Consider the following 121,896-nt stretch of genomic DNA (forward strand, 5'->3'; position numbering starts at 1 on the left):
TCGCTCTTCCTTACTGTTCTCCTTTGCCTGGCAGCACTAAGTAACTTTTACCTTTCCTTCATATTCTCCATCCAACTCAACAGATCAGAGTCTTCGCATATAAATCAAGCCTCACAAGCAGTGACTGGGAGAACCTAACATGAAATTTTCTTTATTAAGCTGATTATTCTGTAAATGCAACAGATTCTTGCCTTTTTCTTTAAAGAACAGGTTATCAACTCCAATCATAGGCTGAATAGGGCATTCCCAGAATGTGCAGAGATGCAGTTAGAAAGGCTCAACTTGAATTGGAACTGGCCAGAGATGTCAAAAATAACAAGGAAGGGTTCTTCCAGTATGTAAGTTGCAAGCAGAAACAGAAGGAAAACATAGGCCCACTGTTAAACAGTAGAGGTGAATCAGTCACCAACAATGCTGAAAAGGCAGAGGTTCTCAACACCTTCTTCACCTCTGTCTTTACCAACACTGTTGGATCCCAGGCTTTGGGAACAAAAATCCAGGAGGATCCAAACATAGACCCACCACCGGTGAAGGAGGAGTTAGTATGTGAATTATTACAGGAGCTTGACCCCTACAAATTGATGGGCCCTGACGCCATCCACCCGAGGGTGTTGAGAGAGTTGTCTGATGTCATTGCGGGGCCACTCTCCATAATCTTCAAGAAGCCGTGGAGATCAGGGGATGTCCCAGAGGACTGGAGGAAGGCGAATGCTACCCCTGTCTACAAGAAGGGCTCAACGGAGGACCCAGGTAATTACAGGCCCATCAGTCTTACTTCATTCCTCGGGAAAGTTATGGAACGGATCCTCCTGGGGGCCATCACGAGTCAAATGAAGCACGTGATTGGGAAAAGCCAACACGGTTTTGCAAAGGGCAGAACGTGCCTGACAAATCTGGTGGCCTTCTATGACAAAGTGACCTGCTCAGTTGACATGGGCGAGTGTTGGACGTTGTCTACCTGGACTTCTCCAAGGCCTTTGATACGGTTCCCCATGGCCTCCTCCTGGAGAAACTGATGCGTTATGGCCTGGACAAGTGGTCTGTGCGGTGGGTGAGGAATTGACTCGTGGGCCGCACCCAAAGGGTGGTAGTAAATAGCTCTTTTTCAAACTGGCAACGTGTCACAAGTGGGGTCCCCCAGGGATCGATATTGGGCCCAACGCTATTCATTATCTTCATAAGTGATCTGGATAACGGGATCAAGTGTAGCCTGATGAAGTTTGCAGATGACACCAAATTGAGTGGGGAAGTAGTCACTCTGGAAGGGAGAGCCACCCTGCAGGAAGATCTGGATAGGCTGGAAGAGTGGGCTAACAAGAACCTGATGAAGTTTAACAAGGACAAGTGTAAGGTCTTGCACCTGGGAAAACATAATCCAGGAGTGCAGCTCAGACTGGGATCCACCTGGCTGGAGAGCAGCTCTGTGGAAAGGGACCTGGGGGTCCTGGTGGGCAGGAAGCTCAACATGAGTGAACAGTGTGCTGCTGCGGCCAAGGAGGCCAATAGGATGCTGGGTTGCATCAACAAGGGCATCACCAGCAGAGACAAAGAAGTCATTATCCCACTCTACTCAGTGCTTGTCAGGCCACACCTGGAATGCTGTGTACAGTTCTGGTCCCCGCTACACAAAAAAGATGTGGACAGGCTGGAGGGGGTCCAGAGAAGGGCCACCAAGATGATCAAGGGTCTGGGAAGCCTGACATATGAGGATAGGCTGAGAGAACTGGGCTTGTTCAGCCTTGAGAAAAGGAGGCTTAGGGGTGATCTCATCACCATGTACCAGTACTTAAAGGGAAGCTACAAAGAAAATGGAGACTCCCTTTTTACAGGGAGTCACAGGGTGAGGACAAGGGGTAACAGGTACAAGTTACTCCCAGGGAGATTCCAATTGGACACGAGAGGTAAATGGTTCACAATGAGCCCAGTCAATCATTGGAATAATCTCCCCAGCGAAGTGGTTGACTCCGCTACGCTGAACATGTTTAAGACTCAGCTGGACATGGTGCTGGGCCATCTCGTCTGGATTGTGCTGGAAAGGTTGGACCAGATGATCCTTGAGGTCCCTTCCAACCTGGTATTCTATGATTCTATGAATATCAGAAAAATGAACAACAGCTTTGATCCAGTACAGCAATTTCTGTGTTCTTGTGTATGAAAGGACTTAAATACCTCCCAAGGAAGCACAACAGTTCTGTGTTAGCAACCATGTGCCTCAGTATAAACCCTAAGCAACAAGTACTGAAATAATCATCTTCTTGGATGTGGGCTTGTTAATACCCTTAAAAAACAGAACTGGTACTCAAAATTATCCTTTGTGTGTTTTTCCCAGCCAACCTGAACGTCCATTAACAACATGAACATTATTACTTCCAAAAGAATGTCATATCTCTCAGTGGAAGCATCACCAATATTTACTTGGGTTTTATCAAGACTGCAGACTGGAAACAGAGACACCAAAGAATGTCAGCAAATCAGTTGAACCTGTTTTCTCAATTTTTCTCTTAAAAATTTTGTAGATTTGGTTCTATCACTTCTAAAACTTTAAGCTGAAACACCGGCACCTTAAATAAAAGTAGTAATGGAAAATATGCATGTTGTGCATTGTTTCAAGAAATAATCTGGAAAAGTGCACAACACTTATCAAGATATCAAAAAACCCAACAGGCGTTGAGGCTTCCCTAAAGACCCTCTTTCTTAAGGTGTCTGACAATGAAATAATGAGGTAGTAAGTTGTCCATTGCTGGCAAGTATTACACAGCTTCCAGAAGTTACTAAGCCAAACTACCTTGATTCTGAAATGAAACACCCTCCTTATTTACAGACAGAAGAGAGCTGTGAAAGCCACTCTTCCCTTTCCTCCAGTGCAGTGCTACAGCTTTACAGTTCTGTTCCTCTGCAGCACCCTCCTTGCTCTCTGAGCTATGATGTGAACAGGCACAGGAGAATGCACTCAGCTACTACTCATTACTTGAAAGCCATTTGGTGTCTGCTGGAAGAGGCAGTGAGCCATAGGGGAGCATCCTTAAGCACAGTCCAGCTTGTAGGCTGCTTGTCAGATCACAGTAAGCCTCAGCAAAATCATCTTAAATGTGATTAACTACTGCTGCTGCCAGACAATTTGAATTTAGGAAGGACATGGATTTGAACACAGTGGTAACAGTCTCACAATTGAAGTTTTGGGCTGATTCTCCATCTAAGTTTAAACTGGGTTGTAAATTGAAAATCAGTATGTAAACCATACACGCTCACGCAAAAAACACACGCAAAAAACACACTCACAGTGCATTGATTTTAAAAATATCAGTAGATCTTAAAGCCTACTGCTGGCTATTTTTCTATTTGTTCGATTATTTTTGTACAGAAAAGACACATAATATAAATACTAAAGCAGGAAACAAAACCAAGAAATGTGCAGTCAAGTATGCAGAGGAATAAAAAAATACTGATGTAAACATTTTGCATAATTTTCTATATAACAAATGTCAATTAGTTTTAGGCGAACAGGGCAAGCAATTTGCAAAACCATGAAGTACTTTCTGGCTAGTTGTTAGAGTAGTACCCTCAATTTCTGTCAGGATTATCTATTGCTATCTATTATTGCAGTGATACAGAGATACATACTACAAATGTCTTTAGTTGTCTTGTACACAGATAGCTGCTGTGACTGACAGACTTTAACTGATGGGTGACAGCATATTGCTATACGTTATTTATTTAAAGAAGCTACACGTCTGTTGATTAATATACTCACCAAAAAATCTGGATTTCATAACCTGAAAAAGTGTGCTCGAGTTTGAATGTTTCACTTATTAAAACCTGTTCAGGAAGTGATTTATGGCTACTAAGTTACCCTCATGAGAAACTTATTTTTAAATGTATAAATCAGATCAGAAGTCTAAAAGTAAGTTAGGAAAAAAAAGCATCTGAGGTACACATTTGTATATATGTTTTAGGAACCAAATCTGAAATATTCAAAATATTACAATACAGTGCAAAAATAACACAACACAGTTTATTCCTATGAACAGATAATTTCTTAATAACAATGGAATTAATGCACCATAATCTAAGGGGATATAATTCATATGTAAAAGATCGAGAACATATGAATAAATTAATTTGACTTGCACATATTATACTCCTATTTATTTGAGTTAAAATTACAGTTCTCTGTTCAGCACTTTGGCAATAGTAGCCGAAACACTGGAGGTCTTCCAAAGCCTCATTTTTTCTGGGGTTTTGATGTCAATGTTAAATATATGCCAAATGTGAATATAATGGTTGATAAAACTGTTCTTCCATTTTACAGCACTGTAAATAGCTACATAAGATGAAAGATGAAGAAGAATTAGATATGAGTACTGTAGGTCCAGTTCCAATTTCCTCCATACTGATATTACAGAATTAATCTGATTTCACAGTAATATGTTTCCAGTGACTACTCCTGAATTCATGTCTGAATTTGATCAAATAAATTAAATCTCCTTGGTACAAGGCACTTAGAATAGATGGACCAAAGTTACACTAATAATTTAAAATGGAATGAGAACATCCTATTCACCAGCATTTCACATGGAAAAAAAGATATCTGCTACACAAGCTGGAACACCTGGACACATGGTTTTGGGACATGCACAGACGGCCTGCTGTGAATCTACAGCATCAGAAATATCTTAGACTTGTTATGCCCACATGGATCAGTTGCACAGCACATGCACAGGAGGCATGACATGTCCTGGATGTGTCTAACTCACTCCATAAGCAGGGAAAGGCTGATCTGCCTATTTGTCCATGAATAACCCAACTGGAGAGACTGCTGCTGTTCTGCCTGTTGTTCAGGATTGCAGATTATCCTAGAAAGTGGCAAGGTAGTAGACAACTTGCAATAATTTACTGGCACACTGTTAAAGCAGTTAGTTGGTTTAAAGAAAAAAAGTTGGATTTTACTTGTTGCTCCCTAAATTAGTGATAACTGGTCAAGATAATTCATATTAGTGAGCTCTACATTAAAAATTAAATTTAATTCACATCAAACTCCTTATAGAAGCCAGACTATTTAACAAAAGCATGTATTTTAGTGATTGAAAAGCAAAGAAAAATGCCCATAAAGCTACAGATAGAAGATGGACCAAGAGAAAATAAAGGCAAAATTAGGAAAAATGTAAGGAGGGAAAAAAGGTCGAGACACAGACAATAAATTAGGGAAAGTATCCAGCTCTGTATTTGACCTTCAAAATAACTATTAGACCCATAAGGAATACACAGAAGCACTAGAGGGTGAAATCGCACATGATTCTAAAGGACTAAATACCTGAAAATTGAAACTAAGAAATTAATAAGGAAAGAAGGCAAGGGAATGAGAATCTTTTGGGAATGAGAATTTTTTGGGGAGGCACAGCACATTTCCCAATCCTTTTATTTTGAATATTAATATTCTGTCTCTAAGCATATTTGGATCACAGCAGACTTTTCTCCAAGGACTTAAGTCTCAGTTTTTTAAGCTAACTGCTGCATATATTCTAACAACTTTGATGTTGTTATGCTCTTAAATATTTAAGCATTAAATATGCTCTCATCTCCAACTTTTCTATTGCGCGTTTTACATAGTTAAGAAGACTGACATCATATTCAGCTCACAGAGGTGGCCAAGTCTTCCCTGTCTTCTTTGCTTCATTTCTTCCCCTGATGTTCTGATAGAAAAATCTTATTAGGAGAGTGGAAGCTCTCAGAAATGAAGCAATGAAATCAGGTCAATTTCAAGTCTTCTATAATGGCCTTAAATGTGCTGCAAAATTCTGAACTTCTTTCTTTAATAGAAAGTATCTTATACACAGAATTTTTCTGTAACATAGCTGAAATGGTAAAAACAGCAATTCTGGAAAAAATCAGATATTTTAAATAATCAGATACAAGAAAGAAAGAAATGCAGAAGCACTGAAAAAAAAAAGTGTGGGATGCAAGAAAAGAATAATCAAAATCTGACAAAATCCATTGGCTTTGGCAAGTTTAAATTAACCTCTGTTGGAAAAAAAAAACACCAAGAAAGAAAATAAATCACAAGATAATGTTAGACGCAAAATCACTATGATAATCAGATGATCAGATGTGTCTCATTTCACAGTTTGCTTCAGTTCCTCCCTTCTCTGTACAAGACATTGGATAGTATCACTATTGAAAAAGGTTCATCTGGCATTATCTGCAGATAAACTAATATTGATTTTTTTTTTAAATGGGCATGTAACACCACAAGAGATACTGAAACAAGAAAAAATACAATGGTTAATACAAATAAATCCAGATTAACAATTAAAGCATAAGGTTAATTAAGAAAGACATTTAATCACCTTTGATGTTAAGTGACAATGTAAAAAAGAAAAACACAATGAACTCCAGAGATTCTGACAAAGCATGTAGAATTTAGTTGCTCGTTCACTCATTCTTGTTTATTATGAGGCTTCAACTAAAGTGTAACATTCTATTTTGCTTTAGAAACAAAAAGGAATAATATTTTAAAGTTTAAGCAGAAAACAATTAACTTCTGACAGCAGTTTAAACAACTTTTTCAACTTCCTTCCCCACCCAGCAAAAAACTATTAGGCATTTTTCTCCTGCACTTATTCATCTCAGTTCAATTTGGATTTGGATTCTTTTAGGTACAAAAAACTGGGATGAAATAACAAGTGTATGTTGGAGTATGAGTTCACTTCAGTGACACATGCATTAATTCTTTTTACTGAAGAACACTGTGCTTGAAACTGTTGACAACTGTTCTGCATCTTAGTGTTCTATAAACTTTGTTTCTTGTCATTGGGAAATCAACCCATTTTTATAGTGGCACACTTGTGTGTGAATTTTAGCCTGATTATAAAGCTATGACAAAAATCAAAAAGACTTCCAGAGTTCATCAGACTTCAACTATCTCTTCCTCATTTCATAGCTTAAAGAAAAACATGTCACATTACTTTCTTCTCTATTATTTAATTTTATTTTATATAAACATTTTACTTACACAAATGGAGTCTTTTAATCCATCTAACTGGGAAATGCATTCACTTGTTTGAATAATCCAGGTCTGACATTTAAATCAGGTATATTGCATGTATGTTTTTGCCTGTGCATATCTCCCTCACTCCTGAGGGACACCTGCACAGTGAAGAACAGACAGATCGTGTTGCTCCCTGATAAGGTCACCGAGGCTTAGCTATAATATAGCCTTGCTTAATCCTCATTGGTTTTGCCTACTGAGCACAAGGCTGTTTCCTTGACGACACAGCTGCAGTTGCCACAGCATCCAGAGCCACATGTGATGTCCAGGTTTAGGGTATGGCCCAGCTGAAAAATCTATTATTCAATGCCATTTTCTACAAGTGATTTTAGGCTAAAATCAGTGAAAATCTTCCTTACATTCTATTTCTTCTGTTAATATTAAACCCTTTGCTATTACTTAGTTATACAAATGTTTCCTATATGGGAGGGACACTCAGGAGCCATGACAATTCTTGTTTTGGTGAGCACACAGTCTAAGCGTATTCTTTATTCAAGGCATGTCATTTGCATGTAATATGCAAGTAAGAATTAATCATCAGCTTGTGATATAAGAAAGCAGACAGAATGATGCTTTATGCAATATATAAAAATATAAAAATGCAATAATCTGGAAAGTGGAAACATGACTAATGACATCACAAACAGAGACAATTTTACCTTTTTTTTTTTTTTTTGAAATGTTTTTTCAAAAAGTGACTGGCATACATTATAGCCAGTGAACTAGTTTTGAAGTTGAGAATCATGCAAGACCATGCAAAGCCTATCCTATTTTTTAAGCCTCACTTCACATCTTAACCAAGGTAGTCAACTGTCTATCCTGTTGATGCTAGTAAGAGATTTGTCATCTAACAGTATCACTATAATGACTTGGTACTAAAATAATTTATGGGCTTTCTCTGCTGAAATGGCTAATGCATGAGGTAAAGTGACCCAGAGAAATTCCTTTCTGCTGTTTTATTATCACTGAATTAGAGAGAGGTCATCTGATTTATAAATGCTCACAGTATGTTTATCAGATACATGACACAGTAACCTTGCCTAACCTGTGTTTTTGCTTAATGAATTCCACATATTCCTGGAGCTCTTACACATGACGGTAATTCACCTGGATTTAAGTATTTCCTGGAAATTTCATGGATAAGTTGAAATTGCTAGGTGCATAGGTATGTAACTTCTGAAAACCATCTCGTCTCTCCCATGGGAAATAGGTACTGGGCAATACACAAAGATTTCAGGAGCAGAAGTATAATTAGATCCTCTGGTTAGAAGTTGAAGGCAGACACACTGAGGACAGAAGTAAGGCACAGAATTTCAACATTACTGACAATTAGGCATTCAAATAACTGCTGGAGTGCTGTGTGGAATATTCCATGAATTCTGGATGATTTTCTAGGTTACACATTCTACTAAGAACAATAAATGCATGGAAATTCAACAGCCCTGTACTACACAGAAAAGCTGATTAGATGATGATAGCATGATAATTTATAACTCATTACTGGGGAAAAGAAGTGTTCAAAATAAATCAATATACAGTAATCTGTTGCACTAGCAATTTTAAAGATGCACATATTCTTGAGTTTCATAGAAATAGAGCAGACTTGCCAAGAACTATACATGCAAGCTTCCAGTGAGCAGCTAATTATATGTACTTTGTTTCTGTGAAATGCAAGAACACTGAAAATCTGTCCTCCACTGAGTTTGAGCTTAGCAAGACATAAAACTTGGTACTCAGATGTTACAGCTGTACTTATAACTTAACTGTGCCCAGTACCACTCTCTGATATTCAGACTAACTGCCCTAGAACAGAATGATATTATTAAACTCTATTTCCAAAACAGGTTGTCTGCAAGCAAACTGCCAACAGGCTATGAGCTGTACAAAACTCCCAAACTTTGGAAATTTTTAGCAATGTCCTGGGCAAAACTCTACTTCCTTGTACAAATAATAGAACAGCATCAACAACTGACTTCCAATGAGGGGGCAAATTCTCTGGCACTGTGTAACTTACTAACATTCGCATAAACAAGGAGGTGAGACTTCATGTGGCAAAAGCCTTCTGACCTCAGCGCTTGGGAGGTTGTCGTGATCCTGTATTTGACTGTCAATGAAGCAATATCTATCATTGTGAACGGCAGGACCAACCAACTTCTACTGAATTTACAACAAATATGAAATCTAGCCTCTTTCAAGCATTGGAAATAACAATAATAGTGGACTATGGTGTTTAGTTCCACCCAGAAACCCCAGCACAAAATGAGTCTGATGGAATTTAAAATTTAGAAACAAAATAAAAATTTAAACCCAGAAATGCATGATTTGTGCAAGTAGAAGACAGAAATCCTCTGTTATTTCATAAGCCATATGCCCAAATTAGTGCTCTGAGTCATGATTGAATCACCTCTAATAAAACAAGCTGAGAATTCCAAATTAGCCTGGAATACGAAGATTTCACAAGAATATCTTTTTTCTGAGGAGAAGGAGCATTACTGCTACTGTAAATCAGTGGAACTACTAAGCCTCTGATATTTGTCCTAAAAATATTTCAGAATGAGTATGAAGTGAGGGTCAGCAAAAAATAGCTGGAATGATTGTGTGACAGCTGATCTATAAAGCTATTTGTACTACCTGAAAATATACATCTGGGAATAATTAATGTAATATATCAAATCAAGAAAAACATGGAAAGGTAGAAACATAATGGTCAATGTCTGACAAGTCACAGCCATACAACACTAACTGAGAAGCTCAAGATGTTGCAGGCTGTAATTTACAATGGTCTACCAGTTTCACCTGACTTAATATATTTCAGATCTTCTCTGAGTACATGATCTGTTCCAAATGGTTAGATTTAGATATTTGGATTAAAATTCCAGTTTCACATAAATCAAGAGCAAAACTGCAGTGGAGGAGTAGAAATGGATATAGACAGGTGGGGAAGAAGGAAGCAATGAAGATAGTGATCAGTATTATAGGCTGTAATCTCAGCAAAACCTTGATCTCACCATTACGAACTTTGTGCAACTAGCAGAGCAAAAGTGGTAGTAAGAAGCCATGGGGTATAAGGGGATTACTGAATGTTTACACAACTTCCTATCAAGTGGGAAAGGTAACATAAGAGAAAGCAAAAAAATAACCATTTGAAAATTTAACAAGTGAGCGATAATGGCGGGCATAGAAAGGGAGGAAGGGAGATAGGGAGGCAGGGAGCACTGGGGGTTCAAAGTGGAAGGTTTAGGGACAGGTTTAACAGTGGATATAGAAATGAGATGGTGACGAACTACACACTGCAGCAATATTTTAGATAAATACACATGGAACAAGGCTACATTTTTCAAAGTTCAGAAAAAGGATTTTACAATAATTAAGATAAATGGTGAAACAAGAGAAAACAAATATATCAGTTCTGTAGCTGAATAAGGAAGGTGCTATTTTAGAAATACTCTTCAGTAAGTATAGGCAAAAAAAAAATATACAGTGTATCTAGCTAGATAATTCCTTGTACTACCTCAAAGTTATGCAGTACTACAACACATAGAATAGATCCTATATAAAATGACTTTATTAGTTTATATTTGTTCAAACAATGCTGACAGTAACTTTGTATTGACAGACTTTATATCTGATGACATATCAACTACCATTCCACACCTAATATAAAAATAAAAAGCTGTTAAAAATCTTTTCTTGTGTGCTAATTTGACAGAAATGCACTATGTGTCCACATGCGTTTTAACTCAACCTGCACTGGGCAAATTCAGTACTAATGACGGTGAAACAAGAATGAGCTGAAGATGGCACCCAGGCTCCAGTACCACGTGACAGATGGATTACCAGATCAAGGCAAGAAAACAGGAGAGGGAGATAAGCCACAAAGATGGTGAAGGGTTTAGAGGGGAAGCCATATGAGGAGCGGCTGAAGTCACTTGGTCAGTTCAGCCTGGAGAAGAGGAGACTGAGGGGGGACCTCATCGCGGTCTACAGCTTCCTCACGAGGGAAGGAGGAGGGGCAGGTACTGATCTCTTCTCCCTGGCGACCAGTGACAGGACCCGAGGGAACGGCAGGAAGATATGCCGGGGGGGTTAGGTTGGGCATTAGGAAAAGGTTCTGCACCCAGAGGGTGGTGGAGCGCTGGAACAGGCTCCCCAGGGAGGCAGTCATGGTGCCGAGCCTGACAACATTCAAGAAGCATTTGGACAACGCCCTCAGACATATGGTGTGAATTTTGGGGTTGTCCTGTGCAGGGACGGGAGTTGGACTCGATGATCCTTGTGGGTCCCCTCCAACTCAGGACTTTCTATGATTCTATGATTCTAAATCTGGAGAAATAGGAAGAGTTTTGTTTTGTCCCCTGTTGAACTGGAACTTTATACTAGGTGTTCACGGAAAGGTGTCTGGAGCAAGACTGAAGTAAGAAGCAGATAATAGTTTGACCTCATAGTTAATGGGTTTGAGATGTCCGAGCCTGAATAAGGCATTGCAATGTATCTTGTCATGAAAACACTTAGAAGAGAAGGATTTAATCAACTGAGAACACAGCAGTTTTTGTTTCTTAGCAACACAGGTCACCAAGAATACATCACTCCACTCATATAATTGTTTTCCTATTGAATATGGTAATGTTTAAATTTTCAATTTTTCTTTTCAAATATCTCAAGTATGCAAGCTTACATGACAGAAAAGATCAGGTTAGCACAACTACAAAGACAAGCTCCCATGACAATGACCTTCCACCTTCAAGAACAGTGGAGTGAAAATGTAAAGAAAATTATTGTGGGGTTTAGGGGGGCTTTTTTTTGTTTGGTTTTGTTTTTAAACACCCAACATACAACAGGAAGTGTTCTCCATCTGTCTAGCCCATATTTGTCAATCACTGGGAAGTCAGAAAAACTACGAATTCCATTGCTTTCAGAAAAAAATGTAGAATGTATAATCTGATTTATTTTCCTGCAGACTACATATTAAATAAGTAACTAATAAAGAAAATTGGGCCCTTTGAAAGAATGTGGTAAGAAAGACAATATCCACTTTCTAAGATACTAAGATAGTATGGTGATAAGCAAGATATAGTAGGTCTAGTAAAATAACCACAGTTAATCAAACTAAGAGCATTTGGTGAATACTGCTTGTGCTTTAGTCTTCTCATATTTCATGAGTTAGAAAAATTCTAAAAACCAAAATTTTCTATAAACTCATGAAAACTTATTTTAAATAAAATATTGTCTATGCAAAACTATTAATAATAATTAATTTGCTCATTTCAATTCTGAGAAAGCTAATATTTACACAGCTGATTGAATGACACAAAATTTGCATATTGCAGATGTAAGACAGTGAAGAGAGACTAAGTGGCTTTTGGAAAGTGACAGGCTGTTTAAAGTATTGCTAAAAAGAGTGTTCAGTCTGTAAAGACTATGAGCACCTTGCATTATCAATGCTCTGTGAAATCACTGCTACAAAGTATTTTACAAATTCTAAAAATGTTAATCCACAACCAAACCATTAATTAGTCATTTCAAACCTTAATGATGCCAAAGCAGAAGTCTCATCTAGGAGTGAGACTTTTATAAGAAATATAACTACATTTAGACAGACAGCTAATGTTATTAGACAAAAAAAGTACCTATAGAAAAGTCCCAGAGTTAATGATTAGAAATTCTGAAACAGATAACAACTGCAAACACAGTTGTATTTGCCCATAGTTAGGAAAGGATATTAATTTTCATAACTAAGTTAAAAAAACATCAGCTGAAAAACACAGAAAATAGTAACTACAAATGCTTAAAAAAGAATGATGACTAACGTGACAAATCTAATCTTTAAATTCTTTAAAAAGAATGACTAGTGAATAAACAAAGATTTCAAACTCACTCCTTTTGGAGGCTAGCACATATTGGTGAAGATAAAAGCAAAATCAAATTTAAGTGGATATAAGACTTTCTGCAACAGGAGAAGGAATAAGAAAGAGGAAAAGACACTAATTAACAGAAAAGAATACAAGCATACTCAGGGTTAGTTCACATTTAACAACAAGATTCTTACATGGTAGTTCATGTTTACACCCACTCTAGAAGAACCCCAAATCCCTAAGTTCTTACAATAATATTCACGTAAGAACAAAGATATAAATGATGTTAAAATATATTTATACTGATGTTAATGTATGGAAAACAATGCTAAATACCAAGTCATAAATAAAATAACATGTTGATCACAATTGCTATCTTATTACAGTCAGGACCTTAAGTGAACTGCTTTCCTAGCACATATAGTGGTAATATGCATCTTGCCAGCTAACTGAACGAGTCATTAGAGCTATCAACACCCCTTTTAAATATGAGCTACTCAGGATTCCCAATCCATTCCCCTCATCTTGTGTTTAAGTAAACTACTTATGTCCTCTCAACTGCAGAGTGAGCTCTACCATTCTAGCTCGCCAAGAAATTCCTCTGAAAACTCTATTACCTATTTCCTTAAGTTATTATGAATGTATGTTCATCAGATTGTAACATAGATCAATTGAAAGATGCTGCTATTCTACTTGCAAGGCAAAGTCTCTGCTAATACTGTGTTAACATGGACACTGATCTGAAACTTGACAGTCCTTTCTGATTCACACAGAGAATTAAATGTTTCTTTTCTCCTAAGAACTCTCTATTTGACATTTCCCTGTAATACCTACATCTTATATCTTGGAACTTGTTGATTTCTTTTCTGTGAGATCACTTCTTTTGCTGGATCCACTAGCTAATAGAACGCCTCCCCTATAATTGGGACTTAAACATTGAAATCATAATTCAACAGCTCCAAAAGAATTAAATGATTTAAAACACAGTCAAGCACATAACAAGATTACAAAACTGCAGCTGATAATAAGATTTACTTGTTAAACAGATATATATATTAAATGCACAAAACATTGTAAAACCATTAAGTAACAGTATAAAAAGAGTCGGTAACAATAAGCAGTCGCACATAGGTCAGGGTTAGGTCAGCTATTACTTGTAAAAGTGTTACAAATCTAATTAATAGTTTTAGCTGGAAAAGTAATAAAGTGAGGTTTTATTTCATTTTTTTTCAAAACAAATTTTCTATACTAAATTAACTTCAATTTTAAAATATAATTAAAATTTTCATCATGATTGCTAGGGAATTTAATCAGAACAAAGCATTCCTAAAAATACAGAAAGCAGTAAATTTTCATCATCTACAAAGGAAAAAATAGAAATAAAATGGTTAGATGACTTACATCATGTCACACAGTCAGCAGCTTGGGCAGGAGAAGGACTTCACACTTCTTGTTTCAAAAACTCTATGCATTCTATCAGTCTGCAGTATCTGAGAACAGTGTTAAGCAAAGGTTAAAAAGGGAGCAGTAATACAGGTACTAAAATCAGACAGGAAATTTTCCATTTCCTAAAATCCGATGTAGCTTTCAGCATCACAGAATGTATTTTTTAATGTGATGGTGATAGATTTTTCTTTTTGTCATACTTAATGATGCCTTGTCAAGTGTATTCAGCTAATTACCAGAAGTCTAATAGCAAAATGAAACAACCCAAATTGCCAGCATCTCCGCATAACTGTCATACAAGTTTTCAATCACTGTAGCTCCAATTTCAATTTCTGTATCATAATTATCCTTCATTACAGTAACAACGTTATGACATGAAACTAATTTCCACTAATCTTAATTGTTTTGCAGTAGTAGTTCTTGTTTAACTACCTGCTTGGGTCTATATTCGTTGTTTATACTTTTCCTACATGACAATATTTTTTTGATTACATAGTAATAAAGACATTGTGTAATTTGCCCTTTTTCATTAAAAGAATGAAGTTTTAAGACGTGGCCAGCACATCATAGAAGGAAACACAGACATCTAGTGATATCTTTAGACCTCACTTTTCTCCCAGTAAAGTAAGTCTTCTAAAAACAGTGCTAGCAGAGTCTCAAACTCTTCAGTGATGGAATATACCATGTAAAATCTGTAAAATTTCAGCATGCTTCTCGATGCAAATGTAGAAATAACATGAAGTCTTACACAGTCTGTAAAGCGTGACAGATCAAGTGATTGTTGCTGGTTTTGATGTAACTCATTGTTTTAGAAAGCATTACTAACTTAGAATAATCAACTGATTTAAAACAAAATATTCCTTATACAATGAACACATTTCAACACAGTGCAGCAAATCTATTACAATTTCCTATTAAGAAATGAGAAAGTTTCAACAGTATTAAACATCTTGTATCTTTTTTCTTTTTCAGAATTAATCGTGCAGTTAAACCACAAAGAAATTCTATTCCGGAAGATTTATCCTTTTGTGATTTCAGTGCTGTTACCTTAAAATACAAATAGGTTATCTTGAGATTATTAGTTAAGCGGTACCCAATGTTTGGAAAGCCCAGGAATGCAGTGTCATATGCATCAACCAACTCTCTTTACCAGACAGTATATCATTACCTGAACACACTCAAAGAATCATTAGTCATAACAAATTTGAGGACAAAGTCTGCCAAAATGATCAATAGTGAGAGAAAGAAAGAAAAGAACATGCTTCATTACTCAGAATTTTTTTTCTTTTTTAATTCTAGAAATGTTAAGCAAAAATAGCTAGTAGCTTGATAATTATTTGATAATCACTGAATATGAGTTTGCTGGTCAGAAGCTTTCATATTAGTTGCAATGAGAAATAAGATATATCACGAAGAATGAAAAATACTTTAAGTATTAAACTATAAAGTTAAAGTGTTTAACTATATTTTAGATTATAGCCTGCTCATTTTCCAGATTCTTAGACTCTGGTGAACCAGCATATTAGCTGCACACCACCTTACACAGTCCAGCTTTTCAACATGCAGTGACAGCTGGTGCAATTCAGTGGTCATTCACTTCCACCTACAAACCAACAACCAACAGCTTTTTATCTATTATTTTTTTTATATATATATTTCTATTTTCCTGTTTATTACTGCTTTCTAGGTTCACAATTTTTATGTTATTTTCCTTTCAGTTTTTCAGAAATGTCAGTTTTCATTAACAGATTACAGTCGCAGTTCAATGATCTTAAATGATATAAAAGACCTCCTAATGAAAAATATAAGCCCATACAAATGTTTTTTTTAAAAAAAACCAAATGACAAACAGGGTTTTTTTCTATTTTGCTGAGTGTGTAGCAACTAGATTTTTTGTAATCTTGCTGTTCTTACTGTCTGTAAAATTCCAGAAGCAATAGGATCAGAAAGACTGGAGCTAATGTATCTTCCAACAGTGCCTTTGTTTCCCACTCTAGATTTCTATATGTTATTAGATAAGGCAGATCACCCCTTCCTAAGCAGAGGGACAAAAATATTTACAACTGGTTAGTAATCATCTCATCTATAAAAAGTTGGGTAGGCCTGAAGGCAAGACACACAGGGATAAAGTATATAATGTAATAACAAATTACAGTATTCTCAACATGAGGAAAAAATTAAATTTTAACGATATTTAGGGAAAATAAAATCTCATTACTCCCATAAGTTAATCACAATAGGCATTACAAGGAAATACATTATTTTCATGGTCACTTTGCCTAGTCTGTTCCATTTCAACCTCCACAGCCAACACAAATGCATCTCTTACCCCCTTTCCTGTGTTCTTCTACCTCAGTTATTGTTGTCTACATCCTTTCATCCTGTCTAGCAAACCCTAGCTTCTCTTCTCCATTCTTCCAGCTTCCATCAGTGCTGCAAAGCATGCAAAGAGGTGGCCTCCCTGTCATGGGGATCATTTTACTGGAATTAGCACTGACTATCTTGGAGGAGGGATGGAAAACGTTAACAGAAAAGGATAGACTAATGGAAAAACCCAAAGAAGAAGGAAGAAAGGAACAAGCTGCTCCCCAGATCCCTTCTTTGTGAAGGGTACAAAATAGCGTATTTGCCATTCCTGGTTGCTGCAATAAGTGTTTAATGATTTGTCATATCAACTGGCTAGAACATATCTTGGGGCTTCTATTGCCCTGAGAAAGAAAATTTTGACTCAATCTGCTTCAAGATTGATCACGTTAGTTAAGTCATGTCATTCTGACAGCTATCTGACAAATTTCTATCCCAATCATACACTTGGAAGTGTAATGATGACCTATCTGCTGTGTAATTCACCCACAAACCAGCACTATTTGGTTTATCTATTGTCACATAATTATGAATGCAAATCATACTATCTGCAAAGGCAAAGATGCACAGCTTTTCTCATTCCTGTCTCAAAGACAATACAAGCTTAAGCAACCCAGAATTTAATGGACAACAAATAATGAAAGAGTTTATGATTACGTGTGCAAAACTTTTGGTTACTCTGGTTGGTGCAGAAAACCTTTGCTGCATCTCAATATTCAGTTGCTGGAATAGCTAAAGTAGCTTCCATTCTTTGAACCATACAACAGTATCATCAGTCTTCTGGGGAAATAACACAGTGATCTGAAGCACATCCACCCAACCATACTCTACAGCAATTGTGCTTTTTATATCTATGATATCAGCTTTCACACAACCCTGTTCACTAATTTGGCAGGTAAACAACTTATCTGCATTCGTGGCCAAACAACAACAAAAGTTTAAGCAATTCTGCTGCCTTGCAGTTCAGTCCTCGGTAACTTCTCCACAAAAAAAGAGGATGTAAACGTATATTTCCATGAAAATCTTGTTTTCTTATTCAAGCTTCCTTTTTAGCTCCCTATACTTGGGCCCATATTTATAGTCAATTTCATTAGCTCTCAAAAGCTGATGTTGAATAGTCTCAATAAATATTCTTGCAAAATATTGTCCAGATTGTATCTATCAGCAGCTGATAGAGACGTTTCAGTTGTACTCAACTTCATTTAACTCATTTGTTTCAACATTTTTAAGAATGCTGCTTGCAATTTAGGTGTTGTTGAGGTTGAGATGTTACAATTAATTTCCACCACCTCGAGCCAAGACAGGCAAGCCAAATAGCTTACTGCAAAAAGTAATGAAAAGAGTAATGTTATTAATGTGGTTAGATGAAAAGCTGCACTACATCAACGAAGAGCTCTGGAAAAATTAGGCCAGCTGCAAGGTAAGATATAAAATACAGCCAAGACCAGCTAGTTGAAAAATACTTTGTAGAGATGCAGGGAAGCTTAATCTTTTCAAATGGTAGACTAATAGAGCAGCTAGGTGCAGCTGTTTCATAAGCAAATCTATAATTAAATGCAATTAAGGATATAAACTAATATGAATCAGTTCTAATATTAACTGCCACAAAGCTTTAGCCCAATTAATATCTGAAGAGCAATTGGCATTATCTACAGATCACTACGGATATGATTAGCATATCAATAATTTGTACTAAAATTGCTGGAGAGGATTAGTTATGTAATACAATTGCTCCATGTTCCTTTTTTGGTTCTATTGGTACTACAAGTAGACTTAAAAAAGACAAAAAAGAAGTGGCTTACAGAAGGCAAGAGGAAGGAGTTGACTTTAGGAAAAAAGACACAGTTACACAAAATAAACTGTATGTGTTACACAGAATGTGCATCATATATACCAAAATCATCGTTGGTTTTTACACACATCTATTCAGGCTTTCATTGCTTATAAAATAACTCTTTGTTGGTACATTCAGTTCACCATCTAGATGACACTGCATAATGCCTTGTAGGTTTCCAGAGGCAGCTGCTCAAGACATAGTGTACCCATATTTTGATACATCTCTTTAAAATCCAGATCAAATACTTCAGGGACTGCGATCATCATTATGATGCTTTCCTATTTTCAAGTTTGCTTTTGACTCCACAATTACAAAGATAACTTCTTCAGCTCACTGAATCTCAGCTGTTTCCAAGAACACATTCTGACTCATCACATACAGTGAACAGTTTGAAGTGCAGCAGCTAAACTCCTCTTACCGGTCTACACTTTATTCACACACTCAGACCTGGCTATTGATGCTCTCTCTCTCTATCAATCAGTCATAAAAAAGCCAGTCTTAATCTTGACCAGAATTTCCACTTTAACTCACATCACAGGCCACCAAGTGCTCTATAAACAAAACAGCACTCAAAGCCATTTAGACCTGACATAGAGTATCAACATCCCCATCTATTTTGTTCATATCGGTAAGAAGAGAAAGGAGCCAATATAAAGTCCTTGTATTGACTCATATTTGTGTATCCAATTATTTATCTTTACATTCTGTGACTGCATGGCTTTGTATGTCTAACAGGAATATTACTTGCAATGATTGGGGGAGGGTGGGCAGGGAGAGCTGGAAATACACACTTTGCTTAGTGGGTAAGAAGTGCCAGTACTGCCTTTCAGGCTCATAAGAGGGTAACCCAATAGTCTTACAGGTATACTACTCCTTATGAATTTAAAAAAGGCTCATTTTTTATCACTGTGTCCGCAGCAAAGTTTCCCTTGATTTCAAAATAATGTACCTGTCTTCAGAAAAAAAAAAAAACAAACGAATTATCATCAATTATTACAAAGTTCACATCACCTCTTTGAGCAGGTTTCTGCTCCTCATACACACTTAAATTTCACAGTACCAAGTAATTTATCATACCAGCTTACTAACTTAAGTTAAAATATTTAAAAGACAGTAGAGGACATTATTTCTTTCATAATATTAATACAGTATGATAAAAAAATCAAAGTTGGAAAATAAACAGACTTTTATGCCAGTTCAAAATGAGTTTTCTCTCTCCAATATTATTGCTTTCAATGACAGCTGTTAAAGAGGAGATAAAGTAAAGATTTTCTTCCGGGGCCAAGAAAAGAAATTGCAAGTTGCATCATGTCAATCCCATTTTCATTTTTTTAAATGTATTTTTTAAAGTATGTCTTTCTCATGCACTAAGCAAAAGCCATTAAGTTAGCTAGTAATGAAGAATATTTTCTAACAACTCTAGGGTACAGATTTATAAACAAATAGCTTCATGTAGAAAGGGTAATACTTCATAGGTATAAACATGAGTTATGTATGTTTACATACATATATACATACATATACACAGAGATATATTCACTAAACTTTATTCTGAAGTATAAGAAAAAAATTATATGTGTTCTATCAATGTTTAAAAAACCTCACCACAATGCAAATAAACATTTGCCTTTATAATCATATCACCTGCTTCCAAAATTTAAAGTTAGGTGTGCAAAAAAGCCCGTGAACTTGAAGAAACCAGGTAGTTCATATACTTTTCATGATAGAAAAGTAAAAAAAAAACCATACAAAGAATACATAAAAAACAAGTCCATTCATAATAGCATTTAATTTAGCACTTCATCTAAAAACATTCAAGGAAACTCAGAAACTTAAGGTATATACAACAATTTAACAGCAAAAGTACAGGTAATATGTTAAATAATGAAAGAATTCTCTTTCAGACTGCTCTGGGATCAAAGTGAGAAGTAACAAGAAGGGACAGAACAGGAGAGCACTAGACTGATAATTTCTTTTATAGTTTAATTTCTTATAAGAAAACATCTTCCAGACTAATGTAGAATTATAGAAGATTGCTTTAAAAGACTGTAACACCAGATCCACTTTCAATGCTGAAAGCCAATTTAATATCAAATATTCAGAAGACATGCCTCAATTAAGAAAAACTTGGCATTCACTGTATCTAGCAGAAAGGACAAAGAATTTTGATGAAACCATAAAAAACATATTTAAGTCTAAAGAAAAGGTGGTTGGCCAACATGAAGACCAGCAAAGCAGCAAAGTTTAGGTAGCAACAAATATGGTCTACATCTGCTAGTTTAAACTGTGGTGATTTCCAGAGCTTGTCCCTCAACTAAATGACAGACTACACCATATTTTTGTAGGGACAATAAAGTAAGTGGATCGCTCAGTATCCAGCTGAGGATAGCATCACGGAGGTACACTAAAACTAACCCAAAGGAAGGACCAGCTCAAACAACTTTATTGCACAAAACAACAAAAACCACACACCAGAAGCGAATGAGAAATGGGGGGTAAACCGAAATCGGTCAACACTCTGATAACACTTAACACGTAACAAGTCCGAGGCGTCAGCCGGGGCACGTCACCACACACGAGAATGACGATCCGCAGCGCGCACACACTCACACGCACACTCACAAGGGGGAAACCCTCTCGCTCCCTCCCGCGGGTGCCCAGGAGACGCAGTCGCTGCCCCGGGCCGGGGCCGAGGCCTCACGCGAGGGCCCATCCAGAAGAACGCGCTCACCCGACGGAGGCGAGGGCGCTCAGTCCCGGGGAGCTTCCTCAGGCGGCCTCCCAAGCCCAGGGCAGAGGTTCCCAGCGCAGACCCGCCGCGCTGAGGAGGCCGCTCTGAGGGGGTCTCCGGCGGCCGCCCCATTTATGCCAGGGTCGGATCTGAGCTGTGGGCACCATCGGTCAGGATCCAGAAGCTTCTCCGAGCCATCGGCTGCGGCCCCGCCCGGCGACCGAGGGGCCCCGCACCTCCTGCTCGCCCCGCCGAGGGGTGCGCGTGGCCGGGGGCGCGGGAGAGCCCAAAAAGTGCAAAAATGAGGGGCGAAAAGCCCGTGGTTGCCAGGGCAAAAGCCTGGATTGTCATGGAGGGGGGCGTGCAGAGTGTGCCTGTCACAGATAGCTCACTGGGAATTAGCCCCCAGTTATATTAACTGTGAGCTGCCACAAATAAAACATGTTTGAAGTCAAATGCTAAACTAAGAAGGAAAGAAAAAACAATCCCAACCTAGAAAGTACATTTTTAATCTTCACCTCATATATTTGTCTCAGGCATCATCATCTCTTGTGTTTAAATCCTATCATAAATGAATTTCTGAGTCATGGCAAGGCAATAAACAGTAATTACTGGCAATAACTATAAATTACAATGTGTAATTTTCTACTCCGTTTAAACATAAGTCTGCCTATACAAGCCATCAAAGGACCACACCTGTCACAGATCAGATCCAGTATATCCATCATAATGTCAGGTCAGACTGGTTCCTACTGATTTAGCAGGCTGGCATTTTGTTGCAAGGACTAGTGTTTTGTGTCCCGGAATTTGATTTTATTTTCTTTAAAAAAGAAGCATGAAATGAATCTACCATGAAGTGGATTAAATAACAAAAAAGTCTTCAAATTAGAAAAAAAATAGAATTTCATACTACACCTAATTTGAAATTGTAAATAAAAAATACTGAATTGTGGAAGAACAGAAATAAAACTGTTCACACAGATGAAAAAATATTTTCAAGTTTACAACTTGATTGGAAGTAAATCTTCAAATCAAAAAATCAGTGGTACAGTTCTCTAGCCAAAATATTAAAGGAAAAGATAATCCTAAATCCTTTAAGTAGACTGCATTATATCTCAACAATGGAGCTGGAAGCCATTGTGCAGCAGGAAAACTATGACATAGTTGCCATCACAGAAACACGGTGGGATGACTCACACAACGGGAGTACTGCAATGGATGGCTATGCAGTCTTCATAAGGGACGGGCAAGGAAGGACAGGCGGTGGGCTAGCCCTTTATGTTAGGGAGTGCTTTGACTGTCTAGAGCTTGACGATGGTGACGACAGGGTTGAGTGTTTATGGGTAAGAATCAGGGGGAAGGCCAACAAGGCAGATATCATGGTGGGAGTCTGTTATAGACCATCCAACCAGGATGAAGAGGCAGACAAAATATTCTATAAGCAGCTGGGAGAAGTCTCACAATCGCTAGCCCTTCTTCTTGTGGGGCACTTAACTTACCAGATGTCTGCTGGAAATACAATACAGCGGAGAGGAAACAGCCCAGGAGGTTCCTGGAGTGCGTGGAAGGTAACTGCCTGACACAGCTGGTGAGGGAGCCAACTAGGGAAGGCTGGACCTGCTGTTTGTGAACAGAGAAGGACTGGTGGGTGATGTGATGGCTGGAGGCCATCCTGAGCATAGTGATCATGCAATGACACAGTTTTTCATTCTTGGAGAAGTAAGGAGGGCCCATCTACAAGAAGGGCTGGAAGGAGGATCCGGGGAGCTACAGGCCTGTCAGCCTGACCTCGGTGCTGGGGAAGGTTGTGGAGCAGATCATCCTGAGTGCCATCACATGGCACGTATGGGATGACCAGATGATCAGGCCCAGTCAGCATGGGTTTATCAAAGGCAGGTCCTGCTTGGCCACCCTGATCTCCTTCTATGACAAGGTGACCCACTTGATGGATGAGGGGAAGGCTGTGGATGTTGTCTACCTGGACTTTAGTAAGGCCTTTGACACCATTTCCCACAGCATTCTCCTGGAGAAGCTGGCTGCTCATGGCTTGGTTAAAAACTGGCTGGACCAACAAAGAGTTCTGATGAATGGAGTCAAATCCAGCTGGCAACTGGTCACAAGTGGTGTTCCCCAGGGCTCAGTCTTGGGGACGATTCTGTTCAATATCTTTATCAAGGATCTGGACGAGGGGATTGAGTGCACCCTCAGTAAGTTTGCAGACGACACCAAGTTGGGCAGGAGTGTCGATCTGCAGGAGGGTATGAAGGCCCTACAGAGGGACCTGGACAGGCTGGATCGATGGGTCAGGACCAACTGTATGAGGTTCAACAAGGCTCAGTGCCTGGTCCTGCACTTGGGTCACAACAACCCCAGGCAACGCTACAGGCTGGGGGAGGAGTGGCTGCAGAGCTGCCTGGCGGAAAAGGACCTGGGGGTGTTGGTCGACAGCCACCTGAACATGAGCCAGCAGTGTGTTCAGGTGGCCAAGAAGGCCAATGGCATCCTGGCTTGCATCAGAAATAGCGTGGCCAGCAGGACCAGGGAGGTCATAGTGCCCCTGTGCTCAGCACTGGTGAGGCCACACCTCGAATGCCATGTTCAGGTTTGGGCCCCTCACTCCAAGAAGGACATGGAGGTGCTGGAGCATGTCCAGAGAAGGGCAATGAAGCTGGTGAAGGGTCTGGAGCACAAGTCTGGTGAGGAGCGGCTGAGGGAGCTGGGTTTGCTCAGTCTGGAGAAGAGGAGGCTGAGGGGAGACCTTATTGCTCTCTACAACTGCCTGAAAGGAGGCTGTAGCGAGGTGGGGGTCGGTCTCTTCTCCCAAGTAACAAGCGATAGGACGAGAGGAAATGGCCTCAAGCTGCGCCAGGGGAAGTTGAGGTTGGATATTAGGAAAAACTTCTTCACCGAAAGGGCAGTCAGGCACTGGACCAGGCTGCCCAGGGCAGTGGTTGAGTCTCCATCCCTGGAGGTATTTAAAAGACAGGTAGATGTGGTGCTTAGGGACATGGTTTAGTGGTGGACTTGGCAGTGCTAGGTTGACAGCTAGACTCGATGATCTTAAAGGTCTTTTCCAACCTAAATGATTCTATGATTCTATGATTTATCTCCAAAGTGTTTTTTCTTTTAAGTAACATTCATACCACCAAATAGCTCTTGCTAAGGCAAACTGTAATTACAAACTCTTTATACAGTTTTTACATCTCCATTATTTAATAATTACATTATTTATGCTTCCATTATTTGTCCTGAATTTCTTGTAGTGTATCACCCTGCAACACATGCATTTTTTTCTGCTTGTTAAATTTGCACATTACAGACTTGCCTCATAAACCATGGCTGAACCACACCTGCATACTCTGAACACTGCAAGGGATCCTCCCTGAAAATGAATGATCAACAATTAAGTCTTCTTCACTAGTGAGAATATCTTCATTATAAACAAAACACAAGCTGTAAAATAAATATAGATCATCATATTCAACTCAAAGATGAAGGGAAAAGACTAACCATATTTAAAAGTCGCTGTTGTGTAACACAGACATAGAGTATAATAAATCACAAAGCTGTGCAAAACAAATGTTACAATTACTGAAAAACTACGTGTCTGTAGCAGCTGCTGTTCTATACGCTGACATGTTATGCACAGGATGGAAATACCTGCTTTTAATCTTAAAAAAGGTTGTAAATAGTAGTTCACAAATACAGAAGTGATAGGGAGAACAGAAAGAAATTATCTAAATATCAAAAACTATCATAAGGAAGGCAATGTTACTCTATTTCACAAAAAGTGAGCCAGAGGTATCTATAAAAACCTTCCATACTCATTCTTTTCTCTTTGCACAAACCAGTTGATGGATAATAAATTCAAAAGACAAAAGTTTGAAGTTGTATTTATACAATTATTCAAATTTCACAAATATGTCATGAAGGAAGAAAACATTATTAATTTCATTTAGAATTCAGAAAAAAAATGTAATTATTTTATTTTCATTCAAATAAGTAAGTTTATGGGAAAGAAACTACATTGCACCAGAAGAAAGCAATTGCTGTTTTTTTTTGTTTATGGGTGATTTGAAACACTGAACTTTGTGTTTGCAAAAGAACTTTCAAAATCATTGGCTATTCTAAAAAATATTTAAAAGCATATACACACGTGCTTGCACACACACAATCTATACATAATTTTTCTAATGAATCTTACAGGCTTCTGTAAAGCTGGGTGTCATGAGACAGATAGGATAGAGTTTGATTTCCCAAAATGGCCTTTAATTTTCTTCCTGAGTTGCTTTGCAGTGGTTGTGATTACCAAGATCCATTCCCACTGGTAAAACGTTACATGATCCATGTTAACATACCAAAGGAAAGCAAACTTAATTCCTTAGCTTTAGACGCAAATGATAAGATGACCAAATCTTGAAAGAATTGAACCAAAATTTGTATGAATTTAACTGCTGCACTGTCTGATTTTGTTTGCATGAATGTCTGGGTCTGTAAGAAAGCAATGACAATGCTGCAATTTCCTTTGCTTTTTGGTTATGTTTGCCTTTCCTGGTCTTTCCATATCTGATTCCTCTCTCACCATGGAACAGAAACTGTTCATTCCTTAAAAGGGATTGTTGAACAGAGTTTCCCAAGGCAGGTAATCACAGGAAGCAGTTGCATAATTCCAGAAACAGAATTATATGAATCCTAGGTTCCACGTATCATATTATGCAGCAAATTATTAAATTTTATTTGCATGGCGTATACATATAAATGAGATTAATTTGACGCTGTATAAGCAGTGAAGTCTGTCATGTATGCTTATTTGTTGTTTCAAAATTAAAACTGTTTTTCTGTGTTCCACCTGGCCCATTCAAGTAATATCATACATTAATCCATAAAAAAAAAAAAAAAATTCAAACCAAAGGATGGAATTGATTTGATTTAAAATAACATAGTAAACAGTATGCTGCACTTGCCTTTTATAGGCTTGGGCCTTTTGTTATTCCAAATATGATGAAGAAACCACCAAATGTATACCTAAATCTCAGAAGGGCACTTTCCTCTAAATGGAGGATAAGGACTACTCTGTGAGATTCTTCTGATGTGTGCAGAATACATGGATTATGTGTCTGCAGCAGGTACAAGCTTTAGTGAAAGAATTTTCTGCTGCCATCCAAGGGTATACTGACCAAAAGATGGAATAAGATGGCTTCATTTACATATTTTATTATCTACCATGCAGGAGAATTCTTGTAACAGAAAACATGATCATTTGCATTTTTAAAATGGAAATGAGAGAAGAATTTATTAAATTGCTATTAGCAGCAAGAATTCTGTTCAAGGTTATACTAAACCTTGAAATCCTCTACTGAATATAATTTCAAAAAAGAAGAAATTCTCCCAGCGACTTACTAGTACTTGTATAAGAAAACATTTCATATCAGTAAGTGCCCACTCTTATAACTGCAGTTGAAATAGCTGTTTTGAATGGTGCAGCCTGAGCATCTGTGTTTGGTATTGTAAAAGAGAAGTAACAGTGCGGTGAGAGGTAAACCAAGAGAACAGGCAGAATGAGCTTTACTGTCAGAAGTCATCAGTGAGAAGAAGGAAGAGAAACAGTGATGTGGCATATCACCTCTTTAGTGACACTGATGACTGAGTATGTATGTGCCTGAGTATATACCTAGACTAACGCTACTTCAAACTCAGTGAGGTTATCAGAAGAGGCAGGAAGAAAACAGTGCATTCTGGATATTGTTAATGATTCAGTCTGACAAATTCTGCTACTGTGCTGCTAAAAAGGAACTTGTCATTGATAATCATTTCTTCGGGAGCACTCCTTCTGCATAAAAAGCTAAACACACCAACAACTAGCTGATCCTAGGGGGAGGAAGCAGCTTTTGAAACCCAAGGGCAGAAAAAGATGTGCCAGACTTGGAACATAAATTGTGTAGGATAAATTAGAACTTATATCATAGGTTCAGAATAAGGCACAATATACATACGAACAAAGCCATAATTATGCAAATTTGGGGATACATGGTCAACAGTTTCCCAAGATATTTGGGAAAAAGATACTCTGCCCAGTTTTTATTTTTTTTTTAAAGCTGACATATTCACCAGCTGGCTTTGTGCATACCTGACAGTGCAACCACAGTTTTGCTTGGTTTAAATTTTAAATCTCATTCATACAACATTTCTCTGGGATGGAGCAGGACATCTACCATCCCTCTGGGGAAGGAATTTGAAAAGACACTAAGCTGTCTAGATAAGCATGTGCCAAACATCCATATGCCAAATAGCTTACAAAGTACTTTTACAAAAGGAGCAGCTGAAGGGTTTTTTTGGCCTACCACTCTACACATGACTCAAATGGCCAAAAGGGACAAACTCTTGCCATTTAACCTAAAAAGCAATTCAAACAGTTTCTACCATCACTATGGAGAATGAGGAGAAAAGAGAATGATCAGAGTTGTCACAGTAAAAATCTGACAAAACACACAATTCAGAATGTGTACAAACTACTTCGAAAACAAAATGCCCATATGAGCCTTGGTAGGAAAGAAAGATTAGGGCAGTAGATGAAAATGAGATGACATCATCAAACATGAAGGCCTGAGGAATATGAAGAAGAAAATAAATGGAAAAATATGGGTAAGAATAATTCTGATTGTGGGAGAGACTAAGAATCAATGGAGCAGAAAGAGGAAATGGGAATAAGTGGTACGACAGCTGGAGAAAATCAGAGGCAGAGTAGCACACTATTTTAGATTCTTACTATTGGTTTGAACATAGAGCATTCTATGTTGTTATATGATTTGAAGTGATCCATCCGTAATAGTGAGGCAGTGATTGCTCCACGACACAAGTCCCTAAGAGTTATAATTTCTGTCATTTCTTTAAGATGCTTATTCGTGCCACAACTTAAAGCGTGAACAGTTGGATGGCTTTTTTGCATTTCGCTAGTGCCTGTGTTCAGTCATTCTCTAGTAAATGAAACTTTTCTACAGAATTACACTTATTTTAAGGCAGACTGTTTATTCCTATTTAAATCTTCTATTCAGATTGCATAGTCAAAAAAGAAACTGTTTATGAATAAGACAAACATATTGTTAAATAAAATTGTATTTCAGTAGCCATTAAGCACAAGCACAACATTATCCCTGTTGTTACCAGCAACTCTGATGTCCAAGGAAAAAAGAACATCTATTGGAATCAGCCCGAGAACAAATTTTTTCTGGCATAAGATGAGAGAATGTGCAACTTGAAAGATAAATCATTACTGTAGAAAAGAAAGTCTACACATATCTTCTCCTTATAAAATTAAATTCTGTGTACTAGCAGTATCATGCCATGATTTATCATTAATTTATTGTTAAAAGGAGCAACTGGACATGTTAGCCCATGGTCTCTCCTTTGTCTAGCTACATCAACATCACTTTAATTTTTTTTAAACTACTTACATCACCAGTTTTACCCTAATTAGCTAACAACTGCTGTGGATTAGAGAACAATTGCGAAAGCCTAATGTTCTACCAAGAACTTTTCCAATGTACCATATGCTTGACCAATGTTCTCATTCAACATAATAAGAAAGAACAAGTATCCAAAGCTTTTAAGTGCTAGCATGAGTTGCCAAGGATGATAGCCAAATTCCAGATCACTTAGTTACATTGTGCTTACTTGCGTTCCCTCTCCACACCAGAACAGACACACTATTCTTCATTTTACACCTTAAAAATGTAATTGAACAGAATTGTTAGTGCACAATAGCTGTCCTACTACTAAAAGAAAAAGCAGTTGCATTTCAGTGATAGCCAAAAGGATTCCAGTTACATTGCATGCATTCTTTAATAACGCTAGACAAAAGCTACAGTGAAAGAACGTAACACGGTGCACAGTTAATGAGCATTTATTGAACAATAAAGATAAAATACTAACTGATGAGGCCTTGTGAGCATTCCAAATACTATTCAGAATATATCAGGCCGTTGTATATAAACTAATGCATCCATAAAATGATAAACTCATATTTTGTAACTGTTTGGAAAAGTCTGGTTTCATTAACCTGATTTGTATCTCACAGAAGCGACACTGACTACAACAGAGACTGATTTCAACTGTGCACGGCAAAAATGCAACCGACTGGAGAGAACTGTCATTCATCCACGCCAAGCACATAACCATTCTGTGCGTGAAAGAATGACTACAAGAAAAATGTTCATGTAATTCAAGTTCTAACTGTATCATGACACAGATGTGGATGTGGGTAATTATTGGGATTGACTGAAAACATCCTTTGCCAGTATGTTTTACATACAATATCCTATGGTAGAGAAATAGTGAGTCAGGATTTCAAGGCTCTGTTCAAGCCACAGAACTAACGCAATTTGTGTCACCTCGATCCCCTTTGTTCCATCCCTAATGGAACCCTCTTCATGCCTAGCTATCTGTACCAGCAGCATTCCTTTATGAATCTTTATCCAATTCCAGTCTCTAATCTTCAACTTTTCTTACCCCTTGCCTACTGCCTTTCCCAACTACTCCTAGCATCCCACTAAGGGATCACATTCTGCGTCCTGGAATCTGCACCTTTCTAATGGAAAAAATTTACCATACAGATATTAAAGGAGAGAAATAAGTAATAAAAAGGAAAATAAACTATTAAGAAGAATGAGATGCTCAAAAATGGGTAATCAATTCAGTGGCATCACAGTGACCTCCGAGTCAGGACAGGGTTCCAGAGTCATGGTGTTCTAAATGTCAGCACGGGCAATGGAACTGAGCGATGTAGCTAGCAAACAGCTGTGGAAACATGCGGTAAGCACAAACCTCAAGATCATGTTTTTTTGTTTAGGGCTTGATCCTCTTCTGTCCTCAGTACAGACACTGACAAGGATCCAGAGGTGACAGGAGAACATCTGTGCAGAATGAGTATAGTTGACACTAAATTTCAAAGAGGACATGATCATTTGATCATGCCAGAGGGAATAAATAATGTTAAGTAAGATCAAACTGGAGAGGGAAAAGTGGAAAAAAAGCCCTATCAGAAGTGGAGGCTATTTAGCTTCTTTGTAACTTCCCAAGAAAGAGACAAGGCAAGCAAACAATAAGGAACATAAAATTACAAAAAATCAGACTTAAGTATGTTTATAAGCAATCTCAGTAATGTAGCAACAAATTCCGGTGCAAAAGATGAAACTCCTGAGCCCACACATTCCTTAATTACTCTGTATCAGTTTAGTGCTACTTCTGACTGCAAAGCTTCAATATAAATGCAATTTAACTTAACAATTCAGGCACTTCTCCATTTGACTTTGCTTAATCTTGGTTATGTTAAGATGAAATCATTCCTCCTAATCGACTCCCCTTCAGTTTAAGAATATTGAACCTTTAGAAGTATTTTCATTGTCCTTTTGTGATAAAAGCTTAAGTTTATTGATAATAACTTTAAAAGCTGAATTTTTGCCCTTTTATTCTTCATGCATACCACCGTTACATCCAGGTGATCCAAAACTAATATTCACAAAAGCTCTAGGCTTGATTATGTCACAAGCTCTTTTATTGTTCTTCATACATGCAGTTTCTTTCAGGAGGGCAAAAGGAAAGAAACGCAACAGGTGATGCCTGGCACTTCAGTTTCTGTGCTCAACAGATTGCTGTTTGATGTCTTCTATTCCTTTGACCATTATGAATACAACCCATAGACAATTCTCTCCTCCTTCAAAGCAAGTCCACAGGAAGATGCATGAAGTTTAAAACGCACAGTTTTAGGTGAAAAATGCAGATGCATTCCATAGCCCAGTATTAGTGGCTAAAAGCTACACTATCCAAAGTACAGTGTCCTGTGGAAAATCAGTTTGGAATTTCCAGGACAGTCCCACTGGCATTCCTAGCAGAGAAGTAAGAAATTAACAGAAGACAGAATAAACAAATATATTATTTTAAAATATGTGTTTTCAGCAAGGGTAGAATTAGGGAAACAGTTACCTTACTTCTTGTCTGCAAGTATTTTCCTTTAAACACTCTCTGGACTCAGCTTTCACCGTGCAGAACATAGACATCTTTCCAAGTTCTTAAATTCAGGGAAAGAATGAAGTACAAATTGATTACTACATTATTCCATCACTACTCAGAATTCTGTAAGAAAGCTACATTAATTTCTTAAGAGCTAAGACAGCCTTAGATGAAACAGCAAACCACTACTGAATTTAAATGAGAGAAATTCCACATCTTTCTCACAATTACAGCTTATTTGACTAAGATTTTATTATGTCCTTCTTAGCAGACAGAACAACCAGTGTTATTTTTAGACAAAATTAGCTGTTTAGATATCCATTGCATTGATAATGAACTTGAAGGAACACATTCCATAAAAAATTCTTAAAGATACAGTAAGTACCAGCTTCTCAAAGACAGAGGAAATATGGAAGGAAGTTCAAAACTTAATATAACCAGTTCTGGTTTGCATTTTTTAAATCAACATAAACTTCTGTTAATGACTACTTACAGCAACATTTAACTATATATAAATATAAATACATATACATTGATTTCTGGAGCTGAGGAAAAAATTCCATGATGAAGCTAGGATAGATTTGTTCTTTGCACTCTGACATATCAGAAATACACGCTGATGGTAGATACTCCCACTGCAAACATTATCATAAAAAAAAAAATCAAGCTTTTTTCCTTCCCCTAAAGTGTGGGTATTTTTATAACTTAACACATACACAAAACTTTAAATCTTTAAAAGGATATAAATATTAATTTAAACATCTGCCATGAAAAGTACTTCCCCTCTCCTGAAGCTTCCTGTTACTTGATTCATTCATGTGCCACTGATTCTACAATGACCTTCTCAAGATATAAATGACTGGCCAGTTATACATTTACTCTTACAAAACTCAGTAATTTGTTCTGATTTAAAGCACACCCTCTGTAAAAGCACTACTTCAAGAAGACTTCTAGAGGAACAGAATCCATAATATTCCAAGTTGTTTATGTCAACTGTTAAATCACCATCACTTTTGAAAACTGTTTCGTTTGTTGTCTGCCTGTCATTAACTAGATCCTCTTGTTCCTGTCTTTTCTAGATTAAACAATCTTTTAGGATTGCACTAAAAGGTACTTGAAAACTTAATTAAATCAACTATAGATCTTTTCCAGAGAAAGAAACTGGCCAATTTAAATTCCCATGGCGTACACTGTGTTTTCCAGGTGTCGTTCTCTTCTCTATGGTTTACATTTTTGTAACACACTCTTCAAAATGGGGGCATCAAAACTATGCATGATATTTCAGTGTGATTCTAAACCAAAGATGACCTAAGACAAGCAAAAGCAGAGCAAAAACCAGTATCAGTGAGGCTTATTTCAAACCAAGCTGGGATCCCCAAACTGGCTTACTGCAGAGCTGCCCAGGCAGCTGTACTGGCACACAAGTGCTTCCCAGACGTCTTACACAAACACGACTGTTCAAAAACATCCTTGTGAATGTGTGGCACACATTGAAACTGGCAGAGCTTTTTTCAGCAGTTTTTGCTCTCCCTCCCCCTTTCATACGGTGCCAACATAATCATTTGTGCCGTATGCGAACTCATTTGGGAAAATTACCCCAGATTAAATTTTTCTTTTTTTTCCTTTTCCTGCCAGCTTGTTTTTCAGCCTAATCCCCCTGCTCTACACCGTCTGCGCTACCACAACAGCAAATTCAGCAATGAACAGCCTGAGGTTGGGGTAGAATGGGGAAGTAGTGATTTAAACACGTATTAAACGAGCAGCTCGACATGCGGCCACGCAGCCAGGAGGCGGCGGCTGGGGCCGGCAGGCGGGGAGCACGGCTGAGAAGGCAGCCGCCGCACGGCCAGCCCCCGCTGACAGACCTCGCAGAAAACGGCAGGGGATGATCGAACAGGCCGCTGACGGACAGCGGCTACCGACCACCTGTGACTAGGCGGATCCTGCTGCCCCCCCAGCCAGGAGCTCCCTGGCGCTCAGCCGCCCCCTCCTCAGCCCGCCCCGCCCGCCCCGCGCCTAACGGCCCCGACAGAGGGACGGTTGGGCCGCACAACGGCCCGGCGCGCGCGCTCCAGCCCGGGCGGCGGCGGCGGAGGCGGGCACGCGCTCCTCCTCGCGGCGCGCTCACCTTCCTCCTCGTCTCCCCGCCCCGGCCACACCCGCACCCCCGCCCCCGCCCCCGCCCCCCCTGCGGCGCATGCGGAGCCCGCCCGCAGCCGCGCGCCCTCGGCGCGGGTTGGGGGGGTGGCCGCTGCGGCGGGCGGGGGACGCGTCCCCCGCCCCCCCCGCGCATGCGCCGGGCCCGGTCGTCGTGGCAACGGGACGCGGTGCCGGGCGGCGGTGAGGGCCCGGGCCGCCGGCGCCTGCCATGTCGGAGATCTTGTGCGAGTGGCTGAACGGGGAGGTGAAGCTCTCCCGGAGCGTGGGTGAGTGGGGGCCCGCTGCGCTGGGAGGGGCGGGGGCTCGGGGGGCAGCTGGCCGGCCGGCCGGCCTGCCTGCGTGCCGGCGCAGGGGGCTGCCGCAGGGTCAGGCCGTCCTACCGCCGAGGGCATTAGGGGGTTCCCCGGAGCCAGCTCCCGCTGACCGACCCATGAACTCTCCCCCTTCCTCGCCCCCAGATACCTCCTCAGGTACGTTTTTAATCTTCGTGTGCCAGGCAGTGATTTTGGAGGTGAAGTTAACTTTCCTCAAGGCGCGAGTGCTCTCAGGAGATACGAGGAGCTCAAGCGTCATCTGCTAATAAGGACTCCAGAGGATAAAAACATTTTAATACGTTTGCAAAGCAGTGCTTTGTTTTGAATGCCAGGTGTTGTGCTGGCTTTGGAGAAGCATTTGTTCTGCAAGGAGGGTGCAACTTTCTATGGAAGAGAAGCACGTTGGATCTAGCTTTGTTTTCATTTGCATTTTCTATGGAATATTTAGTAATTATCATTTATAGATGTTGCCACGGTCTTAATGACAATTATGACAATGTTTACTTTTTAACACTGAAAATGACGATTAAATGACTACCTGAAGCTTATGTTGCAAAATAACTGCACTGAAAGTAGATATATTTGTGACTTGAAAACTAGTTACTGCTAGATCAGTCTCCTAAAATTCCTCTGAATTATTTAATAAAGTTTGGACTTAATTTTGTTATAAAATAATAGCGAGTTGTATGAAGATTAATGTATGAATTCTTTTAATTATCTTATTTTTTTTTTAAAAAAAAACAAACAACAAAAAAACGAACTTAGTTCCAGGATCATTTTCAGAAGAATTTTCTAATGGCTACCTCCTAGGAGAACTTCTACACAAATACGGTCTTCAGGATGACTTTAATCAATTTTCACAGAGCAGGTTAGTACACGTGGATAACATGTGTCTTACAGAAATTACACAAAGTATTTATTTTTCAGTTAGGATTTGCTAATACAGAGTTCAAAAGATGTCTAGAACTTATCAAGATTTGACAGATTTGTCAGTAAGTCAAAAGGTACTTGCATTTGGTGCACGGATTAGCTTCGTATTTCCAGAGAGATTGATCATACTACTTCAAGAAAATTATGCATTTTGATTGTAACTATGATAGTAGCAGGTTAGACCAAAAGTTCAACAAGCCCTTCAAGGATGTCTCCAAGATTGGAGATACTGACACTGTCCCCATGAGCAGTGTAGAGCCAGGAATCCAGAGGAGTAGTGTGGTGGTGACCATTACGTCTTCACTAAAATGAAAATGGTAGAGATGCATTTTGAGTGTCTGAGTGAAGCCCTGGTGGAAGATGATATAAGAATTTATAAGTTTGCAAGTAAACTGGTGTAATATCCACAATGAATAAGAACAGAAAAACAGGAAGTTGAAAAATCCTGTGCAGATCTGTGAGCCTTGGTGTGTTGATGATGCAGTTCACAGGGTTCCTTGACTTATGTTCTATTTTGGCAGACCTTGGTGCACAGGTACATCAAGTGTGCCAGGCTGTACATCCTCTTCCTGTTTCTTCTGAACTTCTTTTTATGTTCTTTGCACTTGTCATTTGTTCATACCCTTTCCTATCCAAGTCCTACCAACCTGTAGGAGAACAGCTTGAGCATAGCTAACAAAGGCAGCCAACAAACACAGCAGTTTTGCACAGCAGTTTTTGGGCTCTGCTTCTAGGACTTCTAGATCTCTCAGGAATTCCTGGGATCATTGGAGAACTGGTAACTCTTCAAGGAACTTTAGAGTGCCTGCTGCTGCTGGGAAAGGATAGTTTCAGGAGGCTTTTACTTCTAGCAAGCTCTAACAGCTTCTAACAAGTTCTGTCAACTCTTCCCTATAAAAGGGTACTTTGAGATCTTGTCTCCAGCTGACTTCTGATTAGGGAGGTGCAATTAGTGAAGATACACTTAGCAGGTGCAAGAAGAGGTTAGAAACTCTGCTGAGACAGTGTATGTGTGCTCAGCAAGGGTGGTAATGCATGACAGGGCGTGATCCCCAGTACCCACCGGAGCAACTGCTCAGAATGTCAGAGGCCTCAGCTCAGATTGCTCTCCAGAGAAAGGGGGCAATTTTCCATGTCTCAGGCTGCAGGGAATGCCCAGAGTCTTTACTTAGCCTTGGGCAGGGGCAGATGATGGCTTTGCCTGCAGAGGTGTGTGCACATGGAGGATCTGTGTCACCAATGAGCTGCTGCTGGAAGGTCAGTAGGCTGTTCAGCATCACAGAAGATGAAAAGGAAACTGACTGGATCTTCTCTAAGATACTGCAGATACAGGAACCTGAACCCACAGCTGTGCTGAGGGAGAGGCAGGCAAAATCTGTGCTTGTTGGGTTGGGAAAAGGAGATGACTGACAGGTTGTGACTTCTGGTAAGAGAAGGAAGGTTCCTGCTCCACCTGCTGATCCACAACGGCAGAACAGGTTCATTGCCTTGGTAGCAGACGAGAGGCCGGTGGCTCTGTGAAACAAAGCATCTGAGGTGGTGAAGTCTGAACCACACAGGAGCACCAGGAGGAAAAGGTGAGTGATAGTAGTGGGAGACTTTCTCCTGCAGAAGATGGAGGCGCCCACCTGCTGACCTCACATTCTAGCCAAGGAGGTTTGCTGCTTGCTGGGGGTCGGGTCCAGGACTGCGGAGGCTCGTCCAGCCCTTGCACTGTTACTCCTGCTGCTCTTCCATGTGGGCACCAAGGATGCTGCCAGAGAGACCTGGAGTGTATCAAGACTGGCTCTGGGGGGAAAAGTCAAAGGCATGGGGGCCCAGGTGTTTTTTTTTCTCAGTTCTCCTGTTGAGGTGGAAGGGCTTGATGAGGAGTAGATAGATTCTACAGGTCAACAAGTGGTTGTGCAACTGCTGTCAACAGCAGGGATTTGTTTTTCGCAGTTGTGGGATCCTCTTTGAAGATGGAGAACTGCTAGGAAGAGATGACCAAGTTGGGCAAAAGCATCTTTGCCAACAGGCTGGCAAACCCAGTGAGGATAGCCTTAAATGAGGAAAGAGGGGGGAAGGAGATGATTACTCTCAAACAAGTGAGGAATTGGTGGCCTAGACTGGCAAGCAAGAGGAGGAGGGTGATGTGAATAAGAGGGGCAAAACAGTGCAGAAGGCTGTCTACCCCAAATTAAGGAAGTGCCAAGAAGACAGCATTATGGGAGAAGCATTCACACTTTTTCTGGTAAATCAACACAACGAGCTACTTCTCTGAAGTGCCTGTATACTAACGCATGCAGCATGGGGAACAAACAGGAGAAATGAGAGGCCTGTGTGCAGTTGCAGGACTACGGTAGCACTGGAATGACAGAGAGCTAGGGGGATAGCTCACACAACTGGAGTGCTGCCGTGGCTGAATATAGGCTTTTTAGGATGGACAGGCTGGGAAAGTGAGGAGGAGGAGTTGCCCTTTATGTGAGAGAGCAGAGAAGTAGTAGAGAAAGTGCACAGAGCTCTGCCTTGGGAGGGATGATGACCAGTTAAGGTCTTGCAGGTTAGGATTAGAGGAAAGACCAAACTGGGTGATGCTGTGGTGACTGTTTGCCACAGATCACTTGAGCAGGAAGAAGCTCATAAGGTTTTCTTGAGACAGCTGGAAGAATTCTCATTTTCACAGACCTCGGTCTGAATAGGAAACTTTAACCAAATTGGTATCCACTGGAGAAGAGAAACAGCGCCAGGCACAAGCAATGCAAGAGGTTACTGGAGTGCATTGATGATAACTTCCTGAGAAACGTGATTGAGGAGCTGAAGGGGGGAGACGTTCTAATCAACCTAGTATGTACAAACAAGGGAGGTCAGGCGCAGCATTGACTGCAATGACCATGAGATGGTGGCGTTCATGATCTTGAGAGGAGTGTACAAGCTAAATAGCAGCATCACAACCCTAGACTTCAGGAGAGCAGACTTTGGCGCGTTCAGGAATCTGGTTGGAAGAATCCTATGTAAAATCGTCCTGGAGAGAAGAGGGGTCCAAGATAGCTGATTGATTTTTTTTTTTTTTTTTTTTTTTTCTTCCAAGGATCATCTCCTCCAAGAATAATCCATCTCAATGTGAATAAAACTGAACAAAGCCAGAGACACTGTCTGAGTATGCAGGGATGGCTTTAGGAAAGCCGACACCCATTAGGAGTCAAAACTGGGGACATGGAGGGCAATCAGAAGGGCTTTTACAGGTATCTCCATAGCAAAAGGAAGGCTAGAGAAAACATGAGCCTACTGCTGACTGGGGCACAGGACCAAGTGGAAAAAAAAATCTGGTAGTGCTTATGTTGAGGAAAACACTACTTGTGCTTCCAAATTTTTTAGCATTCTTCCCAGGGCTCTGACATCTCTTTTGATTGACCTCAGACTTTTTCTTGTGACATCATTTGTACCCATGTGAAAGAGCAGGAATGGGTGGCAGTCTGAAGGTTGTACTAGGTTCTTCGGTCTTGTGGTGACGTCCCTAATTCAGGCTCCAGGGAGGCAGCAAACTTCCCTGAAAAGAGGGTCCAGTCTGCAAACTGGTGCTTCCGTTCCGCACAGGAGGGAATCACCAATGACCATAAGTCACTGTTGTTTCTTATTGGTGATGGTCTTCATGCAGGTTTTTTTGTGAGGGGTTGGTCTCTCTGACCTTGGCAAGACTGCTTGCGCAGGTTCCTCCCCTATCTCATGCACTTCATCCACCGTACCCAGGACCTCATACTTATTCTGTAAGGCTATCTTAGAGGGTGAAGAGGGGTTTCTCTTACTGCTCCATGCTGTAACCTTCTTCCACCCCTCCTTATCCCTTGTGACGCTGCCTTCCTCCTGGCACAAAACAGATCCAAGACGTGCCTCCGTAGTGGCCATGCTGAGCTGGCTTCCATGCATCATAGATGGCACAGTATGGCTCCATTGATCAATTTCCCCCTCAGGCTCTCGAATATTCCTCAGTCTGCCATGCAAATGGCTGAGGTACTTAATGCATTCTCTGTCTTGGTCTACTCTACTGGTAAAAATCACACTCAGAAATCTCAAGCCCCTGAGACTAGCAGGAAAGTCTGCAGCAAGAAAGATGTACCCTTGGTGGAGGAGGATCAGCTTAAGGAACTTTTAAATAAACCACAAATACACAAGTCCATGGGACCTGATGGCATATACCCACACATGCTGAGGGACCTGGCCAAGGTCATTGCTAGGCCACTCTCAATAGCCTTTGAAAGGTCCTGGTGACTGGGGGAGATTCCTAGGACTAGAAGAATGCAACTGCCACCCTTCTTTCCAAGGAAAGCGAGAAAGGGGACTTGGGGATGTACAAGCCAGTCAGCTTCACCTCAGTCTCTAGGAACCGATGGAGCAAATAAGCATGGAAACCATTTCCAAGTATGGTAAGGACAGGAAGATGACTAGGAGTTGTCAGCATGGATTTATGAAGGGGAAATGGTGCACGACTAACCTGACAACCCTCTACAATGAGGGGGCAGGCTCAGTGGTTGAGAGATTTCACCATGTGCTGTTTACGTTGACTTTTGACACTGTCTGCCTTAACGTTCTCGTAGGCAAACTGATGAAGTAGGGACTAGGTAAGTGGACAGTGAGGTGGACTGACAACTGGCTGAACTGCCAGGCTCAAGGGGTTGTCATCAGCAGTGTGAAGTGCAGCTGACAGTCAGTGATTAGTGGTGTAGCCCAAGCGCTGATTCTGAGACCAATACTGCTTAACATCTTCATTAACGACGTGGCTGATGAGACAGAGTGCACCCTCAGCAAGTTTGCAGATGATACAAAACTGGAAGGAGTCGTTGATACACCAGATGGTTGTGCTGCCCTTCAGAGGAACCTTGATGGGCTGGAGAAGAGGGCTGGGAGGAATCCCATGAAGTTCAGCAACGGGAAAGGCTCCTGGTGAGGAAAACCCCATGCCTTCAGTACCAGCTGGGGGCCAACTGTCCTGAAAGCAGCTTTGCGGAGAAGGGCCTGGAGGCCCCGGGGGAGAACAAGTTGACCATGAGCTAGCAATGTGCCCTTGCAGCAAAGAAGGCCAACAGCATCCTGGGCCACGTTAAGAAGGTATGGCACTGGTGAGACCACATCTGGCGTGCTGTGTCCAGTTTGGGACTCCCCAGTGCAAGAAAGACATGGATGTATTGGAGCAGGTTGAGAGAAAGGCCCAGACGATTACTAAGGTCTGGGAGTATCTGGCATATGAGAGGGAGGAGGAATGTATGTGGTCTTCTTTACCAGAGTAATCCACGACTTTGTAAAGATAATTTGATACTTTCACTTTTCTTCTTTATTTTCTTTTCTAATAATTGCTGACATTGATCTTTTGAGAACTATTGAGAATTGAGGCAATGTTTTCTCAATTCCAAGATATTTCTGCTGCACGTTAAACTGCTTATTACTGTGTAATAGTCATCGTATGGTCCTGGAATCCTGCAAGAACCTGTACCTGCCTAATCTTACTTAATATCTGTACAGTAATACTTCTAAAATTTGGAGTGTGCTGTTAAGGAAAAGCATATTATTCATGGATCATTTGGTAAGCTGGCATCGCTTTAATATGTTTTAGCTCAGCCCAAGGCAAGATCATACCTGTTGGGGTGGTGGTGGGAGAAATGTAGATTCCTTCTTTAGGGTTGGCAACTGTAATTTAGAAGGCACTAACAGAAAAGAATGAGGGGTCACTGTGACTAACTAGTCGGGGTCTGCTTAACTATATTAGCTGCTTATGTTGCACAGTTATTGGACATATAAGCAAGGGAATAATAATTGAGAAAGTGATGCTACTTTTTTAAAAGGAATATTACTGGAAAACTTTTTCCAATTTGGCTGTCCATATTTGAAAAATAAAATATTGTAGTTTTCCCTGAACTCTTACAATGATCTCAAAATAAGGTTTACAACATTTTTGTATTGTGAGGCAAGGTTAAGAAATTCCATCTGATCTGATTACAGAACAAAAAGTGAAGAGGTAATATCACCACAGCTTCTCAATGCATGTGAGGTGATTTCTGACAATAGGGCTCACCTTAACCTTGACTCTATGGCAGAAAAGTGTTCAATAGTTGTAAGCTGCAGTTATATATAATTGTGAAAGAAATAAGGCATGGACTACTATAGTGAGAAAAATGAGCTCCTGGATGGTTTCATCTAGGAATAAGGTGAATACTGTGTTACCAGAAGGTCTTAAGTTAAAATTGGACATTTTTGTAGAATTATGCTGTAGCTCGGCTGATCTTACAAGCTTGTTGTATAAAAAGCATGATGTTCTGACTCAGGTTGAAGTTATGGATTTGTGGGATGAAATTTGATGTGTTAATTGTGATACAGTGATAATTTGTTGTTATTGGGTTTTGGCCTGTATGTCTAATGATTTTGAGTGCTTCCACAGAAGAATCTACATATCAAGAGAAACATTAATCTGCAATCCACTCTTTCAGTTTTGAATGTAAATTGCTCATTGAGACCATAAACTTTGTTTTCAACACTGCTCCAACCCATGTGTCCGTTTCTTTTTATTGGAGAAGAAATATGACAGTGTTCCAAGGGTTAATAGGTTATATAAATGTTTTTAATAATTTCCTATACTTTGGCTGGTTAGAGCTTAAGTGGATTGATACAGCTAATACAGAAACTTCATTCTAACTCTTTGTACTTTTTGTGGATGGTATACAATTAGTTGCAATTGGGGGTAAGATTTTGCTGTCAGATGCACTTTGTGTGTGTGTGTGTATCAAGATTTAAGTAGCGCAATGTGTTCTCTATGTTTTCCAAAAGTTATGCCTGGTAGACCAATGCAGTTACATGTACCGCAGTATAAAACCTAAGCCGAGGTGTGAATCACATTACTTTAAGGAAGGCCTCTGTGTTTTTTTTTCCCCCTCCTATCTTAGTCTTGACCGTGCTTACTGCAGCAAGTTGGAATTGAAAATAGGTTTATCTTCTGATTTTTTTGTTGTTGTTTTTAATCATATAGGGTTGCAAATGCAAAACTTAATAATTTTTCTCGCCTGGAGCCTACACTTCACCTCCTTGGTGTGCAGTTTAATGAGAATGTGGCCCAAGACATCATGACAGGACAGCATGGGGCTGCAACAAAGCTTTTATATGAATTGTACATTGCTTTAGAAAAAAAGAGAAAGGCAAAGCTCACTGGAGTAGCCATGGAAGCAATGAGACCTGCAGCAACTGCAAAGCTTAAGTCTATTGAAAGTATTTTGTATCGAGAGGTAACTATGCCTATTTTGTATAAATATATAGGAAACAAAGTAACATACTTAACATGTACCCCTCAAGCATGTTGCATGCTTCCTCTCCCCACTTTTAAAATCTCCTATTCAAAACCCAATACTTACATGGAAAAGAAGCAGTCCTTTGCTATGTCTTATACATAGACAGTGAGATTACATGGTTTATATGTGACTCATGAGGGTATTGATCATCTGTGTTTTGTGTTCCTTTGTTTTGGCTCATTCTGTGTTACCCGCGCTTTTTTTAAGCTTGCTTCAGACTTAAAATACGTATAGCAACAAAGGTTAGCCGTTGTTCAGCAGCTGCCGTTTTACTCATCTGATCAGTACAGATTGCAGACTGCATGGCAGTCTAGGTATCAACTTAGACTAATTTCACCCCCAGAAAACGTAATAACTGTGTTGAGCTTCGTGCCACAGTGGTTTGGTTCCTTCTATTGCAGATCTCTCCATATATTTATACTACACTCCCACCTGCAATAACCATATGCTAAGTAATACGAAGAGGAAAAAATAAAGAGGAAGTCACTATCAATGTAGTAGATTCTATTAAGGACATTCTTCTTGTCTTCAACAGTAATGTTCAGCACGTGCAGACCATAATTTGTTATCAGGATGAGCAATCTTTAAGAAGCTATATATTGTGAATCAAATTCAGCTGGGTGAAATTTCACATTTTTTTCTGGCACACTTCCTGAAAAATAGCGTACAAGCAGAAAGTTTACCAACGAGTGCAAGGATAGTACCAAACAGTCAAAACATCCCTTCACCTATAGAGGGATAGCTTAAAGAAGATAAAGCAACTGAAAGTAGCTCCTGTCAATAGATATGTTCAGGATGGCATTTGAATTGTAGAATAGTTGAGGTTGGAAGGGGTCTCTGGAGGTCACTTAATCCACCCCGCCCTGCTCTAAGCAAAATCAACTAGAGCATGTTGCTCAGGTCCTTGTTCAATTGGGTTTTGAATATCTCCAAAGATGAGACTTCACAGCCTGTCTGGGCAAATTGTTTATTGCCCTGTCAGTAATTTTTTTTTCTTATGTTTAAGTTGAATTTTCTGTGTTTCAGTTTGAACAGAATAGAATAGAATAGAATATTTTCAGTTGGAAGGGACCTACAATGATCATCTACTCCAACTGCCTGACCAGTTCAGGGCTGACCAAAAGTCAAAGCATGTTATTAAAGGCACTGTCCAAATGCCTCTTAAACACTGACAGGCTTGGGGCATCGACCACCTCTCTAGGAAGCCTGTTCCAGGGTTTGACCACCCTCTCCATAAAGAAATGCTTCCGAATGTCCAGTCTACGCCTCCCCTGGCGCAGCTTTGAACCATTCCCACGCGTCCGGTCACTGGATGCCAGGGAGAAGAGCTCAGCACCTCCCTCTGCCCTTCCCCTCCTCAGGAACCTGCAGAGAGCAATGAGGTCGCCCCTCAGCCTCCTTCTCTCCAAACCAAAGTTTGGCATTGTTCAAGTTCAAATCTGCATGTTCTTTTCAATGGAGCTAGTCCTGTTTTTCTGAAAAGTATTCGACCATGTTTAGGTGTTATTCTGTGTACATTAACACAGGGAAACACAGTTTGAAATTACTGTTGCAAAATTATCATATTTAAATGTTTCTTCTGTTTCTGACTCTAATGTTGATTGATGTTTAATTATAGCGTTTGAAAACTTTAACACCACGTGAGACTGATTTGCAACTACAGCAGATTTCAGAGCGTTTTGAAGTAAAATCTAAGGCAATAGAAGATAAATTAGCTCATATACATGTTGCAGAACAACAGAAAGTTCAGAAGCTCCGAGAGGAACAAAAAGCCCAAGACACTGAAAAGGTGACTACTTAGTTTTTATAGTCTTCTGAAAAAGTATTTTCTTCAGATCATGTACATAATGAGTTAGTTAAAGTCAGTGCGAATGCCTGTTAATTCTGTGCTACACAGTCATGTTTATACAAAAACAAAGAAAAGGAGTATGCATGGCAATCATTAATGTGTAGATATAAAACCGATAGACTGTTATAAGACCCTTAAAAACATTAATATTTAAAAATCACTTAATGTTAAATTGAGAGTATTTGCATATTGTCATGCATGGAAAATATTTATAGATTTGAAGGCAAAGTCTAGATTTCATAACTGTATGTGTTTAAGGTGTCCTTGTAAAAGAGGTTTGTGACATTCTTCATTTGTGTAGAAAAGATGAAGCATTGTTCAAAAGCAGGAAAAAGACACGGGGAAGGAAACCTATAGTGGGTATGGCCTCGGAACATCTTGTAGCTCTGTATAGCTGTTCTGATAAAGTAAAAAAAGAGGAACTAATTTCTTAAGATATGGGAACGCTCATCCAAAGTACAGCCTGCAGTTTATATAGAGGAACTGGCCAGCTATCCAAGGGGTGTTAAACCACAATGAAAATTCAGTTGGCTCATTTGAGACTCATTTTATATGGCTAATTAAAGGGAGAGAGTCTTGCTGTGGTTATTTAGCTGTTCTATTGCCACTGCATGAAGAACAATGAAAAAAAAAATGTCCCTTCATGTATCTAGAAAAGAAAATACAAGCAATCTTCAAAATAAAATTTTAAAAGAAAATGTATTAATATCTTATTTGATATATTACATATTTATTTTTTAACTATCTGTGACTCTCTGTACAAAAAATTTTTTTCCACTCGATTCCACCTTTAGCTGCCTGTATCTGTAGTGCACTTTTAACTAATGTAATTTAAATGTTTGTTACTTCTTGATCATTGTTCAGCAGTAATATTACCTAATGGTATTCTCAGTTTCTGTACCAGGAAACTGGTATTCTTAGTTTCTGTGCTGAATTCTGACCTGAAACAGGTACCATACTAGAGCTAGAATTTAATACAAGCCTTTAAATGTCTATTAGGCACCGAGCACACTGTTTTTCTATACAGATGTGCTTCTATTGCACCACGCTATTTCTTAATGCAGACATAGCATGTATAGATGTACCATTTTCTGATAATGGTACTTAAAAAATATATCTTTGTCCTCCAACATTGAGAACTTATACTAGCATACTGCTAAGCTGTCAAATTATTCAAAATGTAGAATGATACTTCAATTTAAAATGCATTTTACAACATCTTCTTGATATAAAAATGGTGATTTATGAGTATAGTGGCTGAGAATATTCGTAAGACAAGATTTAACTGTGGACAAAAGGTAAAGAATTTTTTGCTTTCATGGCATTTTAGTGATGCACTATTAAAAAAAAAAAAAAAAGTGATTTGCTCAGGCCTGGAGCCTGATAAGCTCTTCTACTTTCTTCCTGGAAGATTTTTTTCTTTATGTCTTAATTACGTTTACTTCATGGATATATAGGTAGTGTATTAGGGCCATATGGTGTATTTTGTTTCAACTCAAGTATCTGAACACAAGATGTTGAATATTCAGCATCGCATAGGAAGAAGGAGACAAAATGAAATAATGGCCAGGATTCAAGCAGCCATTATACAGATTCCAAAGCCACCACCAAGCCACACCATAAAAGCTATTGAAGCCAAAAAATTCTTAAAGAAGAAAAGAGAAGCAGAGGTAACTATCAGATATGTTCTTTTAATGTTAATTATATGAATTTGCAAAACATATGATTTCTGTGAGCATTTACACTTACAAATACTGTACTTGCACCATCCAAAAGCTGCTGATATAACTGTTAAAATGATCTAGTAGACTCAACCAATGAAAATTGGGCTAAATATTAATATGATTATGATTCTGCATTTGTTACTTAGTAAAAATTTGTTCTGACGTAAGAGAAAGTTCTTATTAAATAAATACCATAGGTAGGTACTAATTTAATTGCTGACAGTATTTTAGCTTCTAGTCTACTGAGTAGAATATGTGAAATAAAAGTATTAATGTTTTCTTCTCATTTGTGCATGATGAAGTTTTGCACCATAATATATGAACTCTTGTGTAACACACTGTAAAACAGTCTGCTCCATCAAAAATGTTAGTAACAGCTGAAACTGACAATAGCCTTATAACAAATCAAGAAATGATGGCAATGCAGCAATAGAAAAAGATGTATTAGCCCAGAATATCTTGTTTCAAATCCCTGAATGGTGGGAATTATACAAACTGCTAGAGTCCTATGTAAAATCAGAATTATCCTGCAGAATGAACAGCTGCAAAATCTTAGGATTATCTGGCTGGTGGACATAGGTATAGCTAGGAAAAGGGGAGGGAGAAAGGAAATGAAAGGTGAAAGAAGGAAATAGTCTTGCCTTTTTTCTTGATCTAGATGATGCTTAAAATATTTTGAGTGTAAACATTTCTGTTGTACTAACATTACATAAAAATAATTCTCTAATACTTAGTCTGTTGAAGCTTCCTTATGATGCTTTGTGAAGAGAAAAGAAATATTAAATTTTGTGTTATTTCTTCAGGAAACATACAAGGAGATTAAAAAGTTTGAGAAGGCTATGGCAGGAAATGCCTCTGCAGTACAGAGCCAAGTCACTGACAGGTAATATTTGGATATTAGATAGTTAAGATTAGACAGGACCCTACGTCAGGTGCCTACTATCTATGTAGACAGCTAATTGAGGAAAATGTAATGGCTTCTTTAGTTTGAACTGTGATTGTGCTTTGAGCGATTGTCCCCCTAGCACTGCAAATATTCCAGTTCCAGCACTGTTACAGTGTTTTTACCTTACCTTTAGTTGTAGTAGGGATAGCTCAAGCTTCCTTCTCTCCTTTTTGCCACACATGCAGCAATAAAGGACACAAAGTGCATCTCTCCTTCTCTGTTCATTTCAGTCATTGAGTCTGTAAGATCAGTTAGACTGGCAGAGAGATGAGAATGGTTATGGATGTACATACATGGTAACACATGTCAAAGAAAATAGAGGGAGGTAACCTTTCTCGTTAGACTTATCTATGTGTTGATTTATTTGTGAATAATTTTAAGTAATAGTCATTCTGTCACCTTTAGTGATATGTATGCCATACTCAGAAGAGGTGGCACTCATGCACGCTGCTGTGGATACTTCTGTGTGTAAACAAACTGTGATTAATAACTCTGCAAAACTGCATTCAGAGTGTATGGATATGAAGAGCAGCCCATCTTTCTTTGATATTCTGTGAGCCATCCTAATTTCCTGTTTCTGCAGAACTTGGCTTCATATTAGCGAATGAACTAATTGCCAGTTGGCTCAAGTTAGTGCTGGAGCCATCCTCTGGACTTAGTGGTCATTGTGGGGCATAAGAGCATCAAGAAGTAGGCACAGTGCCCACAAAGGGTGCTGTTGTGCATTTGTCAGACTTGCCCATAACTCTACAGGGATCTGTATGAAAACACCTCTAAGAACCATAATTCCCATAAAGTCAGTGATCTTTTTCTTTTTAATCTTTTCAATCAGCGATATACAAGAATCATTGCAAACACAGAAGTTGCAAGAAACAGGTCTAGAAACTACAGCACAGACAGCAACTGAGCTGTTAAATATTTATTCAGATGATGAATATATAAGGAAAATTCAAAAACGTTTGGAGGAAGATACATTTGCTAGAGAACAACGAGAAAAGAGACGACGAAAAATGCTGATGGAACAGTTAATAGCACATGAAGCTGAAGAGGTGAGAAAATGTATGCTGAAGTATATAACCCATACAAAATTAGTAATCTAAAAATTTGCTTACAAATATAGAAGAACAGTATTTTTGGAGGGTTGAATAAAATTTGGAGGGGATAAAGGGAGGTATATACACTTATCTCTGAAAATAACTTTTATGTCACCCATTGACTTTCCTTGAAAACTATGGAAGGTTGTCCATTCTTTCTCACCACCTTTATGTCATACTTCATCCTTATAAATCATAAATGATCAAATGAAGGCAGCAGAGCTAAGATTATTAAAAATCATTTGAAGACTTGCCTTCTATTTCCCCCTCCCCCAAAGCTGAACTTTAAGTTATCAAAATGTATACTGGTTCTGAAGAAGATACTTTTTAAAAACCAACAAACATGGCATTCCTTAGTTGAAAACCTGTATTTACAAATGTGTCATGTAAAGTTTTTGATCTGGACTGAATGAATTCTGAAATAGTTGTGCTGGGTGATATGAACACTTATTTTGCAGATCAGAGCTTTGATTTTTGATGTGTTATGGAATAGAAGATGTGTCTCTGGCTTATGTCTGTGTTGTGTCTAAAAGTGGTTGTTGCAGGTTGCTCCATTTGAATCCTGTCCCGTAAAGCACAAGGCTTTTCAGATTCCTCCTCAGACATTGCTCATCCAAAAAGCAGCTCTTAGATTACTGATTTCACAGATTCTCTTTCATAATGATTGTATCAAAATAGAACCTTGTAACTTCATGGGTTTCTGTGATTTCTAGTTATCTTTTATCTTTGTATTGCACTGTGAGTCCTTAGCTTAGATCATATGTATTGAACCCAGTATAGCCCAGCATGTCTCCAGTGCTGTTGCATAATGCTAACACTTCAGATGTGTGGCATCTCTGAAAAGGAAAAGTACGAAATTATAAAAATAAATATATATATATATATATATATTTCATATATATATATTTAAGCATTGGCATGTCATGTCTGGAGATGTTTTTGGAGTTGTTAAGAAAAAATTCAGTTTGTTGGGGTAGGCATCTAGAAATCAGGCGGTTTCTCAATATCTCTCCCAGACCTATATTCTATGAAAAACACCTTTAGTTGCTTAGACAAAGAGTCCGTCTATCCATGTATCCTGTCTCTGAGCTCTCATTCACAGCGATTCTATATCATGTTCTTGTTGATATGCATAGGCCATGAAGAAGTTTTGCAACCCAGTTGTCTGAAATCACTGTAGTCCCAAAACTTGCTCTTTACCTGCTATGAGCTGTTGCAGCCCCAGCACAACCCCAGCAGCCTGGACTAGTCGTTCCAATAGCCACGGCTATCAGCTGATGGCCACATGGCCAGCAGCAATCACTGGGGCATTTGGTGAAACAGCAGCTCTAAGCCAGCAAAGCCAGCCAGTGCTGTTGAGGTTGTCAAACAGCTGGTACAAGCCTTGTCAGTTTGAGATGGAGGAATTGTTACAATGTGCTGCCAATCAGACTGGCTCCAGCGAGGCTCCAAAGCAAGGCAAGAGTAACAACAGTATTCCTAACTTCCCAGCAAGAAAAATCAGCATTGGTATAGGAACAACAGAAGTCACAGACTGCAGGAATTGGAAGGAAAGACAAGTGAGCAGTTGACTGGAACAGTAGTCTGACCAGATCAGAGAATCTATTTAGTGGTAATTTGGTTCTAAACTAGCAGAGGAAGAGGTGTCTGGTTGGAACTCTATGAGATTTCAGAAATTAGATGTTGCTTGACTTAAGAGAATTGTGAAGCAAACTGAGATATTTTATTTAAGAAATAAATAAATATACAAAGTATATTTACACAAAATATAATATAAATGTACAAAGTATATACAAAGTTGAAAATTACTTTCTCCCTTCATTAGACATCGTACCAGAAAGGATTTGCAGACTGAAATTGTAGCTTTCTTGTAGACATTAGGGTCAGATTTTTACCTATACTTCATAAAACTTGAACACAGGGCACAAGATCATTTAGAGTCAAATGAATTTCATCCCTTCAGAGTGCTTTAGTGTGTTTCATGTCCATACATATAAACCTCTACTAAAAGAATCTTGTTCAAATTTTTGAGTTTTGGCACCCTACAAGTTGGAGCCTGGAAGAAAAAAATGCTTTACAATTACTTAACACACCTCTATGTGGAGCACAGGAGTTGAAAGTGTTTGACAGTAACATGGCTTCATCCCAATGGAATCTTTGGTCTCCACAATTTCAACAAAGTATTTGTTCTAAGTACCATTATTTTTAAATGCTCTGTTCAGATTTTATCTCTCTGAATTTAAAAAGTTATCAGGAAGAAGTTACCATCCGCAATAAACTGAGAAGATGAAAATGGGAGGGGAAATTGATTGTTACTAGATTATTGCTTGTCAACTGAATAGATTTATGTATGCTAAGCTGTAAGTTTTGATCATAACTTTTATGACTACACAACAGAACAGAATTGTTTCATTTGTATGTAAATTAAACAAGGAAATAGAAAAATAGAAAAATGTGATATAGTAATTATGTATGAACAACATGAAACATAAACACATTAAAGTTTGGCCACCGGATGCCACTGTTGTCTCAAGTAGGTAAACGGAAAAAAAGTGTGTATTATGCTTTCTCAGTAGTAATTTTTCAAATTATTACTAAGATGTCCCATTTACCATATTTATGACTTCTTCAGACACTTCACAGTCCTCTGTGAAGAAGTTGATGTAAAATATTAGGTCAAAAATTTGTACTACCATTCTTATTTTGTCTCCTAGTATGCCCAGAAGTTTCAATACTTTTCAACCTTAGGTTTTAGTACTTTGTCCATTCCTGTTTGTATGAAAGATAGCTACCAATGCTTCGCTCCCCTACTCAGTAAGCACCCTTTTTGAAATTAAGAGTTTGGTGTTCTGAATCCTGATTTATCCATTGTGTAGCTTTGACTTAATTGCCTTTCAATATATTCTTGTTCTTCAAAAATTTCCTGCTGGCTCTTTTTAGGCCTACTCAGCATGTCAAAATATTTGGTCACTTGGAGTATGGAAGTTCTCTACCCTTTACTTAAAAAAGAAAAGGTCTCTTTTGGCTTCTCTGAAGTGTTCTAAAGGCACATCTTCCCATTTCCTTTATAAAGAGCGCATTCACTTAGATGAGGTTCTTTGATTTCTCACTGGGCCAACTATTTGCACCGTGCAGTTGATGGTTGGAGTATGACAAATCACCACTCTGTTAGGGTGACTCCTTCAACCCCTTATGATTTAGGATTTAAAGATCCATATTCCTCTGGTGGAGTACTTATTGCTGTACTAATCCATGGCTGAGGATAAGCAGTTGCAACTAAAGAAAACAATGAAGGATATTTACTTGTAATAGGAAGCAAAGTCTGTGCATCCTCTACTCTTCTTTGAAATCTTAAGGAAGTACTAAGTCCAAAGAAGCAGTGGATAGAACTGAAGCAGCAAAGGGCATCATGTCTCCTTTTATTGCCTTGACTTGTAATGTAAGAGGCAAATAGACAGATTAACTCTTCAGTAGGCAGTGCTATTGGAGAATTTTATCACCTGAATGACAGGTGATAAATAGCATGAATATGAATATATAAAGTGAATATAAAGTTGTTACTATTGCATTGTTTTCCATTTCAGTTGCATGCATGCATGATGATAATTCTGTGCATAGAAAAACAGTGTACAAACAGTACGCTACAAATAGAGTACAAAACAAAACACAAAAAATTAGTTCCTCATTTTGTGATAAGCTTTGTAGAGAGACAATATTGTGTGAAGGTGAAGCACTCTGGGATTAAAGCCTGAGATGACCACATCTTTGGCATTAGAACTATCATGCAGTGTAATGAGATTCAGTGCTAGAAAAGGGGAGTGCAAAGCTCACATTTTGTCTAAAATAAGCAAAATGTTGAGGGATTTTATATCAGCTTAGTCTTTTCAAGTCACCATTGGAATGTGGTTTATTCCCAACAATTGTAAAGGGAAACAAACTTAAAAATACAGAAAGAGTTTTGTTTGAAAAATATTGACTTCTTCCTAACATCAACATTAAAGATTTAAATTAATAAGAAACTTGTTACTATTGCAATTAAAATAGCCATGTTTTGCAGCGTTGTGTTAGAAATCTATTACAGATGTTCTGGTTGCATTGTGTAGCACAGATCTAGACCTCTTTGTAGAGTTCTTTCATAAATAGTATGATGATATGTAATAAAGTTTGATTTTTCATTTATAGGTGAATTTATGTAACGTGTTCTGCCCTCTCTGTCACAGGCAGCTGATGGAAAATAAACCAGATTAAAAGAAAATAGAAGTGACACTTTATTTTGGTTTGGTTTTCGTACTTCTACTAACTGGCTTTACCTGTTCCTCTGTTCTTAGGAAAATGAATTTGAAATCTTCAGATCAGTTCTCAGTTTAGGTCCTTAAATCTGAATAAGTTTCATAGCAGTTTTGATGCATCTGAAACAAATGTCCAGGAAATCAGAAATTTCCTCTAAAATTCTGCTGTAGATGTGATATTTGGAAATGGGGCTTGGAAGACAGGCTGATGCTTTTGCTTAGAACTCAGAAGTAATTCTGGACTGTGAAAGTAGTGAGGCAAAACTTTAGGTTAGGTGAAGCATTAGTTTAGATACCAAGAACAGCCTAGAGAAGTGTAGTAGTGAGAAGATACTATTATGTTTTGACAAGTACTTTGAAAAGTAACTACACAGCCTTCAAAGTGTCTGTGCACACCGACCACGCTTCAAGCAATGGTTCAGAATGATTTTCTTCTAGTACTGAGTAGGGGATTCTATTAATGTCCCAGTGAGAACACTGAAACTGTTACCTAGAAGTCTTGTATTTTCCTCTGTTCCAAATGCTTCCTCATATTCCCAGTCTCCTGAATGGAGAAGATAATTACCCAGATCCCAAGAAAGAAGGAAGAAGTTCAAACCTGTAGAAGAATAGACTGATCAAGGATCCAGCAGAGTATGGCTGAGAATGGGGACTGGTAAAGAGCAGGGATAAGTTAATGATTTGAGGAAGAGGTATATCTTTACATACAGAAGCAATTATTTGAAATATGCTGCAGTTTCTTTGCACATAGGAAATACTCAAGTCAAAACTGAGTTAATCTGAACAAATGTATTTTTACTGAATATCTCAATTAAGACATATTTAAACTTCTGTAGTTCTATAATTCTTATATAATTTACAAAAATAGTACTCATAAATAGATATGTATGTTGTTACAGATTTACGTATCGAATGAGCAGGTAAATGCTGTTATATGACTCCATTTACATTTCTTATATGAGACACTGATGAGTTGTCTATGAAATAGTATTAAGTACAGCTTATAAACTATTATCTTTTAGGAGGCTTACCGGGAGGAGCAACTTATTTACAGACTAATGAGACAATCTCAGCAGGAGCGGAGGATTGCTGTTCAACTCATGCATGTTCGACATGAAAAAGAGGTGTTAAGGCAAAACAGAATTTTCAGGGAAAAACAATATGAAGAAAGACAACTGAAAGAGTTCCAGGAAGCTCTTGATAGAGAAGCGGTAAAAGATTATTTGCTCCCTGAATTGCTGCAGGACTGTTACAGTACCTTCCTATTATAAAATGGAGTTTGTATTATCAACTGTTAGGATTTAGGACTTTTCTAGGGACAGGGTGATTTAAGAATGAATATATTCTTTTATCTAGGTTCAAAGTTACAGCTAAGTCAATAAGGGATAAAGCTGAGCAACTTAAAGTCTAATTTCAATCTTTTCTTCCAAACTAATTTTAACTTTGTAGGAAAACATCTCTGTATGCTGAGTTTAAAAGGCACAATCTTGCAAAGGCAAAATGACAAAAGACAATGACATAAGATCTTGCTTCAAAAATCATGTTTTTAATTTCCTTTAGATGTAATCTGTTAACATCCATTTTTGACAAATGCTGGAGGAGTTTCACTCATGAGTGCTGGTTTCTATGTTGGAGCTCGGAGTTGATTAATAAATTAAAAGGACTTATAATCCTGTGGCAAATTGCCAAGTGCTATGCTTATAGTAGGCCATAATGTGATGGTAGAAATCTTATTTTGCTCCTGCCAAAAACGATTAGCAGCTCCAAATCCTCCAACACAGCTGGACTCCTATGTACTCAGCAGCTATAGCTGTTGATTACAACTTCTCTTTAAGTACGCTTTCAGCCAAAAGGAACATACCATCACAGGAACTACTGACAATTTTCTACCATAACCAGAACTCTTTCTCAAAGATAGAACAGCATCAATAATATCAAATTATTTGCAGATCAGAATCTTTTAAGTTAAATTACTTGTCACATGTTCTAAATGAGTATTCCATCGTGGGTTTCAGTGGAACTAAGTCTTTACAAATGCATCTGCATAGTTGTTTGTTAGGAAGAGCAGGTCACATCATTTCATGTTTCCCCACCCCCTAAGCACTGAATAGGTTCCTAATCTGTTTGTCATGAAAAAAGTAATATATTTCTCCTTTATTTCATTAAAATTTAGCGGTTAGAAAGCAAACAAACAGGAATTTATAGAATGAATAAAAATTTTTAGATTCGTCTATGTGTTAATCTGCTTGCTGGCTGTCCAACTCTGGTGAGAATCTAGCTGTTTTCATTTCTTGACTTAAAGGAGCAAGTTCATTTTTGTTTCCAGGACTGTGTACTTCGGCACTTTCATTTTCTTTGCAATCTCAGATTTACTCTTTAAAAAAAAATTCTAGGCTCTTGCAAAACAAGAAAAAATTGAATGTGAAGAAGAAATTATCAAAGAAAGAGCACGTCATGAGAAAATTGCAATTGAAAGAGCTCAGGCACGTTATAAAAAGCATTATTCTGTATGTCGGGAAGTGATCAACCAAATCATTGATTTATCAACAAAAGTAGGAGAATATCGTCTACTGACAAATAAGTGAGTATGGTTAAGCAAAAATAACAGCTGTTAGGTAGCTTTTAGGCTTCATCATTCAGACTGGTTTAAGCACCATAACATCTTATGTAGATTCTCAGATATCTTACAGGACAGCTCCAATTAGTTTGTGTGGGAAAATGATCATATTACTTTCATGTGAGGATTCACTGATGTGTAACACAGGGTGAACTAATGCTAAAGCCTTAGCTTTCTCGAAAACTCAACTAACTTGAATCCTTAGGAGACCAAGATCCACTAGTTCTACAGCTTGTGGAACTACTGATTTCCTTTTTTATGAACAAATTCCTTAGTTTAAAAGTTAAAAACTGAGTGGTGCTCATCTCATTCTAGATTGCTCCACTAGCTGAACACTGCCTTCATGTAATATGAACAGAATGAATTTCCTAAGATATATCAACCTGCCTGGACTGTCCTAAGAGTAGCAACTCAGTCCAAAATCTTCCAAGTCTTACATGCTGTGATTCCCTCTTCTGACATGCCCTAATTGCACAGGGTTTCTGAGAAGGTCCTAAAAAGGCAGTAACCTCCGAGTGCCTGTGCTGTAGGAGTGTTTCAAAACCACAGAGTGGGGCATTGTTGCTGTTGTTCTTTCATTAGTACTCAGTGATCAGACTACGGGTTAAGGTTTACAGAATTAGAAAGTATGCCAAAATCTTCATTGTCTTTTAGTGTAAGTGTGTGTTAAAACAATAAAGCTGTAACCATACGAAACACATATGATTGCATTTTATGGAAATTATGTAAATTTAGGCCCAGTAAGGACACGATAAAATAGTCAGCCTAGACACAGTTTAGTGATGATTTGACGATTTCCTTGTCTGACACAGTCATGGTTCCAGTGTAAGCTGGTGTCACATTTGCTTGTACTGAGTGGTGCACAATATGTACAGGTATTTGAAATATCTTTCCATAGTATGCATATCAAGGTTGTGTCTGCATTTACTGCCACTATAGGTATATTTTGTCTGTCCTTCCATACACTTCTTTGTGCAGGATGCATACAATAGGCATTCAATTATTTTCGAAAAGCACATGCAGAATTTATTTAAAGCTATAATACTGAACTATCTACAATCATTAAAAAAAAAAAAAGTCCAAATTGATGTAATCTTAAGAAATAGTAGAAACTTTCATTTGACCATTTGTTAAATTTAAGCTGTGATTTATATTGTTTATTTAGCAGACATTCTAATGTGACATATGTCAGCATCCTGTTTGCATTTAGCTTGCTACTATATGCAGTTTATCTTGTTGTTTCATATGAATATTTTTCCTTTCTAAAAGAAAAAAAAAGTTTAATTACTCATATAATTCTAGCTTCCAAGAAAAAATTCTATAGATTTTTGGTGAGAGGAGGCTTTACCTCACAAAAAGGAAAAATATTTTGGAGCAGGGAAAAATAGCTATAGCAAAACAGTTACTACACAGCTCTGCCAGCCAAATACTGTATGATGACACATTTGTGAAAATACTGAAGCCTGCAAGTGCCTACAGCTGTCATATAAGTAACCAAGCAGTTATAAAAAGCTGTAATAATTATAGAAAGCATTGTAAACTATATCTAGTTTAGCTATGCTTTTTTCATGGTTGTGATTCTTCTAAATTTGGGTCCACTGTTCCCTAAGTATCTAACCCCTTTAATTTTTGTTTTGGAACTAATTCTTTTTCTTTTTTTCTTTTGCAGCAGAATTCCATTAAAACTGATGCTTGATTGGAAGGAATTCTTTTTTAATGGAAAACCAATGTATGAACAAGCCTCAATTCAACCTTTGCCAAATGAACCAAGCCCAGAACAACTTGTAGAGCTGAATAAAATGAATCTGTTAGATGAAAAAGATTATGGTGAATACAAGGTACATCAAACTGATAAGACATAATGGAAGATAATATACCTGATTTTTTGTAATCATAAACATTTTGTCATGGTGTTTCATTTCGTTCTTTTACTAGTTTCTGATATCAGATTCTGACATGTGCTTTCTTTTCATTGCCTGAGGTTCTATATGAAATGTATGGCTATATTTTATGTTAGTAGCACTGGAGAACTAGTACAATTTTAAAACACTGTTATAATTTCATTCTTGTATATAACATTGATTATATTTCTCTCTTGAATTTGTAGGGCCAACATGTTAATTGCAATGCAATTAATTTTTATTTAATTGGAATTTGAAAGTGTGGTTAATGCTACCATGTTTGAAAATGCAACAGAAAGTAGCTGGCAAAAGCAAGTGAAATGAAATACTGTATCTGTTACAAAACCTGATAGTCTTAATTTCCGCAATATTGAGTGAAAGCTTTCTAAGAAGATTTATTGGTTTGAGTGATCCATTTATTTTAAGATGATAACATTTTGTGAAAATTATTAAAAATGACTCACATTTTTGTTAACCTCCTGTTAGAATACAAGTAACTATTTTTCAGGGTGCCTTAAAACTTTTCTTCAACTTTACAATACATTAATGTAATTTCACAAGTGAAAGATGAAGGATGAATGTTTCTCTGTTGAAATATATTGTATAATTTTTTCTAAATTACATTAATGATGCTTTTCTTTGAAAAAAAAATCCCACTGCATATTTAGTCTTTTCAAATAATCTGTTTAACTAGAATATTGCAAAATCATGGCAAATAACCTGTCTTTGACTTGTTGGGATATTATAACTACAATATATATGTGCTTTTATCCACTCCCTGAACCAATTGGCACATTTTCTTTTGCAAAGAGCATAAATGTTTGTTATGAGTTTCTATGATGAATGCCTGACAGCTCAATTTACTTTCGTTTCAATCTTAACATATGTTTTTCTGATTTATCTATTTATAAGGTCCTTGTTCAGACCATATCAACTCATATAATGAATTTCATGATCACTCTCTTCAGGTGAGAACAGTCATGTATACAAGACCAACAGGGAGGACAGACAGGACAGACAGGCAGGAAACAGTTAGTGGGGAACACTAATGAAAAATTTTTTCAGTCATATTGTTGTTTATATTACAAAGTCTCAATAGTCTTCTCTAGATGTAAGGGCACTGGCACTAAAGGTCGCAAACAGTTAATGACACATTTAAAGACTCTTTTTCACTGCCAGTCTGTTTCAAATGCACATTCACATAATTAATTTTTTTCCAGATGTTGTTAGTCTTAGGCCTTTCTGAATCAGTATTCATCAAAAGCTGGTATCATATGACGTGTAAAATTGTTGGCACCAATTCATGTTATGTCTTCTAAAAACCTAAGTGAACAGCTAATACCTTCAAAGTATTGCTTCTAGAGAAAAGTGTATTGGCAGGGCATTCTGGCAAAGTTTATGATGTTTTTCTTAACCCTTGAGAAAAAAACCCAGCACAGGAAACTTGGCATCTTTCAAGATTACTAAATTTAGATTAGGAATACTGACTAAATGTGTCAAATATATTTGATAAAACACAAGAACAAAATACAGTGCTATCAGTGTGTTGCACATTCCACATTAGATTGAGCTTGAAAATATGTGGAAACTATCACATCATCAGTTGTGGCTAATCATTTAATAAATTAATGGAATCACTCAAAACAAGCATAACAGTAGGCACTGCTCAAAATATCAAATAATTTCCAGTTTTGATTGATAGCGTTGACAAGGAGTTATATAACTATCACCTGGATACCTGAAAACTTGTTTCTGACAGGTAAGCTACTTTAGCTCACACAGGTACAGTCTAGCAATCTTCTGGTTAAAAGGGCAAGAAGTCTGAAAAGTGAGTACTTCGAATGGGGAGCCCATTCAATTTGCAATTTGTCTTTCCTACAGGTGTGATAGAATTTAAAGCAACTGATCCATCTCTACTTACATGTTTAAGGAAGAATGGTTCAGATAAGACAAGGACTTGGTTTTTTTTATGTCTTCAATTACATATTAAAAAGTACATTTTCTGAGATATATTAGGGGATATTCTGCAACTCAAAGATTTTTTTGCTTGTTTTTACTGATTAAAAATAGGTGATATTTTCATTTAGAGTGATAATAAGTTACATTGTGTTATTCTATCTAAGGCACATATGTTCAAAGTCAACACTGATCAAGTTCTGTTAGCAGAATGTATGGAGTAGCACTATATCATTCATGATAGTAAGTTCAGGAAAAGGTTGCATATTCTACCTGGAACATGAATTCAAAACATTATCTTTCAGTAGAACTTTGAAACTGGTTGCTTCTGTTAATGGTGATTAAATATTTAATTTATAGAATGGTACAATAGTTTAGGTTGAAAGGGATATGGAAGTCATTTAGCTCAACCTCTTTGCTCAAAGCAGGGCCAACTTCTGAGTCAGATAAGATTGCTCAGCACCTTCTCTGGTCAGCTTTCAAGTATTTCCAAGGATAGAGATTCCACAGACTCTCTGTGCAACCTGTTCCTGTGCTTAACCACTCTCACTGTGAACATTTTTTTCCCTTCATTTTTTTTCCTAGTTGGAATTTCTGTTGCTGAAATGTTTGACTTTGCCTCTCAATCCTTTATTGTGTATCCCAAATGAGGTGACAAGCTAGAATCGAACCGGGAATATTATTAGTCCACATACCTTCCAAACAGCTGTTTGGTAGCCTGCAACCAAATAATAATTAATACAGGACTAGTATTATCCTGCATACTAAAATGTTCTCGTTTAGCTTCTCACAGCAGAAGCTGCACATCAGGAGTTTCCTAGTGTTAGAAGATCCAATACTCGTAGAGTATATATTAGAGTGGCCAAAGCACAATTCTGTGTTCAATTATTTTGGCTATATCCTCCCATTCTCATCTTTCTTCTAATGTGATTTTCAGTCAGAGTATCTTTACTAGCAAAACCTCATTAAGCGGTATGCTGGTAAGTCATACCACTGATAAATTTATATCGGTCTCAGAGCAGATGAACTGGAAGTTTCTACTCAGTATTGCCTTCCCTTAGATTGTTCAAATTATATAGTGGTTGGTTTGGTTTGGGTTGTTAGTTTTTGGGGTTTTTTCTCTATATTGAATGTGTGTTAGGCAAATATATATATTTTAAATCTTTTTCCGTAAAAATTTTCGAAGATTTATGTGTGATACTGGGCAATAATGCTGCCTAGTTTTTAGAATGCTGAATATCAGGATACTGGGCTTCTGTTCCAAAAATCTACTACTGATTCATTCTGTGGTGTTGGTGTAATGATTTTTCATGTTTATGGAATTAAAAAAAATTATCCTAGGAATCTATGAAAATGGTTGTAGGAGTACTTGTCTCTCTCAACTACGTATTAGTGAATATCAACAAATGCTTAATGATTATGCCATAATTATAGCTTTTAACAAGGGTCTAGTCTAAAAAAGATTTTATTGTTTATTACTATTCAGATTTGGTTATTGTATTTATTGTGTTTGTATATAAATACATATATCTAGAAAGATGAAGGACAAGGCATATTGACAAATTATTCGGTAATCTGTCATTTATACAGAGTATGACAGGGGAATGGTGCCCAACTGAAGAGAACAGTGAAAACAAACCTCCTCTTAATAATAACATATTGGGTCATGTGCTTCGTAGACTGATGGAGATTTTCTATCCTCCAAAACCCAGATCTTCACCACCTGTATTTCCTCCATTTCCTATCAAGGGATGTATTTTGGGAAAACTTTTTAGTGGAAAAACTACCTGTGTAAAGTTTCTTGAAAAAGGTAGAGATATTTTTTTTCCCCTAAAATTCTTAAAAATATTTATTTGCATTAAAATCCCACTCTTACAATGAAAATCATTTGAGCAAATCCTTGCATTACTAATCCTTGAACCTCAGATGCATCTGTATTTTGCAGGGCTTGATTGCAAGTCATTCATTTATCATCTTCCAAAATAAGATTAAAAACACCTGAACTTGAATATAGTGTCAATATACTATTACTTCTGCATTGAGAATTTCAAAATGCTTTTGGCAAACCTCTCTGGGGATGTTTGTTATAGAAGAGACTAGCAAGATAGCTGTGTGATTGTGGATACACACTGTGCAGTGGTTACAGAGAAGAGACAGTGGTAACAACTTACATCAAAAGCCCAAACGAAATCATTAATTTAGTTGCCAGTTATAATCTGTATGTATGCTCAACTCAAACTGTAAAGTTATCTAATTTTTTTTGTGTATTAGCTTGCAATATTCAGGTACTATCTGTTGATACTCTGGTTCAGGAGGCCATCCAAGCTTTTCTTAAAAATGAAATGAAAAATGAACACAATGAGATTCCACAAGAAGCAGAGAGTTCTGGAGAACAAAATGAGGTAAGCATTTTTATTAATTTTGGTTTTGGCTCCCACAGGGAGATGAGAATGAAATATATAAGGAAGAAAGCATATTGTTTCAATTTTTTTGCTCAATTTCAAGCTTAATTCTAAGTTTTGACTTGCAAGACTTCAAGAGTCAGCTTGAATTGACAGGCTTGTTTTTCCTGTAATATGTAGTTTCATTTCTAACCCGTTTCCTTTCATAAATGGGACAAGGTCCGGAAGAACTTATCAAAATCACCACTGAAAGTTCTAAAGAAACTCCAAACAGAAACACCTATCAATGGAACCAAAGGTGTGTATATTACATGTATTTTATTAGTACATGATATATATATATTTATAAAATTTAATTTTAATTCTTATCGTATCTTATTAGATTTAAGTGGCAATTCCCCTTTGTCTTCTACATTTGAGGTACTGTCCATGACATCTGAGCTTTCACAGTAGTTTCCATTATGAATTTCCTGTTTCCACAAATTCCTAGTGTCTGGGAGCAGCATGTGCAGGCTGCTCCATGAAGGAAGGTGAGCTAGGTTGCGAGGGCAATAGCAAAGCAGGAAGTGCCAACATTAACCAAGGAAGAGTGAGGATATCGACTGAAGTCAGGGACACTATCAGGTCCAGAGACATTGATCAGCATGCGCCTCAGTCTGGTGATGACCCAGCAATTCTGCCAATGAAGCAAGTCTGAGGTCAAGCCAGGAACTGAAGTCAGCAGGTGTGGATTAGGGTCAGAATCAAGGAGACAGGATACAGGGTGCAGATATGGCTGCTACACAGTGGTAATGTACCACAGGCAGGGTCCAGGATGAGAGCTTCAGCTTAAAAGCAGCTTCGAAAGGAAGGAAGGGCAAGCCCTCATCTTCCCTCACTTTACCTTTCTTTACAACAGATGTTATCAACAAAGGAACTGACACTGGGCTCAGCCACCTAAATTTAGAATCACAGAATGATTGAGGGTGGAAGGGACCTCTGGAGATCATCTAGTCCAATCCTCCTCCTCAAAGCAGGGTTACTACTGCAAGTTGTTCAGGAGTCTGTTCAGTTGGATGCTGAACATCTTCAAGGATGAAGATGCCACAACCTCACTGAGCAACATGTTCCAATATTTTGTCACACTTACAGTTAATATTTTTATGTTTAAATGGAATTTCCTGTGTTTCAGTTTGTGTCTGCTGCCTTTTGTCATTTTACTTGGCATCACTAAGAAGAGTCTCTCTCTTCTTTACTCTCTTCCCCACCCCAGATATTTCTACACATTGATAAGATTCCCCTCAGGCCTTCTCTTCTCCAGGGTGAACAGTCCCAGCTCTCAGCCCCTCCTTGTATGCCAGATACTCCCAGACCTTAGTAATCGTCTGGGCCTTTCTCTCAACCTGCTCCAATACATCCATGTCTTTCTTGCACTGGGGAGTCCCAAACTGGACACAGCACGCCAGATGTGGTCTCACCAGTGCCATACCTTCTTAACGTGGCCCAGGATGCTGTTGGCCTTCTTTGCTGCAAGGGCACATTGCTAGCTCATGGTCAACTTGTTCTCCCCCGGGGCCTCCAGGCCCTTCTCCGCAAAGCTGCTTTCAGGACAGTTGGCCCCCAGCTGGTACTGAAGGCATGGGGTTTTCCTCACCAGGAGCCTTTCCCGTTGCTGAACTTCATGGGATTCCTCCCAGCCCTCTTCTCCAGCCCATCAAGGTTCCTCTGAAGGGCAGCACAACCATCTGGTGTATCAACGACTCCTTCCAGTTTTGTATCATCTGCAAACTTGCTGAGGGTGCACTCTGTCTCATCAGCCACGTCGTTAATGAAGATGTTAAGCAGTATTGGTCTCAGAATCAGCGCTTGGGCTACACCACTAATCACTGACTGTCAGCTGCACTTCACACTGCTGATGACAACCCCTTGAGCCTGGCAGTTCAGCCAGTTGTCAGTCCACCTCACTGTCCACTTACCTAGTCCCTACTTCATCAGTTTGCCTACGAGAACGTTAAGGCAGACAGTGTCAAAAGTCAACGTAAACAGCACATGGTGAAATCTCTCAACCACTGAGCCTGCCCCCTCATTGTAGAGGGTTGTCAGGTTAGTCGTGCACCATTTCCCCTTCATAAATCCATGCTGACTACTCCTAGTCATCTTCCTGTCCTTACCATACTTGGAAATGGTTTCCATGCTTATTTGCTCCATCGGTTCCTAGAGACTGAGGTGAAGCTGACTGGCTTGTACATCCCCAAGTCCCCTTTCTTGCTTTCCTTGGAAAGAAGGGTGGCAGTTGCATTCTTCTAGTCCTAGGAATCTCCCCCAGTCACCAGGACCTTTCAAAGGCTATTGAGAGTGGCCTAGCAATGACCTTGGCCAGGTCCCTCAGCATGTGTGGGTATATGCCATCAGGTCCCATGGACTTGTGTATTTGTGGTTTATTTAAAAGTTCCTTAAGCTGATCCTCCTCCACCAAGGGTACATCTTTCTTGCTGCAGACTTTCCTGCTAGTCTCAAGGGGCTTGCAATACCTTAGTCTTTTGCATGTCTGTTTCAGCAGGCCTACATTTTCCCTAGCTTTTCTTTTGGTGTGGAGATACCTGTAAAAACCCTTCTTGTTGCCCGTCTGACTAGGCATATGACAAGGCCTTTTCCCTATGAGAACCATCAAGCATTGAAACAAATTTCCTGGAGAGGTAGTGTAGTCTCCATTCTTGGAGGTTTTCAAGATTGCACTGGGTAAACAACTGAGCAACCTGGTCTGACCTTTTAACTGTTGCCACTTTGAGCAGAAGGTTGAACTTGAACTAGGTGACTTCCAGAAGCTGCTTCCAACCTGAATTAATCAATGATCCTATGACTCTAACAATTGTATATAACTTCTGTATTGATTTGTTCAAAGAACAATAATGAGGCATATACTTCTATTATTTGTCTATAGTAACAAATATTATAGTAATAAAATTGTCAAACTTTATCATGTACCTATTTTAGGCAATTGTCTTGTCAAAAAGGATCCATCTGGGCAAGAATTTAAATCAGATAGCAGTCAGGATGGCCTATCCAAGGTTTGTCATCCAGTTTTAGCTTCTACTTTATAAAGATGCGTTCATTAAAATTATTAAATTACTTAAATGGTGACACCCTTTCATTATTCTGAATTAATTTATTGACCTCACTGCAAGTGTTTTCTGTATGAAATATGAAAAGAGTTTATTATGAAAATCTACTCCTGTGTATGTTGGTTAGAGTTGTACATACTGTTAAAGTTCTAGATCTTTCTGTTAAATCTCACATTTACGTAAGATATGGTACTTTCTATGTCATTTCTGAGTTAGCAAAAATGTATTCCTGATCTTGCTACTGCCAAGTAGATCGTTCATCCCATAACGAGGTTTCTTTTCTTTATGTTCAAAAATACTTAATTCTACAATGATCTCTTTTACTTTATTGCTCACTGGAAAATAATTCAAAAGCCAAGATATAGAAGAATGCCTGTAGAACTAATGAAGTTAAATGCTGCTGTAGGAAACTGTCAGTCTATTTATGGTAGTGAAAATCAGAATAAGCTTAGAACAAGGACACTTAATTTTTTATTTCTTGGCCTTCATATCCTTTGTTTCTCAACTCTGTTTCTGTCTGGCATTTTCATTGGTGTAATGATGGAAATCAGTTGAACATTTTCAAGTAAATTAGGCCTTCTTTACATCAGTTGAAACTATTTCTCCTTAATACATAAAACTAAATATTAAATATAAATAAATAACACAATAAAAATTACATTTAAATAAATAAATATATAATATATAAAGTAGAATCATACTCTTTTTAACAATGAGTGTTGTGAACATTCTGAGCATATTAGTCTTATTCTGCACTCTTCCACAGCTATCTGTACGTGCCCAGCTTGGTGCCGCATCACAGAAATTGTTGAAGAAAGGAAAAAGTATTCCCGATGAGTTACTAATTGACATCCTATTGGAAGCCATTAAGTATGAAATTGTATAGCTTTTTTTCTCAGTTATTTGGAAAGTAATTATCCAGCTTGTAGTCCAGATTCAGCCATTTCTCTTTATTAAGGTATATTTTGAACACTGGAGTCTTCTACTTGGAAAGTGGAGCTAATTAGTGAAGTAAGGTAATGCTCATTTTATGCTAGCAGTAGAATGCTAGCAGTAGAGTCTAGCTCTAAATTTGCAGACATTATTATACACTACTGAAGGTAAGTAAAAATATACACGACTATCACATAGTCATTAAATAAACTAATGTCTCTATTTTGTTTATTAGTTGGAAGCTATTCAGCATGTGCTAGTATTTTTCCTTTTAAATTTTGTGAAATGCATAATCCAAGCATTCATACTTCAGCAGTTAGGTGACTTATTTTTGTCTACTCATGTTTGAAAGAAAATTGTCTCAACTACCCTGATGTGCAATCAGCACTTAAGTTCCCACATGAATATCACTGAAGTTATATTACTCCCATTAGTATATTTTTAAGTTATGAAACAGATTTTGCTAATTGTTACTTCAGTACAAAAATAGTTTTCAGAGAAAATAGTGAAATTACACCTCTGATCAGAGTCTGTATAGAGTGTTTTTGAAAACTTTATTTATCAAGACAGCAAAAATTGTTTTGTTTTTGCTTTTTTCACTTTTAGTTAGGCTTCATGTTATTTTTCTGTTTTTAAATCTATTGCTTTACAGTTTAAGTTTTAATTATGTCTGTCATATTCTGTGTTCATCAGGATATTTCATATACTGAATTCAGAATGAAAGACTGCTAGGGCAAGCTCTTCTTTAGGTGTCATGATTACGCTATCAATTCACTGTATAATTCTGGTTCTCCATTTACTTTTAGCCAAACACCACGAGAGAAGGGGTGGATTGTGGATGGGTTTCCAATGACAATTAATCAGGCAAAGCTATTTGAAAAAGCCTATACAGGGATTGATGAGGAAGCAAAAGATGAAGATTCTGGAAAGCTCTCACTTGTTACAGATCCCAGAGCCCCTAACAGGCCTCCTGTTACCTCACCTGCATTTGATGTTTCTGTACTATTGGATATTTCAGACACTGTGGTACTGAAACGTGTGGCTAACTTGAAGTGTAAGTTTCCAACTACGTTTAACAAAGCAAAATAACAAGCAGATTCTGATGTATGGGGAATGTAAAGGTTGTTATAATACTGAAATAACTAAATTGTGAGTACTTTCCAACATAACAGCAAGTTGCATATTTTAATTAAAAATACTGAATTATATAATATCTATATTTTCCTCTGACAATTATGAAATTAGAAATTGTTTAGATTTCTTGACAGCTTTCTTCTCCATTTGTGAGGCCCCTTTTAACTTTAGCTGTCTAAAAGTATGTGACTAGGTATAAGTAACACATTAATCCCAAACATTATTTACCAGGTATACCTGTAAGTTATATTTATTGGAGCAAAATAGCATTAATGCACAATTTCTCTACATCTCACAGTATCACTTTTATTAATTGTGCATTATCAACTTGAATGCTTCCAGATTATTTCAAATACTTTTATTTGCTTCAGTCAAAGACAGATCAGAAGTGTGCATGTGTATATGCTTGTTTGTACTGAATTCTGGAGCTGAGATAGCACGGTGGCCGGTATTAGATATCACATAAAACAGCAGCTGGAAAAAACACAAGAGATGCAGAAATATGCCTCATTACAAATGAGTATGTGTAAATAGTTCTTTTCTCCAGAAGACACATTTGGAAAAGGATGGAGGAAATGATAAACAAAGGGATGTGCCAACATTCATTCCCTGGGAGTGCCAACATTCATTCCCTATTGATTACTGCCTTTGTCTTGTCTTCAGTTAGTCAGTGAACAATCAGAAATTGTCAGGTTTGGGGAACAAAGGCAAAGGCATCAAAGGCTTTTTGAGGGCTGTTTCACTTCCAGACCACACATTTTTAATTGCTCTTACTCACCTTGGCAAAATATAAGTTCTTCTCATGAATATGTCCCATATTATCCAAATTATAAGGAGATTCCTCTTCATTGTTTTCACTGCAGCACTTATATGGCACACAGCTTGAATTAAAGCACCATTCACCTTTAGCTTTTTTGTATAGGTAGGAGTGAGGATGAGGCAAAATCATTAGAGGTTCTGATAACAATGCGGTGAATATAAATGTATAGACATTTGAAATTCTTGTTAAAAACCTTTTGTTGCCAAAACACTTTGAAAATATGATAATAAGTGATATAATCTCAGAAATCCAAACAGAATTTATTTCATGAGATGTAATGTGATGATAGAAAGAGTCAAAAGAACAATAAAAAAATTAGAAGTCTATTTAAAACGGCTTATTTCTAATCAATTAAGGGTTTTTTTTAAATTTAGAGAAGACTCAGAGAGAGAGAGAATACCTTGTCTTCAGATGCAGTGGAATATCTGCCTATTGTTGTGAAAAGGAGTAGTTACTTCAACGAAGATTCAGATTAGACTGGGAAAATAACCTTCTAACTGTTAGAACAGATAAGCCTGAAATAGTCCACCCACAGGAATGCTCCCTCTCTGCAACTGGAGATTTCTATGACTGTGAAGCATCCGTCAGGAAATGCTAGTGCTATAACTGGCTATGCATTTAAACAGAGGAAGAGGCAAGATACTGTCTTCAGGTCCTTTCCAGCTTAATTTTCTATTTCTATGGTTCTCTCTGACTTTTAATTTCTTTTAGGAAGTTTGGCACCCAATTTTAAAATTAAGAAATGTAAGATTGAGGAACACTGAAATTTTTCTTTTAATAATTATCTTACTTCAGGTCAATAACTACCTGCATAATTGCCTTTTTCAATATATGCTCATATATGCTGTTTTCCACACAGCAGATAAATCGAAGTCATCTCAAACTGAACAGGAGAACAATCAAAATTCAGATATTGAAATCCTGGAAGAGAAGATTGACTTAGCCAGGGACCAGGTGCTACATAGGTATGTTATATGAAGTACAAAAAAGTTCCTTCAGACAGATGTTTAGGCATGTAATTAACCTGAATCTCATATGTGATCCATGATAGTACTGACATGCCTAATGTTAAGAATTTACTTAGGAGTTTGTCTAACGTGGAGCCTAAAGAGTACTTTCATTTTTGGCACAATATAAATAATCCTAGAAGACAAGAATTCATGTGTTTTGCTTTTCCAAGGTATTCTTTCAAGGAGAATTTTTTTTCAGATATATATTGCGTGAACCATATGTGTGTATATAGGTATATATATGTATCTATGCATACATATATCTGAGGTATGTCATACATCATGTGACTGCAGTGAAATGCACTTGATTTGAGTTACAGATTTTTCTAAAATGGCATCTTCCACTTTTATATTTATAAAAAGCAATTAGTTTTGTATTTTTTATTGAGTCATTAGGTGCTTAACTTCATGTAAAGAGCGAAATCAAGAACAAGTTTTGTTTCTAAATATTTGCTACTATTAACTATTTCAGACTATTCTATTATTGATTATTATTGTTTTAGTTGTGATATAAGAAAATAGGTTTAACTTCTGACAAGAAAGAGTAAGAAATATATAAGACTAGTTAACAGTAGGATTTTGAAAATTTTCCTATGTTGAAAATGAAGGGGTTGATGTGGATGGAGTAGTATTTTGCAAAAAGTATTGCCTGGATTTTTTTTAGTGTTAAATTAGATGGTCTGCATTTTCATTTTATTAATTTGAGGAAATGTTTTACTTTCCATTAGTTAGATTTTAATCTTATACATTAATATGATTTTTGTAGAATTTCAAGCTTTCTAGACACATGGCCAAAATTAGAGAAATGGTTTTCAGTCCATCAAAATATTCTAGTGAAAGTCAATGCAGAGACAGAAGAAAGTCTCATGTGCGAAACAGTGAAGGAAATTATAATGGAAGAAATTGCCAAAAAACAGAATGGAAGTAAGTTTTCCTGTTCTTACTTCTTACAATCCAGTAAGAAAAAACTTTGTTGTTTATAATTAATAGTAATAATTAAAATATAAAACTATATGGAAACATACATTTTCACTGGCCCTGCAAGAGTTTGGGGATGCATGAGTTAGTGATAACTACACCAGAACTTTGAACTTTTCTGTTGTGTTTTTACCTTTTCAAAGGATATGGACCAATTTCACATGATTGTAAAGATGATTTGAGAAAAAGTTTTAAAATATTTAAAATAAAGTTTCAATTGGATTTATTTAAATTCCATGAAGTAAAGTATTACTAAATTCAGGCCATCCTTTCTGGTTTAAATATTACACCTAGCATCTTCACCATATGGGATAGCATGATGGTATAAGAAGGACTAACTTGCTGTTATCAACATATATTAATTTATCATCAGCAGCTAAAAAACATGGATAACTTGGAATGTTCTTGATGTGTGTTTTGGTGCATCTTTATTCCATTTTTCCTCTTAATCACTCAGAAGGAAAAAATCTTTTAAAAATAAAAAAGGAAAAATGATGAAGTCTCCAGGGGAAAAGATACATCAAGTAAACTAGGATTAGTAGACTTCTGAATAACCAGGGTTTTTCTTCATAATTATTACAAGAAAGTGTTGACGTGTCTTCTACCATCAAAAAAAAAAAAAAGTATTAGCTTGAAAAGCACTCTTTAACAGTAAAAGTTTAGACCACTACTCCTGCACAAGGTTTCCAGTTCATGAACAATTCTTGGAAATATCACACCTGACAGAAAAATGGATGGAGCATTTTCAAAGAATTACCTAGTTGGAATTGGTTTTTTTTATGTGCTTGATATAATTCATAGCCCTGCTTGAGTCAATGGTAAAATTCCTATTGATGCAAATGGTGTTGAGATTTTCTGGTTAGAATCCAGCTATCTTGTAGACGTCCTGTAAGGACTATTTAGTCCCAATGGAGAAATAATCCCTGTTGTCAGTTAATAATGTCTAATTTCATATTCATGTTGATAAGATTCCAAGCTGTCCTTCACTATTAGGTTTATATAAGCAGAACAGAAGTATGAGAATATATATTAATTAGTCAAACATCAGCAGCATTCTGGGAGTGACATGGTAAAGCAAAATCCAGAGATTAGTTCTCAAAATACTTAGCAGAAGCTGAAGTAGTTGAAATATTTTATGTGGCCGACAGTTTTGTTCGTTTTATAAACTTAAATCAGGAGAATGACAGCAATTTTTCTATTAAAGCACTCAGCAAGACTGCATTTTTCAGAGGTAGATTTGTCACACTTAAAGTAAAAGAATACACATCCAGTCTTTAAATGTTAAGCTCCTTTCAAACAAAAAGACAAGACTGTTACAACAGTGGTTTAATGCAAGTCTATTGATTTTCTTTGAATATTTTCAAATCCACAGCAAAACTGACCAGAAGTCATGCACATGATTCTGAGCAGTTAATTAATGTTAACTTAAAAATCTAGTTGTTGTAGGATCCTTCTATGGTCACTGAGGAAATGCTGATATCTTTCCAGAGGCCGGTTCAGATGCTAGGGTTGAATCATGCTCTGAAGTTGCTAACTACATTCAGTATTATTTTGCTATACAATAGGTTAGCAGGTTAGCAGGGTTAGTTTTTCACTTGTTTCTTTCTCTTCCACGTGATCTTCTTTGTCTCTTTCTTTTTTTCCATCCATCATCTTTCATACTTCTCAGATTCTCCTCAGAGTAAGGTGTATTTTCCATATTAGACCAGATTTAGTTCAATCTGCACGTTTATTTCTTCTTCAATGTTTGTTTTTCTTGATTCACACTTTCCCAAGTCTAGCATGGAAGCTATTAAGTGTTTAGAACTGTTCTTTAATTAAGCAGGGAATCCTTGAAATCATGATAGTTATAAAGAATCTACAAATTGTATCAACACCACTGGCCTTAGTTTACCTGGTAAAGAATTTGTTTCATATGCATACGTACTAATTCATTATCTTCCCGTTTCTCTCACAGTGATGATTTTAGAAAAGTATCAGTCCTGCAAAATATAAGCTTAACTGGAGAGTGATTTTGTAACTATGGCATTACTGATTTGATTAGTATATTTTTTGATGAACAACACCTAAGTAATGAAATATTGAATCTGTTCCATTATTTTGAACTTGTCAGAGTAGCATAGATGTCTAATTCTGTTTATTGTACATACATATATAAGAGTCTGCTCAAGAAATATCACCAGGAAAAAAGCTTTTACCAGTCACACATCAAGAGCTGCCTTCTCCCATTCCTGTGGCACCACCACTACCAATTGAACCAGGATCAGATGAATGGATTTATGTAGATGAACCACTTCCGAAGGTACATTCATTGATAATTAAAGGTCTTGGATATCAAAGTATATATTTTTCTCAGTATTTTATGCATATTCTACCTGTATAATTATGTATAATTATGCTCATTCTGAAAAAATATTTCTATCTCTGCTTTAAACCTGTTGTTTGCTTGGGTCATTTGATAACCCTTCTTGTATTGTGAGATACAATGAATAATAATTCTATAATCACCCTCTGAAGGTATTTAAGATGTGACAGGCATTTATTACATCTTCATTTTGCTCAATGTTTCTTTGCTTCTTCAATCCAGTCATAATCTGTTTAACTCTCCTCTTGTGGAACAGTTCATATGTTCAATCATAATTCTTGCCCTTCAGTCTGTCTGTTCTAGTTCTACTGTAGATTTTTTGAAATGGGGAACTGGGACTGCATGCAGTATTTGAGATGTTGATTTGAAGGGTGCATAATGATGCTTGGTATTTTGTTCTGTAATTCCTTTCCTAATATTTACCGGTTTTGCCTTCATGACTGCGATTAGCTCGTATATGCTGGGTTTCCTCTGGCCATGGGTGTTATTTTGCATTTCATTACAGTCAGTCAGTCAAATGTCACTTTTGCAACACTAGACAGTCAGCTTAGGTTTTTACCAACTTGAACAGTTGTGTACCACCAAATTTTGGTACTTAACTATTCCCTTAGTATCTTCACTTAGTTTGTGAGTAAACCACAGATACTGGAGTATTCTGCTGGAATTTCCCATTCATTTTGAATACTGCCACTTTTTTCCAAAGAAATGCACAGGATAAAATATATGTTGGTACAGTGTCTATAATCAGTTGTAAATAGTTGTAAATAAAAGAAATACATAGTGAAAAAAAACACTAATAATATTTAATGAAATAATCTTTCTTATATTTGCTAATGATACAACTAAATGGGTTACAAGAAATATATCAATTAATTTTGATGTTTTTAAAAAATTTACAGGAGGTACCTGGTTTTTTAGTACCTTACTGGGAAATGGTAGAAAATGCATATATAAATAGCATCAAAACTATACTTAGATGTCTAAGGGATGAACAGCACTCTATGATTTATTACATAGCAGATGTTAGGTGAGTAGAAATAGTAGCTTATTACATTAATAGTATTTTGTATTTTCCCTGTGGCATTCTAGATGTCTTTTAACACCAACATTATTTTTACCATAATTTACAGAAAAAAATTCCAAGATTATTTGAAGTGTCCAGATCTTAAGCAGGAGTTTGTATCAAAGTGGCAATCAGATTTTAATTCAATTGCTGATGACCTGCGAGAAGATGAGGAAACAAAAGCAGAACTACACCAGAGAGTTACTGTAAGTAAATGGCAAAATTTATAATATACCCTAAAGTATTATTTCACTGTATACAAGCTCGATGTAACATGAATGATATTATTATTTACATTTTTTTCCTTTTTACCACTCCTCTTAAAATACTTCACTTCCTCTTGTACATAAAGTGTTCTTTCACAATTATTTCACTGTTTTTTGGCCGTATCTTTCTTATGTCTTCCTTCTTTTTTTATGTTATATTGTGGTATTCTGACACATTGTAAAATAAATATTTCTCTCTTTTTCTTTATGTTTTATGGTTTTCAGAGATTTTACTCACAAGTTTGGACATTTCTGTCACATTCTGACAAATCTTGGCAGTCATTTATTTTTTCCATAAATGATATATGATAATATGTGTTTTCTAAAACTGATTCATACAAAGTACAGAGAATTTCTTTGAAATGTTTTGACTCAGGTAGATCTTTGCTAGGTCATACATGTACTGAGAGTTTTTCTTCACAAAAATCCAACAGAGTAAGGGTCCTAACAAGTTCAGAGCCAGATTAAACATAGGCAGGAAGTAGAGCTGTCTTTGAATTTATCAGATTCCCATTTCAGAACAGACATGATTTTTAGTTTAAACCATATCAGGAAATGCTCCGAGAAAAGGGGAGAAGAAATAGAATCATAGAATCATGAAGGTTGGAAAAGACCCTGGCAGCATTGCTGGTTGAAGGCAACATTGTTAGTTGAAGGGAACATTGGTGGAATCATGGATGAATTCTCTGAGATGGAAAAAGCATTGGACATCCTTTTCTACAGCATTATTTCAACAGAATGAAGTAGAGGACTTAAAAATCATCATCCATTTTCCTAATTTCTTCTCAATGGAATTATAAAAAGACTGGAATCCTTCTGTCCTGTGTCTTAGAAAGCTAAAATTTAAAATATTTGGCCTTTCTCTCCTAATAGAAATCAATGTTTGACATTGTCCATTTCAAACTAGGTTAAGAGGAGGTGATAGTCCCATATGATGCAGTGAGACTCAGATACAGTGATAAGGCTAAGAACAGTAAGTGAGGCAGTTTGGAGTAAATATTTGATTTCCAGAATTTCTGTTTCTAAATGACCCATTCTAGTCCCTGTGGATCCCAAACCTGTGCATGAATGCGAAGATGGTACTTCCTCTACGCTTTTAAGCCCTGAATGTGAGAATTCTGTCATCCACCCTTCCTTGATGCTGGAAAAGGAGAGAGAGGAAATGAAAAGAGTGATCATCTGTGGAACATTTTTCCTCAAACATTTTCAGCTTTCCCAGACTGCTCAACTCTTGTCATCTCAGCTGGACCCTTTCTGAAACACTATCCACACTGGAAGCTGCAAGCTGTCAAACCTGACAATAAATTTTCTCTCATATCAACTGGAAAATGTAAAAATTCACCCCATTTTGTGATATGTGAAAAATTCCTCAAAGGCCTAAAGCCCAAATGGCAGCCAAGGCTTTGGCATCGTAAAGATCCAAACTCAGAATGACTGTGGATAAAATACACTTCAGCAGCCTGTCTCTGTTACACTGTCTTTCAGCAATTTTTCTGACTTCCCTCTCACTCCATTGCTGTCATGAAACATGGTCAGTCCCTTGGTCCCACTACTTCTCTTGTTCCAGACCAGAGTGGACTTAACAAATGCATCCATTTTTTCTTTTTTTCACCAACCTGAGTACAAGGAAAGAAGGAGAAACTGCTTCACTTTGAAAAGGAGTGGTGGGAGAGAAAGAGACACATAAAACATGCTTTTAGCTTCTTCCAGAGGAAGATATTTCACTGTCTTCCTCTTCAGTTATCTCCATTGCTTACAGTAATTCAAAACTGTGGCTTGAATAACATGAGGACAAAGAAGAAAATGCTCCTCCTTACGTGTCTCAGGAAGGTACTGGAAAGAGCTGTACATCAGTTTGTACAAAACATCAGTTTGTTTTGTTTGTATAGTATTGGGTTTATGTGGCAAGGTTTTGGTAGCAGAAGATCTGCAGTGGTGGCTTCTGTGAGAAAACATCAGGGGCTGCCCCTATGTCGAACCAAGCCAATGCCAGCCAGCTCCAAGACGGACCTGCTGCTGGCCAAAGCTGAGCCAATCAGTGATGGTGGTGGTGCCTCTGTGGTAGCAGATTTAAGAAATGTAAAAAATGCTGCATGGCAGCTCTGAGAGAAGAGTGAGAAAAAGTGAGAGAAACAACTCTGCAGTCACCAAGGTCAGTAAAGAAGGAGGAGGTGCTCCAGGTGCCACAGCAGAGATTCCTCTGCAGCCTGTGGAGAAGACCATGGTGATGCAGGCTGTTCTGCTGCAGCCCATGGAGGACCCCACACTGGAGCAGGTGGACGTGCCCTGAAGGGAGCAGCAGCCTGTGGAGAGCAGGGTCCTGGCAGGAACTGTGGCTCGTAGAGTGGAGCCCACGCAGGCGTAGGTGTTCTGGCAGGACCTGTGACCCATGGGGGACCCACACTGGAGCAGTACAATCCTGAAGGACTGCACACGTAGAAAGGACCCACGCTGGAGCAGTTCTTGAAGAACTGCAGCCCATGGGAAGGACCCACGTTGGAGAACTTCATTAAGGACTGTATCCCAGGAGAGGGACCCCACTCTGGAGCAGGGGAAGAGTGTGAGGAGGAAGGATTGGCAGAGACAGCATATAATGAACTCACTGCAACCCCTCATTTCCCATCCTCCCTGCACCACTTGAGGGGGAGGAGGTAGAAGAGTCAGGAGCGAAGTTGAGCCTGGGAAGAAGAAGGGGTGGGGAAAAGGTGGTTTTAGTTTTGTTCTATTTCTTACTATTCTGCTGTTATTAATTGGCAATAAATTAAATTAATTTCCCCAAGGCAAGTCCATTTTGCATGTGACAGGAATGGGTGAGTGACCTCCCTATCACTAGCTTGACCCACGAGCTTTTCCATCATATTTTCTCCCCCTGTCCTATGAGGAGGGGGAATAATAGAGCAGCTTGGTGGACACCTGGCAGCCAGCCAAGGTCAACCCACCACTGTAAAACAGGTAAGTTTTATGCTTGTATCTTTTTTATTCAGTAGCATATCCTTATGTGTATATCCTACAATGTGGACAACCATGAATATCTGATAGCCTTCACCTTGGCTACCTTCTATCTGTGCCATCACTGACATGTTAGGTAACCCAAGGACTACTCATTTGTCAGCTTCCCTGTGGCTTTTGTCCAACAGAGGACAACTCTATTTGTTGAAGTCTCTGGACAGGAGTAGAGAAACAGGATCTGACATACTAGGCTGAGCCCAAGACCTGGTGAATATGGAATCACTCATCGCCTGAAGCCTAAGCTCCTCATTGCAGGGCTAGTAGTCTGGAACACCTTTTCTCTTTGTCCCGAAAAAGGTCAGGTGGGGTAGAACTGCTTGGAGCCCAAGAGACAGCTCATCTTAGCCTACCTTAGCACTGCATTTAATGGCACTCTTCCCATCACTTCTTATTACATAGAGGTCTGTCACACTATTTCCATGCAGAGACGGCAATGGGGAAGAGAGAATTTGCATGCATGTTGTATGCTTAGTAGGTCTTGAGCGCTGTCAGTGAGCCACATAGTGCTGCTATTAGATATAGTCACTAATTGAAGAGCCCTTAGTTATAAAGAACATTAAAGAAAAATGTCATGGAGCTATCCAAATTTGAATACTTGGACTCTGACATAATTTTCTCAGAATTTTTCATATTGCACATCCCCTTAGAGTATTCTTATAGGTGTATTAGTTAGCAAACCATTCAAGTGGAAAGTTGTTGGTGCAGTTGGGAGCTTAGCTATTCATTTTCTTATGTCTTTGTCTATCTTAGATAGGTCTTGTCTGTCTGAGGAAAGAAAGGCAGCCTACACATTCATCTCATACCTCTGTATTCTTCTCTCTGATGCATTCATAAAGCTACTTCCTGTCAGCTCTCTGTAAGCACATGACTTGTTGACCAGGCTTTGACATTTATAACAATAAAGAAAAAGCCCCAAATAGGCAGATGCCCTATGCACAGGCAAAAAGTATAATTTTTAATAATAAATATAAAAAAGGTATTTAAGTTTTCTTTCATGGTTATTTCTTATATTTGATTTTGTGTTTTAGGACCTAAGAGATCTTCTCTGGGATATCTGTGATAACAGAAGGGAAGAAGCAGAGCAGGAACGTATTGATATCATGAATGATGGCTGGTTACCAGATCATAGGGGGATTGCAATGAACCATTTCTTTTCACTTATGCAGGTATGGATCTCCTATGGAGTCTGCAATAGAAGGGGACAATAAATTAGATTTGGAGGACAGTAAGCCTCAGAGGAATTTCATATGGTTGGCTCCAAATAAGTGAGAGATTGAAAATTAGATAAGCAAATGTTCATGCCTCTTCTGAATTTATCTAGAAAGTTAAGAGACAAAAAGTAGATGACATTCCATACATTTAACTGTTTGGCAGGCAGAAAGGGTTAAGAAAAATACCATTGTTATTGTCCAACCCCCCAAACTTTCACTCTGTAGTGTATAGTGCTACTTTTTGCAATTTTATCAGTCCAGTGAATCATCTGAGTTTTGTAACAGAAATGTTGCAGCTGTTTATCCTTCTGTGATCATATTGACATCTGCTCTTAATTTACAAATTACATAATTCACTGCTGTTGTAGACCCACTTGCTGTTAAGGTTGTCCTCTATGTCCCATATCACAAAATTATTTCAGTTGCAACTTCACCAAGGTGGCTTGAAATTTTACCTGCAGACTGAAAAAAAAATTGCAAGGAATGTTTTTGAGAATGTGATGTCATTTGTTGCTTTTGAGAAAATCCATTCAAATATGACCCAGCTTTTACATTTCTAACTTTAAAGCTTTCAAGAGACCATCTTCAATTAGTTGGCTCTCCCCTCCGCCACATTAAGCCTTTCCTGTCATTCAGCCTGACCATTAATTACTTCAGTTCCTGAAGTAAAGTAAGATTTCCCTGTGACTGCTGTTCCAGGTACATAAATTTGGTCTAGGACTGGACTGGAATAGACTAGACTAGACTAGACAGGCTTTTCTGTAAACTGAGTGACGATTTTGTGAAAATTTTGGCAACTTTAAAGAAGACAATGAAAACAATGCTTTAAGCACATGCCATATGATGCTAATTTGGCTGAAAAATCAGGCCTAAGCAGCTTAGGGTGGGCTTCTTCCCTTTAATTCTCTGTGTTATTTTTACATGTTTAGTAAACAAGGGAACCACCCCCTCGTCTCATATGAGTGTTGTGGTAATTTAAGTAAAGTTTGTGAAGTAGTCAGGTGCTATAGTAAGGAAACTGCTAACTCTGTTTTCAAAGAGCCTAAATAATGCCCTAAACAAAGACTTAAGGCCACCGACTAAAGAGAGAGGTCAGAATATCAAATAACTGCTGACTAACTGAACTACATTCATCCTGTAATTAGGATATTTATAGGACTGAGTATTTAAAAAACGTATCTTGAATTATATGCATGAGGGAGCCGAATTAAATTAATATCGCTGAGCTTAAATCTTTTATTTTTCTCCTTTTATATTCATGTTTAGCTGTGCAGTCCTGATTATTTTCTAGCAGAATTTCATGGACACGTATGATGCAGTCCAGAGGAGATGCGCTATCAATCTAATTTGATCTGTCTTGTGTGGATATGCAGAATAGCCATTTAAAATCACAAATACATGTATTAACCATCTATTACCTTTTATTTTTCTAAAGAAAAATGCAAAGGAAACCATTTTTACTTTCTTTACTTAGTATGTACTTCCCAAAATAAACGAATTATTAATGCTAAAACTACAGAACTAAAAATATAATAACTATATCTTTATGTTATGTCTTTATTTGAGAAGCAGCCAAAAATAGGCTTCTTTGGTCTTGAGCTCTCCGTCTGTGGGTTTTTCTGTGGGAAGTTACATATATTCCCCAGGTGGCTCTGTTACTGTATAAACACATAGATTTATATAAATGCCGTTTATCAGATTTCTTTCCACCTTCTGTGTACACGTTGTTATACCAGAAGGTATTTTCTCCTTAAGTTATGGATAAGTGCTGGTTTACACCACAAAGGTTTTATCCTTTGTTTTGTGAATGTGGTTTTGTGCATTTTCCCATGAATATTTAGTACTGTTTTGTCAGTTAGAAACTAACACCATACTGTATCAATAAATCAAAACATGACAGGTGTTAAATGTTTTTTGAACCTTACTTGATTTCTTCCGAGATGATTCACACAAAAACATCTTCAAGACACTTAGGTGTGTAAAGTCTGTTGATCTTTTCGGTCCAGAAAAACTGTATGGCTTTTAAAATTTTCTACATCACTTAACCCTTTTTGTTTTATGCTGTTAAGGATTTTATTTCTTTTGAACAAAAAGATCCCTATAATTTGCTGGTACTAGTATACTTGCTACTATAGAAATACATATACACCAAAATATATTGTAATTAAATTTAATGCATTGAACATTATTTATTGTAAATAATTTTTCCTATTCTAACAACTAAGATTTTTATTAATCCTTAGAAATACCAGCGTGAAGACATTATAGATGCAAGTAGAAGTATGCATTGAAAACACTATAAATTTTCAAACAAATATGGTTGGTTGTTGCTCTCCCTCAAACTCTTAGGGTTTAGAATTGCTTCTGCTATCACTTATTTAAAAATGTAACAGAAATTTGTTCTGTCCTGTTTTGAATTGCAATCTTTCTGTCCTTTCTTCTTGAGGTTGAAGTGGATCGTTTCCAAGACACAAAGAGACTTCTTCATGACTATTATAGGGCAATGGAAGGAAAAATCCCAACAGATGACTGTCAAGATTTTACTAGAATCCCATTGTTAGATATTATTGATGTAGAGCAGAAAGAAGATCAAAACAAATCAACAAGGTAGAAACACATTATTGAATTACAGAAATATCAACAAATACAATGCACTGACAGCTTTGTGGGTGTATGTGGAAATATATGTGTGTCCTTTTCCAAAGGATGGAGAAATAAGAATTTTTAACTAGGGATTATAGTCAAATGATGAATCATCTTATAGGTTTAATTTATCCCTGTTTTTTTACTGATTTATCTGTATAATTTTCACTAATGCATCTCTGAATTATAAAACATTTTAAAAGCTACCTTAGAAAGAAATCTGCTATAGAAATGTTTCCTACTTCCCTCTGTGTTGCTGACAGTTTCCAGCACAATCCTCAATAACTAAGTTAAATATTATATGGAACATTAATAGATTTAATATTTGTACCAACAAACATAATTAAATGGGTTATGTAATGACAAATATAAATCAAAGCAGCCTACAAAGATGCACAGAACTGAATGTCATATTAAAAGGTAAGGAATATAATCAAATTTCATTATATCAAAAATTCTGTCAATAATGACACCTGCTTTTTTTAAATACTTACAGTTCATCTAGAAACTATCTGAGTAATAAGGCTGTGCTTCTAGCCCACGTGGAATATTTCAGCAGATCATGCAGTCATTTGACGTAGTGTTGTCCATCTATTATTATTCTTTAGCTTCTGTAGTTAAAGTAGATAGTTTCCTTGTAATCCACACATTTCACCACTTTTGGTCATAAGAAAAGTTCATCCCTTTTCTGTTGCCATGGCAAATTTTGAAAATAATGTTCTCATTCTCTTAGCATATTCTCCAGTGTATTTATAAATTAACACGTTTTATAATGAAGGGTGTGAATTATGCTGTATATTTTATTTTTAAGGATTCCTCTAGTTTCTTGGAAACTGCCTTCACCAGAAATAAATATTACCAAGTCAAAAATCAAGACAACTCTACAGAAGAGTGCTAAGGATGAGAATTCTGAAAATGGAGTGGCCACTTTTGGGAAAGATGAAAATCTTATTACTGATACATGGCAAGCAGCAGTAATAGCAGTATCAAATATGGTAAGGAATGTTTTATTTACTTAAACATTTCTGGATCGGCCAGTCAAAGCCTTCCATTCAGTAGGCAGCCTAAACACACAGCCTTCGCACTGTGTGTCTCAATTTCATGCCTCTTGCTCTACCACTGATATTGCCATTGAATATGTTTGTGTTTCTATGAGGAAAATGTTGGAAGCTGTGTATTATCAGCACCTCTGTATTTATAACTGACCCTTTCATTCCATTACCGAAAGAAATACTTTGAATGTTGACTCTATATATCTACTTCTTCTATGATAAACTCTCCCCTTATCCCTCAATAAAAGTGTGAGAAGAGGGATAAGATTTATCCTGTGATGCAATGGTTGCTCAAACCTTTCACAACTTCAAAAGCTATGGTTACATTCTTTTTTTATACATAGCTAAAAATAAATTAGGTGGGCTTTTCAAATGTTTGGTTTCTAGGTTCGCTTTTTATTTTCTCTTTGATCATTTAAAAAGAAACTAATTTCTGCACCCTTACAGTGTAACTTTAGTCTTGCTTTGCATACTGTTGATTCTTACATCTCTGACTTTTTCCTAAAGTACAGATAATGGGTTAGAATTAAAGAATTAAAACCACTATCTCTCTGTCTTGCATTTGTGCTGTAGAATTTTATTTTTGATAAATAATCAAAATGTATTCAATTTAATTAGTTAAAATATCTCCTTTGTTTTGTTTATGTGTGTATTTCTCAGCAAGTACTTTCAGCAAGTATAGGCTATTTAAAACAGTAGTTCCACAGTGTTGATACTATGTACTTTACTATGTGTGACTATGGTGTCAAGGTAACAGCTGAAATACAGTCTAAAGAAATGGAGGAAGAAAAAGAACGTCAGCAGCTAGAACTGAAAGAAGATCTGCAATCTTCACAGACCCTGTCAGACAAAGCTACTGGGAAAGATGCCAAAGATGCCAAAAAGCTTTCTCCCAAATCAGCTACTAAAAAGAAAGGTATTTGAATTGCAGACTTCATTTTAACAGTACTTGAAATTACTGAACTGTAAATATGTCAGTAATACAGAAAAGAGTAAACCAAGACATTTAATTTGGATTTAATTTCTCTTTTGAAATGTCAAATGTGACATATCAATGTGCAAAGCTGTTAGTGATAAAGGAGTGCAGAGGCTTTTGAATGGCAATTGCATTTATTTAATCATATGGGTCGTTGCCGTGGTTTGACCCCACATTAGGCACCAAAAAGGACTGTCATGGTTTAACCTCAGCCGGCAACTAAGCATCACACAGCCACTCGCTCACTCCCCCGCAGTGGAATGGGGGAGAGAATCACAAGGGTAAAATGGTCATATGGTCTGGAACAGCCCTTTGGTCAGTTGGGGGTCAGCTGTCCTGGCTGTGTCCCTTCCCAACTTCTTGTGCTCCCCCAGCCTGCTCGCTGGTGGGGTGGAGTGAGGAGCAGAAAAGGCCTTGACTCTGTGTAAGCACTGCTCAGCAATAACAAAAACATCCCTGTGTTATCAACACTGTTTTCCACACAAATCCAAAGCATAGGCCCTATGCTAGCTGCTATGAAGAAAACTAACTCTATTGCACCCCAAACCAGCACAGCTGTTGTTATTATTATGTAGGAATAAATATTCTAAATAGAACCTAGAAAGTAAATATTAATCTTTTTCCATGTGCTGTTTTGGAATTGAATAGTTAGAACTAGTTTATCAAATCAAATAAAATTCCATTAAATTCTGCCTACTTTCCAGCCATAAGTCAAAATATTTCAAATATTAAAATAAAAGTACTGGAATAGAATGGATAAATTATCCAATACCCCAAGATGTTTTGGAATGAATTTATCAGCCATATAGTAGCACAGATCTATCAAGGTCCATCATTTTTGTATATAACTGTAATATGGTGTAAATAAAGAACATAAAATCTAATGGCATTTGTAGTACTAAAAAAAAAGAAGGCTCCCATTGAGGTCGATCTTGCTCATAGGCCTGGCGAGAATCTGTCCAACCAGGTGAGAATACAAAATTTATTTGCAAAAGAGAAACAGACTTAAAAAACCCCTATCTCTTTAGCCTAGCAATTCAGGCAGTCTGCTGGAAGTAATCCTGGCATGCGATGTTCTTCATACAATTTTTCATAAATAATTCCTTGAGCAGGTAGCAGTTTAAGTAACTTCCACTTCTTTCTGCAAAATGTCATAGCTCCAGTAGGAAGCAAGGCTAGTAGCTTAAACCTTGTATCTTTCGCAAAGACATTCTACATAGAGCGAGAGGGGCTCAAGCCCTGCAGGCGTGAGGGTAGCCTGAAATTCAGGTACTTCATTTCCAAGTGAGAAAGCTGTAACTGCAGAGTTATTACGCATAAAGTGGTCGACTTTTTTTCTTTGACAGACATTTTATTTGCACTGTACTCAGTGCTCGCTCTCTGGTTGATTCTGCTCATAGTACAGTGCATAAGTATAGCCCTGCAAATACTTAGCCACATGAATACCTAATTTGTGGGCCCCAGGGAGCCTTAGGTGTGTGCTTAGCATCTCAATCCAGCCAAGAGAGTAGCAGATTTTCAGATTTCTAGAAAAGCTTTGCGATAAAAAATCAGCAGCTATCACCTATTGTATGCTAAGTGGCTAGGTTGGGGTTTGTGGATTGCTTCTTGGAACTAAATTTTTGTTCAGACCTTGTACTAGATGACTTACCTGAAATCACAAAACTATAAAGTGACAGAACTGCAACCAGGACTCAGCTGTGCATTCCTCATGGTAGAAGATGAAATATCAACTGACGTATCTGTAACTGAAGAATTCCCTAGGATAGAGCTATAGGCTAGTAACTGAGTGATAAAACTTATCACATGTAATTTTATCACTACTAGATTTGATTATTTGCTTTATGTTGACCTTATGTATGATGCAGATGTCGTTATGTTTATCTGTAACAGCTCCATCTGCTCTTCTTCTAGGACAAAGCAGTTACAAATATTTTAATATTTTTGTGTAATAGTCAAAGTGGTGTGACTGCAGAATTTCATGCAATCTTTAAAAACATGATAAAAAATCTTTACAATATCTGTTCATAGACATGTAAGTTAAAACAAGCTGCAAAAGCAGCTAACAGAATGGTTTAAAAAGGCATGAAATAACATACCTCTTTTTTTTTTCTTCCGACATATTATGATTTTTTTTAAAATAGCATTATTGTTCTTTTCACTGCTTTGATGGTAACCAATGATATTTACTAACATAGCATTTTTACTACACTTTGCTAAACTTGAATTTGCTCCAGAAGGAACAGCTATCATTCAAAAGAGGTTTATTTATGTGCTGGTTGTGATAAATTGGTAGATTTTAGGGTCAAAGAGGACATTTTGACCATCTAGGATCACAACAGAGGCACACATACTCAGTCATGATTTTCCATTCAGAAATACATTTTATGGTGTTATTTAACCGATTTTAATACAGTTGTACATGCTGAGTAATTTTATGCGGTGTTAATCTTAGCATGTCTTGCAGATGTAAATCACACTTGAAGAAATCTAAATATGTTATGTTGACACAAGACACCTGAATAACCACCTTTGTATTCTCATAAATGGTAACATCAAGTAAGGTGGAAAGTGCCATTTTTCATTTAAAAAATGTGCTGTCTCGTGGGTGCCTGTGTATGGATACACAAACTTACCAGCAAAGTCCAAAGACTGTGAGAGGTCTATTTTTCTGCAGGACCACCTTCTACTGCATCTGTGGTTGAAGTCAGTCCAGTTCCTATAAACCCAGAAGAATTAAAGAAACAAGAACTGACACTTAAAATAAAGCAAGAATATTTCAGTGCCTTGAAACATGAGGGTATGTTACTATTTGGTTATTTATATTGGGGGGTGATTGTTATTCCTAATTTAGGTAGTGTAATAGTCAAAACTTGCCAGAAACTCTAGGGAAAATGGATGGATAAGTAAGGAAAAGAAGGGGAGAGAAAGGAGTGTCTGGAGAAATCAGGAATTTTTATAGGGTGGTAGTCATCACTGATTTTGTGGTAAATATATTTAAAATAGAAATGTGTTTTTCATTCTTCTTTTTATTCTCTTCTGTTTCATTTTGTTTGATTTCATTTTCCAAGACTAAGCAAGTATTTATCATGAGAGAATAAGTTTCACATAGGTGGTTAGCCACTGTTCAGTATTCAATTGAATTGAATTCAGTATTTGAAATGTTTTGATCTGGGAAAGAATTTGTTGGCAATTATATATTTCATTGATGCTTTTCTCTCTGATTCCCTCCTCCTCAAGCTGCATGGAATTCACGCAGCAAGACAGAGATTTTGTTTATTCTTCCAAACTCCTTTCCAGACAGACCCTTCCAAAAACTATGCATTGTTCAGTCATTCTGTTTCTTTGTCTGTCTTACCCAATAACTTCCAAGACAACTGGTCAATTTCAGCCAGAAGTAGATGTCTGAAAAACAGATGTCCCAAACTGAGAACGGGTTGAAATTTTTTTTGAAGATGGGCTTAGACTAGCATAAAAAGACCTCTTTCTCATTAAAGGGAAGATAGAATCCAGCTGTTAGAGATTCTGTTTGGCAACAGTTGGCAAGCCCATCATCATGTATGTTACCTCCTTGGCAGGCTAACTTTTGCGTACTATTTATTATGAAAAGTAGAGGGCAAACAGCAGTTAATGAACAAAACACAAATTCACAAGGCTTGTTTAGGTCCACACCAGACCAAATGCTTGTACATCTACTACTTTCAACATAGTTTAATCCAAAAACATTTTAGGAATAAATATTCTAAGATTTTGGGATAATGAGGAGGTGAATGGTAGTATCTTTGAAGATCTTTGTAGTATGAAGACGAATTTTAGTGATTCATTGACATGTTTTGTTTTCTTGAGGTTGCTTCATTTTCATCTTATATTTAACAAAAAAGCCAAGATAACAATCTAGAGGAAGAATAAACATATTAAGCTATATTTCAGAATTTCAGAGGCACATAGCTGGTACATTTGAGGAACATAGTTTCACTTGCAGCTATGGTAACTGCATGCTTGTGCAAAACCAAAAGGTTATACAGATACATAGGGACTAGCAAAGTCACTAGTTGTGGACAGTTGCTAATTTTTTAATGTTGATTTCATATTCCGTTTCTCTGTTGCATCAATGTGCCTTGCCTTTTACTCTGCTACTGCTAAGAAAGTAGCTTTATCAGTGGACTGTGCAGTACCTGCATGTGAAAATGCAGGGAGACAAAAATTGTCATACACTTATCTTTGTAGCATACTGATAGCAGCTACTCAAAGAAAAAGCAGAGAAGTCACAAATAAGGCAGCCTTAAACTATATTAAAGACAGGTGACTAGACAGGCACAAAGCATCCTCTAAGGTACTTTCAGTTGCTTGGAATGTTTATTCTTATGCCTTTGCCATCAAGTAAAATAACCCTCTGTGAGACCCAAATCCGTTCTATGTTTAAAATTTTGAATGTCAAATCTTTCTTGCTCAAAACAGAAAGTGTGCAGAGTTGCATTCTACTGTGACTGAAAAATAACATCAAAAGGACATGCCTTATATTTTTCAGGGTCCATCTTTCTATATTGGTTGCCTAAAGAAAGTTTCAGCCCCGAACCTAAGTATTTTGACAACTTAGTAGCATGTAGAATAAGGATTATAATGTAAATAATTTTACAGTCTTCAACTTTGAAGTCACTGTACAATTACTATATAATATTAATTGTTTAGAAGATTCTGCAGTACAGAAGGTTAAATATGAAGAAAAATCAAGCTGAATACTGAATTTGCCTTCAGGATTGAAAATAATCTCTAGCTACTGGTCCTCTTTCTTACTCTTCTTTTGTAAGGCTTTGAATGTCTTTCAGTGCCTGTTCCATGGTCTCTCAATATGTTACCTTAGCTGTCTTTTCATCCAGTTGGCATCCTTTTCACTTTGGACATTGCTGACTTGTTCCCATTTCTTGTCCTTTTAGCTCCTTTTTTTTAAGTATTAGCCTCTCAATGAGAGACTGATTATTTTTTTTTCTCAGTTCTTCCATTCTGAAATCTACAAATCATTAAATTCTCAATGTTTTTAAAAGTTTCATGTAAATACTCTGTGCATAATTTTGGTAGAGGTGAATTATTTTCTTCGTGCTCACTAACCAAAACTCTTTTCTCATGCAACCTGAGTTTTAGGGTATAAAATAGTCATGTAGGAAGCTTGGAGCAAAACCAGTGAGGTTAATTTTAAAGGGCTGGAGGTTAGAAACAGAAAAGCAAACTTTTATTGTGATTGACATATATAATCATTTAGATGTGTTTTCTTTAAAATTTGTCCATAACACGGTACTCACACTTGCATCATTAAGCTTCTAGGTCTGTTGCTGTATTGTGCTAACTTAGTTCAATATCACTACCTACTTAAACATCCCCAGCACCTCTATATTAGTTTTATTAAGATATTTGTTACATTGTGAATTCTGATGCTTATAGAAGACACACTTTTGTAAAATACATGGCGCAATAGGGGTGATTCTGAATAATAATTTGTTCAAGAATATAAGAAATTAAAAAAAAAAATTACTGCCAAAAAACAGGCTAACATGTTAAACTTAAGGTGCTTAAGACTGTGACTTTTCCTCAAATTTTATAAATATTAATTACTATGACATTACTGTTTAAACAGAGGTAGCTGCAAAATCTCGACTAGAACTTATAAAAGAAAAAGCTTTAGCATTTGTTGAAGAGCTAACAATGAAAACAGAAGAGGCTTATAAAGATATGGAAAAGTGGCTTGGATCCAGATTCTTGGCAGAAATGTCCAGGTAATATAAATCCAATTTTAAACAGGAACCTTTTTTTCAAACTAGACTATGCTAGTAAAGATAGTTACTTATATAGAAGCAAATAATTTGAAAAAAAAAATGTGGAAAATAATAATTTCATTTAATTAACTGGAATTTAATTTTATCTTAAATACCTGAATGGTAATAATTCATTTCTTGGATGATTAGAAGGTTCTACTGGCAGCAGTAGAGGTAATTATCAGTTCTGCTTTTTTGTAGACTACAGATTTAGCAGATTTATGAGCATCAGCACACAACCATTATTGCATTTAGTAGAAGCCTCTATATCATTTCAGTGGCTTCTGTCACTTTGGATTGTGAGGTTGTTTTCTTTCCTGTGCTTTACACATACTGGAAAATTCGCCTACTGTTATTACCACCGTGTATAACATTTCTCAAAATTATTTCAAGGTCCATTAAAAAAAAAAAGTTCTTCCTTGCAATTTTTCTGTCCTAGTAAATAAAATGTGCTTGGGACGAGTCTATGATACTTAGGCCCTCTGGCCTAGAATGGCCTATGTCCATATCATTAAAGGATTTTACTCTCCAAAAGAAAGGGGTCACTTTGCCTTTTGAAAAATGTTTCTGGCCCGTACTAACTTTTGAAGCATACCTGGGGCAGTGCTAGCTGATCCATGTCAGGGCAAGCCCAAGACAAGAGACATGAATGTAGGATGTGAAGGCTCTAACAGGCGATAGCTCAAAGAGGCTGAGCCTCTGCCTTCCAGCCAGTTTTATTTGCTCTCCTGACAACAAGCGCTACCAAAGACACAATATTTACAGAACATCATGTCCTTTAACCTGACGCCCCAGGTCAAACCTATGTCTACTGAACGTTATTGACAGCTGACGTCTTTCCTTGTATAAATTGTGCTTATTACACTTGAAACAGGAGTTCATATGCCCCTCCACAATGCTACTCTAGACTAAAGTGCTTTGTACATCTAGGATTTAGGGGCAGAGCAGAAGACAAGGCATTGAAAAAGGCTAAAGGATGGTTACAGATGGAACATGTATGCTCCACCCTTATAAAATTTATGGAATAAAGAAAGTCTTATCCTTTCATATTTTTCCATCAGGTCTCTTCTGTGGCTTAGATCTGTCTTTATATATACCACAGTCAAAAGATTTCTTGCTGCCAGAGGAGGAGTACACGTCATAACGATTTTGCTGAGTGCAGAATTCACATAAAGGACTTGTAATTCTTACCTCAGGAAAGCTCTCAAAGTATAAACACATTCAAATTTGAACCTAAGTTATTAACATTGTGTATTAAAAGTACTCATTGTTTTCTGCATTTACACTTTCACAGTGTTGAAAAGCTAGTTGAGGTTGCACGACATCATATTGAGAGTTCTAGCAAAATCCAATATGAAATTACTTTAGAAGAAACAGATTTCTTCATCAGCAGTGATGTAAAAGTGATTCCTGACCCTGTTCCTTCACCTCACGTTCCACACATAGAGACCTCTAGAAGCGGTACTCTAACTATTTCACAACTTACTACACTTCATAAGCAGTTTCTACAAGTGGCACCTAAAGGTAAGAAAAATTTTTCCTTTTCACTCCTGAAGGACTGTTAGTTAGCTACTTAAAGTTACTGCTGGGAGCTAGTAAACATTAGTAACCTATATTGTTAAAGATCATACTACAATTAAAGATCCTGCTACATGTAAAAGTAAAGTCATAGTGCAGAATATTGAAAATATGAAATACCAGACCACTTGAAAGCTTTTAATGTCTTTTCTATGGGCTTTATATCCTCAAGACCGTGTACTTAATATTCCTCTAACAGGTGTCTCAGTAATGTGTTTTTAAGAGTGGTGCGGATCACGCTTACTTTGCTTAAAGATGCAAGTCTTTAACTTGTTTATGAATTCATTAGCTCAGTGAACACTGAAGCTGTATTATTTTAAAACACATTTTTAAAGAAATCAGTATTTTCATGAAACTGTTATATATGATCTATTGTAACTATTAACCATTATATACTTCAAGTCAATGTGTGCCAGTTGTTTCGGGTGATGCATTGCAAGTGTTAACTCGATATGTATTTTTTTCCTTCATACATGCATTTATTGTGTGCCTACCCTCTAATTATGGGAGCCTTAGGCTTAGGATGCTTGAAAAGACTTTCTTGCAAAACTTCCTACTGCTGTATAAATGTTACAAAATAACTTAGGTAAGGCAGTTTTAAACTGAGATGGAAAGTAGATGAACACATATTTGCAGACGGTTTCATTACTACCAGTGTTCATTATTATAATTCTAATTTTAGTATGATTGCCACTAAGATGGTGAAATACAAGGTGTAAACATGTACTTACAATTTTGTATCCAACTCTTCCAATGTAATAAGGCCACAAAGGCACAATGAAGTTGAATTTAATTCTTTATTCAGAAATGCTTTTCATGTGTATTTATGGAGAAATTCCAATTACCTTTTGAGTATGAACCCATTTTAGGCAGAAAGATGTTTACAGTTTTCCTTTAGAGAGCTGCATATCATCGTATCTATAGTGTAGGAGCATGGGTGTGTGTGTAAGCTTTCCATACTCTTCTACAGAGATTAATTTAGCAGATAGTATTCCTTGTATAATGCCGTGTGAAACTAAAAATCTGTACATTTGTGATCATTACATAGTGCCATGGAGGTGAAAAACAGATACCAGTTTGACCGATCATTCCACTGAAAAGGTTTTCTTCTGGTTTTGAATCATTTATTTATTAAGATAGTTAAAACAAAAAAAAAATTGTCTAATACAAACTCCAATATTCTTGAAATGTTTAAGACAGAACAACTATTTTCCTTGTATGTTTGTAATAATTAGCAAGAAGACAAATTAAATCTTTATCTTTCTACAATATTGTTCTTTTGATAATATATTCGCTGAAATGACCCAAGATGACTTGCACGGCATTATTTTAGACAATAATTCCTTACCATTGTCCCAGAGAACATGCAACAGCATTCTTTCACTGTCTGGTGACTATTAAGTTAAGATATTTACCTTTTTGGATAGCTGAACTAGGATGGGAAGCACAAGATGTGCAAGTCATCTTTAAAATATTTCCTCTCATTTTTTTACACACTTTAAGACTGCATAAATCGCATCCCAGGTTTTCTAAGGCAACCACTTCCCTTGATTATAGACACTCCACAGGAAGAGTTAAATCCTTCCTCTCCTAAAACATCAGGAAAATTTTTCGCATCCTTCTGTCTCCCCTTGTTCAGCAGAATGCTCCACAGAAAATACATGCCTCCTTAGTAGTTAGTCTCTGACTGAACAAAAGGGGGAAAAACACTAAAGCACCCAGCACACTGGCAGTAAAACTGTTGGACAGCAGCTCTAAAGGAGATACAAAAAAGTAATAAACTAATCCCTGTCTTGGAGAACCTCTAAACAGATTTAGATTTGCTGCCAAACATCTTAGTCTTCTAATTCTTACTCACCTGAGCAGTCTGAGCATTCATAATGGAAACCCACAGAAATGAGCAAGTCTAAATAAGTCTACCAATCTTCTGTACTATGGAAACAGAAAAATTCCTAAAGTTGTTCTGAAAATGGAATATTAGGCTTATTTTCTATACCACTATGGAGATTACATGAAGAATTTTGCTTAGAAATCCAAGCAAAACAGAGAGTAACAAAGGAGGTATTATTATGTTGGAAGAAATAAACATATAAACAGTTTTCTCACAGGATATTTGCTAAATGTCAAAAGGATGTCTTTTCAAGATATGTTTAACAAATTGCCAAAATGAAAGGAAAAACTGAGACTGCCAACATACCTGATTTTTTTTTGGTATTTACAAAAGAAATCTTATAAAAATTGTAAACAGTTTTGTATCTCCTAGGAATTTGAAGTATTAAAGAACAGCCGATTCATCACAGACAACTTTATTCTATCCTGCACACTTGGTTCTCCATGGAAGCGTATTAGTCACCATTCTAAGCGCCGATGGACAAAAAATACAGTCTATGCTGGACCTTCCTACCTACTGATACAGTCTTTCATTTAATAAGGAAATACTTAAACTATTATTTTTTTACTATTCCAAGTGCCATTGCCCAAACTCAAGGTCGCTCTGCAGTATTTGTTAATTTCACTAACTACTTTGATCAATTTGTTAACAGTGCTTTAATATATTGCCTCAGGAATGTGCTGCTGTTTATAGGAAGAATAACTGTGGCAGGTCTTAAATGGAGCTACTAACACTCACTTTTTTTTCTTTTCTCTTCTACAGTCTCTTTGGATGTGTTCTGTTCTTATCAACAAAATTAAACTAACCATCTATTATATCTCATCCCCTCATGTCCAAAAAATGTTTATAATGCTTATTTATAAAACTACAAAATCGTCTGCTAAGATGTGAATCAGTAAAACATAGAGGACAGCCTATGACCAAATTGTATTGCTATTTCTTTTCAAATTGTAGACTTGTCAATTGAGTTTTACTGTGTTGCTAGATTTGGAACAGATCAGCATATTAAAGAGTGCATCTAGTTCAGCTGAAATTTTACCATTTTAATAGAATATTTTGTTGAGTGGAACTGTCAGAATTATATGCTGACCCTGAATAATGTCTATAGATTATGCTTTCTCTTCCCAAGGACGTTTGTAGAAACAATTCAAGAGCTTACAATAGTAATCCTCATGATCTGACTTTGATGTGATTAAAACGTGAAGTCCACATGTGAGCACAGAAATAAGTTCATCATCTCTAGCTTATCTTTTCTAAGACTATATTTCTTTTCAATGTGCTTTTTTAAAAACTTGGAAATAAGAAAGGTTAAGTTTGTAGACCGAGGAAGTATCTTTTACTAAACAAATGATATAGATAGAAAATGCCTAAACTTTTGGGATATAAGCCCTTAATCAGAGATTTAGAATAGATACAATGCCTCTCCCTACAGGTAATGGAAAATTTGGTAATTCTATTGACTTAGTTTTACTGCACGTCCTCTTATGTCTTTTACTAAATCATGTATGTTATTTAATTTCAGAAATCTATGACTGTTTGCCTATGGTGTTTGAAAATCTGTGTATCCAGTTACTTTTATGAAACATACTTAGCATGTTTGTATATGTTTCTGTGCATTTGAATATATATATCCAAGTATTAAGATTTCAATCAGCATGACAGAGGAACTCTTCTTTCTCATTGCATCTGTGCAGCAGCAAGCATACCTTACTCTGTGTTATTCTAAATTTAAAATCCCAATTCTTGCTAATTAGTGAAGATTGGACATATAACATAACAGAATCAGTAATAATTAGTGAATAAATGAAGTAATAAGCAGTATAAGTACAAGTAGTATAGGCTGGCTTCCTTTTGTATCCTTGTGTTCTTTCCATAGTACCACTGCAACAAATCCCACCTTTTCCCATGTTCCCACTTTCCTCCCACTAGTCCATCTTCTGTTCCTTTCCATGTCTGTTAGCCTCATTTAAAAAAAAAAAAACAAAACAAAACACAATGTTGTTTTTCTCTTATGTGAGCTTACCTACATGATTTGCTTGCACAGCTGTGGCCAGGATGTACTGGATGGTATGTGTGGTCTGGCACTGAGTTTAGGCTGGCTTGTGCCTCTTGGCCACACAGTGGATAAAAGCTGGTCGTCTTCCCCTGCTTTTTCCTCAGTGGGAGTGTTATGAGGATCTTTCTCCTGTACCCTGGAACAAATTTCTGAAATAAATTTGTAGGACCTTCATAATTCCACCCTACTGACAAACTTGGTTCAAACTGGCCATTCTAAAATTAGCAGTGAGGGAGAACTGGCAGACAAACTGATGTAGATATATATAGGCCACACAACTGCATAACCTTCATTTCCTTAGGTAAGCATGGTAAGAATATACCAGAGGGAGGATTTTTAATGAGTATAATCATAGTTTAGATGCGTTACAGAGCCGATCTGATGATTCATGCCTCTTAGCTATATATTTACTGTTCTCACACACTGTAGGATATGCTGTCTTTCTAAAGACACATACAACTGATTATTTATAAGCACATGATGTCCCAAACATATTTTTCTGAGAGTTTAAACCCTTGTGTTTTGGAACTAAAAAATTCAAAACTTGAAAAATGTTGGTAACATTGAGGGTCCATCTTGCAGGGAATCTTATCCCTGAGAGTGGCTCACAGAATCTGCTCTGATCCCCATTTTTCTAAACAACAGCAAATTTCTACAGGTGCCCATACACCTCAAGAAGCAGTAGACACTATAGAGGTGTGAGCGACAACCATTTTGTCCCTTCCACCCTCTGACTTCTGCAGTTACAGATCCATTAATCCTGCCCCCATCTCTTTTTCACCTTTTCTTGCGCTTTTGTGGCTGCCTAATGTTTGGGAAGGTTTTTAATCTTAACTGTATGTTAAGAATGTTTCTCCTCCTCTCTTTTTGGTCCTGGGTATGGTACTTGGGCACATGTTAGAAAAAACTTCTGTGGTCTAGTTGGTTTTGCTGTCCATGTGGACCACAGCTGCTACCTCAGATTTAAAGTTCTTGAAAAGAATTGCTCATAATGGAAAGTATTTAAACTGCATGTTCCTAACGTTTTTTAATATTGTGGCCTTTCAGGATGCTCAGAATAGAATGGAGCAGAGAAACTGTCATTTTTATGACAATGGGAGCGAACATTTCTCACAAATCGTATAATGCATATATGAAAATTTGCTCCTTCTTGTAAAATAGAAAAGAGTGGGGTAGAAGGACTCTTTATCTTAAGACCTTTTAAAGCACCAGAAATGGCATTTCTTTCTGTGATTAGCTTAATGTAAACATTAATTTTGCCTCTTGACGTACACATCACAATAAGGGCGGGGTGGGGGGAGTCAGATTGTTCTTAGGTCATTTCCTCAGTGCTTTACTTCTGTTGTTTCCCAATGAACAGGTTTCTAGTTTTATTGCTTCGGTTCTGCATGCAATTTGTCTTCATTATTTGACTGCTTTCTTTTCAAAGTCATGACCTTATGGCAACAGTGTACTAAAAGAATCATTAAATTACTTACCAAAAGTAGAAGATGCACGAGCTGTAGAGATAGAATTTTCAAAAATGTCAGCTTATGGCATTTGCTCCTACAAAATATAAGAATGACCATCTTGAGAATAATTTGGAAAAATAATATTGAGAACAATCTCAATGCTTTATGAATGTTTCCATTTTGAGAACAAAATGTGAAGCTTATACAGTTCCTCTTTCTCTAAGCAGTAATAAAATAATTCTTCAGATAATTATATTTTAAGAAGCTAAGGTCAGCTACATATGCTGTAGAATGTCTTATGCATTCTTTGACAGGTATTTTGTTATGCATTTACAGACTTGCTCCAAGTTAACTTTTCTGTTAATTTCAGGCGTAATGGGCTTCATAATAGGTTTGTGACTTCAGTAGTATCTCCTGGAGACATTTTGCCTGAAAGACCATTCTGAATTCCACTCCCTAACTCTGTTTTTCTCTGGTTCAAAAGTGGTATTGATGCTACTGGACTTTACTGTTTGCATATTCTGACAAACTTCTGGTAGTCAAAAGGAAATTGGAGTCAAACCTGATGATTTCTTACAAGAGTCCTGGATAGCCTCCAAGTGATTTAAGAGGAGATCTCAGTTTTCCTTGTTCTCTTTTATGGCTGTTTATTTCAAGTCACAATCTAGTCCCAAATTAACAAAATAAATGTGGACGAAAAAAGAAAAAAATACAATTGATAATTTATGAAATAAAAACTATTTTATATTTAGTTGTTTCTTTTTAAATTATAGCCATAAGAGCACTGAAGCAATTTAAAAGCAAGAGTAATTCTTCTAGCAAGACGGAAGCTGGTGACAGAGGGAAAGAGAAGAAAGATTTGGAACATCAGAGAACAAAGAGGAATCGCCAGTTTCCAAAAATATGGCTAACAAAATACTCCTGGTTAAAATATGATGATGAAAGGGGAATGATGTTTTGTGCACCATGTCGTAAACAAAATGTGGATTTGGGGGAAAACATTCATAATTTTTGTTCTGGCACTGATGACTTCAAACTTGAATTTATAAATACACACCAGAGTAGTGAAGCTCATGCTTGGGCTACCTGCATGGAAGCTGCCAGTACTGCTTCACCAGATACAGCTTCTGCTGAGCAGATGTTGAAGAGCATGAACTCCATAACATTAGGTAGAGTAGAAAATATTTTTAGAACATGCCATGCTATTGCTAAATCTGGTCGTCCCTTTACAGACCTTGACTGGATGTGCAAATTAGATGATATGAAAGGAGTGGATATTGGTTCTGTATTTAGAAATGACAAGTCAGCAAGAACGTTTATACATTTTATTGCTGAAGTAGAAAGAAGAGCTTTGAAAGAGAAACTGGAGAAATGTAAATTCTTTTCTGTTATTAGTGGTGGAGTCACAGACAGTATACTCAAAGCAGCTGCAGTTGTCTACGTACGCTTTGCAAATGAAGGAAAAGTCCATTGCCAGATAGTTGGGGTTCAACCTGTGCACAAAACTGACGCTTCAACTATAAAAAATGCAATAGAGGAAACATTACAAATAAATCTTCAGCTCAGTTTGGCAAGCCAAGACTGGTCAAGAAAATTAGTTGGGTTTGGAAGCGATGGGACAGATGTCGTGCTAGGACAAAACAGTGGGGTAGCTAAACTTCTGAGGGAAATTCAGCCTTGTGTACAGTCTGTGCATTGTTTTGCTCACCGCCTAAAGCTGGCTTACAAAGGGGCACTGAAAAATATTCAGCTATACAACATCTTAAGCAATGTCTTGAGAAATATATATTACTTTTATCATAACTCACCTCTAAATAAGAATAACCTCAAAGCCATATATGAAGACATTAAGTTACGCCCAGCTATTCCTTCTCGCATTGGAGGCTCCCAGTGGCTTCCTCGTCTACAAACAGCTCTACAAATTCTCCTTAAAGGTTATCCTGCAATTGTTCTACATCTAAGTAAGGTAAATGATTTAAAATTCGGATGTAACTTCAGGAAAAATTAATTGCTATGGCTAATTTTGGTCCACATACCTGACGCTTTCTTTTTCTGTATTGATTGCCAGATTGAAAGAGATTCAAGAGCCTCAAGCCAGCAGAAAGTCAAAGGCCTTTTACACCTCCTTCTGAGAATGGAGATAGTAAAGTTTTCTCACTTCTTGTTGGATGTCATCAATGTCCTCAACATTCTGTCACGTGTTACTCTGGATCACAACTCCTCCATTGCAGACATATTTGCAACCATGCAGTCAACACTAGAAACACTCCACATGTATCAAACAAGGTCTGACATTTCTAATAACTGAACCTGATCTCTTAGAATATAATAAAAGAGTATTATATATTGTTTTGTATTCTGTATCTTTCAGAGCTGGTCCAAAGGAACGCCTGATGGAGACCACTCAGCACTTTCATGGTTACCAGCTTGTTGGAAATGGAAATATTTCAGCAGTACGAACCAAAGTGCTAAGTAATTTGGGGAAGAGGCTACATGATTGTTTTTGTGATGCAAGTCAAGATGTTTTGAGAGCAACTACTATTGGAAGTTTTAAACTATGGCCTGACAAAATGAAACAAGGTACAGAACTGTGATAGTGGCTATTTGAAGTGCACCTTCTAATTTTTTAAAAGCATAAAAATATTTTTGTTTTGCCTCTGTTATAGAATTTGGTGAAAAGGAAGTGTCTGTCTTGACTAAACATTATGAAGTCATACTTGAAGCTGCTAGTGTGAAAATAGGTGAACTAGAAACTGAATGGAGCATGTTGAAATTAGAGCTGTATAACAGGTAACAAGAAAAATGCATTTGTGTCTGTTTATTGATTTACTCAAAAGGATTGTGGAAATACATTTGGTGAATAGTTATAATTATACTCCTTACCATGCTTTTTAGATTTCAGAACATCCAGACCTTGACATGGGATTCAGTGAACTCAGATTATTCAAAGAAGTATCCCAACATCCTGACATTGGTAGATTTGATCCTAACTCTTCCGGCAAGCTCAGCTGAAACAGAGAGAGGCTTCAGTAAAATGAAACTCACCATGATGCATTTGCACTCTAAACTAAGGTCTGAAAGTGTGACGGATCTTATGGTAATTCAGATGAACTCTCCAGATATCAAAAAATTTGATCCCCAGAAAGCTATTCATTTGTGGAATGCTACTTGGCAGAGAAATAGAAGACTACAGGGGGATGATGATATGATGACAAATGAAAGACCAGATTACTCCTCTGAGTTTGATTTGGAGAGTCTTTGTGGAAGTGACTAGATGAAAACTGTTAGTTTTTATTTCACAATCTTCTTTTAACATACATGGACACTTTAACAGAATACCTTACAGGGTTAATGAGTGTAAAATTTATATTTTTTTCATAATGTATTATACTGTTAAAATATGGCTTTTCTTTATGTTCACTGCTGAATCACCAGGAGATGTTTACGTTTGCCCTTCTATACCTGACTTCTATAAATCTGAAGACAATGAACAAAAATAATGGCGTACATTGTTACCTTGACAATATGTGGACAGAGGGATGCCTCATAACTTCTATCTGATTATTTATTGCATTTAGCTGAGTCATAATACATTATAACCACTGGAGTTAACTGTCATCTTACTGTCAGTCTTTAATAGTTCAAGAAGCTTCATTGATTCTGAAAACCCTGATTTTCTTCTGATAGGTGTGTGGAAAATCTGTGCATTATTTCTGTCAAATGATTGCTTGAACTCTGTTAGCTATGAATTTTGGGTCATACCTTCTCTCCATAACTGTATGTGTTGCTACTTTTTATTCTCTTGTGGATAAGGTTTAACATGACCTTTCACAGATTTTTTCAGACTTGTCCTTCAGAAGACTTTCCTACAGAGGCAGAACAGATCCATTTTCCATTGCTGATTATTAATTGCACAAATCAGTCTTCCCAAGGCAAATAATCTTACAGCCAGGATATGACTAATATACCTCACAGTTTGAACCACTTTTTTTCCCTGTAAAAATGTTTGTGAGAGTTGCAATAAGAATGCCGTATCTTGATTTTTAATCTAGGAGCTGAGAATGAGAATTGTTCAGAGAAGTATCTGATTTCATAATTTTGTAATTCTGCATGTTCTAAATGCAACTTTCTACTTGATAATTTCCAATCAAAGTAAAGCAGACCAGCAGAATATATTTCTACCATCAAGGAAAAAGCAATGATTTCTATCAAAAGATAGCTGAAGTGAAATCATTTATGACCCTTCTTAGTTCTTCCAACAGTGATGAAGACGAACTAGAAATAATCTGGGAGAAATGAATGTGAGGTCATTCACCTTTAAATCAACCCTTTTCTAAATCAAGATCAACTCCCTACTTTCAATATAAAACATGTCTAGTAATTGCAGAAGATACACTGTACACACGCACACATATATAGTCTTTTATTGTTATGTCTTGCATATATATCCATACTACTTCTAGGTCTAAATATTATGTCAGAAATAGAGTAGGTTTTGAATGCATGCTTCATTAAGGCATGTTAGTCCACTCAAGTAGAGTTAATCTGTAGGGATCACAAAACGAGATCAGTACCATGCATTATATGGTAGATTATAAAAGATCCAGCATTAAAATATCTTCATTTGTGATTTCTCAGTTAACAAAAATGTTTAGTTATACGTTACATAATAAGCAACAGGATCTATATTATCCAGAGTATCTTATTAGATATGTGGCATTGCTAGTTCTAAGGATTTTCTCTTAAGTCACGATACCAAGTTTTCAAATGGGAAGATTTTAATTATGATGAGATTAGAAAAAGTTTGAAAATGTGTCCCGAGAATATCCAAGAGCAGAAGACAAAGACCAAAGTAACGAACAAAAATATGTTTAGAATCTATAACACTGAAGTCACTTCCATGATGCATGGGGGCAGCATCACATTTTTAGTATTAGGATTGAAAATAATGGATACATTGCCCTTGGAAAAATACTAGCAAAATCTTAGTATCGTAACAAGTAGTTGGAAAGGAATATCAAGAAGTCATTCATGTCTAAAAATGGTATCAAGTTGAGTCAGACAATCTGTATCTAGTATTTTCCCCTTGTTCTTTATTGATAAGCTTTTAAAATATTCCACTGTAGAATGTATGGTTTGTTTTCCTTAGTGCTTTTGTGTCCTTCTGATTATATGTTTTTTTACTACTATCTGAAATATTTTTGCTGCAAATACATTTTATTTCATATCATTCTTCCTAACTGCACCTATGGAGAACAGGTTATCCCTATCCGCTTTGTAAAATTTGGTTTTAAGTGGAAAACTACTGCTATGTTTTCTCATAATCTTCCTTTTGTAGATGAAACCAGCAGAATTCCTTCAACCTGGCCTCTAAGGACGTGTTTTCTAAACCTGTGATCATTCTTGCTGCTTTCTTCTGGGCACTCTTTAGTTTCCATACATCCTTCTGGATCTGAAAATTCCAAAATTGTATGCCAGCAGAAGTCTTAACAGCTAAAAAGAACACAAGGATTATTTCCAGTGTCTTTCTGGCGATATTGTAATCTGCCATAATCCTTAGAGCCTTTTCTACAGAAATTTTACTTTGGCAGTAAGATTACCATTGTGACATTTATGCAGTTCATTATTTCAGCCCAGTGTGGCACTTGACATTATTATTATCCTAGACTGTATCTCTAATTTGTAAAGTTCACTTTGAATTCTAATCCTGTTTTCCAAAGTGCTTGAAGTCCTTTCCTGATTGGTTTTATCTGCAATGTAATAAGTGTATTAATTTGTGCAGTCTGTTTCCTCAAAGTACTTTGATCTGTTTCCAGTGAAATTTACTTACTGATCTTGACCATCTCTCCAGTTTTTAAAGATCTTTTTGAATTCTGATTCTTTTTCCAAATGCTTGCTATCCTTTCTAATTAAAAGTGGTTCTACACATTTAACAAGTTCATTTTCTATGCGGTCTCCTACATCATTCAACAAAACCCTGTTGGTTTTTTTTTTTTTTTTTGGACTTAACAACAAGATTTTGTAAAAAGCATAACTGTTTTGAAACCAGCCTTGTATGGTGGACAAAGCTGATTCTGGGAATTGTTTTCCCATTCTTTCCCAGAGGACATTATTTCCTTTTACCACTGGCAGAGTACCACTTGCAAACATCAGTATTCTTTTCTCAGCACCGTCTGTGTAGCTGCCCACTCGTAGCATCTCTCCATGATTATAAAGCATTGGCAACCCCTGAATTAAACTGATGAATCACCTTTTGTCTTGTAATATAATCAGACATTCAAAAACAGATCCATGTTCTATAATATAAACCCAAATATATTAAATCTAGACAAAATGCCTAAAAATACATTGAGGATATTTATTTGATATCTTTTTTGTATGCTTATGAGGGATTTCCTCTCCCTCTCTGAGACTTCTTCATTCCTCCTAGGTATGTTATGAGGAGGAATTAGGTCACACTCCATTTGAAGTTTTTGAACTATCATAACTTTTTGAAGACATTTTGGAATTGTCCCACATCAGATGTTTCAGGAGGAGGTAGTAAAGTAAAAGAAATTATCCTACAGCACATCAGCAATTCTATAATTAATAGATAGAAAGTAGCTTATCTCAGAATGAAAGAGAGGGTTGTTTCTTCACATTTACCACAGAGGAAGAAAAACGGGTGGACACTACAGATAGTGCTTCAATATCTCACAATAATTCATGTTTGCCATACACTTACATCAACTAATGTCAAATTTACCTGAAAACTATGTTCTAGCATCTTCTACAATCTGATCAAAGTTCTATGAATTGTGATTAATGTTTTAGACTCCAATCCTTTAATCCCATTTCAGACATTATCTCTTGATTCAAGTTCTTTAATTTCCTTGCCCCTCAAATACTTCTTAGGTGTATTTCTGAAGTCATCAGAAAGTGACATGAGGATATTAGTATCCTTTTAGAATTTTGTGCAGAAAAACAAAATTAAATTTCATTTTAGGAAGCCAGAAACTCAGGAAATACAGGAACAGTATTTTTTATTGTCATATAGAGAAATCATAGTAGGAATTGAACAGTTTAAACCATAAGATAATGTGAGAGAAAGAAGTTAGATTGCCAGAGTACTAGGGATCAGATGTGGAAAGGGAAATGTTTAGTAAAACATGAAATAAAAATTATGACAGCTGGGCTTTTCATGGTAAAGCACTAGACAATTTGAGACTGCAAATAAGATGTAAAAATTTTTCCTGTTATTATAATATAAAGTTTTCACTATGTCCTTAGTGGACCATAGCATATTCTCCCTGTGAACCACTAAAAAGTTACATGGTTTATTGAATCTTCTGTGAAGTCTTCCAGTAATGATCCTTCTGTGATGCAGACTTTATTGTGCCATATGGAAATCATCTGATAATTGTGGCCTGAAGTTCTCGTCAAAATATAGGTTTCTGGTTACCTTAAAATTACTAAATCAGCAATCCGAGGTGCTTCAGTAAACAGCCTAACACACATAATTTTTAAAATATGTTCTTTCTCAAAGTAGATAACTCAAAAAACTTCAAGAGGTGACATCAGAGCACTGTTATCAGTCTGCCAGTATTTTTTCCCAGCTTTTGCTTTCATGCTGAAATTTATGGTAGGACATAAGGCTTCAAGTCCAGGTTTTTCTCCTTCCTTCTTCCTGTCCCAACAGACTTTAAGCTTCCAAAATCTATTTTTTTCTGCTTCTCTCCAAGCTTATATATGTATAGGATTTCACTGCTGTATTAAGACGTGCTGAAGGCATTATTCCTGGTTTTCCTGATTGGAGGCAAACAGGTATACAGAGATTGTAGACTACTAATTCAAATTGGCAACTTGATTCTGAATACTGACATTATGAAATTAATATTCAAACACATTCTTAATATTCCTACCGCTTAAATCTTTCTTCCTAAACTTAACAAATTTCACTTCACTGTTCCACTTCAAAGAAAAAAGTTTGTTAGCCATAGAATGTGCACAGCTGTGCCTTTTCAAAAGGACAAGAAGTTTGGCTGTAAAAAGGGAAAAAAAAAAAGTAAGGCCTTCCAATATTTCACTGATTGTTTTTGCTTTTAAAGGTAATTTGAAAACTTACTGTTTTGATGCTATGGAAGTGATCATAACCTGACCAAATCAGCTTTGTCTCTCAAAATTTAGATAACTTGAAACTTATTTTACGTTTTTTGTCATTACTGCAAAGCTTTTGCACTGAGTCCTCACTGAGCCAGTAAAGTCAATTTCTGAAAGAAAAGACTCATATCTGTCTGTTAAATTTTGGCATACATAATTTTGTATTTTAACACTGCGCATGAAGTTTGAAGTTTCTGCTTGCTTATAAGCAAATCCATGCCTATTTAAAAAAACAAATAGGTTTTGTTGCATTTACTTATTTTTATCGTATGATTTCTTTAAAATAAAATTGATGGAGCTATTTATAACTCCCACAAGCCAATTCTGAGAAACTTTTTAAGCAATTCAATTTTGTTTCAAAGTTTAACAGACAATGGTCTGTGTTTTCCATCCTATTCTCTAACACATGCTCGCTTTCAAGAGTAGAGGTGGATTTATGATCGATTAAAATAGAGCACAGTGAAAGAAAATGTTAGTAGGTATTCAATACACAGGATATGTGTGTGATTGGTATTTGTGAACTGCTCATTAAGTGTCAGTGTAGACCGTGTGAGGATGGGTTAGTGATCACAATGCAGATCACAAGGATCAAAAGAATTGCAGTGTATTGGAATATTTTCCATTTTGCTATTAGACAGGCCATACATTATTTATTTTAAATGAGAAAATTTTATGTTTGGCTTGAAAGATATTACCACTATCAATAGTACATAATAGCAAAATAAATAATTTTCCCATATGGCCATTAAAATAAAAAAATAGATTTCCTTTAGCAAAAGAAGTCTATTTAAAATGATAAATATAATTTTTTTATATATTGACTTTCTTTTATTAGGTTTTATACAAAAGAAAGCATTTATTGACATTTTGACTGACTTGATTAATTTGAATCTTGGAACAAATTGCCTTCCTGATGCATGGATGAACTTAACACATCCAGATGTAAGTTAACCCCTATTTTCCTTTCAACCAAAGTATTGGTTTGTGTAGAAGATGCAGCATTGTCCCTACTATGATAAAGTCAAGCGTATAACTACTCCAGGGCATTATCAGTTTTTCCTTAAAATTCTTCTCTTTCACTAGAGAAAGATTCTGGAGGTCACTGTGCCAGAAGTAAAATGCTTTTGTCAGCACTATATTTATTTATGATTTTCAAATTATATCCGTTCAAGATTATTGTATCATTATTGCTCTATCATTGTAGCATTAAATAAGGAGTTAAATAAGTTAAAGGAGTTAAAATAAGACTGTTTATGTTCTTCATTCCAAGACAGGAGAATAAAATCTGGAGCTGTATGATCTTAAACTTATTTATCCAAGTTTTTCAGATTTAGGAGCATGAAAAATTATAATTTAGTCTTTCCAAATCTTCCATCACTGAATTCTCTAATTAATTTTACTTTCAGATGTTGCTGGTAAGCCTGTGGGATGAAAAGGTTTACTTGTTTTAGCGTATTTTGATAATTATTTCTGACAGTAAGCCATGATTCACATTAAGATTTTAACTGGATTTTTCATGAGGGAAACAGCTTTATTCAAATATTCTTCACACAGATGAACTGCATGAGTAAACCATTTTAAAGTTCCTGAGTGATGGATTTCCACGGAGTTGAGTGAAAAGTAGGCACAGCTGTCATCATCAGTATATAAAAATCTAATCTTAGCACAGGGAATTAATTATATGGGGAAACCATGCGTCAGACATTGTTTATTAATAGACCACATGTGGATGTATCCCATGTTCTTTATTCTTTGAGAACTTTTAGTGCTTATAAGTACTATTTTTATTTTAATAATAGAATTTCCTTTCCTTAAAAGCACCATTTTAAAATGAGACTTTTAAAATTATAGTGAAAGCAAGAACTTACATACAAAAGGAAATGCACGAGGCATAAGCTAAGGCATACATTTGTTCTGCACAAGCTATTCTGAACCCAACTCACCATTTCATCATTGTGTGACTTAATAGAATTTCAAATAAGTTTTCCAGTCATAATAGGCAGTACTGTACCTACAAATGTTAGGGCAGATGACATCTACAGCATTGCCAAATTGTCTCAGTCTGTCTTGCCCCAGATCCTTATTTCTGTAAACACATTGCTTTCTTCTTGAACTCCAGTCTGGAGCAAACCAGACACTTCTCTTGACAAGAAATCTGGGTGTGGGGCAGAAGACAGCGCAGAGTTACACAGTAGAGTCTCACCGCACCAGTAGTGCAGAAATTAACTGTGCCAGTTTTGTTCCCTCTATCAGATACAGCCTTCACAATGCTGCGTCAGGAGATTTTACATGTTTTCTCCTATTTGTGTTCTGTACTCTGCTCTGCTATCCACATACAACATCTTCAGTGGTAAAAAAGACATGTGGCAAGATGCAAATCAGCTTTTCTACTACCGCTGTTTTCTAACTGAAAATAATGCTGAAGCAGAAAAGAGCCACATGGTGGACACCTGTAAGAGTAAGCAAAATAGGACCAAGGCACAAACCCAAGCATTTACTGGATTTTGTACTCATGCTGCTAAATTGTCAGTTCAATTCTTAGTGCTCTCCCAGACGGATCATGGTTCAGGGGTTAGCATGTACTAAGGGCCATTATTTCATAGGCAGTTTAGATATAGACCCCTGTTTAGGGAGTCAGAGTGTTTATTTAGAGGGAAAGCAACTGCACATGCCGATTGAACTCAGTGACAGACAGTGGTCTGTGGCCTGTTTTGTTTAGTGGTACATGTCCTTTATACATCTTTGAAATCTCACTGCAGAACCTTGTCCATCCTAACCAGGAAAAAGACCTAGGGATACACAGTATATAGAAAGTGTATGTTTATGCACACATATATGACAATATTTATTATTTTTTTATAGTTACAAAATCTGGCATCTGCATTCACAGTGAAATCAGAACTTACTGACTGGCGCAGATTCTTGCTAGCAGCAGCACAGCCTTGGCCAGTGCCATCTGTGACACAACTTCTCAAAACACTACATAGCTTCAAGTCTGTTGATGCAGCTGGATCAGGCTTTGTTACACAGGAATACTATATGCAGGTTATAATTCTTTTCTCTTTTGAATAATAGTCTTTTGTTAAACTCTCTGAATTGAATGACATATTATTGGGTTTATTCATATTCAGAAATTCAGTCTGAATTTTAAGTGTTTTCTTTTTTGAGGGTGCGTTCTGTGAAAATTGTCTTCAGGAAATTGAAGGCTTAGTATCTATCTTAGCCATAGTTCCACCAATCAGGCTAAATAAGCTTACTTTTTACTTCCATTTCCTATTTACCCCATAAATTAATTTCAAGTGAAAAACCTTCCTGTTCTAAAGAAACTATTCTGTGACTCCTATTAACTTGTTTGACATTGTATCTGTAAGACAAAAAATTTGCTCCGAACAGAAATAAGTCTTTTAGCTTGGGCTCACCAGCCCTACTGTAATTAAATATTTCCAGAATTTTACCAATAAGGAATTTTTGTGAATGAATATTCTTTTTTCAGACCTCAAATACATGGAAAATTGTAAAATCCTTTGATCTATTCTTTTCTCTAAAGACCATTTCTATTTGAACCATTGCATAGTTCAGCAAGGTTTTTCAGGAAGAGTGTTTCATGTAAGAGTATTAAGAATACATTTTTCTTCTTTTAGCAAAATTCTGCTTATTAAATTTTCACTTGCTTTTACTTTGGGTTCTTAATCATACTTAGGATGACTGCTGGGTCACTCTTTTAATGCGTTGTAGCCATATATATCATATATCATATATCACATATCACATATCACATATCAGATATATATATGTATATGTATGTGTATGTATGTATCTATACATATATATGTATAATATATATGTAGATATATATTTCTGTGCATCTATACACAAAAGTTCTACAGTTCTGTCAGTTTGTATTTTTTTGGTGATACTAAAATAATTTTCAAACTGCTTTAGATAAGTTTCATAGAACCTTTATTGCAGTTTGTTTTCCAATCACCTAGTATTAGTTTTCTTCAAAAATTAAACAGAGACTGTGTTATTCCAGAAGCCTGTCAGTTTCAGAACTACTTCGATTAATTTAAAACCTCAAGAAGTGCCTGCCAACCCCTACTCACACCAGACTTGCAAAGAAACAAATTCTGCAAAGCCAGAAAACCCACAAAATGTGCAGGTCTATCTGCATCTGTTTGTCTATTGATGTGGTAATTTTTACTGAAGTGTGAGATTTTAAAAATAAGCTAACAGTTACAAGACATGCAGACTGTGAATATACATTTTTAACACAAGATCCTAGTACAAATATAATATTAACTGAGCAATTCATTTACTCATGTCAGGATTGGAATTGGCTCACATTCAGTCAATGATAGTAAATATGCAATGGTGTATACTGATTTGTTCATAGACCTACCCCCTGTTATTTCTTCCAAATTTCCATGAGAGTGATGACTCTGAACATACAGTCTCATACAGTTGCCTAAACACTAAAAAGGACTAAAAAGTTCATAAACACACAGGTAACTCCACAGCTGAAACTCCTTTTTCAGAAGAGAACTATATATGTAGGCACATACTTAGCTGCTCAAGAGAGTGTTATGGGAACCTCCAGAGACTATCCAAAGCAACTCAGTTCAACAATGTGCATTGATTTTGCTCTGCAATCAACTCATATTGCAAATAGAAGTTGTAATGTCTGTCACCCCTATTCCATGTTTGAAAATATGACGAAAACTTTCTTCACTTAAAAAACTCATGAAAACCCTGCATATCTGCTGTATATGAGGTCCTACAGTTCATGTTACTGACAGTACTGTGGTTTGGAATTTTTGCATATAAAGTTATGAGAAGAACAGGAACAGAATTTTTCAGACTTCAGTAAAATTTAGTCCTCTAATTTCAAATTAATTGATGAGGACTATCTGAATTCTTTTTATTGCAATGTTTATTGTATCCTTTTGGAAAAATTTATGGCAAATTTTATGAGGTCAATACTTGTTTTATTTCTTTCTTATTCATTTCTTTCTTGAAAAAATAATGATTCATTTTCTGTAGAACATGGTGCACCAGAGAATTAATGAGTCAGTGCAGCCATAAAATTAAGGAAAGAACAATAGCAGAGAGTTAGTAAAATATTGTTCATCAATTGTTATCATTGATATTATATCATCTACAGCAAACCATCTGATATATTTCTGGTGAAGATCTGAAAGACAACACGAAGTCTATTTTCTTGTTATTAATTTACTCAGTTTTCCCAGCTAAATCACATGGGAAAAAAAGCAGAAAACTAGCTTTACTAATTTATTTTCCTTTCTGAAAATCTCTTGGAACTTCCTGTTTTGTCCTACTTCAATGTCTTCCTTTGTAAAGAAAACACATAATAACAAGGCAATATTTTATATAATCAAGAATGTAGTAATTCACCTGAAATGTGGAAAAGGATGTTGCTAATGAAATTTATAAATTTGTTACAATATTTTTAACTTAATGCCTACACTGAAAGACTCTTGCATCTCTCATTAACATCTGTGATTCATGAAGATTTCCAACTATTTGGAAATATCTCTTAAATTTTAATCTCTGTTTAATACTGAGACTTACATGCATTCAAAATGTCATGAAACTTTATTTGTTTTATTTTACTGTCTTAACAAGAAACAATGAAAAGCAATGGTCAATAACAGGAAGAACCTTCCACTGGGAATCCGAGGTGCCCAGCTGGCCCCTCTATCTGCACCTGTACTAGTAAACTACACAGTGCTAGGGAACATCCCCCAGTAATGGTACTAAGTTCTCCATACTGTGATGTTGTTTGCACAACCTGGCATGGTTTAACATGGGCCACTTCCAAGCAAGTGAGTTTTTCTGTAGGCAGTCTGTTCATGGCCATCCTGTTTTAGAAGGTAAGATCTAGCTGATATTTCCTGTGTGTTGGGTCTAGTATTGGAGAATTTGTTCTGGGCACTTTTCATTTACAGTTGTAGGTATAGCTCTGTAGGTATTACAGGACACTTAGTCGTCTTGTTGGGAGCAGGCAAGCATGGGAAGAGCCATGCCTCTGTCCTTCATTATACTGAAGTGTGTGGCCAGTTTCTTCCAAACGTACAGCTTCCTAGCGTCCAAAGCTATGGGATAGCAATGGATACCCTAAAAGGAAGAAACCAGAACATACATAGAAACTCTGCATCATATTTTGCTTCTTGGGCAGTGTAGGATTACAACTACCTAGTTAATTTTCACTTTTTTGAAGAGCATAGAGTCACTTCTATCCTACTCCATTTTCAGTAATTCCCAAAGTATCTGTTACAAAGTACAAACAGCTACTTAATTATTCTGATGTCATTGTATATTAATAACAATTTCAGCTTGAGTAAGTCCAGGAATTAAGCTCTTAGTAGTCTGTCTGCTGAAAAATTATAGAGCATAAAGACCACTTTATTTTAATGTGTGAAAATAAATGACCTTTTTTTTTTTTAATTAGGTTGGCTTATGGTTTAATGGAAATGAAGATCTAAGCATAACAAAAAGTTGCACAGAACCTTTGCCTTCAGATAGGCTAAGACGTCTCATAAAGGTAACTTTAAAAACATAGGTATTTTGAAGAGACCACTCACTATTCTAACCTGAGAGGTCTCATTCAAAAGTTTTTTGGGTCTCTTTTTTTCCATAACTGCTGCGATGTTTCAGTGGTTTTTGAGGTCATGTGGTGCCTCAGAGTATGATTTCCATGTACAAAAAACTCAAAGTTAGAAATAATGCAGAAAGGGATCTAGGAATTGTCCTTCAGTATTCTAAATCATAGTCTACTTAGAAAGACTTAATTATTCCTGTTCTCCTTTGGACTGCATTAATTTTGGTACACAGTAACCTGCTTTGTAAAGAATGGGAGGCAAATGATCCCTGCACCTAAGCTTGTGGAAGTCTCCAGGGAAGAGGGAAGTAATAGTGTGATCTGAATGCAAGAAAATGTTTTGGACCTATTTGTCATGATAGAAGATTTTATGAATTTCTTCTTGTTCTGTGAAAGTCCTCAATCTAGAAAAGAAAATACTACAATTTCTGTTTCCTTGAATGATTCAAACACACTTCTGATTTATCTTGATTTACACAGCCTCAACACATTTTTAAAGATAATATCACTTATCAGCAGTTATTACTTTATTTCATCCTTTTCTCTACGGTCTTTGATTTGTATTTGATTAAATTCCACTTGTAGAAATTAATTTACATATTTTTATCCTTTTATAGTTTTTCTTCAGTTTATTTGCTGATACCAGAAAAGATCCTGCTCTGCTCAACTATACTGAGATGCTACTTTATTTTGCCTCCCACTCTGATCCAGTTGAAGGTGTTTACAGAGCACTTAGCATTGCTACTGGAACATATATTCATAGAAAAGAAGAAGCTTCTCTTCCATGTGCGGTAAAATATTACAGTAAAATCTTAGAGAATAGTAGTGGTGTTTGCGAATTATAAATTAGCTAGATTTCTGTATATTTCCTTATCCTGGGTAGCTCCAGTCCTTACAAGTAGTCCCACTGACTTCATGGGAACTCTGCAAATAGCTCCACTGACTTTGGTAATAATACTTAGAATTTTTCTTCCAAAAGTCTGAAAATTTGCTTGCCAAATAATAATGAACGTTTAAGATATTTACTCATAACTATTCCTTGTACAGATGAACGGATGACATTCTTTGACCTAATCTTAGACAATTAAGTCCAGCTATCAATCCCAAGGAATTAGGCTGTAGTGTGACTTATTGTATTGTTATCTAAAGATATATAACCTGATATTGTTGCTGGTGTTACTTTTTTTTTCCACTATGTTTCTTCGGAGTATTTAGAATTACATACACCTTTGTTGTTATTTTCAAGTGCTTCAGTTTACCTGTAAATCAGAAGGATTAATAATTAATAATTAGTTTCATATGAAATAATTTTAAAAATTATTTTTAGAGCCATGAAGAACATATTGTCACACCAAATGAAGCTGGGCTTTTGAATATTGTTAGTATTTCTGGAGTATGTTGTTAAAGTCTCAAAATTGCCATTAGTGCACTGCATGCATCAGTTACTATTGAAGTTTAAGTCTTTTTTTGAGACATAAAATATATATCTGTACACACCCTGGAAAGACCTCACTCTTCTAGATACCAAAATCATTCACTATGCTGTCACAACCACAGTGACTCTGGGATTTGCCTAATACTTAAAACACAATTGTGCTCTCCAGAAACAGTATAGAAAGGGCATTATTCTATCACACAGTGTAATCCTATACATATTCATAATTACATTTTATCACTTCAAATGACAAACTATTGTACTCTCCTGTGTCTGCTTTTATTTGGCACAACAGAGTTTTTGTCCATGGGAGAGACTGAATAAGACAATTTCCTTTTCACATTTCATAGAAAGAAGGAGAGCACAGAATGCTCCCAATTAGATACAGTAGATCTGAACTTAGTTTCCTATATTTCAGTGGAAAGATCTAACTCTCACATCATTGGATATAAAGCAACACAACCTGTTTTCCGCCTTACTGTTTTCTGCTTGGTTTGATCTTCTTTGTTGGGACTCCTGTAAGTAACTGCACTGGCATTGTCACCTGTGTTGACATCTTCTTAAGGCTGTGAGTCACAGGTGAAGGGAAAAATTTCCCTTCAATCTAGAATTAACAGCATATCTCTGAGGAGCAAGAGTTATACCCTGCCCAACCTGAGAATTTCCTCATGCTTTGTTTCCCACTCAATGTATTGGCTCTGTGAATGTGTGCTATGTCTGATGCATGTCTCACAACTCACAGAGAGTCTGTGTGCCTAATTCATCTTGGGGAGTCCCTTAGAAACCTAGAAATATCTGACAATTAGATGCTAAATGAACACCTTGTGTGTATGGATTCTCTTTGACTTTATAGTCATCTTTTATAAGTTGGTGCTCAGAATTGCAGGGCTGATTGATAGAACATAATTTTAATCTTTTCTTTCACCTTACGCCTTGTGTTCCATGTGTGTCCACTTTATCAACAATGTTGAATACAGAAAAAAGAGAACAAATAAAATCTTGTTCCACTGAAGTGAGTAAGTCTTACCATTGGCTTCAGTAGGGTCAGCATTTCGTGCAGGATATTCAACAACCACAAGGGGGCAAAAAGTAAATTATGACTTGATATCGTGTCATGTTTGAGCCAAGCTCCATCAAATAGAAAGACATAGACCTCTGAAGACCTCCAAAGTGGTTTTCAGCACCAAATTAAGAACCTAAAGCCTTTTCTACCTGTGGCTGTTTACATGTGATCTAAATATCCCAGTTCTCACTTCAGGTACTGGAAATATAGTAAATATTATCAGTGGATATTGATCAGTAGAATATAAAGAGCTATCCAGCTCATCTCAAAGAAGTTTTGTAATAAACCTTAGATAGCCAGCTTATAAGTAGGCACTTACACAGCAGCACCTCATTTAAGTTGTCGCTTCTCTTTTTCTTGTTCTGTGCTGATAATTGTAATGACTTCTCATTGGTAGCTGCCTACAGAAATATGTCTGAAACTTGAATGATGTTAATAGGAGATCAGACAAACATATTCTAGAGACTTTTGTTACTTTTACTAACTTCATAGCAAAAACCCTTTCACTTAAAATGCTTAGCTTTTAAGTCTCAATAAATTTGTTATTGGTTGTGTAGATCTTACAGCTAATTGTAAATGGTAGAGTGGGAGATAGAAAAACCTAAGTGCTGATATTTGTGTAATTTCCACTGTTGAGTGTTAAAAAGATTGTATCAGTGACTCTGCTCCTCCTGCATTGAAAAAGACATGTATTAAGGACTAAGACATGTGTTACAAGTGTGACTGAATCTCAGCAGTGTCTCCCTCCTAATGAGGAAAGAAATGGGTATGTTCGATTAAATGCAATTTCCTGTTGTTGTTAGTGGTTAGTCTACACTGTGGACTAATCTAGTCAGAGCATTGTTCACTTCTGTGAGATCTTTTCTCATCTTTGTGCTCACAAATCTCTACAGTGTTTGCTTTCCCCCCCCGCCCCCGCCTCTTTGGCCGTCTGTAATATCACCACAAAGGTACCTCATTGCTCGTTTATAGTAAACTTCTGATTTTTCTGCATAAAGCCTTTCTCATATTTTCCTGTGGAGAGCTGGTGAGCCTGTGTTAACTGTTAGCCAAAATAAAGTTCTTGCAGTGACTCCTTGATTTGGACTAGAATATTCATGCTGCTTTTTTCATGCGAACATCCAGAATTACCAAGTTTACTCCTGATACAAACACAAAGTTCTTTGTAGAGTATTGTAATTTGTAACTATTAAGTATCTTTATGTTTTGTTGCTCTGAAGAATATTAATTTCTCAGTGGAATGTTGGCCACATTCCTGAAAAAAAAAGTTTATTAAATTTCTACTAAGACCACCAACATTATGGATATTTCTGGACTCTCAGGGTATATTCCTTCATCCTGTAATTCAGTAGATAATTTTGTGTGAGCTGATGATTTTCGTTTTGTAAGAACTGAAGTTTGGAAGTATGATCCACTGATCTTTAATGAATGCCTAACTGAAACAGATGACCTACTGACAGACTATTTATCCCCAACTATTATACCTATGCTTTATTTTCTTAGGCTTTTCCTTATACCAACATAGTGCCAAATGAGAAAACTTTAATAGAAGATGAAAAAGAAATCTTGAATTGCACAGGTGAAGCAATAATATCAATGGCAACTCTACTCAAAGTGTTTCATACTGGAGGAAGTAAAGATAAAGATAACCATAGATTTAGTAATCTGGAGAAGGAAGACAGCTATGATAAGGTAGGCTGGTTGATTCAAAGAAGTTTTTGTACCTTGCGTTATATATTAAATAAATACCTGCTCCAATCTTTGCTTTTCCCCCAATTTTTTTAAACACTTAATAAGTTGACCACATATTATTTTTTCTTAAAGCATTTCATCAAAATATACAAAGAATTAGGCAGTGATGATCTGACACCCATTCCAGTTGCACTCCTTTTGAAGCATCCTTTCATTCAAGACTTGATCAACAGGTATCAAGAATACAAGCTTCCTGTAAGTATTGCTTTCTGGGACCAAGATCTTTGTAAGTACACATATTGAAATTTGCATTATCCCAGAAATTTAAGTATAATTAATTTAGATACTGCCAATTTGCAGTGTAAACCAGATATACAGCATAGCAGGTTGTAAATTAGATCGTTTTGTTTTCCATGAAAACTCTGTCCATCAAAGACTGCACTGCTTTTTTTTTATACCTGTCTTGCTAACCTATAGCTGCCTACAGGTTTTCTGCTGCCTTGTCATATGTGGCATTGGCTGTCCCCCCACCCATAGGAAGGAGCCTGGTTGAATTATCTTCCCAACAGGATCTTACTGCAAGACACTATGGAATATGTGATAGAACACATTCCATCCCAGGCCAACCAGGCTGCAGAAAAGGGCATGCAGAGGTGGTATGGGCTCAAATGTTCTTCCCTGCCATACTCTAGAGCTTCCCTGTTACCTGCACCTATGTTTAAATGTGCACTAAAACAGTTGCACATAAGGCAAATTTGGGCCAGAGTATAAACCTATTACATGTGTCGAGCTACAGCAAAAATACGTGATATATGGGGTGTAAGAAAATAGTGTGAGAGAAGATGAAAGGATGCTTGCATTTGCATGCCCAAAGATCAAACATAAACAGTCTTCACAAGTTTGAGATGATCACCACCAGGGGCACATAGTGTCCCACAGACTGTAAATCTGAATAAGATACATGATACTCCGGGAGTAACTTGCTATTTCTTAATTATATCCATCACTTCTAAGAAGTGAAGTGCCCAGCATTTGTTAGATCACTAATAATCTTTGTTAGTAAAAGACAAGATATAAGAATAAAAGAATATATTTACTCTGTCAAAATAAGGGTTAAAAATTTATTTGCTATAGTAGGAAGAGATACAAAAGGAAAATATAAGACAAAGACAAGACAAGTGAAGATTATAACTGTCAATGAGTATCTATCCCACCTATGTTAATCTCACAGCCAATTTGGGAAGATAGACACCATGGAATGTTAGGTCATTCCTCCCTTCCCTTCCCCATTCTGACGCTTTTTATTTAATCGAGCACTGCATTTTCTGATTTGAACATTTTTTTCCAACTTCACTGAATTTCTTGTAGACCAAAGCGTTTCTTAAACTAGCTCTCTGTTCTATACACGATCCATCCCAAGAACTGTTCTTTACACAGACACCTCACTGACTTTGCAACATTTAACATAATGCAAGCTCCCCATAAAGACCAAATGTGATGCAACCTAAAGTAACACTTAACTAGGATGTAAACTGAGTAATGCCATGTGCATATACTCTGGTATTTACAGGGAGGGGGACTTCTTTTTAAAACCTTTTCACACTAACCGATAGTTGAATATCAAGAGCACAGCATCTATTCTTTATCAAAATTTCTTATCTTCTGTACCACTTTCAAGAGGAACTATGTTATATAGCTTAAAGAGTAGATTGTAATATACATTTAAAATTTATTAGCTACCATCAATCACCTATGTTATTTGTGGCTGGTAGGATATGTCCAGGGCAGTACAGTTATAAAAATTGTCAGTCTATGAGAAAAGGTATAGGTGAGAAACTATTGTATATGAATCTTGGCAGTAGCTGAGGGTTTCAGTGCACATGCTCTAGCCCATAGGAATTTTCATAGCTTGTCTACAAAAAAACATATTGGTATAATTGCATTTAAAGAATACATTTTTCTACTTATTTGGCAGATTCATTTGATGCCTGTATCTCCTGACTTGACAGTTAGATGATGCAGAGCTTCGGTTTTCGTTTGTAATACTTAGAATTTCCTCTTGTGAGGGCTTATACTGACTGTATCTCAAATATAGTGCTCTATGGTTTCTATACTTAAAAAGAGATTATAGTCCTTGACTGTATTGGTAAATACAGACTCCTGTTTTATGCATGAAATCAACACTTCACAGTCTTACTTTCAAATTCTGACTAACTGGAGAAGAGCTAAGACCACAAGTTCTTACTCAGCTGTACAGCAAATTATTATATTCAGCAGCAAACAGGCATAGAGACCCAGTGGCCATTGTTTTATGTAGGTTAGGATTCTGGCCGAAAACATGTGTACTTCAGGAACAGCTTTCCTCTGACAGTTCTTCAAAGTACTATATTTGGTGAACAGGTAAACTTTTTTCTTCCCAAAACATTTCCAAAGTAAGCAAACAATGTTTTTAGCATCAATCATTTTTTCAGAAATTCTCCTGAGACTATAAAAATCTCTATAAAAATGAAATTCAACCACAGTGCTGTTATTTTGAGATCTTTTACAAGATAAATATAGCAAGTTAGGGTGTGGTTTCTAAGGTTAAAATGTTTCTACTACTGCAGTCATAAACAGTGGAAAATAAAATGTTTTGCTGAAAACTATAAATGGAATATCTAGCTTACAATTTTTTAAATTTGAGACAGGGCACCTGATTCCTTTGGAATCTTGATGACCTGTTCAATTTTAACCAAAACTCTCTCTTGTAAAAATATTTTCTCCAGGTGAGATATGTTCTTGTCTTTGAAGGGCGTTTGTTTTCTCAGTTCATATACCAGTGGGCTGGCAACATCCTACATGATGATGACCTTTCTGTTAGCCTCAGTACAAATGCCAACAACTGACTAAGCTTGGAAATTCTGTTACTGTTTCATCTAGTCTTTTCTGTCCTGATTAGAAGTCTGTCTGGTCCTGACTACAACTTTCAAGTGGTTTGCCATTATCAACACATTTTATTTCACTTATCAGATGAAATTTATTCCTTTAGAATACTTAGACCACACCTATATGTGAGTGTGTGTTTATGAATGCACTTCATCACATTCTGAATGAAATTGTCTTTAAATACATTTAATAATAAATGAGAGAATATTTTTATTAGACCAACTGATTCAGATGGAAGAAGCAAGCAATTATGCTTTTTCCGCTGCATAAGTTTGTCTATTAAGGTTGGTCTATTAAGAGGTCTTCTTCAGACCTGGTATTATTTGTGGTTACAAATTTTACCTTCTGTCCTGAGACTGTCACAGATACAATAATAGAGAAACAACCACACATTTTAGTGACTATCCATTTTGATTGTGATACATTTAAATAAAGAGTCTGGGATATATTCTCCTTCTATAATTCTTAATGCTTGCATTAATCTCTTATTTTGAGTGCACTACATACATATAATTACTGAGTATAACAAGGTAGTTTGATTATTATCATTCAGTTTGTTGATATCAAAACTATTATCCATTTGATAATGTTATGTTACATTTTTTATCCTGCTTTCAAATCCTGAATAGTCCTTTTTAAAAAACCCTAGTTTTGAAGATAGGGATATCACATTGTATTTCTATGCGTCTGTGTTTTCAATACATTTAACATAGGCCCTTGCATCAGGCTTGTTCATTCTAAATTAATGATTGTATTATTACTGCTGTTATTGTTGTTGGTTTTGTTAATCATTTCAGTAACATTACTCAGATATTCATTCAAATAGGAGTTCCACTGAGAGAGGATTTCTAATAATGTATAGTTAACATGTCTTTATCAAAAAAACATTTATTAGTATGTTGAACAATTATTACAAAACCTGTTTATACTCACAGCAGCCATTTAATATTAGACAACTGAACAATATTCAGCGCTCCATGTATCATTTAACAAAGTAAAAAACTTGTCTGTCTAGGGAGAGTTCATACGGATTATATTCAGTAAAGCTTATGAAACGGACCGTATAGTTCAGAGTCAATGCTTTGGCAGAAAAAAGGCACTGCTGAATCACTGTCTACTCATAGACAGTAGTTGTAATACTTATGAAACTTGAGAAGCCTTTTTCATGTGGTGTTTTAAATGTCCCAGTGTGCAAGAGAAGGAAAATTTAACTCAGTGTTTAAATACCTAGTTTAAAAAAGAGACCTATGTTACGCTTCTCTTTATCATGTATTCCATCAAAAAAATCTTAGGAAATGCAAATATCCATGAAAAATATTGTTTCTTACATTAAAAATGATAAAAATATTTATTCATGTAACAGAAACATTGTTTGCTTCATTAAACACAGACATAGTAAATCTGTTGGAGTAGTGTTTCTCCAGTGTTTTGAGGTTATTTAGTTTTGGTTTCCTCTGCAAAACTGGTAGTTACATAAATGAAATCTGTCCAAAGGAAACTTTTTTCATTCTTAATGCATTCTTATATGCTGTTCAGTCACTCTCTTTTCTGCATCAGATTATAATTTTCAATCATACCATTCTTACTTTTAGACTGATATTTAACATATATTTCCGTGGCATTGCTAGAGCATAAAATTTCCACTTCTCACACACATGAACACAATGACAGTATTGGATGTGTCTCTATATATCATTTGCTACACGATGATCAGCAGTAGCATTCTCAAACTTACTTTTTACAGGAATGTAGACTTGTACTTTAAATTTAGAACTATCATAATAAAATTCACATTCTATCACACCAGAAGCACTACAGTTTACTGAGATCCTCATCTGCTTCGTGTGGTAATGATAAGTACTGATAATGAACTTGCTGAAGGTTCCATTTGCTAACATTTACTTTTGTCGAACCGGAATTGAAACTCCTTTTTCTGACTCAATGTGCTGAAAAAGGCCTCCTTAAACTGAGGTGTTTCTTAGAGTCAAAGACAAATGTTAGTACTACCTGCTAAAACAAAGGACTGGTAAAATTATCTTTTAAAATGGTTCCTCTGTATTCACTGAAATGCTCCTGATATTTTACAAGGCATGTGAGGCATCATTACATACAGGCAGCTTCTGCTTTTGCAAAAAGGCTGCATCTTCAAAACATGCACGAAATACATATGGGAGTATGAATTCAAATTTAAACTAATATATTTTGTAAAAATTCTGTCTGTTAATTATTCTTCTAAAGGAAAAATGTGTTTAGTGACAATACCAGAAAATGCTAGAAATTTAAATTACTATTTCTCTTGTATTAATTATTCAGCACATTATTTTTTTTGATCAAAAATTCCTTTTTCATCCTACTTGCACAATGAATAGTATTGCTGAAATTGGAAATAGAGAAGATTGTGCTAATATAAAATTATTGAAAATTAACAATCAAACGATGTATTACAAAGAATGCAGAACTGTGCAAAAAATTGACTAAATGCAGGTATGTATTATTCCAAATGTTAGTTACTTATTTTTTATTTCCATTTCCTCAAAGTGTTGTTTAAGTTCAGCCTGAAATATGATATATAAAAAAAAGAAATTTTATTGAAGAATTTGTCTCTGTATGTTCTAAATAATATTTGCTGGTTTAAACAACAATCTTAATACCTCTCTTCATTGATAAATTTAAGCTGATGCTTAAGATCTCTGCTTACTTTAAGAACTGCATTTTAACACACGAGTTTTGTAAAACTGCTGAAGGCAATGATGTGTGGATAACATGAAAACATCATCTCAGTGATATTAGTGATACATCAGGAAGTCTTTCAGAATTTGCCATGAAGAATGTTCTTTCTGCAAATGTCACTGTATATTTATGTTTTCATTAGTGTGCTGAACATAGATAGTGCTTAAGCTGAATGACAGCATTGCTTTTAGTGCCCTTCTGGAAGACATCTTATGTAACCTATGGAAAGTGTAATTTATAGTAATATATCTCCACCGAAGTTAGTTTTTTATCATAATCTTCTAGTCATTAGTTAGAAAGCTCACCCCATGGAAAGACAGGCATTATTATTACAAGTTTGAAGGTTGATCAGGCTGCGACATGAAATGACCTTTTAACGTTTCATTTTCCTTTTCATAGGATATTAAAATCTTTCTCCAAAGATCTGAACAAGCACAGTCAACTGATGGAAAAAACACCACATGTAAAGACATCAATGTATGAAAAATTGTTATTCATTAACATTAAGAAATCTTTTTTTTTTTTTAAGTTTGTAAGAAATGTGTCTTAGATCTCCAGTCCTCCCTTTCATGGGAAAGCATTGGTTATTGTTGTGAGAGCAAAATCCCACTGCAATGACACATTTTCTGTTACTTTAAATTAAAAAAAACAAACAAACAATCCCAAACCACAGAAAGTTATAGTTAGTTCATATTAAATAATCTGATTATACTTCTAAATAAAATTAAACCAGTTTCTGAACTCAAATAGAGCTGACAGTGTGTTCAATAATAGTTGGTATAAGAACAGAGTATGTCCAATTCTTGCAAATGAGCTAAGATACCTGTTTACCTCTTGTTATGTGTATAGTTTATTAATTCATTAATTTTTAATGAATTAAATGTAATCAATTTTAAAAAAACATGTTGCAATCCATAGCTAATAAAATAAGTAAAAGAAAACACTGTTTTTTCTAAGATCAGGATAAACTACTAAACGGACTTCATGTACATGAAAATGGAGTGCTTGTTGACAGCGGAGATGATGAATCTTTGTTATCCAGCCTTTCTATTTCTAACCTTCCTTTACAGCTCAGCTCTGCTACCACCCACTAAAAACCTGCAGGCTCTTCCTCCAGTGCAGCATCACACACAGCCCAAGGCTGTGGGTGGCACAGGGTGCTGCTCCCCGGTCACCTCCCCTCCCATCATGTTGCACTGAGCAGGCCCCAAATGAAGCAGTAAGGTAGGTGCTACACCTTTTGTGGTTCCACTGCTAATTCTGCACATAATATCGGTAGTCACGAGAATTTACAGTGGGGTTCTGCACAACTGTTTTCAGTAATCAACTAAAAGTCCTTTTTGAATCGACACAGTGTATTCAAGGGCACCATATACTACAGACACACATTGCAGGTTTTCACGTATGATAGGTGTTTGTCTAAAAATCTCTATGGCACACGTTGACACACAGGCAGATGTTGGCTTCTATGGCAGATTAATCATAGAATCACAGAATCATACAATGGTTTGGGTTGGAAGGGACCTTAAAGATCATCTAGTTCCAACCCCCCTGCCATGGGCAGGGACATCTTTCACTAGGTCAGGTTGCTCAAAGCCCTGTCCGGTCTGACCTTGAACACTTCCAGGGATGGGGCATTCACAACTTCTCTGGGCAACCTGTTCCAGTGACTCACCACCCACACAGTTAAGAATTTCTTCCTTATATCTAATGTGAATCTACCCCCTTTCAGTTTAAAGCCATTACCCCTTGTCCTATCACTATGCTCCCTTCTAAAAAATCTCTCTCCAGCTTTCTTGTAGGGCCCCTTCAGGTACAAGAAGGCTGCTATAAGGTCTCCCCAGAGCCTTCTCTTCTCCAGGCTGAACAACCCCAACTCTCTCAGCCTGTCCTCATAGGCGAGGTGCTCCAGCCCTTTGATCATCTTCATGGCCCTCCTCTGGCCCCGCTCCAACAGGTCCATGTCATTCCTGTGCTGAGGACCCCAGAGCTGGACGCAGTACCCCAGGTGGGGTCTCACCAGAGCAGAGTAGAGGGGCAGAATCACCTCCCTCGATGTGCTTGTCACACTTCTTTTGATGCAGCCCAGGATATGGTTGGCTTTCTGGGCTGCAAGCTCACATTGCTGGGTCATGTTGAGCTTCTCATCAACCAACACCCCCAAGTCCTTCTCGGCAGGGCTGCTCTCAACCCATTCTCTGACCAGCCTGTATTTGTGCTTAGGATTGCCCTGGCCCAGGTGCAGGACCTTGCACTTGGCCTTATTGAACTTCACGAGGTTTGCATGGGCCCACCTCTCCAGCCTGTCAAGGTCCCTCTGGATGGCATCCCTTCCCTCCAGCGTGTTGACAGCACCACACAGCTTGGTAATCAGGGTCTTGGTGAAACACTCTCTTTATTTACTGCTGAAACAGTTGTTTCTTTTTCTATATCCAGTCTGACTCTTACTGGCTTTCCTGGAAGTTGTTCTGGAATAGTTTTCATAGAAATTTTCTTGTTAATAAGGTGTTGGTATTTCCTTGCAGTTTTATTCAACTTTTCCATTCTCTTGTGGCTAGTGATGGCTAACTATAAGATGATAGGAACTATTTTTTCATGGAACTTTTAAACACAAATTTTAGAACACTCTCTGTAATTAATTCCTCTGGAATTCAACATTGAGATCTCTAATAAATCCTCAGTTTTCAGTGGCACTCATTCTTCTGATCTACAGTTTCAAGTTTTCTAAAGACTGAACATAGCAAGTAGGTAACTGATTATCTGAACTCAGTATACCTTCTAATTTGCAATGCCAGCTGCCCAAGACATTAGCAAACGTTGTGCATTCTATATTGCCTTGCTAACTTAGAAACATAATTAATAAGTAAATACTTCCAAGATGCCTACTCATAGCTGAACACTGCTCCGTCATTCTGGGGTATTTCTTTCTGCATTTGGCAGTACCCTGGTAACAATTACACAAAACATTTAAAGCTTCCTTTCCCTGGTTTGATTCAGCAAAGTACTCAAACATATGATGCTCTCTAAGAATACAAATAGTCCCATTGAAGTCAGCTAACTCATAGGGAACCACAAACCTTTGCCCTTTGTTGAGAAGTACTATCTGCACAGAATACTTCTACATTTTTAGTGTATCTTTATCACTTTTTAGCCAAGTATGCATGGCATAGTATAGTA

The 121,896-nt window shown here is 36.9% G+C and overlaps 1 protein-coding gene across 1 annotated transcript; it reads left to right on the top strand.

Moving 5' to 3' along the window:
• Window positions 1–33,648: 33,648 nt before the first annotated feature.
• Window positions 33,649–119,202, top strand: SPEF2 (sperm flagellar 2; the record flags this gene model as incomplete). The annotated part of the gene is made up of 40 exons (XM_082335385.1): window positions 33,649–33,706; window positions 34,520–34,622; window positions 41,679–41,931; window positions 43,613–43,783; window positions 45,373–45,513; window positions 46,371–46,450; window positions 47,346–47,562; window positions 52,919–53,107; window positions 54,290–54,477; window positions 56,183–56,351; window positions 59,961–60,180; window positions 60,642–60,772; window positions 60,992–61,070; window positions 63,746–63,819; window positions 64,640–64,743; window positions 65,613–65,860; window positions 67,620–67,725; window positions 68,537–68,694; window positions 70,908–71,050; window positions 72,013–72,140; window positions 72,244–72,382; window positions 76,480–76,617; window positions 79,109–79,269; window positions 80,117–80,300; window positions 81,108–81,273; window positions 84,011–84,133; window positions 86,963–87,101; window positions 88,435–88,664; window positions 94,890–96,082; window positions 96,185–96,402; window positions 96,488–96,696; window positions 96,783–96,906; window positions 97,012–97,382; window positions 103,091–103,197; window positions 105,118–105,300; window positions 108,725–108,817; window positions 109,492–109,665; window positions 112,876–113,064; window positions 113,197–113,319; window positions 119,119–119,202. 40 exons carry the CDS (start codon window positions 33,649–33,651, stop codon window positions 119,200–119,202), a joined length of 7,308 nt encoding a protein of 2,435 aa, XP_082191511.1.
• Window positions 119,203–121,896: the final 2,694 nt, after the last annotated feature.

This window comes from Platalea leucorodia, assembly GCF_965183815.1.
Source record: "Platalea leucorodia genome assembly, chromosome: Z".
NCBI lineage: Eukaryota > Metazoa > Chordata > Aves > Pelecaniformes > Threskiornithidae > Platalea > Platalea leucorodia.